The sequence below is a fragment of the Labrus bergylta genome, chromosome 17 (genome assembly GCF_963930695.1).
Source record: "Labrus bergylta chromosome 17, fLabBer1.1, whole genome shotgun sequence".
Taxonomy (NCBI): Eukaryota; Metazoa; Chordata; class Actinopteri; order Labriformes; family Labridae; genus Labrus; species Labrus bergylta.
This window is the reverse complement of record NC_089211.1, coordinates 12470747-12611834: the sequence shown is the minus strand read 5'-3', so window position 1 is coordinate 12611834 and position 141088 is coordinate 12470747. Positions and strand designations below refer to the sequence as shown.

General features: G+C 39.8%; 10 protein-coding genes across 20 annotated transcripts in view; 7 read left to right on the top strand and 3 right to left on the bottom strand.

The window, feature by feature from the left end:
* Window positions 1-24746, top strand: part of sardh (sarcosine dehydrogenase) — a 48537-nt gene extending 23791 nt beyond the window's left edge. For 3 of the 4 annotated variants that reach the window (XM_020638094.3, XM_020638095.3, XM_029278085.2), the window contains exons 13-22: window positions 4772-4855; window positions 5086-5199; window positions 5544-5682; window positions 7431-7544; window positions 8932-9079; window positions 14796-14889; window positions 17013-17175; window positions 17376-17544; window positions 18288-18423; window positions 20723-24746. In XM_020638094.3, coding sequence (XP_020493750.2) covers window positions 4772-4855; window positions 5086-5199; window positions 5544-5682; window positions 7431-7544; window positions 8932-9079; window positions 14796-14889; window positions 17013-17175; window positions 17376-17544; window positions 18288-18423; window positions 20723-20851 — 1290 coding nt within the window. In that variant the 3' untranslated portion in view covers window positions 20852-24746. The remainder of the gene's footprint in view (window positions 1-4771; window positions 4856-5085; window positions 5200-5543; window positions 5683-7430; window positions 7545-8931; window positions 9080-14795; window positions 14890-17012; window positions 17176-17375; window positions 17545-18287; window positions 18424-20722) is intronic. The other variant, XR_010668992.1, reaches the window with a different exon arrangement.
* Window positions 24747-24768: 22 nt separating this feature from the next.
* On the bottom strand, window positions 24769-41929 carry dbh (dopamine beta-hydroxylase (dopamine beta-monooxygenase)). Its single transcript, XM_020638112.3, has 12 exons — window positions 41137-41929; window positions 36690-36836; window positions 35222-35479; window positions 34772-34948; window positions 31731-31833; window positions 30702-30868; window positions 30371-30514; window positions 28923-28961; window positions 28461-28520; window positions 28087-28214; window positions 27592-27751; window positions 24769-25423 (listed from the first exon to the last, which is right to left on the bottom strand). The coding sequence occupies exons 1-12, from the start codon at window positions 41503-41505 to the stop codon at window positions 25310-25312; spliced, it is 1866 nt and encodes a 621-aa protein (XP_020493768.2). The 5' UTR covers window positions 41506-41929; the 3' UTR covers window positions 24769-25309.
* Window positions 41930-48080: 6151 nt separating this feature from the next.
* fam163ba (family with sequence similarity 163 member B, genome duplicate a) lies at window positions 48081-77647 on the top strand. Its single transcript, XM_020638092.3, has 3 exons — window positions 48081-49092; window positions 70844-70959; window positions 75036-77647. Exons 2-3 carry the CDS (start codon window positions 70867-70869, stop codon window positions 75471-75473), a joined length of 531 nt encoding a protein of 176 aa, XP_020493748.1. The 5' UTR covers window positions 48081-49092; window positions 70844-70866; the 3' UTR covers window positions 75474-77647.
* Window positions 77648-84680: 7033 nt separating this feature from the next.
* On the top strand, window positions 84681-91521 carry swi5 (SWI5 homologous recombination repair protein). Its single transcript, XM_020638106.3, has 5 exons — window positions 84681-84848; window positions 86359-86407; window positions 86504-86607; window positions 86826-86920; window positions 91037-91521. Exons 1-5 carry the CDS (start codon window positions 84730-84732, stop codon window positions 91099-91101), a joined length of 432 nt encoding a protein of 143 aa, XP_020493762.2. The 5' UTR covers window positions 84681-84729; the 3' UTR covers window positions 91102-91521.
* Window positions 91522-93185: 1664 nt separating this feature from the next.
* slc27a4 (solute carrier family 27 member 4) lies at window positions 93186-111468 on the top strand. 2 transcript variants are annotated; one of them, XM_020638063.3, is made up of 14 exons: window positions 93186-93659; window positions 95079-95240; window positions 97967-98177; window positions 98331-98514; window positions 100593-100751; window positions 102435-102504; window positions 102711-102802; window positions 103013-103122; window positions 103307-103516; window positions 103884-104010; window positions 105007-105144; window positions 105530-105694; window positions 106982-107128; window positions 107336-111468. In XM_020638063.3, the coding sequence occupies exons 2-14, from the start codon at window positions 95080-95082 to the stop codon at window positions 107491-107493; spliced, it is 1932 nt and encodes a 643-aa protein (XP_020493719.1). In that variant the 5' UTR covers window positions 93186-93659; window position 95079; the 3' UTR covers window positions 107494-111468. The 2 variants fall into 2 exon arrangements, with proteins under 2 accessions (XP_020493719.1, XP_020493720.1); XM_020638064.3 differs by lacking the exon at window positions 93186-93659 and adding an exon at window positions 94862-94953.
* A 2557-nt stretch (window positions 111469-114025) lies between these two features.
* ptgdsa (prostaglandin D2 synthase a) lies at window positions 114026-117900 on the top strand. Its single transcript, XM_020638050.3, has 7 exons — window positions 114026-114233; window positions 115840-115979; window positions 116067-116143; window positions 117053-117163; window positions 117262-117363; window positions 117499-117530; window positions 117660-117900. Exons 1-6 carry the CDS (start codon window positions 114141-114143, stop codon window positions 117525-117527), a joined length of 552 nt encoding a protein of 183 aa, XP_020493706.2. The 5' UTR covers window positions 114026-114140; the 3' UTR covers window positions 117528-117530; window positions 117660-117900.
* A 139-nt stretch (window positions 117901-118039) lies between these two features.
* LOC109987083 (protein AMBP) lies at window positions 118040-120519 on the top strand. 4 transcript variants are annotated; one of them, XM_020638048.3, is made up of 8 exons: window positions 118040-118700; window positions 118778-118817; window positions 118923-119068; window positions 119149-119225; window positions 119329-119448; window positions 119524-119625; window positions 119812-119864; window positions 120237-120519. In XM_020638048.3, the coding sequence occupies exons 3-8, from the start codon at window positions 118926-118928 to the stop codon at window positions 120252-120254; spliced, it is 513 nt and encodes a 170-aa protein (XP_020493704.2). In that variant the 5' UTR covers window positions 118040-118700; window positions 118778-118817; window positions 118923-118925; the 3' UTR covers window positions 120255-120519. The 4 variants fall into 4 exon arrangements, with proteins under 4 accessions (XP_020493704.2, XP_020493701.2, XP_065821789.1 ...); XM_020638045.2 differs by lacking the exon at window positions 118778-118817; XM_065965717.1 differs by lacking the exon at window positions 118778-118817 and having other exon boundaries at window positions 118869-119068.
* Window positions 120520-121676: 1157 nt separating this feature from the next.
* Window positions 121677-131766, top strand: LOC109987082 (protein AMBP). Of its 2 annotated transcripts, XM_029278083.2 has the most exons (11): window positions 121677-121779; window positions 124389-124533; window positions 125572-125714; window positions 127066-127142; window positions 127250-127366; window positions 127549-127650; window positions 128679-128731; window positions 129679-129763; window positions 129920-130087; window positions 131121-131300; window positions 131513-131766. In XM_029278083.2, the coding sequence occupies exons 2-11, from the start codon at window positions 124414-124416 to the stop codon at window positions 131536-131538; spliced, it is 1071 nt and encodes a 356-aa protein (XP_029133916.2). In that variant the 5' UTR covers window positions 121677-121779; window positions 124389-124413; the 3' UTR covers window positions 131539-131766. The 2 variants fall into 2 exon arrangements, with proteins under 2 accessions (XP_029133916.2, XP_020493699.2); XM_020638043.3 differs by lacking the exon at window positions 121677-121779 and having other exon boundaries at window positions 124294-124533.
* An 849-nt stretch (window positions 131767-132615) lies between these two features.
* Window positions 132616-134291, bottom strand: LOC136176998 (uncharacterized). Of its 2 annotated transcripts, none has more exons than XM_065965714.1 (4): window positions 134132-134291; window positions 133426-133765; window positions 132965-133132; window positions 132616-132868 (listed from the first exon to the last, which is right to left on the bottom strand). In XM_065965714.1, exons 1-4 carry the CDS (start codon window positions 134225-134227, stop codon window positions 132798-132800), a joined length of 675 nt encoding a protein of 224 aa, XP_065821786.1. In that variant the 5' UTR covers window positions 134228-134291; the 3' UTR covers window positions 132616-132797. The 2 variants fall into 2 exon arrangements, with proteins under 2 accessions (XP_065821786.1, XP_065821787.1); XM_065965715.1 differs by having other exon boundaries at window positions 132616-132865.
* Window positions 134292-136567: 2276 nt separating this feature from the next.
* Window positions 136568-138313, bottom strand: LOC114920447 (serum response factor-binding protein 1-like). 2 transcript variants are annotated; one of them, XM_065965713.1, is made up of 4 exons: window positions 138114-138313; window positions 137378-137747; window positions 136917-137084; window positions 136568-136817 (listed from the first exon to the last, which is right to left on the bottom strand). In XM_065965713.1, the coding sequence occupies exons 1-4, from the start codon at window positions 138207-138209 to the stop codon at window positions 136750-136752; spliced, it is 702 nt and encodes a 233-aa protein (XP_065821785.1). In that variant the 5' UTR covers window positions 138210-138313; the 3' UTR covers window positions 136568-136749. The 2 variants fall into 2 exon arrangements, with proteins under 2 accessions (XP_065821785.1, XP_065821784.1); XM_065965712.1 differs by having other exon boundaries at window positions 136568-136820; window positions 138114-138310.
* Between the last annotated feature and the right edge of the window lie 2775 nt (window positions 138314-141088).

The window sequence follows — 141088 nt, the reverse complement described above, 5'->3', positions numbered from 1 at the left end:
ACTATAAATCAGATTAAAGCAGGGGTGTGTCCAGGGGGGAAACAGGGGTGGCATGCCCCCCCAACAAAAATCTGATTCAAACCACTCTTGGAACTTTTTGGCTATCATCTGATTGCTGATGCCTCTGGGAACTTTGGCTAACGTCTCAGTTAGTCTGGTCTATCCGAGCATTAGAGTTAAACGACATCAAGCTAAGACTTCCTATTCTGTACACTGCATTTTTTACAGTCCATTTAGCATCTTTAGAGCTATTGTGTGTTCAGACCAAAGCAAAGCTAAATTCTCCCCTCCAGATATGTCTGAAAAGTAAAGGCTGTCATTTCTTGGTTCATTAAGTTCCCCGGAGGAGTGCCCTTTCATACGTTTCTGGTGAGTCTATAGCCCTCTTCAGACTTTGTTTCCGCCTAAAGCGCTGTAACTTAGGTCAGCCGCCACAACACATCTTTGCACATTCATATTGATTCAGCGATGGAGCCAAATCTTGTCCCAGTCTTGAAAAGAAACTGCTTTACTTGAAATCAACGGGGTCTTAAGTTTGCTGAAATAACATCATGGTTCCGATTTATAAAAAAGCAAAATCCAAGCCATGTCATTTCTGTTCTCATGATGGGAAGAAAAAATGCTTTTTTTTTTACAATGGAGGTCTGATGGATCAATAAATGGAAAGGGAATTTTTGCACATTTTTGTGTGAACGCACAAACTTGTTGTCTCCCCTGCATCATTAAGCACTTCAGTTTGGCCTCCATAGTCGTAAACGTCTGGAAACCAGCCAGTATTTAGGTTGCTAATAAGAGTCTAGAATCACTTTTCATGTCAGGGTATCTAATATAAGATATGTGTGATACATTGGTTTTGCAAAGATATCAGGTTTGTTCTGACACCCGCTTATTTCTTTTGTCGGTCTTCCCCTTTCTCTCTCTCTCTCTCTCTCTCTCTCTCTCTCTCTCTCTCTCTCTCTCTCTCTCTCTCTCTCTCTCTCTCTCTCTCTCTCTCTCTCAGCAGACAGCAGTTAGCGGGGTAACTTATCCCCAGCAGCTACATTTATTAATGTGCTCCTCGCCAACATGACTATAAGTGATACACTTAGCTTCTGAAGCCTGGTCCTGAATGTCTTTCAGCTTCCCTTCTCTCCTCAGCCTGACACAAACTCTTAATGGGCCTCGTCACCATATTTTATGCATTAATGACCCACTTAGCCCTACTTTCCTGTTTCAGACTTCATTTACCTTTAACTGTTGCAATTTCTACACCCACTCACGCGTACAGGCATTCTTTCAGAGCAGATTACTGTCACACAAATTGCATTAGCTATGTTGTAGATGTATTTGTGGTGCATTCTTAAAGCTCGTGTTATTTAGCTTCCCTGACACATTTCATGCTTAGTTAACTAGATTTCCCCAAAAAGGCTTTTTTAAAGATTTGGTACAGAATGAGAAAACACATCTTGTTAGTTAGTTTGTTAGTCTTTCGTTGTTTATTGTGTGTCCTCAAAAAATTTTAATGTTCATAAGAAAAGAACAGAAGAACATAAAATGTACTTTTAATTAGGAGCCTAGGCTACTTTATAGTTTTTTGTTGGTTCAAAAAAGAACCTGGATTTGATACCAGAACCAGAAATGTCTCTAAAACATTCTTTATGGGGAATAGTTAACAACAACAATGTGGTGTTAGCTTAGAGCATAGGCATTGGCAAAGCTAGCTAAATGCTCGCAAGCAGTGTTTTACATTTCACACATTTTAAGGCTGTGCTTTTTCAATTTGAGTGAATAAGATATTAAACGGTAAAAACACCAAATTAAGTAGTTTTATTTGAAGGATAAGACTTTCTGCAGTTTTACTGGGAGGACACAGCAAGTCAGAAGCTGTCGTCATCTTTAGCTTAGCCTGTTTTTAGGTAAGGATTGCTTCATTGACCAGAGCGTACCAAACAACAACATGATAGTAATCACTGAACATATTTCCAGTTAGCAGGGAGTTATCCAGTTAATAAAAGACATGGTTAATATGTTTATTGTGTTCTCTCTTTTCATACAGTAGTATCAGATGGGTGCTTTATATCAATCAATAAGGAAATCTAGAAATCGAAATACGATAAGAACATTTTTTAAACAAGTTGCATTTTTTGTTTGTATTCTCCCAGCAATGTAGATTTTTTGTTGTTCTATTTGATACTGAAGGGGACATAAAATGGACGTAAAATATGTAGAATTTTATTACAATGTTTACATTAAAATATCTGGACTAAACCTATGTTATATATTTTTTTGTTGAGTACTGGGAATACTTCAATTATTTTTTCAACAGTTGTCAAAATCTGTTATTTTTTAGTTGTAATGGGACGTGTCTTGCCATGACAGACACAACAGTTTATCGTTGCCGTGGAAACACTGGATGTTACGTCAAAGACTGCCGTATAAGGAAGCGTGAGCTGCTACAGAAAGCTGCCATACTGTTGCTGTATGTGCTGCGTTGATAAAAAAAAAAGTCATGTAAATTATACTTGGATTATACAACTCGGAGTTTGTTTTCATCGGGGATGGGGGTCGCAGAGATAATCACTCCCATGATTCCCCACCAGCATCGACGTCGTCTTTTGTTGTTGTTTTGTTTGAGAGCCCCCTAGCAAAGGGATTGACATACTGTGCATTTAAAATCTATAATCGGCAGCTCATTTGAAGTTTTTATTTTTATCACTTCCTGTTCTGTATTAACTGTACACACATAAAACCTTTGGCTATACTAAAGTTGTAAAAAAAAAAAAAAAAAAAATCCAGGAACGTTATGAGGTGAAAACCTGTTAAAACAACCCCGCCCCCACACATTCCCTCTTGGGGTACATGTATCTGTTGGCTTCTTCTCTAGAACAGCAGTTTCATCACATTTCAGCCCCCAGATTAACACTTCCACTGATTGATGTGATGTGTGCTACATGTAGCAATTCATGCACATAAAAGGGCTCAACAGGAAGCTTCATACAAAGATGTTTCTGCAATTTTGTGTGAAAACTCTTCACAAAGTTTTACAGGTTGTTTTGAATCCAGGCCTTTAGTTTCTATATTTCTAGAATTGTATTTATTCATAACATGTATGTAAACTAAGACTCAGTAGAACTTATTAGCATGCAGTGTTTATAAAGTGTCTTTGGCAGATCTAGTGCTCTTTTGTACAGCACTGTAAGATTAAGAAATCATTCCCAAACGCAACAGCTTTTTATACTGGCCCTAAAACATAATTTGCTTTAAACGAGGTACAGTTTCAATAATAATGACTTCTGATCAATATGATTAAATCATTTTATGTTAGCCAGCCACATTACAGAAAGCTTAAAAAGACAGAAATGACTGCTCACAGTTAGACAGACTTGTAGCTCAAAGAAGAGTGTGCAGAGTCCCTGCAAGGCTGGGTTGGTCCAACCCTTGGCTGCAAGCCCATTAGACCCCTACTAATCACTTGTAGAGGGCCATCACCTAGCAACTAGCCTTCCTACTGTCAGACATTGAGAAATGTTAGGGTGTTAGAGAGCAGAAGGCCAACGCTGAGAGACTTATTATTATTTTTTGAATGAGCTCATTTTCGCTGCACTCGCTCTTGCCCCTAATCAAGACAACATGTTTTAATGCAAAGAGGTGCTTAAGGCGTTGATCTTCCAATAACACTGTCCCTGTGCGAATTATGAGACACGTCTTCTTTTTGGAGATTATTTCAGAGCACAACCGAGCAGTCTCTGACACTGCTGCTCACACATTTTCTCCACCTCAGTAGCACAGATGGTAAATATAGCTTGGTGTGGGAAGTTTTGGCAAGAGACAGCTAGCTGCCTGCTAGGAGGAGAGCATAGCAGAACATACCTACCAAATGTGGGCGACTGTCAGTTTTAACTAGCAGGATGGTGAGCTCTGAAGTATCTCATTGTAACACTGGTCAAGACATGAGGAATTTGCACATATATATATATACACTCATCTGCCACTTTATTTGGTACACCTTACTAGTACCGGGTTGGACCCCCGTTTATTGCCTTCAGAACTGCCTTAATTCCCTCGTAGCATAGATTCAACAAGGTGCTGGAAACATTCCTCAGACATTTTGCTTCATGTTAACATGATGGCATCACACAGTTGCTGCAGAGTTGTCGGCTGCACATCCATGAGAGGAATCTCCCGTTACACCACATCCCAAAGGTGCTCTATTGGAATAAGATCTGGTGACTGTGGAGGCCATTTGAGTACAGTGAACTCATTGTCATGTTAAAAAAAAAAGTTTGAGATGATATGAGCTTTGTGACATGTGGCATGTTATCCTGCTTGAAGTAGCCATCAGAAGATGGGTACACTGTGGTCATACAGAGATGGACATGGTCAGCAACAATACTGGACATGTTGTGCATTAAGAGGTGCTCGTCTGCATACCTTGGTTGTAACAAGTGTTTATTTTAGTGCAATTTGTGAAAGGGTTAATGATGATTCTGATTTTGAACTGAACTATTTTCCTGCCTAAAATTTAATCCAGTTGACTTTTGTCATGGCCCAAAATGTGGTGGAGCAAGATTGTGTTCAGTAGTGGGGATATAAAGAGTGTAGTTTCTGAATATAAGACTAAAATAATTTAAGTTTTTTCAACTTGCACTCAAAAAAGATCGTATGAAAAATATTTATTTTCTCAACATTTAGTGAAGTGTTCCCAAAGGAAACACTAGGTAGTCGGCTGTCTTGACGTCTGGTGCTCTCTGTTCTGATTTTATCTCTGCATGTGTGTGATTATTTGTTTTAGGTGTTGACGGAGCAGGGCTGCGTGTTCCAGGAGAGACACGGCTGGGAAAGACCTGGCTGGTTCAACAAAGACGCGCCTGCTCCTGTGAGACACGCACATTCAAATTTCACACATTTACTGTACTCAGAAACCTGCAAGCTGTTAATTTATTTACATCCACATATTCACAGAAGGAACCTTGGAAAAACATCAATAGCAAGGATGCTACTTTTATTACAATGACACGGTGTCTTGCCAAATTCTTTGTCCTCCTGCCTTTGTTCTTTGAAACTTTGATAATTAATTTACCTTTTTTTCACTTTATTATTCCAAAGGTTAAAGACTATGATTATTATGGAGCTTATGATAACAAGAGGAACGTGAACTACAAATACAATGAACTGCTGGGCAAAGAGTACACCTTTGACTTCCCTCCACATCATGACGTGGTAAGATGCTGATCATGAAAGTGTAAAAATGTTCTTCATTGACAAGAAAAACTTTATGGAAACATCCCTGACTCTCTGTTTTGTCAAACAATTACAATTCAAAGGGGGAAAAGAACATCATGTTCAGAAATAACAGCACAGTTTGAGAGAACAGTCAGTGAGGTTTAGGGCACAAAACGTGCTTTCTGGCAAAACGTTATAACAAAACCTCTTTGACTCTTTGATTTGACTCTGAAAATATGCAGTCATCTTGTCGTGTTTGGCAAAGAGACGACACACTTTGGTTTAAAGTTTGGTTTGTGATATTAGATTCGTGTGTTGTGCCTTTTTAAAAAAAAATGCAGATTAAGAGCGAGTGCCTCTCATGTAGACACGGCGTGGCTGTGTTTGACATGTCCTACTTTGGAAAGTTCTATCTCTCCGGACCAGATGCCAAGAAGGCGGCTGATTGGCTGTTTACCGCTGATGTCAACAAGAAGCCAGGTCAGTGTGCTAAAGCAAGAACATACACACACACACAAATACGCGCTCAGGCACAGACAGATGGGAAATAAGATTGACAGGAGGTTGGATAGATGGATGGAGAGACTATTGAGATGCCAACACTGAAAAAAAAACAGTCAACTCATCCATGTAGTGTCTACTAACTCTAAATGTCAGTGTCTTAACTGTCAGAGCTTCTGTTGAAACTGGTTTCAGGGGAATCTGAGCTGCTGAATTCAGTTGTATCTTGTATCTTATGTGTGAAGATGTCGAAACAGGCAGAAGTCCAAATGCTCTTTATATTCTTCTGTCCTCTTATCTCACATTCCTACTTCCTCCACTGTCAGTACTCAATGCTGAATAGGAAAGATGGCCATGGCCCCTTAGAAACCTAGTCCATAACATAAATTAACTTTGTACATGTTTTTCCTAAATACTTAGTATTAAGAATTTAAAGTTTTAAGACACCCCCACAAGGCCGTTTTTGCCCCTCGGTTTGCCAGGCTAAATGGCAACAGAACCAACAGGTGTTGCAGCGATGGAAGCGGGCAAGACAACTGGTTCAGATGGAAGTGATTCTACCCGACCGAAAAAGCCTTGGCATATTTCTAATTATCTCCACGACCAGAAATGTGGGAAAACTAGGATCAATATTGGAGATGTTTTTGAAAAATGGAGAGAGGTTATAACGCAGAAAGGTTTCAAGACCGATGCAGAGCTGGATAAACACTGAAGCTTCTGTGTCTGTGACATGGCAACCTGTGTGCACATCGACAATAAGGAGGAGGGGGCGGGGGGGGGGGCTCTCTATTGTTTTGAATTTGGACTGCGGTTACCATTTAAAACGATAGGTGTCAGAGTTACACACTGCTCCTTTAACACACAACAGGAAGTGTCTTAACCTGTGTGATACAATCCACAATTTATTTTCTTGCTTGTTTGATTGATGTCTTGCGCTACCTTCCAATGAATTATCCTGAACCAATAATGACAGCCAGATCTCACCCACCTACGAATGTAGCTTTTAAAAATCTTGGCTTTCTTCAACGTGATAGATGATGCTTCAGCCAAGCCTGCTTTCTCAGCCTGTTTGAGGATCACTATCTGGTTCCTGTACCCAGATCTCGATATAGAGCAATTAGAGTGACCACACTTATAGTGAGCAACACATATACACACTTTTTTCCTTTTAATAGCAGTGACACAATGAAACAAAAACGTCTATCATTCATTGAATGTCAGACATGACTGGAGGACATTTAAATAGTGGCTTGTCACTGATTGAAATGTTGTGGTTTGTCTCTTGTAATTAGATTCGTATGGGCATAATTGTGACAGCTTGTTATTTGGTGTTCTTAGCAATCATTAGTTTTTGATGGGGTCTTATTTCAGACGTTTCCTTGGTAACTATTTTACTGAAAGAAAAGGTTGTCGAGGCAAGTCTAGTCCCTGGAGGAGTGTTGAAAGAGGTGTAAGTACACTTCACTTTATTAAAAATTCATTTTTATTCAGACAAGAGGGCTAGGAAAACACACACACTCACACACACACACACAAACCTTGCAAACCAAATAACTCACAAAGAATCAGTTAAAAATAATAAAATTAGAGCCTGACCTCAGATTTGGGTTCATTTTTTATTCAGAGGTTTCGTTGGCTTCGTTCCATGAAGCTACTCTCTTAAAGTTGGCCTACAAAGTCTGCTGTGAGAATTAATTGATAATGTGTTATGTGTTGGTGTGTTTCAGGCTCCACTGTGTATACCTGCATGCTGAATAAGAGAGGAGGGGCGGAGGCTGACCTGACAGTAAGCAGGCTGGAGGCCGGCGCTGCCAACCTGCCACTGGCACCGGAGTCTAATGGTAGGAAACAGTGTTTGTGTGTAATAATAAATACCTCCTACACTTGAATATGAACTGCTGTCTTTGTTAGACTTCCATCATTCCACCCATGTCATGCCTTTATTGTTATTGTTGTATTTTCTACTGTTGGCTGAAACATCGTTCACTCTTCACTTAACTCATTTTGAATTGATTGTTGTGTTGTATTTATTGCTCTCACTCCCGGTCTATCATTGCGTTAAATCCGTTGCATTCATTGTTATTTTCTTCTACTTTTCCGCCCATTTATTCATTTGTTTTCCTTATATCACCTTCAATTTAATTAAATCAATGACATTTTATATTTTTAAAATCTACCATCCATCATTGTCCACACATCTTTTCAACATGAATCGCTCTCATTGACGTCCTCATTACTGCTTATTGATAGTAAGTAAGGAAGATGTTATGCATGAATTATGATCTTAAAATGCTTTTGCTTACTTCTACCTTATAAGGGCCATACTAAGTTAATGTAGAATAAAGTACTAATATATGCTCAATAAGCCGCCAGTATGCTTTTTTTCAGGGAGAGAGAGAGGGGAATGACATGCGGGAAAGATGCCACAGGTTGGATTCAAACCTGGGCCGCCTGCTTGGAGGACCATAGCCTCCATACATGTGGCGCGTGCACTAACCACTGCGCCACCAGCGCCCGACCTCTTTATTTTTTCAACATTTTAAACATGCATACATAATCCCCAAAGAGAGAACTTAAAGACTTTTTCAACACAATTGCTGATGCAAAACTCAGAACTCCTTATAAATGAAATATTTAAAATTCAAAAGAAGACTTTGGTTAGCTTTGGTTTGAAGGATTGGTTAATAAGAGAAGAGGATGAGATTAAAGATGCAACATACATATATCCACTTCAGCAGAATCCCCTGAAAATAATGAATGAAAGCGTGTGATCAGGGGTCAACGTAAACACTGCGTCTGCACTTTGAGACCAGATGGTGCATCGACTGATTGTTCCAGATCAAAAGAGAAAATTGTGTTTATTTAAGAAAATTACCATCTTAGGTAGAAAGTAAAAATCGTGCAATACATGCTCTTGAATATTCCCTCACAAAGAGAGCTACAGGTAACACCACTTATTCAACTTATTTAGCTTTACATTTGCTTCATAAATAATTCTAGTTAATTAATTTACGAGTTGATTAGAAATCAAATGCTCATACTTTGAACAACAGCTTCATGTTTAAGTCATTTCCCAATCAAAACTTTAAAATGTGTTTGTTCTATGAACTTTAACGCAACCTTTGACTTAAGTTTGTTTGTATTATTTCCTTTGCTACTCAAAGTGTCTAGTCAGTCTAGTTTTTTCTTTTTTAATTACCTCTTTCCTCTCCTGCCTTTTTTTTCCAGGTGACGTGTACTACCTGGCCATCGGAGGAGGTGTAGCCGAACACAACTGGAACCACATCAGAACCGTTCTTCAGGATCAAGGCTTTCACTGCCGGCTGACGGACCACTCTGAGGACATGGGGATGATCAGCATCCAGGGACCCAAGAGGTGAGTAGAGGAAAAGAAGGCTAACAGTGAAACGTGGGAGTGATTTATATATATCCAGGGGAGAACAGGACCAAATAGAGAGGGCAGAGGAGAGGGGAAAAGAAAGAAAGTGATGAGTCAAAAGTAAGGGTAAAGATACACATCCTAGACTCTAGAGGTGAGAATCAGGGTGGATTGATTAGAGGGAGGACAGGTTAAGAGTGTCTTCTAAAGACTTGGCTGGAGACGGGAGCAGGGAGGTTCATGGGTCATTCTGCAGGATTTTGTTTTACGACACTTGGGTCAGAGTTCTATGACATTAAAAGGCTTGAATTATAGAAGGACATAATGATGAGTCACAGAGTCAACAGCAGCTGTATTACACCCTGTGTGGACCCGAGAGGTGACAGAAACAACATTTGGGTGAATTGATTCAACCATTAAGTGAATGAATGGTCATGCTGTTACCATGCTATTTTTAGCGGCTTAACTCTTGAGTCCTCATATGTTGGGTTCTTCTAATACTGCGTCTGGTCAGGTACAGATTTTTTTTTCCTATATGTATATGGACTTGGGGTAAATTACACCGCATGTCACCTACCTATTCACACCCATTGACACACTGATGTGTCCGTCCGGATGAGAGACGTCGACTCTACACAGCCGCTCCTTGAATGTAGCCTCATGAAAAAAAACAAAAAAAAAACAGATGTAGCCTTGATTCAAATACTGAAGGTCCTGGCTCAAAACCATCACATTTGTAAACCTTAATTATTCATATGATACGGAGAAAGGCTTAATGAAGACAGTGTCACCTCTAAAAGATATAAGTGGATCAACTACCTACTTGGTGCATGTTAGGTAGCGGGTTGTTTCTGCTGATGATGAAATCGGGAAACAGACTTAGGATTTATTCAGCCGAGGTCAGACAACAGCAACAGAACACAAATGGCTGAAAGAGTTTTTTCATGTTAACAGCCTTGATTATATTCTGCGAGAAGGTCACTTCTGGGTATACTTCTAAAAGGCTATAAAAGATGACTTTACCTTGACTTGTAAATGTCAGGCATACATTTCAGTCTGAGCAAACATTGTTTCATTTTTAAGCTCACAACGTACACTTGGCTCCTATCCAAATATAGATCTGCTGCTATGAGAGGCTCACACATGCGGTTACATCTACACAGAGCTAAAGGATAGACTGAGTTTAAATGATACATCCACAAAATCAGCAAAAATCCATGAATATGTGAAAACACATACTAACGGTGCACATACAGAAACTCTCAGAGCACCTGTTACATGAGTGTAACACAGAGGAGCTTCCTCCCTCACTAGCAGTCTCTCTGGCTGTGCAAAGACACAAGCTTCAGAGAGTGCATTAACCAACAGAGAAGTTTAATGCTGGCTTGTAATGCTGTTTCTTTTTCATTTATCGTCTTTTTAGCTACAGCTGGTATGCTCTTTTGCTCGTGACATTCATTTGAGCCATTGATAGTGACAGTTAGCGGCATGTAACATGGCTGTGGGAGAGGGTGATGACGTTTATATAACGCAACCAGTGAGCGACCAGTGCCATGGTCGTGCATGTAATGAGGCTGCTTCCTACTTTTCCCTGTTGCCTGTATGTTCTTCTCCGCTCTAAAGTTAATACTGTTTATACAATCAATTAGACACCACACAGCAAAAAGGGTCATTACAGCTTTGGACTTTGATACGCTCACAATCTTGGATTTCTTAACATTACGACCGCAACACCCTTTTCACGTCATCTCCTGCCTCCTGAGACCCCCCCCCCCCCCCCCCCCCCCGCACCCCTCCATCTCCCTCTTGTTAAAACGGGGACACTCCACACTGTGAGGTACATTTGTTTATAACAACTTTCTCATATTTTGTGGGCTGGCTTGTCTGGAATTTTTCTTGTAACTTTTTGGAGTGTGTAAGATAAGATAATCCTGAATTCATCTCACAATGGAGACATTTACGTGGAAACAGCTCTGCTTGTTTTTTTTGATTGATATGCTTGAAAGAGACGCCAAGAGTGAAAAGATACCACATTTGTTATTGCAAGAGTGACGTGAATCTTTGGATCCTGACAACTTCTGTGCTTGGATTTGGAGTCAGCCAAAGCAGTGGAGCCGTTTTATAACAAAGGAAAAGAAAAGGGAAGCGTTCTAATCACTAATGTAAGAATGCAGAATTGTTTTAGGATAACTTTATCTTTAACTTCAGTCTCAAATCTTACCACAAACATTGGACTCTAGATTGTCATATTGGGATGGTTATAGATTTCCTACAGGGATCTGATCTGTTCACCTGAGCAGCCTGCCACCATGACTCCCTTATCTGAACCCGAGAGTAGAAACTTTAAAGAGCTTAGAGTCTCAAACTTTGCTTCAAAATAGATAAACTGTATTTAAAATAGGTTTGGTGAAATGATTCAGATTAGCAGGGATCTAAAGCTGCAGATTTTGGATCCCCTTAACGAGGACAAGCAGGGATTATGAAGAGACAGCTGTCTGCTATATGAACGCTGTCAAACACAGGATTTCTGTGTGAAAGAGGTATAGCTGTCAGCTCAACTTTGTGCTCTTGTGTCTGTTTGTCATAGATGATGTTCACCGTATTAGTCTCTTTGATACGCTTGTGTCCTTCATCGCAGCAGGAGGAATAGTGTTCCTCACAGGTGAAAATAACTCTGCACATGTGGCTGCAGTCCAATGTGGGACTTTCTTCTCCCTTCCTACAGCTTTTTCTTTGTTCTTCACTCGCAGCGAAAGCCGTTGCACCTTTACCTCTGCCTGCTCTCACTCTCTGAACTCCTCATCTCTCTTTCCTCCTCTCTCTCTCTCTCTCTCTCTCTCTCTCTCTCTCTCTCTCCCCTCCACCTCACCACACTTTGTCTTTGTTCTTCCTTCTTACCGGCAGCAGGGTTAGGCCACTCTGTGTGGGCTCTGTCGATTTTTTTATTTTTTTATTTTTTTTTCTCTTTCCTTTCCTCCTTGAGGCTTTTTTTTTTCCTAATCTTCTGCTCTCTCAACTTTCTTATTGCTCTTTATGTCTCTCTAGGTCTTATCGTCATTTGTCTCACTCTCTCCTCCCGTGTCCTCCGTTTTGCTCAACGGGCATCCTTTTTTGCTTTTATTGCGTACACAAAATCAGAAATTGAGTGCGTCAGTGGCATCAGAAGTCCTTTTATATGTGTGTGTTTATTTCCATTACATGTATACACACACATAATAGCATGCTGATTACTGAACTCGTTGGGTTTTTTGTGTGCATCCAGAACGCAATCAGCTTGTTAGAATCAGTAGTTGCATCAGTGTATGTTTCCCATTGATCACATAAAGAATATTGGCGTTTCAATCCTCTGCACAGTATCTTAATTATTCTCCCCTCCTCCTCCTCCTCCTTCTTATTGTTTATGCCACAAATGAGGAATTACAGAAAATCGTCCCTTAAATGTTTGGGTATTGTTTTCTCCCTCAAGCTAATTCATCTTTTTAAAGCTCAAGGAGAGACGGAGAGTTCTTCAGAGAGGCGGAGGTCTGTAAACTCGTTGCTTTTTCTCTCGCACGGAGGGTAACGCTGCTGCTACACATCGTTAGCTTTCTTATTATGAACCTTTAGCTTTATATATGAAACGATGTGATATCGTCTAAGAGAGCTTCGTTGTGTGTGTGTGTGTGTGTGTGTGTGTGTGTGTGCATGTTCTGAGACACAGTTGAGAGCCGCAGTTAAGTGGCAAGTCCAAGGAACAAATTGGTGGTTGCAAGACTGCCTCACCACACACACACACACACACACACACACACACACAACACACACACACACACACACACACACACACACACATTCAGTGATCATATATGGCTAATTGGCCTTCCTCACGGCCTTCTTGAGTTCAGCAAGCAAAGCAATCTTATGCAAAGACAGAAATGAGAGAACAGCCTAAAGAAAACATCCGTCCGTGCATCATCACATTACGGCACGCATGCGTTTATGCAAGAGCTATTTGATTCACATAAAAAAAAAAAAAAAAAAAACAACCTGCAGTGCCATACACACATCGTTCTGCATCTTTCTATGACCGCATTGATCGCTTGTTGGAAGAAAGAAAAGTGCACCCACACAGATGCACAAAATACGTAACATGAACCCTTCCCCAAATATCTTCATCCCTGGCTTCCTGCCACACCGTAGCAAAAATATCCTCCAGAAAAGGCCCGCACCTTCCCACTCACACACGTACCAGCAGCAAAGTAAGCTAAACTTAGTCCGTTTTAGCAGCAAAGTAAGCTAAACTTAGTCCGTTTTCTTTCTGATGACTCATCTTTATGTAATACTGAGTGTGTGTTTGTGGGAGAGGGAGGAGATGGATCATTTTCTACAACAATAAAAAAACAAACAGGTGATGCTTTTGTATTTTCTCTAAATAAACAAGATGTCCATTTGAAATAATGAGCTGATTGTGTTTTCATAAAACACATAGATAAAGCATTTAACAAAAGTCAACAATGTAAGTACTATGGCATTATTACCCTCTTTACTTGATATCGATCTATGCAAACAAGCTTAATTTACATATTCTATTGTCATGTTATTTCATTATTTTTGCACCACTCACCACTGCGCCTCGTCTTCTTCAGCCTGGTCCATGTTAAGTATTTGCGTTTTTTGTGTTTATTGTTGATATTTCATGTTAAACGTTTGTACATAGAGAGCACAGTTCACCGAAACTAAATTCAAGTCAAAGTCCTCGTGTGTGTGTGTGTGTGTGTGTGTGTGTGTGTGTGTGTGTGTGTGTGTTGTGTGTGTGTGTGTGTGTGTGTGTGTGTGTGTGTGTGTGTGTGTGTGTGTGTGTGTGTGTGTGTGTGTGTGTGTGTGTGTGTGTGTGAGAGCATACCTAGCCAATAAAGCTGACTCTGATTCTAATAATATGGAAATAAGGGCAATATGTTTAATTCCTGGAAAATGTGATAGATGAACAACACATTTTCAAAACACACATTAACATTATTTTATCAAAGCTGACACAATAGCCTGGCTTTCTAAGTGCTGCTTTTTCTTCTCTTTATTTACAAGATCAATATTTTGTTCCCTCTCTGTGTTGGACTGTGGAGATGTAATTCACTCTTTAAGGAGAGATCAGCACTCATATTTATTTATTCATAAGTTGATTTTTACAACAACAACAAAAACCCTATATCTCAGCTCTACTTACTTTAAACTCAGGTAGCAATGCGGTCATGGCTCGCCCTTAAAGGTTTTTAAAGATCACTCAGTCAGGAAGACTTTCCTTCTATCCGTGTGCCCCATTTCATTCTTATTTGTAGGAAAGAATGTCAGCTGACCCCATTACACCACTGTGACAATTCAAAGAGTTTAACTTGCTGTTCTTATAGATTTTGATTGTTATTCTCTTATATTTCTTATAGATAAAGTGAGTAATTTATCTGTCCATTTTTAAGCTCTTTAATATTTTCACTTGTCCTTGTTTTTGTTTTGTTTTTTTACATTTTCTTTATTTGTACTCTCTAGCTTCCCCTGATGACTTCATTTGCTTCTGATCTATTGTTGTCTGTACCTCTGCTCCATTGACACTGAGGGGTCTCCCTCAATGTAATATCCAAGATATAAACTTATAAATGATAATCATGATTGTCTAAAATCTGTTCTGAAAAATGTTTCTGTGTTGTCCCCCCCCCCCCCCCCCCCCCCCCTTCTTTCTGTGCAGCCGGGAGGTCCTTCAGGAGGTGTTGGACACAGACCTGAGCAACGATGCTTTCCCCTTCTCCACCCACAAAGTCGTCAAGGCAGCAGGGCATTGGGCAAGAACACACACACACACACACACACACACACACACACACACACACACACACACACAAATATCGTAAACGTTTGGTGGCTTAACTCGTTCCTACGGCAATACAAATTGGTCCGCTTCAGAATAACCCCTCCCAGAGATAGTGTGGTGTAAAATGCAGATAATAGAAAGGAAAAAAAAAAAAAAAAAAGTCAAATGATACCGTAGCCTTACTTTTATATCAAACCTGACCAAATGTTTTGTGACCCACTGCCGTTATCTTTTTCTACTTCTTCCCCTTCCAACTCTGAAATCTCATCAATTGCTATTTTAATCATCTGTTAAATCATTTATTTACATTTCAAACTGTATTCATCTTTTCATTTGCAAACAATCTAGCTGTTAGGTAACAAAGCCCTGCCCCCTCAGAATGACCTCTACAATGTTCCTGGCCTCAGATCAAAACAAGCGTGTTGTACCGACACACACACACACTGACGCACGCTGCGACACATATGTCCACACACACACACACACACACTCACTCACTGTCTTAGTTGCTGTTGCATGAATTATGCAACTCTCCGCTGATTGCAGGCAGCATCTTCTCAACGCTCTGCAGAAGTGTTTGTGTGTATGTGTGTTTGTGTGTGTGTGTGTTACTTGTGCTGTGTTCCAGCTGGTTGCCGGCCTTGTCTTGGTGACATTTTAATGGCTGCACGGCTGGAGAACAGAGCCTTCCCTCTGCCCTCTGCTCCCTTCACAGCTCATTACAGTATCTCTCCCTTTCTCTCTCTCTCTCTCTCTCTCTCTCTCTCTCTCTGTCTCTGTCTGTCTTTCTAACTTGCAAGTATAACTGAATGTACTTGCATGTTTATATGCATTTTTGTACTTGTGTCTGTGTCTGTGATTGATGTTTTGCCGGGTGAATGTTGACTGACAGGGTGCATGTGTTTCAGTGTGACGCCTGTGTATCTGCTTGAGTGCGTGTTGTGCATGATATCGGCTCTACATGTAATGTCCTCCTGAGAGTTTCATGGTGTACATATGGGGATGCAGAGTGATCCAGGGCTGTCCAGATGGCCTGGCCGTCACAGCACCCACTGGGAGAACTGTTGGAGATGGTTTCTCTCCTCATTTGACACTCCCTTCCTCCTTTTCATACTTGCTTGCCTTCCTTTCCTTTGCTTGTGAGCCTGTCTGCTTCAATAAAGGATTTATTGCGTTCTCATCACTGTGGTTTTAGTAAACATCTCAGTTTCTGGCTTTTGATTTATGCATCCTTTAGATAAAGGAAAAAAATACAGGATCAAACAGTTGGTGCATTTCATTTTTTTTTTTTAAATTGCAAATATAAACGAGAAGATGTACACCATGCAGTGTTTATGGATTTCACTTTTAAAAAGAGAAAGACTATGGTTGAGGGTTATTGATCCACACCTGCTGAGCAGCTACAGAGCGTTCCCGGGGACTACTTTCTCTGTTTACTCACAGCTGGAAACGTACTTTTGAAATGTCATTTTTAAAATTCAGTTGAATTCTTTTTGTTTTTTGGAAAGATGCACAAAGCACACATTCCTTTAAAGCAATGTAATTCCTACAGCTTGATTTAAAATCTCTACAGTGGAGGTTACATGTTTACATTGCCAGGAGTGGTAAGAGAAATTTGAGAAAATCACCACGGTTAAATATGGAAGTGTTTTTCCTTTTTTTATCTCCTTTCCGATGAAAACATTTCAGTCTTTTGTCCCCTCAGGCCGTGTCTCTTCCTCCTTCTCAGCATGGCTGCTCTTTGTGTTTCTTGTCACCTAACCTTTTTCATTTCCGCCTCCTTACCCCCAGAGGTGTTTCTGAATCTCTTTCAGGACCCAAAGCATTTATTGAACAACGTTCATTTCTAATAAAAGATTAAACTTTTCCTTCTGTGCAACTTATCTTATCTTTGTATCGATTCTATCTCAATTCTCCATTCTTGTTTTTTCTGGGCTTTTAGCTTTGCTCTCTTCAGCGTTAGCACAAGGGAAGTGTGTGTGTGTGTGTGTGTGTGTGTGTGTGTGTTGTGAATCACAAAGCACAAGCAGAGGCATGACAGCTTGAACCTCTCCTCATCCCTCTAAGCCTGCTCTCTACACCTTTCTGCTCCAGGTGCGAGCCATGCGTCTGTCATTTGTTGGAGAGCTCGGCTGGGAGCTGCACATTCCCAAAGACTCCTGTCTTCCTGTCTACCACGCCGTCATGGCCGCCGGTGCAAAGCACAGCATCATCAACTCAGGCTACAGAGCCATCGACTCGCTCAGCATAGAGAAAGGTAACTCTTAAAATGGGGTCAGCTTAAATATTATTCTAAACCAGAATAACTAAGTGCAGCTTTAACTTTTAAAAAGGAAAAGGCACAAATCTTCTCGAAAGCTCCAACTACTTTTTTTTTTAGACGTTCCTTCTTCTTATGTTCAGATTTCTTTTGATGCTTAATTGAGCTCAGTTAATTTCTCTTCCTGTCTTCATCAGGCTACAGACATTGGCACGCTGACCTTCGCCCTGATGACACACCCCTGGAGTCAGGATTAGCCTTCACCTGCAAACTGAAGAGTTCAATCCCCTTCCAGGGCCGTGATAGGCTGGAGAAACAGAAGGAGGAGGGGCTAAGGAGACGCATCGTCTGCTTCACCATTGACGAGTAATTAAATCCTGAGGCTACAGCCATACAGTACAAAAAATATCACAGTCATTGTGAGGAAAATAGCAGCGCTTCTGAAATAATCTCCATCCTTACAAACACGCCTGTTCATGCATATCACATGATCACTTTTATACACTTGGCAGGCACAAGCCGGAGTAAAAGGACGCAGACGTTCCTGCTCTGTGGTTGGTTGCTTGGATGCAGAAAATACAAATCAGGAGGGGGGAAAACAACATTTTTAAAGCTCCTGTGAGGAATTTTGAGCTGGTTATAAAAGAGACTTAAATGGATTCTGATGTCTCTTTATGACTTACAAAAGCAAACAAGATCATCTGCATGCAAGATAGTGATACAGTTGACTGTTCAAAAAGGAAGCAGGTTGAGATTTGTTAAACACTACCTACATATGTACAGAGCAAAATCAGAGAAACAAGTTCCACTTTGTCCACAGGGGGCGCCAATATCCCCACATACAAAAAGTTCCTCACTGGAGCTTTGATATAGCAGAGTTAGTTTGGGCTTCATTCTGTTTAAATGTCATACTAACACACAATCTGGGAATTTCTAACTCAAAGGAATGTCAGCTGTTTTTTTTTTTCAGAGTTTTGTGGCAGACTGTTCATGTAAATGAAGCAAAAGGGGAAAGAAACATGACGTGTTAAATTATTTAAGTGTTGTTACACACTACCTTATCTTTCTTTCTCTCTCTCTCTCTCTCTCTCTCTCTCTCTCTCTACCAGGAAAATCCCTATGTTCGGTCTGGAGGCCATATTCCGTAATGGTGTTCCCGTTGGTCACCTGCGGCGTTCTGACTATGGCTTCTTTATCGACAAAACTATCGGCTATGGATACATCCGCAGCCCAGATGGAGGAGTGGTAAAAGCCTTCAACATTTAATAATTACACATTTAACTACACACTTGCATCTAACCTCTCTTTTGTATCTCCTTTTTTTTCTTCCAAGACTCGAAAACACTCGCCAAAACCTTGACACGCTGCACTCACATTATCTTGGTTCAACTACTTCTAACTTAAACCTTCAATCCAAAGAGTTTAATCAAATCTAACATTTTGTTTTGGAACACCAATTACATACAACATACCATATTTCTGTGGTAAATTGTTCAGACAGTCAGTGTATCTGTATTGTCAGCTGTTTGTTCGGTCTTTCTACTCACTTCAAACTGACTTCAAAGTTTCATTGGCTAGCATGCAGCTCTTTGTTGATGTGTCTCTCCAGATAGTAACACAGACGCACACACACACACACACACACACACACAGACTAACAGATGTTACATCAAACAGGAGGATGGAAGCAGCCTAAGAGAACAGAGACACACAACAAAAAAGTGATTGCTTGAAGGGCTGTGCTCAAAAGCAGACTTATTTTGCATTCTGAAAAATAGAACAATCCTGCTGTGATTTGTCAGCGCATTTAGATCTGTATCAATGAGCATGTGCTCAGTAGACACACTAAATGTATGTGTGTGTGTGCGCGCATGTCCACACTCTGTCTGTGTGTCCGTGTGCGCATTTGTTTAAGATCCATCGAAGAGTTGTGACCAGCTAAACAACGCAGATTGACACTTGGCTTTGCGGAATTTTTCAGTTCAGAAATGCACTCAAACATTCACTCACACATACACTCACACATACACACACACACACACACACACACACACACACACACACACTCACAGGTCTGTAGTGTCTAGTCTGCTGTCACTCAGTATTACAGATCACATCCTCAAAAATCGCATCACTGGCCTCAGCAGAAATATGTATTTACTTCTGTTCTCAGAGACATGTAAGAGCCGGATCTCCGCTGTGTGCTTATTGCCTTTTGTTCTTTCCTTCTTTTCAATCATTACTTTCACTATATGTCTCACAGTTTTTTTTTCTGTCGGGGACGACATGTTGCAAATGTTGTACAACCCCCGAGAGCTGTAGCCTCTGAACATATAGGGCACATGCTTCAACTACTGAGCTAAAATTGGTGACCCCAAAATGCCAGTTTAAAGCATGAAATGCAATATCCTTAAAATCAGTCACAATTGCAGTCTAAGCAATCACATCAAACACATCACAAAGTCTGAGATTATAAATAAGGATAAGAATAATTATTTGCTAATAATAATAATAATTCTCACTCAGCATGAGTACATTTTTACCCCACAGATAGAGGCCTGGGTATTATGGCTACTTTTATGCTTTCAAAACATTTTGATGCAGAGGGGGGGAAACCTGCGCAAAAGGAGCCATAGGTCGGATTCGAATCCAAGCTTCCCGCTTTTAGTCTGAAAAAATGTAGGCTCCAAAAATGTCGAAAGTTTTCATGACAAAATGTCATCTTCAAAATAAGTATCAGCTGTATGTGCTGGTAATTCATATTACTTGATTTCTTTTAATATTCATGACTTAACACTGGTGTTCTAAAGGGTCGCTTTAATATTTAGGTATTTGAGGGTATATGTGGCAACACAGAATGTAGCCAATATGTATGTAAATTACATGTTTTTCTATCAGTTGGGGATGTAACTGACCTTCAATTCGAGATCATTGCTCAGTGTTCAAACTTAGACGAAGCCCCCTACATCCTCTCTCTGCTGTCATGTCGTATCTGTTAGACCTTTTAAGCTGGAGTAAGGGCAGCTTCGTCCCGAGCCTTTGACCATGATACTGGTCCCTTTAAAGCCTTCAACACGGATACAGTAAAAAAAACTAAAAAAAAAAAACTAAGTGGTGCTGAAAGAGAGCTGTGTGAGAGTGTGTGTGTGTGTGTGACAGAGAGACAGAGAGGCAGATGAGTGGAAGAGCTGCAGGGAGGGAAAAGGGAGTCAGTCAGTGAAAATTAGCTCTCTGGGTTATGAGGCATCTGACATTGACTCATGGCTGGATGAATTGCTCTCAGTGTTTTATAACTCTATGGCACTTCTCTTCTGTCACATATGAAGGCTGTGAGATTGTGCTGTGACAGTTGGGAGCCCTTTTTTTTTTTTTTTTTAACCAGGTGTTGGGATTTATTGGTCATCTCATCTTTTCACTCTATTTTAATCGCAAGTGCTACCTCCCCCTTCCTTCTTCCAAAATCTAAATTCCCTCCTCTCTCTTGCTTGCTTCATATTCATCTCATCTCTCTCTTTTTCTTTTTTCTTCCCCCTTTCTTTATCAGGTGAGTGCTGACTTCATAAAGAGCGGCGACTTTACACTGGAGAGGATGGGAGAGACGTACAAGGCCAAGGCCCACCTCAGATCACCCTTCGACCCTGAGAATAAACGCGTCAAGGGCATCTATGCTTAAGAAGGACCACACATCTGAAAAACCGATGAGAAAACATGCTGCTGTTGGAGATCTGAGGCTGAGAGAGGTGCTACTTATTAACATGCTGATGCATCAGTCTTAATTTGTACCTCTCTGTGAAATGCTGGGTAACTGGAGTAGTAATAATTCTGTTCATTAAAATTGTGTAATTTGTATCTTTAATTAGCTTTGTATCGGTAATATCTGTAACAAGATATTAAAGAGGAGCTGCCATAAATCTAACAAGGGTGGGGCATGTTAGCTGTAGGGTCCCATGAGGTGAAGGGCCTCTACTTAAGAGCCTGTGCTTAAAGTGAAAGTGAAAAGTGTTTACATTTCTCGTTGGGAGTCATATGAAGTGATGCCAAAATGAACACAAACAGACACAAAACCTACAACCAAATTAAGGGAATACAAAGAAAACAGATCACCAAAAGAAGAAAAACAACCACATAAACATGACTAAGACACAGAACAACCACAAAAAGACAAAAAAAACAACAACAGAGACACACAAACCTATTGCAACGAAACACAAAACAACTTCAACAGTCAGCCAAACACCCATCAAGAGACACAGAAGTGACTTCAAAGTGATGCACAATGGCCACAGATCTCATAACTGTGTGTGTAATGTAAAAGGGGTTGGGGGGGGAGTCCAAAGGGTCCTCTCTTGCTCAGTAACCTACCCATATGCATACTTTAGTAAACTGAAAATTGTGATCTTCCTTGTTTTGTATATGCTTTGATTTTTATCGTATTAACCCTAAACACTAAAATAACGACACGTGATTGACATTGAGTCGGTTTAAGAAACTTAAATGAATCTTTGTGGGAAGCCATCTGTAGTCAAAGAAGCGAATGTAGAGCCTTGAATAAAGCATGCTTTGGGGTTTTTGGGTTGCTTGTAGGATTTGAAGGTGAAAACTAAAACCAGTGCCAAGTGTTAACACTTAATTACTCAGGAAGTCTTAACTCCTCTGTAGATCAAGCAGCTGAAGACATTCATACTATGTAATAGTTGTAAGAGTAACATTTGATAGAAACGACACAAAACACTGTTGCCCTTACAATCAATGTCCTACAATAGGGCTTAAACATCAGGGGCACCGTTGTTTGAAGGTGTAAATGAGAGTAAACACAGTTTATGTTAAACAGGCGGTTGAGCGTTTGTGTATTTAACCTTGAGAGAAAACTATTGAGAACGAGTCATATAAGGAAAGGTGCTAAGTGTCATTTTGTACTTCAAATGAATCATGTTGTGGTATAATGTAGTAATAACTAATATCTAACTAATTCCACCATGAAATCAGAACAGCATTCTTTCTTTTAGCCCTTGAGGCAGTTTGCGTCAGATCACAGTGACTGATGTTTGTACTGATGATATTGATTACAAACAGAGAACGTTTTTGGAACAAAGACGGCCTTAATGTTCATCAGAGTTGGGAGGAAAAGGGAGAAGAAAACATCCCGAGGCACATTTAAACAAGTGAGGGACAAAACCCTGCTGGAGGAAAAAGAAAAGACAAGAAAAAGACAATGGTTGTCAGAAAGTCACTGTCACAGATAGAACCCTCATGTTTTTGGATCATTCCCCCCCCCCCCTCCCCCCCGTGGCTTTGCTCTGCTGCAATAAACTGCGATCGTTGCTGCTTGTAAACTCACATCACTTAGCTTTGTTTTTTTATGCAGATGCATTGTTGTTTAACTAGGCGATGCATGCACTCAGGCAGCATTAACAGCTCTCGTTTTGTCTTGTTTTACTTTTAGATCACACTTAACATTTTGTATGTCTGCTTCACAGAAAAGCCCTCCAGGAGTTTCGGGGGGATAAACACCTCTCCCCTTTACCTGAGAGCACTTAAACTGTGAAGCGTCTGCAGGAGGTGTTCAGCAACAGCACTTAAAAAACATGAAAAAGAAAAAAAAAAAAAACATCAGTCAGTGATAACATTTTATTTTTAAATGTGAATGAAGCTCTTGTGAGTGTGGCTTGACTTTAATGTAGGTCTTTTTGATTCATTAAATAATCAATTAATAAACAACACCCGCGTTCTTAATGGGTCATGTGGGACAGACAATAAGGGCCTACTCACACTAGGCAATCCATACTGTGCCTAAGCACGCATCACTACACCAGTACGTGACTAGTGTGAGTGCTCTGATCCGGGCTCAAACACTGTACACTTCCTTTGGCCCTGGCACACTTGGAAGAGGTGTGTTTCAGCACAATACAGCTCATGCACGAGCACAGGAACGGTACACAACGTGGAAAGCGTCTATTATCGAAAAAAACTCTGGAGTGTTCAGGCTGTATCCAACTAAAGTGACTCAAAATAAGCCACCAAGTCGGTAAAGTAGCCGTCATGTTTTTTTCTCCGTTGTGCAGACACGGACTTGACCTTGCGTCCCTATTGTTATTTTATATTTTTCTCCGTGTCCGCCTGTCTTGTAAACTTAAGCACGCTTCATGATCACGTAAAGCCATTCATGTGTTGTATTATGACGTTATGTACAAGAGGTTACCATGCTCAGGACCTGTTCGTCCTGGAGCAGTGTGAGTGCAGGCAAATGGGGAAGGGGGTGTTATTGTGCTGAAGCACGGTGCGGGACAACTTTGCCGAGTGCAAGTGCGCCCTTACTCTTGCTGTCAACATGTTTTATTTGGATAGAACTGTCTCTCTGTGGGTTCAGATTTAACAAAAAAAAAAAAACCTGAATGGATAAGGTTACAGTCTCCAGGCTCTCGGTCTTATTCCCTTTGGGAATGTTAGCTGTTGTTAGCTCTTCAATAACAACAGGTGTGTCTTTGGGACTAACTTGATCTCACTTTCCAGACATCCAAACAGTGTCGCCTGTGTGATGTCACTCACTTTATCAATCGCTTCTTTCCTGTTTGGTCATAGTTACTCTGTGTGCTGAAAAAAAAAAACATTATGAGGCTTCAAACTCGAGACACTTGAACAGCGAGTCTGTTGTGTTAGCTGAAATCTCTGGCACACAAAAAAACTGATTCAAAACACTTGGAATTGGAATTGGAATTTTGCGTATGACGCCCAGTCAGTCCATTGGTATCACGGGAAAAGTAATGGTTTCCATCAGTTGACCATTGATCAGAAGTTTAGCACCCATGTAACAGAATCATGTCTCTGATTCAGCAGCAGGTATGTGTAGTGATTAAAATGTCTTTATATAGTATACAGCATCATTCAGGTTGGTTTACAAAGTCTTAACTTTAGACACATAACACTATTTGATTAGTTATACCTTACTTTCTATCTGTGTTTACAACCGTATACATGACCACAGTTCAGGCCAGACAATACCCAAAGTTCACACACACAAAACTCGTCTGCAGATGTAGAACAAGCCAATTGTATGTAAAGGTCCCACTTGGCTCTCTTGAGTGTGTTGCTGCACGTTCAGCACAAAATGTTTACTAATGCAGAGTGATTCATTGATTCTGTCCAGCAGGCCATTCGTCATTGAAATGGTTTGTTCTCAGGAGTGGCTTAGGTTAATAACAAGATTTATACAGAAAATGTGAATCAGAGTGATAAAACACAAACGGTCCTCTAGAAAGTGTCCACAACAGGGGTTTTCTTCTGCTTCAGTTTACAAAGTGTCTCTTTCTGTCTTAGTGTGATTTGTGTATTGCAAGAGGCTTGATAGAAAGCAGGTGAGGTTGATTCTTGAATGCAAACAGTTCAAATGTTTCAGTGCACACAACTTTAAATAAGGGTGTTTTAATTGGTATTCTTGTTATTATCGTCTTAAGAGATTTTTTTTTTTTTTTTTTAGCCGTTCAACAAAAAAAACAGCAATTGAAAGGATGTGACTCATTTTGATCCGTGGGATTAATACCTTCTTGTATCAATAAATGTCTTTAAACCAACATATTTGTATCATTTATTATGTAACACAAATAAAAAGCTAAGGCACATAACAAAAAAAAGTGAAGATTTAACTATGGAGAAGTATTTTGATACGTGTCATTATACACTAAAACTTCATAAAAACAGTGTGTTTCATGTCTTAAGGATGAGATGAAGACATTATTATAAACACTTGCATAAAAAAAGGCCAAACATACAAATGAGAAGTGGGAGTGCAGCAGAAGTAATTGTCTAACAGATCTCACACTTTGGTCCCAGCACCAGACTGTTCATTAATTGCGCTTACACTTTTTAGTAACATGACAGCACACAGTTCTTAGTATAAGAAACAGTGTCCCTGTGCAGTGCTTTCTAACAGGTCATCTGAATAGGATTGGCAGCGATTTATGGTTCTAATAACAACAACACAGACAGTAGGTGAGTATATGTTATTTCATATCATGTTAGAAAAACAATCAGAGGAGGGTGTCTATAAATTCTGCAAGTCATAGGAGCGCATTTAACTTTTCCTTGGTAAGGTGTCCTAACCCAGGGCTGAAGCTGGCCGTATTTCCCCCTCTGCTTAGAGTGTGGGTGTAGGGGGTCGTCCGGTGGCAGGTGCCCCTCCCTTACAGGGGTAGCAAGGTTTTTCAAGAATGGAGGTGACGGCTGGCACAGGCTGTTTCTCCCATTCTCCCTGGAGGAAGAGATGTATAATACATGTGAGCTCTACTGGCAAAATAATCCAGTAGTTTCCTTAAAATTGAAAAAGCAGGTTAAATTTGGTGGCTGCTTATTTGTCACTGTACAATAACGGAGCATAATGCATCTTTAAGTGATACACTCAGGTGTTGTTTGAGTTGAATTTAGTAGGACAGTTTAAAGACAGTGAAGGGACAGTTTCCTACCCTTTCCAAGCTCCAGTTAACTTACATTGATTCATTTGAGTTTCGCAGTATGCCACACTGAATTGCTGTCGCTGATCATTTCTGCATGCTTTGAAAGTGAGAATAGGTTTGCATCAATAGGCCCTCAAAGCAGCGAGTGATGGAAGGAAGAGTGCTTTTATTGATATTGTTGCTGAGAATGTTACTGTGCATCCTTTGAATTCATGGACCTGTGTAGCTCTTCCTTTGTTTGTCTGAGCAGAAGATACGTTGGAGTTATCATACTGTTGGGGCCAAACAGCTGCTTAACAAATATCACAAGATATTGCCTCTAAACATTTTTACTGTAGCAATAAAATAATAGCTTGGCTGTATGCTGGAAAACAGCTGAATTATGTACAAATGGCCCCGTCTGCAGTGATATACAGCCTAGCTTCCGTGCCAGCACTCCGACAGCTTTTCGATAAAGTGGACTGATATCTCCTGTGGCAAATACACTTACTATTGAAAAAACCTCAGACAACCCTGCCTCAAAGAATCTATACTATCCCTTTAATCGATGTCTTTAAGCATTCATGTGCATACAAATGCAGCAATTAATCATTTGTGTAATATTTATCAACACCATTTACCATTCTCACTCATTAAGATGCTCGTTGCACTGTGGAAAATAATTTATTGGCTGTAAATCTTAAATCGCTAACCCCCTAGCTTCACTGGAAGCCACATCAAAGTAGGAAGAACACCTACCTTACTAGCCTAGCGTTGGAGCTGGTGAACCAAATGGGCTAGCATATTTGTAATTAAAGGTACAGAGTCCATGCTACGATACTCCAACTGTGGGGTTTGCAGTAGTGTTGTAGTCAAGATCACACTTACCGAGACCAAGACAAGACCAAGACATTTAGGGTTTGAGACCGAGTCCAGACCAAGACCACGGCCTGGGGCGAGACCAAGACAAGACTATAAATAACAGTAAAAATCATCATCTTGTCACTCACTAAGACCGTAACACCGGGAAGGTAAATGAATTGAAATTATTCATTGTTTTAGAAAGGGCTGTTTTCCTTCTAATCACAGTAATCACGTGGAAAAAATAGCCTGTCAGTGGTGGTCTTGGCCGTTCTTTCAAATCCGGAGTCTGCCCATTCTGATTCCGAGATGAGACCAAGACCTTCAAGTGTTCTCGAGATCGGTCTTGAGACCAAGTACGATCTAAGGTGCTACAACAATAGGTTGAAGGGCTTCTAGCTAAAAAGAATATGTCACAGGCTGAGCTCCTACAGTACCTACAGTTGGTGCAATGTTCCTCAGCCCCTCCAAAGTGTCCCTTTGACAAATGGGCTGCTCTTCATACAAACTAACACCCCTACAAAGACTGAACACTGCGAGGGGCCTGACTATAATTCTAACTGCTGAATCACTTTGTTATATTTTATGCATGATGGCTTCACCGAAAATACCTACCCTCGAGAGGTGGAACTACTAATTGAATTGATGCCAGCTCCTGTAACACACCACATATTTTGATTAAACAAAATAAATGTTTAAAAAAAATGAATATCCTTGACAGCATTTTAACATAATGTAAGAAGAGAACAAGCAGCATCCCTCCTTTTATTAGCCTCCTCCTGATGTTTGAATTATGCGCCGAATTCTTTGTTATCCTATTCTCTTCCTTGTCAAGCTCTCGATGTCTCAACCCAAACGCTGCGTTTGACCTGGTTTGCACTTACACAACTGATGTTATAAAAGAAGATGATCAAGGCCCCCCGACAGGTTTGAACAGTAGGTGATTTATCCACTCTGAACAGAACATTTTCTGTGTGTGTGTGTGTGTGTTGGGGTTTAGATCACAAGTTAACACGCTTTGATTCAGCCGGTCTGACTATATGCTGTCCAAAGGATGTCTGGCTTTGAACTGGTTTAATTAGTGGCTTGGCTGGTAATTTGAACATGCATGTGACTGGGGACTTACAGGAAAGAGGTGTGCAGTCGACTCGTTGCAGTGCATGGAGATGGGTGCTGTATTGTAAAGGGAGTCCAGCACTTCTCCAGCGAATGTGTCCCAGTGTAGTTGAGAATACTGCTCAGTCACACCGACCTCACCGCACACACACCGGTCATCTCCGTGGAACCTGGATGGGAGGAGACAGAGGGAGAGGGTTGACGGAAAGTCGATAAGAGAGGAAGGCAGAGTGAGATTGAGGAAGGAGGATGAGATTGGAAAAAAGAAAAGTGGACAGAACTAGCGTTGGGAGAACACTTAAAGGACAAAGCAGCAGGATTTCGAGATTAAAAGAAGTAATCACTCTGGTTCCCGGGAGTGAAGTGATGCTGGGGGAAGGGATGAATGCTGAAACAAAACAAAAGTGCTGAGTCACACTGGAGATGGAGAGGAAGAAGCACAAGAAAAAAAAAATAGAGAATGAAGGGCAAGGGAAATGGTTTTAAGGAAAGACAGAGCGTGTACCTGTTAATGAAGTTAAAGTATTTCTGCAGGTATTCTGGGTCAACATGGCTCTTGCACAGCTCCAGCTTGGTGCGAGGGTAGTAGTGAATGTAGTTAACACACATTTCCTCCATAATGCCAAAACCTCCCTGAGGAGAAAAAGAGATTTGGATGGAGGGAGGCGTCGACAGACAGCACAAAGAGCACATGTAGGTATTATGGGAGCGAGGTGGAAGGATTACGAGGAAGAAGATGGAGAGAGGAGAGGGATCAAAGAAGGCAAATTCTCAAGGATATATTCTGTTGTTGTCAGCGCTCAAGGTGAACTTTCAGAATGTAAAAATAACATAACAACTGGAAGCTGTATAGTATATATATATATACATGCTGCTCACCACTGTTGGCTTGCTCCTGTCTTCTGTGTTATAAGTACACTTTGTTATGAGGACGTCGCCCTGCAGAATCATGCATAAACACAACAACAGCTTTTAAATTGTAAGTTTATCAACCGAGCATGGACAGATAAAGAGTCAATTCAAAGTTCCAGTAGTTTCTTGAATTGAATTTTCGCTTGGTGGAGCTCAGCAGCTGCTTTTGTCTCGTCTGTCTCCCAAGAACTTCCCATTACGGCGCCGATTTTACCGCCTGTCCCCATTTTCCCCTCGCATAAGCACCTTACACAGCAGCGAGGTGTTCTAATTCAATACTTTAAATGCAAAAGAGGGGGGAAAAAAGGAACATCAGGAGCACTTTTCATTCAGAAGGAGTCAGCTGAGCTTGCAGAATAGTAAATTTCCCTTTCTTGTCAGGATGTAGAATATGCTCTGTGGAAATAGAACTACAGCTTTCATACTTACAGGTAAAACATTCACCATTTTCCTGAGAACTCTGATTGTCTATAAGAAAAAAAGACAAAAACAGAAGCAGTTTATTCAAGGGAAAGACAGCCAAGACTCATTCTTTCAATTGCTAAATCTGTCTGTTTGTTTATTTCGACCAACAAACACTGAACCTAGAAATAAGGCTGTTGTCTAAGACATGTCTTTGTCTCTCAAAGCCAACTCCTTGTTTCCTCTGAATGTATTTTTGCAGTATGTTTTAATTCAAGGTACAATTACTGTGTACAACACCCTCAGTGTGATAAAGCTGCCTGATCTTAATACTTTACTTGAATGCACCCTCTGTAGCTATTAGCTGAGCGTGCGACACGGTTTGTTAACTTTGCTGAGAACGCTTTGACAAAGTCTTTATTTGCCTGATGAAGCTGCAGCGTTTAAAACAACACCACCTCACAAGTAGATTAGTCTGACATCAACAGCAGCTGGAGATTTTATCAGCACGTTGAGCAGATGTGCGTGTGTGTACGTGTGCGTGTGCGTGTGCGTGTGCGTGTGCGTGTGTGTGTGTGTGTGTGTGTGTACACCTACTTAAGAATAATGTGTACACAAAAAGACCGATGTTGTCTGCTGTCTCTTAACAATTTCCATGTTTTTTTTGTCAGTTTTGATGTCGAGCTGATGGTCAGGGAGTTTGTATATTACAGTTTTAAAACTAAGTTGCTGATTTCATACAACAATAGGGTAATAACTTTTTCTTTGATTGTGGCAGGTCAGCAACTTAACGATAAAAACACAGGTAGTCAGAGGTTGGATAAGGAATAGGGCTCGGGCACAGGTACGTGTCAAGTATGCCATGTTTGTTTATCATCATGGCTTGTAAAACTGGGACATGCAGATGTTTTTTTTATTTGCACAAATTGATGCTATAAAAATGTGAGAGATGTTCATTCCTCTGTACTGTAAACCTCTGTTGTTGTCTAATACGCATAGAAGCCATATGGTCGCAATGCCTGATGTGTTTCCTCATTAAAATAAACATGGACCCTGTAGACTGGATGATGGTTCCTACTAGACAAAAGCCCCATAGGCATATTAATCCACTTCTCGGAATAGTCCTGAACAAAGTCACTATTTACTCATGTTTGAGTAACGACTGATAAAAACTGTAGTGCCCTGCTTTGTCGGGGAATAAGTTTAACTCAATATTAAGCATTTGCTTGAAACAGATGTCAACTTTCATAAAGGATTTTATTTTCTTTTTATTCATCAGAAGTTGTCAGTAGAAACACATACTTTCAGATTTTATTTCTCAGTTCTTCGTTTTGCTAAATCTTCATTCTAGTGGCATACAGCTCAGTGTTATGTTAAGTCGACCTTACTTTTCTTGTACGTTATAACATACAAAGCACAAAGGTGGATCTCTGCACAGAGGTCCTCTGGGTAAACTGAGCCCTGTTTTTGCTCACCTGGTAGTGTGTACTGAAGTGCTGGTCCTCCTGCACCACCTCCAGCTCTTTACCTCCCCTCACCAAAACTGTCCTCACCCCACGCCCTGCCAGGTGGGTGTGCAGCTGGGATGCAAATACATAAATCCCCCCGGGAGGCAAAGCCTAGACAGACAAAAACAGATACAACAAAACAAACGTTTAAAAAAAAATTGAGCTCCAAGCAAGAATTTTGTGCTTAAGGGACCAGAACTTGAAGAAAAAAACATGGTTCCCCAGCTCAAATATTCACCCAATATTTTTTTAACATTTGAATCATAAATAATGCAGTGAAGGATTTTCTTATACACACAGTCTTGGTACACTTGGAGGTGCAATATCCATTGAGGTAGAAGGCGTGTTGTTTGGGTGGGATAGCCATGATAGGAGTATAAACAAGGCCCAGTTCCATGATTCCTGCGTCGTACCGCCGCAGACTTGTAGTGTAATATAACCTTATTCCTGATGAATCTCGACGGCCTGAATGGAGAATTTCATGGAATATTAAAGTATTTTACATACAGGCAGATCCCTCATAGAACATTATAAGATACCATCCAGGATTACTTTGCAATAAACCAGGCTACTTGATATGAATGTATTGTTGTAATAAATCAGAGAGAGATTATACTGTAAAGACAGAATCTAACAAGTATATTGAGGTTTGTTATGTGTGCTCTCCATCTACTCCTGCTAAACAAACATCCTGCCACATTTTGAATCACCTGGGGGTTTATCATGCCTAAGCACAAAAAAAAAAAAACAATTTAGAAGAGGAGTTTTTGAAACCTGCTTAGGAAAAAGCTTGCTGCTGAAACAAAATGACTGTAGCCTGGCAACACTCCTGAACCGTTAAGAAATGTTCTGGTAATATTTTCGAGAGAGGTTTGAAAATTCAAATCAAGAATGTTCCCTGGTGTCCTCGGGGCTTAATTTCAAATAGCTCTTTCAACACCAGCTCCATCCTTCTTTTGTTAACGCCCTTACAAATTGTAGAAAATGTTCTGTACATACTTCAAACAAAATTCTAATGCAAATCACTGAGCACACCATGTTGTGCTTTTATTCTGGCATCATTTTTAATGTGACAGGTATTTTAAGTTGATGTAAATGTTTGCTTCAATATCTATTGAACTGCAGGAAGGATAGAGGGAATACATTTATATAGATTGTAATTAAGGACATCTTTTTCTATTTTTTGATTAATCCCACTGTTGAAGATAGGCCTATAGCACTCGTTGGGAGAGCTACAGAGAATCCAAATGTTGTGTGGGTAGGAGGGAAAAGGGGCATGTGTGACGGTATAAGAATGGATGTGTGTTTGTGTGTGTACTGTATGTACCAGATATAACAAGAGGGTTGTGGTAATGGACCTCCAGACGAAGGAATCTTGAAGAGCCTTGTCCACCCATAGGCATGCCTGCATCAGGAGGGTAGTAAAAAGCCTGAAAGTAAAAACACACACAAACATAGAGCGACCATCATTTGTCCCATTTATGCACAGCAGCTTGTTTTCTTCACAAACTGTTAAGATAAATATGAGTCAAATTTCGGGTGCATCTTATTGCAATAATTTTAAGTACTTTCCCTTTTATTAACCTCACATAACTTTCTGGTTTGTTTTTAAGCATTTAATGAAAGACGAGTCATTAATTTCAGACGAAGATTTCTCTGCAAAATGTTTTCAGAGACATTGTTATAGGCTGATAAATACTGCAAAGACATAGTTGGCATCTATGGAGTCTCCACAGGTGTTTCATTACAGAGGAAAGTTAATTTAATCCGCAGTAGGATCTCCCAAAATTAAATTCCAGGCTTCCCAAACCACCACAAACTAGTCAGAACAATTAGATCGTAACATTTTATTTTCGACCCCGCATAGATAATAGATAACCTCTCTAGGCTCTTCAAGTGTTGTCAACATTTTCTATGGTGACAGCAACAGTTTGTAAGTGTGTTTTTAAATTGTTTAGTTTAAAGTGAATTGGGCATCAAGACATTTGTTTAAATCATTTAAATCTTTGTCTTTCCGGCCTCTTGTGGATGAGCTGGTGTAGAAAATGTACATTGATTATTTCTGCGCATGAAGAAGTAGATCTGTTCTGTGTGGTTGCTCTCTGAGGGATACTGGCTCAACTTGGGAGATCATTTTATTTTTCTTCCTCTTTCAATCTTCGGTTTATGAATTGTTCTGTTTGTTGCAGCAAAGATTATTTAAGAGTCATGTCATGCGCCGGGGGCATCAAATCTCCATGCAATATTCTGGATTTAATATTGATTCATCATCAGTGTCTTCATCTATTTCAGAAGGCAAGCCCACCTTAAGCCTCTTCTGCTGACACATACAGTCTGAAATAGAAGAAAGAATTGTTTTATTTAATCATGTCCTCACAGTCAAATCCTCAGAGACTTGCCTTCCTCCTCTTTCGTGCATGTACGCTCCTCTTTTTCCTCTCTCTTTTGTGTATTCTGACAGTGTTGTATTATTGTCTCTCTCAAACGACCCCCACTTTATTTTTCCTCTTCTGTCCTGCTCTCTGTTTTGCGAGGCCATGCTTCCCATCTGATGTGGTGTTGGGGAGAATGAAACAACACTAGAAAGAGGTGATGAAAGAGGCCTGAATATTTCCCACCTAATCTTGTCTTCACAGCTCACAGCCCACAGAAGGCATCCTGCTTGTTTTTGTTTGGCTGGCAGATAATCCAATCAGAGAGGGGCCAGGCCGGCTGTGATACAGTGGGGAGCGGAGCAGAAAAATATGGTGACAGGCTCACAGATCCCTGTCCTCTTTGCTTTATGTGACCAGGAGGCCGGGTGCTTGTTCGGTCAGCCGAGCTGGTTGGTAGCTAACTAGCCGTATCTATGTGGTAGCAGGCAAAGGAAACAGGTGCCTTGTCTCCTGTTATGTAGTTTCACAGAGGAGCTCTGCCTTGTGAGGGAACAGCATTATTTAAACGTTAAACGTTATTCTCTAGTGGTTGTAATTCACATGCATTTAAACAAAATATCTTACTTGCGGAATTGCTTTTAGCTATAGCCAGCTAAAGCAGCCAAAATTAAGACAGACTTTAGAGAAAGCTGTTGAGACATTACAGTATACTAATCATTGTACTTTTAGTTTAGTTTTTTTTTGGCCTACAGGTTGCCAAACCTTTTTAAAGTCTATTTGAGCAGCCTGTGACACATCAGTGTTAGCAAACAATGTCCTATAGCAAACACAGACTAAAATAAAATAAGCATGTAAAATCGTTTGTGGCCACCTAAAGAATATGTGTCCAGTATGTACTCTTTTATAGTTCTGTTTTTTAGGCAATACTAACTCCTACCTACAGTATAGTTTTCTCCATATAGGAGCTACATGCTACGATATGATCATTGGCAAGCTAGTTGCTAGCTGTTTGTGTCCTTCTGGTTTCTGCAAGTGCTCCACACTGGCTATGTCAAACATTTTAATTTCTTTTTTTCCTGAAACAGCTACCTGCTTTAGCTAGAAAGGCCATTGAGAAAGGCCAAGTCTGAACTTTTATGGTAGTTTAGTTGGTTGACTGAGAATATTAGGCATTATGAAACCTGACTCTCCTCTTATTGTCTTTCTAACCAATTTCCAAAAATATGTTGTTTTCTGTCAGGTTTATGTTGTGTCCATGTAAGTAAGCATGTGAGGGTTCTTCCCACAAACAAACTGTCTTTAGGCTCCTAATAGATTCTTGCTATGCGTGGGATCATCTTTAGAACGTTCCCTGCCCGCAGTAAGGCATAAATATTACTCGCGTAGGAGTTATTGTTTGTCTCTTATAATAGGTACAAGGACTGGAGCAAAATAATCACTTATTCTATTTTTTAATTAATTACATGATACTTGTTAGGCCAATATTTATTTTTAAAGAAAACTTGCCATTGCATCATTTTATTCTACTTTATGTGATGGTGTTTATGTGTATGCTGCTCTATTTTCTAGATAGTTTGAGTCTTTAATCTTTGAACATTGAGACTTAGTTTGTTTATGACTCCAAAGGCCAGTTTTATAATTAAATCTTTGAATTAAAAAAAGTTAAAGCAGGTGAGAGTTGGGGTTAATTTTGATTGTTAGAATTATCATTATTTTTGGGGCTTTTTATCTTTAATGGATAGGACAACTGAAAATAGACAGGAAATGTGGAGAGAGAGAGTTGGGGACGACATACACCAAATAGGACTGGGAGTCGAACTTGTGACCAGTGCATTGAGGACTGTATAGCTACATGGGGCTTGTATACCAACTGAGCTCAACCAGCCCAGTGCAGGTTCATTTATATGACTTTTGGGTTTGGGGAACCGTGGATGAATATAGTCAGTAGAAGTTAAGTCAACAGATGTGCGTGGGTGTCTGTTTCGCATCATACCTCAGCACCCATAGCCCATGCAGCCAGCACATGGCGGCAGAAGTTGAGCTTGCCCGGCTTCATCTTGTCATCGCAGGAGCCGCTGTACTGTGGAACATCGCGCATATCCGGGGAACACTCAAACACTTCCATGTGGTGCACGATGGCCTCGTTACCTGGAGTTACCACTGACTCATACTGACAGAAACATAGAGAGTTGGGAAAGAAACAGGTAAAAAAAAAAAGAGAGTGTTGTTGTTTCTTCTGCTGGAAGCTGTGGCAATATAGCTACTGTATGTTTTTACTTGATTTTTTCACATTAACTTTTCTTCTTTATAACTAAAACCCAGCTCTTTGTTTCTGAAAGCCAAGCTGGTAATAATAATGCCTGTTCACAATCTCTATCTATACCCACTCTACTGTGTGTAAATCAACTCTATGTAAAGTGTTTCCAACTATAGATGCAATCACCATAACAATGTGGTTCTTGGGCATGTTTTCAGGCAGCTCCAGTATGAAGCACCAGTAGGTGGTCTCTTGACTTGGTATGATGACATTTGGTGCCACGACGTCAAGGGTCTCCACATCTGGAGGCAGGGTGGGTGACAGCGTGTCCGGGCGGAGCATGAGCACTCTCTGTACTCCTGTGTGGATGCGGGAAAGGTTAAGATGCTCCAGGGAGGTGAGTGGTTGGTCCAAGAGTCCATAAAATATGTGCACAGTCCCCTCCTGAGCAATCAAAAGAAATGAAAAAAAATAACATAACATGGAGACCAGGGATTTTTGTTAGAATTAAACATCTTTCATGGTTATTATTCGGCTGAAAGGCTTTGACAAACAAAGAACTTTTTATTATGTTGTCATAGTGATGAGCGCTGTTACGAGTCTGCAACTTAGAGGTCTGATGCATTACCATGGAAACCATAATATTCATAATGAATTTTTCAGTGCTTACTTTTCATCTTTCTGACTAGTTTATGTCCACATCTTAAAACATGAGCTCTCCATGATATTATGTCTCATCACTTTTTAATATATGCATCAAAGACAGCAATAGAAATATCTGGAGAACATAATATGGCAGACACACACCCTCCCATGCACACATGGCCACAGACCAAACACACTGTGACTTCTTTAGGTTACACACATGAATACACTCAAACGGCAGCCTTCATGCTGTCTACATCTTCTAAACACCTGTTATCAGTCGGTTCAGGTTTGACAGATGTCGGGGTTTTTTTGCTTTGAGGCTATATGCAACATATAAAGCAACAGGTGTATATGCCCTTGCAGGGAGGTAGAAATACTAAGGTAACATAAGTGTAGGATATACGATCCTATACTTTCAATACTCCAATTTTATGTGCCCTACTACTGAAAAATTCAGAAATATGAACAGTAAAACAATGAAACACAACAACTAGTGTTAGAGAGAGAAACACTTGAAGCCTGGCCAGTTAATGGCTTTAAACAAGGCAAATTCTTTGCATTCAATTTTCTAGCACACCACATTTAACATTTAATAAACTTCAGTGAGTCAACAGATGTGGAGCCATGTTTGCTCAGTTTACACAGCTCATAAAAAAGGGATTACTTTGTCAAATGGAGATAGAGGAGCGAGTCAAGGCTGTGTCAACTACGGGAGGCCTTTAGCATTTAGAAAAATCAAGACATCCATTTCTTTACATATTTTTTTTAATTCTTTAAACTGACTAATAAATTGAGAAAAGCGGAATGATTCCTCTAAAAGTGCACATTGTATAAAGCCAGAGCTAGAGATGGTAAGTAAGTAACCAAAGGTAATTAATATTACAGTTAATATGTCTAGAAAACATTTGTATTAACAATCCCACTTTGAAATTATTAGAACCATATTTTGTTATTAAAATGTACATACACATAATATATACACACGTAAAAGAGAGGCTTTACACACCTCTATGAGATAATCTCTGGGATCACAGGTGCTGAAGGGTCTCTTGAACAGCAGGTAGAATCCGTCAGGTTTCTGTTTGGCTTCAATCAACTCGTAGTCTTGTTGGCTGTCCAATGAAACGTGGCCTTCACTGTCACTCCATGCATCCTGAAGGAGAGGACACACAGTCAAAACCAATTATTATTATAAAAACCAAAAAGATTTAAGATTTCACCAAGTGATTAAAAACATCTACATCACATATATTAATGATTTCGGAAGTTAGATGGCAGAAGACATTTTCTGAACTGGGTTTATTGCAAATTATTTAACCATTAATTAATAAATTTCAGGGCTGTGTGTCTTTAACACCATGTGTGGGAGTACTTTTTTTAAGCTATATAAAAAGGAGTATACGAAATTTACAGACAATGTTTAGAGGGTCATGTTTAAAGAGACATGAAAGCTTTGTGCCAAATTGTCATGTCAATGTTATCATGAAGATTATTATTATATTATATTATTATAATTATTATTTTTTTCGATTTAATATTAGCCACACAATGTAAGTGAATTACTTAATAGTGTAAAATGATGCAATGAAGGAAATAAATGAGTGAAACTGTTTGTATGGTTGGTTTTGTGAAACCTTTCCTGGCTATTTAAAAGACTCTACTTCTTAGCCAGGAGCCTTTGCAACAGCTCCGACTATCAGCTCCTGTTTCTCACATACTTATCTGTCCAGAATAGCACCTAAGATCTCTCTCTGTATTTCTGTCTCCTGCTTGGTCCCTCTTACATAACTGTCCTACACCAACTGCAAGGACTCTGAAGAAAACATTTTTGAAAATACACGTAGCGGATATATCTAAAATAAGATATGAGGAGTATACAGTATGTTTTATGTGTGTTACATGTCTGTGTAAAGAATGAACAAGCTATGACCTCTGCAGATGGCTCAGAAACAGAGAGATATCTTGGCTTTATAAGCTTATGTTTAAGGTTTCTCTCTAAAGATGGTTGCTGTTGTAGTGGACACAAAGAGACACAATCTGTTGTGGACTTCTTTAGCGTTTGGACGCAGTGATTGTTCTTCCAGGTGTTCTGTTACCTATGCTACATGGGGTACTTAAGTGTGATCTCTCTATGGATATACTATCTGGAATCTATGGCATCCAATCCACTGGCGTTTGAAATAACACATAGATCAGATTGATCTCGGTTTGTAGAGAATATGTTAATAAATCCTCTTCAAATCCTTGATTCAAAATTTAGTCAGGGTTCCAAAAGGTTTGATGTTCAGACTTCTCTGGGGAAAGAGCTCCGTGTATTTTGACATAAAAATTTGTTAACGGCACAAAAACAGACAAAGCAACATGCACCAACACACCGAGGCGACCATCCGCTGCGCCATATTGGTGGTCAAGAAATTACTTATTCTATTAAGCTTCTATGCTTCCTCCATATGATATAAAAAGGAAACACCCCAAAAATATGTATTGTTATGCAGATGATGCTCTATTTTACAAATCAATATGAAACTGGTACGTAAGCTAGTGTTGCTAACTAGCTTTCTTCCTTCATCCTCCTTCCTTGAATGTGTTTGGTTCTGCTCAAGGTGTCGGCCTGTTAAAAAGTTTTTTTTTTTTTACTTTCCAATGTTGCCAAGTCCTAGCTTATTGGTGAATGAATGTTCCGTCTGTCTAAAAATACAAAAAAAAAGTGCTGATTTCTCTGTCTCTCTTATAAGAAAGCTTTTATCGTGCGTTAGCACCATATCAATTAAGATTGATTGGTTGTGGACTTGTTAGGTATCTTACTAATTGTAGCTTTTAATGCGTTGATAGAGCCAACAGGTTATTGTTGTTGTGATTGGGTCAACATCTGGCTGACAACCAATCATCATTTTAATCTATTTATGTATTGACCTCATCTGGATAATAAAATGCAGTTTAATCCATTTCAACAAGTTTGTTCCCCTTTTTCTTATATAGGAGTCACTTGATTATTTATGATTGTAGTTTTGAGTTGGATTATAAAACATTTGAACCTTTCCTTTTAATTACTGAAGTCCAACAGGGAGTTGTAGTTTTTTGAGGGAGGTACAAATACCCATTATTCAATAAGAAGAGTCCAGAAAGTGTTACCTTTGTAAATCCCTAGAAATAATCTTAATGGCTTCCGAAGTGGTATCACTGAAAGTCAAACCTTACCACATAAAAGAAAGAGAGAGAGAAGAAAAAAATATATTTCTTCTTATCTCTGCTTTGAAATTAAATGACTAAATCCTAATATTCCAGTCTCAGAGGTCTAATTTGAATACATTTATTTAAAAAGGGATTTTGAAGTCTATGAACTAAAGCAAATCTAAAATGTGCCTTGCTATGTGGGCGCGCGCGTGTGTGTACGCGTGCATGTGTGTATGCGTGCATGTGTGTACGTGTGTGTGAGAGAGAGAGAGAGAGAAAGAGAGAGAGACACACACTGTCACTCAACAGTGACCTTTCTTCTGCTGGTGGTTTTGCCCTCCTGAGGGAAGAGAGACAGATGGAACAAGGGAAAGAAGAAAAGTCAGATAGCACAGAGGGGATCAATTTTAACAAGAAAAAGCTTTACAGAGATGTGAGCTACAGTATTATTTTTTTATCTGCAGGGATTTTAGAAAAGTTTTGAAATTAGGTACAAATGAATGTGGGGGTTAAAGTTACTGATCTTATTAAAGTACGACATTTTTTTGTTTTCCATTATCCTCCTTAATGCCCCCCAATGACACAGTGCACATCAAAACAAATGTAACTACATGTATTAAATGGTATAAAATTAGATTAAATAATTTGAGATCCAAACGCATCACATCATTATCATATCTTAAGGTGCAGATTACCATATAGCAGGTCTGATTTACCGACTGCTGGTGGACTTATTAGATACGAATATGTGTAAAAACTTTGATGTGTCTTCAGGGAACCTTTTTGTTTGAGTCTATAGCGCGGCCTCTGGAGTCCCGCGTGCTCCTTCTGGCCTCAGATCGAATCACAGCAGAGAGATCCCCTGTCAAGGTTTCTTTTCATGTTTTCTCTCTACTGAATACGTCAATAAAAGTTTACAAAAGAAGCTGAAAGATGGATGAAAATAAAATAAATAGTTTCTTTGGGTGTTATGGTTTTATAATTAGTGCTAATAGTCAAAAAGAAATCAAATGAATAAATAAATACTGGTAAGAGTATGTAGCATTAAAAAAAACTGCTGCAGTGTTTAATGCATGCAACAACTTGATGCGTTTCCCAAAAAGCTATTTGAGGTTTTTTTTTTTTTTCTTTCACATTTGACTTGCTTCATAGAAAGAGTTAGAGTTAGAGTCCTCGACAAAGCCACCCCAGGCTCTCTTTTTTTCCCCATATTCACCCTTTAGCTTTCCTATCGATAAAAAAGGCACACAAAAAATCCAAACATACTACAATTACTGGGAAACGCTGTAAAAAATGCCTTGTGCAAAATCACCAGTCAGAAGAGTTTGAAATGTGTTTAATTCGAGGTATTGATGACAGAGATTGCACTGAACTGTTCCGCATGGCGGGCTTATACTCCTTAAAGACAAAAGGGAGCGGCATGCTATACATTAGAAGCTGCTGCTGTGTTTTTATTGGCATTAACTCGCCTTTCTTTTTGCACTGAACTACGTATAGGTCGTGGTGGTGAAGCAGTGAGAAACAACAGATCTGCTGACGACCTTCTTCCTAGTTATGTAAATCATAAATACTATTATTCATCATAAGAAGCTGGATTTGTAAAAACAGGTTGCTCAAGGTCTCAATATGTCATCCATTCATTACATGAACAGTAACCTGCTCTGTTAATTATGTGATAAGGACAACATTTTCAGGACGAAGGAATAGAAATCAATCCTGGTTCTTTTTCACCTACAGTTAGTATTCATCCTGCTCACAGTTTCTCATGAATATTTACATTCACATAGAGCAAATGAAAAGAAAAATAAATAGGATTGCTGTAGCAAGATAAATTGTCTTCCAAAAACATTTATCAGGTAATTTCATTACAAAGAACTGTTGGATTTGTGTGGGACAAAATGAAAAATAAGGCATTTCACACATTCTAATCAGCACATGGATTCAATTTTGATATGCTAATATCTGCTAATGATTCCCAGATGAACTTGAGCTATTAGTGCAGTTTGAGTGATTTCCAATTAGCTGGGGCTGATAACATAATTTGTGGCTGTGTGATTGTGAAGCAAGCTGTCCTCTCGCTCCTTGTACAAAAACACCAGTCACGAGCCCGGCCGGTACCACAGATAGCTCCGCTCCTCAAGGACTTCATGTAATCCCTGTGCATTTAGGAATTTAACAAGTGAAATGTGGGAAAAAGGGTGTGATAAAAGACAAGTAAATGGTTTGACTTCTTATCACATAGCTCCTCTAATTCTAAATTGAAAAGCTTGGCTTCTTACCCCAAAGTAGCTCTTACTTCCAGAGTCCCACAGCACCACCAGGTCAGCATCGGTCAGATCCCCACGGTCAGACATCCCCAGGACGACGCCATGTTTCAGCTCCTTGACCCTCAGCTCCAGGTACACCTCCTTGTTCGCATAGCTGATGTTCCAAGCAAGATGGAGATCCCCCTGTGGGTCAAGGGGCACACGAAAAGGCATGGGGAGATATGGGAGAGGGATGGATGGGTTTAGTGGAAGGCTGGACACTTCAACAGCATTGGTGGGAGCCTGATAGGAAGCCACCAGGATGACCATCAGAGCAGCCAGGGCGGTGAAGTACACGATGGTGACGTCCTGAAGACGAAGGTTCTTATTGAAGACCCTCATATCCCGATTATGAATTCTAATCTTTTTTTCTGGGTTTTTTTTTTTCTCCTATCCTCTCTGTTTTGTCTTTCAAGCTTACTCACTTTCTACTCACAGCTAGAGTTGATTTGGAGTTCAATCCTGAAGTTTGGAGGAGAGTATCCTTCAATTCTGTTGTTCTGTAAGAGCGCTTGCTCTCCAAACTCAAACACTCTGTGGATTCTTCTGCTCTGCTTTCAGGCCTCAGTAGACTCTGTATCTCTCTCACAGTGGTCTGGTGAGTGTGTGCATTCTGTTGCTCCCATGTTTTTTTTATCCTTTCAGGCCCGCAACATTTACAAAGTTGCTTTTCATCCAACGTTTTCCTTGTTCCTAAGCCCTGGTGGGTATTGTCTCTTCCTCTGAGCGGTTGCTCTGTCTCTCTCTGTCTCGCGTTGGTTTTTAAAAGACTCCTCCCTTGAGTGTTGTCTGTTTGTATCCTGCCTAATGGTATTAGATTTGTTGAGGAAAATTGGATTGTATCCTTTAAGCCCTGGGGTCAACCATGATTCTGCACATCTGCCAGTCCCTAATTGATCCAAATTCAACCATGGACATTATCAATGACAATCTGCTTGGACTAACAGAACTTTATACCCTCTCCATTTCTGTCTTTTTTTTCTTCTGTGGTCATCATGATGCTTCTTCTTTTACGTCTTTTGGCAAAATAAATCTTCAAATCGCATGTGTCACCTGGCTTGTTGGGTATTTGATTCAAAGAAGGCATCATTAAGTACTTGCGTAGCAGTCAACAAGGCAATAATGCGTTCGTCCTGCCGCCTGAGGCTGGAGAAGACCTAATTAAACTGCCAATTAAGGCTTTCAAAAGCAAGACGGACACATTCAGGTTGGTTTCAAAGGTCAGTAAAGCCCCTGTAGGAAACTGTGTAATCTTGTCATCGTGTGTGTGTGTGTTTATATATGTTGAGAGACAGGTGAGTTTAAGTGGACAAATGGATTTCAAAGGATTACAGAGACATTAAATGCTGGTCTTTGGCCGGTGCCTGCCTTCTGCACACATTTGAGAATCAATACTGTCTAAAAAGATTACAGGCAGGGAGGTTAACATTGAACCAATTTGGGGATTATCAAAAAGCATAATGCAGCCAAAGAATGAACTGTAGAAAATGTTTAATTTAGTCAAATTATCAGCCTTTCAACTGTGTGGCTGATTTTCTTTTTTTGCCAAGTGTGCATTGTTGCACCTGTAACACCAATTCCCAAGTACAATAAACTTTAAAACAGAGCTTTGTAACACTCAGCTTCTCTGTGTGGTGTTATGAGTCTTCATAGTTATTTGGGTTGTAATCTCTATTAAGAGTTTCTGCATTTTTATGTTGAATCTGTAGGTTACCTGATGGGACGCAAAATTTTGGTGTTGGACGTTTTCTAGTTCCTCTTTGTAGTACAAGTAGCGAGCGTTTGATGTGGCATTTGCTGTGTGCAGGTAAACAGCCTGTGGGGAGCAAAAGGGCCGGAAAGCAATTCTCCTTAATCCAATCCTAGAATCCATCAGCAGTCATCTGCCATTTGCCTTAAGTCAGTGTCTATAAACAAGATATCTGCAAGCAATTGCAGCCAACAGTCTGTTCCAAGACATTTTCCTTCAACAACAATTCTATTCTTGCTTCTCAAGTTGCTACTGGAATACTAAACAATTGCAACTCAAGGAAATAAGACAGGCCAGAAGTCCTTTATTACTAACCATTGGCTAGACCAGAAGTCCTGAAAAGCTGGCCTTTGCTGAATGAATGCGAGATTGTTGGATCTACAGATTGATGGATGGTGTACATGAAATTAATTCTCATCTGTACACTTTTTCTGAACTTCCCTTTTTTAAGTCCTGGTCTAGATTTTCATTTTCTGTGATTTTCAGTGAACGCTTGTCATCGAATGTGCTGTAGGTGGAGTACAGACTCTGTGGGTTGGAGTCAAATTTGTACATGACGTCAAAACACTGAATCTGTTTTACAAAAGAGGCATGAAGCATGAGAGCAGACGGCTTGGTATCATGTTTGTTAATGTAATAAAGGCCGTTTGTCCCTGAGGGCTTAAGCAGAGATGCGCGTTTGTCCTTCTAATGTCTCTGGCCTTCACATGAGTCTCTGTAATCTTCTCTTTCTTTATAAGTCTTCTATTGTTTCTTTTCATCTTCCATGCCGTCACACTTCTACCTCTTCAGCCGTCTGTCTCTCCTCGGTCACGCTCCTTCTCTTAATGCTGATCACCGTCTCCCACTCTCCCTGCATTTTGATTTCCCCTCACAAACACACTTATCTTTCTGCTGCCGCTACTGATGTGTCAGCAAACAAACACTAGACAAGACACGTAGAGTCGGCTCTGATCCGGAGGGAATGGCAGGAAAGGAGGGGGATTGAGTGGAGGTTGGGAGGGTAAGAACAGATTTAGGGAGAAAGAGATGCTACTTTGTGTGTGTTTGTTTGTTTGTTGATGTAAACAGCCTGGGGGTCTATGTGACATTATCCTGCCTAGAAAAAGCCAAAATATGGCCCTAAAATATTTCCCATCATGCATTGCTTTTTGTTTGGGAAGGCTATTCAGTTTAATTAAGAATCCATTGGGCATTGGGCAGGCGGATGTTTCTTTTTTCTGACAATATTGTGTGATTGGTGTTTTCATTGGTTGTTTAGGATCCATCACAATACCTGTGTAACACAAAGAAACAAACTACTGGCGGTGAGCTGAAATGAGAGTTGTGTTATAAACATTACATGCACTAATAAGTGAAGTCTCACTAACGTACAATAGCATTGCTCCAAATAGCAGTTCAGTGTTTCCAGCCACAAGAAAGAGGAAGTTAAAGTGAAATGTGAAACATTTTATACTGTTTGAAAATTGCATTCTATTGTTTAAAGGTGGAACGATGTCTTTGATTTTGGTTTATTGTAGTATTGTAGTTTAACAACAGTGTCTGGTGGCTTTTAAGAGAGCCATGTGATGGCAGTTTTCATTCTTTTATCATACCTCCCTAATGTTGTATCTTTCAGTCTACTATTGGTATAGGGAAGTACTGTCATTACCTTATGACCAAGTAATCCAATACTAAGAAATTATCAAAAAATGTTTTACTGTTTAGAACTGTCAGTCTCCACTGGTTTGTGCTTGAATCTAACTAGTACTTCTATGACCAGTGGCGACTCTGGAGTCTGTTGGGGCCCTAGGCAAAATTAATTGGGGGCCCCTCAAACCACCTATATCGGCCAGTGTCCCGACGTGCTCTTCCTCTTTTTTTTTTTTTCACTTCCAGACAGATAATTCCTCTTCATTTTCCTTCAGTGACTTTCACTGACGAACTTTGGTTTTCACAGGAATAATCCATGAGATGCTAAAGCGGTACGATGAGAGATAGTGCTGTCAGATGGGGCCCCATTAGGTAGGTTTCCTACTGTCAGTGCAAAATTTGCATTCGAGGGCCCCTCACTGGCCTGGGGCACCAAGCAGTTGCTTGCCTTGCCTGTTGACAAGCAGCGCCTTTGTCTGTGATATGCAAGTGTCACGCATCACATCTTGCACAGCATCTTATTATTACCTTTTTTGTTGAAGTACTACCAGACACGTCTTTTTCTGCTCACCAAATTCGAAGCCCATGAAAAATTGTTGTGCATCATCATCTGAAAAAAGACAGATGCCGCTAGGAAGTCAATCCAGCGGTAAGCGTTGTACACCCTTCAGGCAAAACTTTATTTTCCGTGCTGCGTTCACATTAGGGTTCATGATACCCTGGAGTTACACCCATTCATCTGTTGAGACTCGTTCAACAGTAGACTACAAAGTACACAGCGGCTTCACTCTGGCTTCCTTCAGCAGAATAAGCCAGATATGACATCATTTGCTGATTTGTAAAAAGTAAAATGTCAAGCTTTGTCAGGTCTGTCCTCAAGAGGAGAAGAAAAACAACTTTTAAAAAAAAAATGTGTTTGTTGAGTGGAGGCCAGAACGATCATTTCTGATGCATTTCAGGAAGTCAGGGAATCTAAACGCTGATTTGCCTTTCTGACACATGGTCAAGCAGATCTGTGGCTCCATGTAAAATGTTTGATCTGTAATTTACTGTAATCTGGACTTTATGTAGTTATCTGTTTATAAAGACAAATGAGTTACCGTCAGAATGCCGCCAATGGGAGTCAGTAAGTTCAAGCCTGCGTTTCGCTGTCCACACAGACTTTTACCATGTGACAACGTGAAGCAAGCTGAGTTGAACAATAGTAGCCTAATACAATGCAGATGTGAACGTTGAATAATGACATCAACAAAGAGTGCTCTAGTAAGCGTAAAAATAGGTCCAAGGTTGAACAAATCAGGAATTAATCTTCTCTAAACGTGATTGTCTTTGAAGCGTTCCTTTTTAGTTTTTGAGTAAAAAGGAATAATAGCTGTAAATATAAGGTGAGCCGCCTCCTTGCTGCAGGCATGTGCACACATACACATACACACACAGAGAAAGAGAGAGAGTGAAGGATAAAAGCAGAATTCACCTCAACATGTCCGATCCAACCATCTCATTCTCTCCTAATATAAATATTTTAGCGCTGCACACTCTCAAAGTGCACTAATCTCCACTTCTGTGAGTTTGAATAATGAATGCAATAAAAACTCACACTGCTACTCTTAAAGCGGCCTGAAACTGCCCTTGGTCTGATCTGAATGGTCGAGGCGAACCCCTGTAAGGATTGGATGATTTACTGTGGAGGAGACAAAGAGTGAAAAGTTTGGAGAGGTGAGAAGTAAAGTGGGGATGGAGAAACAAAACATAGGCAAACCTGTACAGGTTGAGGGGCTGACAGAAGGGGGGCATTCTGTGCATCACATGACAGAGAGTAACAAGAAGCCTGGGGATCAGTCTCTGACATCCATGGATGTATTCCTTACACAGGCTGTAGTCAGAATGAGGAACACAGAGAGAAAAATGATCCTTCCAGGGACAGTTGTCTCCGTAGTCCTAATGAAACTTAATGAACAGTTTGTTCCAGACATAAGGAGACAGTTTGTTTTTCCACCTTGGCCAGAGGACAGGTGTAATTTTTTAATTATCTTTATAGAGTTGGCTGCCACATATGCATATAGCTGATAAACTACTGTGACTGCAAGGGGGAAGCTTAATAGATCTCCTTTAAATGCTGCAGCAGGCTTCTGGCTGTCAATGTAAGAGGAGGACAGGTTGACTTTCAGGCTTGGGCGGCTACCTCTTCATCCCATCGATCTTGAACTTCTGTTAATTCTCCAGACTTGTGATGATGAGTTTTAGACACAACACATTCTGTATGAGGAAAGATAACACGTCACATGTTCTCTTCAAGGTTTACCACTCAACAAACAATTAAACGTATTACGCAGCCAATAGAGCAGAGATCTAAAAGCGGCACCTGACACATGGCACAGCACATGGACGTGCTGTTGGCCTGCAGGCAGGGAGCCAGCAACATAGCACTCATATTTTACTCCAGAATCGCCAATCTAATTCACCATAATTCACATGTACATTATTACCAGTGGACTTGCTTTGCAACGTTTACTGCCGTAAATGTGTAGCCTACATAATTTAACGCGAGTGAATGTATAATGACTTAAGAGTCAGGTGCCACTTTTTGATCTTGATGTTAATTCTGCTCGCTCCAGCTCCTCTCCATGAAGCAAAACATTAAGCATTGAATAAAATATAATGTACACCTTATCAATGCACAGTAAACTAAAAAAGAAAAACACCAGCTGCAGCTCTTTAAACGCTAGCTTAGATGATGTAGGCCAGGGATGGGCAACTTTGGTCACAGCAAGGGCCACATTAATTTAATTCTCACTGCCAGAGGGCCAAATTGTAGCATACAAAAACGATTAGTCAATTTTGTCTCCAATTTAAGTCAACATATGCCAGTGATCAAATATTATTATGGACATGCTTCTGGTTTTCACGATTTCATGGCAGATTTATTCATGTTTTCTTCATGTTCACAAATAATTGATGTGTAAAAATTGACCTGAGCGCCACAATGAGGGTTGATGGGGGCCACATGTGGCCCCCATCAACCCTCAATGTGGCGCCAGTTGCCCACCCCTGCTGTAGGCCTACAGTCACGCTTACAGTTTGGTACATCATAACATAAAGGACAATTAAAATACTCACAACAAAATGAACATATGACTTTGAATAAATGAACCCACCTCTTTTAGGGAAAACCATTCAAAGAGGAATTCACAAAAGTACCACAGAAGACGAAATCAGAAAGGCAGAGTTGCACCTACAAAGTTTGAAGTTTGTGTATGTGTAGCAGTCACTTTTTTTTTTATGTTGCCTAGTTTATTCTATTTTATTTTTTATTTTTTATTCCCTTGCTAATGTCTAAGCAGCCGAGCTCACAGACCTCTGCTCATAAGTCAAAAAGGGACCTCACGCGGTAAATAGTTCCTCTTTTTTCCCATCCCTACCGCCTCTCCCTCCCTCCTCTCGCGTCTCGTCTTGGCTGTGCACCTACAGCCAATCTGAGCCTGTGACTAAAGCGCCATCTCTCCGGCTCACACTCCAGGCTGCTGCGTTTACTCGCTGGCTCTGCAGGGCGCTAAAAGCCACCTCTGCATTTAAAGCAGAGGGTTTCTTTTTCTCTCTCTCGTCGGATGTCGCCCTGCAGGAATCAGCCAAATACACGGAAATCAAACTACCGTGCATGAAATATACAGTAGATGTATTCTTTTGGATTACAGACACTTTGAAGCCTGTTCGCCAAAGGTGGGATGCTAGAAGAGAATACTGGAGGAGGGGAGACGATAGATTAACAGATTGTTCAAAGAAAAGAAAAAAGAAAACGGAAGGGATATAAAAGCACCGCCATCGATTTCCGGAGCTTCTCTACAACAAACACCTGACCTCGACCTACTCGGACGATTTGGGAGAGATAAAAAAAAAAACTGGTTGTTGAAATGGAGATGTCGAGATTTTCTCTCATCATCCCGTCTCCTCCTCCAGCACGCGTGCTGCTGAGGCTGCTGATGATGATGATGTTTGCGTAGGAGTGTTGTATTTTTGCGGACGGCGTCGGTACACCAGTCTCTCTACTGTTCAAACAACTCCAGACAAGCGCTGGATGGAACTGCCTGCTCCGAACACATCTCTCAAGAAATACTATTTTAATTAATATTGAAAACCGGCTTGTTTCCCCCTCTCTCTCTCTCTCTCTCTCTCTCTCTCTCTTTGGAGTGTTTTTCTCATGTCTTTCTGTGAGTCTGGGATGTTTTGCAAGCGGATGAAACGGATTGTGTCTGGAAAAGTAGTCTAAAGGCAAAGATTAAGAAAAAAAAAGCGAGTTTTGTATTTTCTTTTTCCGTTTTTTTGTTAAATTAACTGTTAAAATAGGTCTAAGACTAATCTGACCTTGTTTTTACGCGTGTGTTTTTCTGATCACTTTATCAACACTGAGGGCTTTTCCCCCCCTCAATATTGCTCTCAATATTCAGTGACTGAGCTTGAAACAAACTACAACCAGCAGAGGTCGAGACCTGAGCTCCAAGGAGCCACCAGTACCCTAGATGTGACCCTGTGAATTTCTCTTATCTCTGAAGGTAAGATCTTTTACTCTTTAAATACAGAAGCTTCTGTATCCATTCACCAATTCTATTGTGGGATTTTTACGAGCAACTGGTTTAAAAAGAAGAACAAATAATTGCATAGTCTATGCTTGTTGAGTCATGCATTCGACTGAGAATCTGTTGTGATTGTTTGAACAATACATTGCTCAGAAAAAAAGGAGTAGATAGATAGATAGATAGATGGAAGTGCAGCTTTCATTTCAGCACCATGGACAGAGCCAGATTTTTCTACAAGCGTTTGATAATCTGTTTTTCTTCTCCTTATTTCACCCCCAACATTTATAATTCATTTTAGTCCATATACCCAGCATACAGTATAAAGTACCTTACAGTGTGTTGCTAGGAGCTTTAATAAAACCATGGGTGAGATACAGACAGACAAACGTTCAGAGAGATGGATAAGAAAGAGAGTTTGAAAGTGAGGGAGAGGTTTTTAGTGCTTTGTATGACAGACTCGCTGGCTGGTCGGCTCGCCACATGCCGACAAAAAACAGCATGGCTTGTGAGCGCAGGCTACTGTCACCAACTGTTAGCCATGGTCACATCCAAACTGTTTTTGCTCCAGATATTTTTAGGGAGGGAGGAAATGCATTAAGGCTGCGCAAAGTAAAAGCATTCCTGTTGACTGACTGCAGTTAAAATGACAAAATATTGTAGGAAAAAGAACCTATACAGCATACGACCCTCAACATACTGGGTGTTTTGGAAATGATTTGCTGATTGAGGTAACAGCTAACCAGCTCAAAGGTGAACCCACTTGGTGAACTGGGAATTTAAAAAAATGCATCTTCCTTAGTATTTCAATTTCGCCTATCAGACGTAGAGAATATCTATACTATAAAGTGTCCTCCTCTGTAGCAGAAGTATTTCATAAAGTGATGGATTTACCAAGTCTTGGAACAAATAGCACTTTTTCCTGCGAACCAGATCAGAAAAAATGCTTTATAATGCTCCCACATCCCTACCCGAGAGAGTTTAAACTTCCAAACATCATTTGGCTCACACTTCTGCTTCAGTGCAATTTTTAGCCTCTGTTTCAGCATAATGTTAGCGAAAACCATCATAGGAAGAACAATATTCATATTCTCCCTTATATGTGCTCCTTTACAATCTAACTTGATTTGGAGTTGATTGATTTTGCTTCACTTAGCTACCCCCCCCCCCCCCCCCCCCCCACCCCCATATGTTAACCTCCTTATGCATTGAAAAACTTAAAATCTAATTTCAATGAAGTCACATTAAACGTATAACATGGCACTTTATGTACAGAGTAGGTCTAGCTCATACTCTTTGTTAGATTATTTACCCAACTGAATCCACCAATGAGCAAGCACAAATGTTCTACTCACAGGCAGAAACCTCAAGAAGGACCAGACTCATTGGTGCACAGCCATCTGCTGCAACAAATAAATTAATGAAGTTATGTGTAGATGCCTCAAAACTAAGCACAAATGTACAAATGCACCAAAATGTATCTTTCAGAGCAGAACCTTTTGAGCGTGTGACCCCCAAATGAAGGGTGCCAGAAACTGTCCATGGAGGTGACTAAGGCATGTAATGTAACGCACGGCAAGGCTCTGTATGTTTTTAGTTTTGAATCTAAAAACAATGATAATACTCTTACTGGCTTTTTCTTTTTACAAAGGTCAACAACTTACAAATAACTGTGTTAAAAATGATTTCCTTGACAGTTTTTGACAGCAGTGTATCACTTATTTTTTCCTACGAATCCTAGTGGGGGCTCAGCTTTGTTTTAGATAGAAGTGTGTGTGTGTGTGTGTGTGGGGGGGGCGGGGGGGGGGGGGGGGCTGCAAGGGAAAAGGTTAGGAACCACTGTTATAGAGGATTGTAGATCATCCTGCTGGTAGAGTTATATGATGGTACTCCAGAGGCCTGTGGTGACACCAACCCTCTACAAAGATGCTTAATGTTGTTTTTCCACTAATTTCCCAGGGGCAAAAAGGAGCTAAAGGTTGCTAACTAACTCAGATTGATACCCAAGCGTTCTCCGCTGCACATGCTTGTTCATTGAACTACAAAAAAAATTATGTCACTGCTTATTTTCTTTGCTTTAGCATCAGAGTGACAGACTGTGCACACACTAGATAGTCTTGACAAAGTATGAACTTAAGCTAGCTTAGGAAATAGCAAGTGGGAATCATACATGCTGTGCCTTAAGAGGGCCCTACCACAGTGAATGACAAGGCGGGGCTTATGTTCCCATGGCGACTTCCTCAATGACCCTCGAAGCAACCTTGGCCCCCTGGGAGATCAGTCATACTCCTTCCTGTGCACACACACACACACACACACACACATACGCTTATGTCCCCCTCAGAGCGCCACTATGAGTGACTGTGTGTTTCTTGCCTCCTTGCTGCTGATGCAGGGAGAGAGACGAGGAAGAGAGCGAGGGAGTTGAAGGACAAGCGGATGAGTGGGTTGGAGAAGCAAATTTCAAAGAGTGATAGGTGATGAGAAAAAAAGATGAAGAAGAAAGGTGTGGAGAGAATAACAGATATAAAGCAGAGAGGGAAGAGAAGGAGGAGGAGGAGGAGGAGGAGGAGGAGGAGGAGGAGGAGGAGGAATGTTTAAGAGTGAATGTAATTACAGAGGCAGCACTTTTTTCTAAGCATTTAAACTGTACTCACATTTCAGCTTAATTACCTTTTAGAATGCACTGTTGGGAGGAGGAATCATGATAGAGCTGCCTTGGTGGAGATAAAGAGGAGAAGTGGTTGGATGGGAACTTGGGGGGGGGGGGGGAAGGGAATATGGCTGCTCAATGATCATGTTAAACAGTCACCACCCATTCCCATTCCCCCTCCCCTCCCCTCCCCCCCTCCGGCACAGTGATCTCTCTCCGTGCTCTCCCCCTCGCAGCTACACCCTGACATGCTCACACATCACGCTCATGCACAGATGGGTCCCTGTGCAGACACCAGTATCGGCGCACACTTACACACAAGCGCACATGAGCCGTTGGTCAGCTGCCCTCATCCCGAAGAGTGATTGTAAAAATCTGGAGCTCATTCTGATGAGTAAAAAGGGAGGCGAGGGAGGCAAGAGGGAGAAACCGGAAGCGGTTGAGGAAGAAAAACAGCAGCAGAGGAACAGCTGTTGTTCCCCTATACATGTACATTCATAATTTCCATGCATTTACAATACACAGTGATATGGTAAACACTGTTTCTCCTCCATGGAATTAAAATTAGATGGGGTTTTTTTTCTCTTCAAAGATCTGGCCTCGTTCCCATAGTCTTGGGCATCCTTCCCTGGGGTTAAAAAGTCTTACTCAGCATCTTAATTGCTGAGTAATGACATCACTAGACTCGTTAGAATTAGGCCAAGGAATATTAGCGTTCAGGGATCATACAGGTTGTAAACAAACTCCTGTGTTCCCAAACTTACTTCAATAAACGAGTTTGAAATTAAAGTGCTACTGAACTCCGGCATTTCCCCCCCCAAAAAAACTGTGAGTAGCTTTTATTTCGTCTTTTTTGGTGGCCCCTGAGGTTGTTTAAACTCTGAACTGAGCCGACCCTTTACATGTGTGTGTATAGTATTCTCTTTCTAAGGTCTGCTTGCTTACTTTTAACTTTCTGATGTAGTAAACAAAAGGGCACAGTTACAGTGATGACAAATGGGAATAACTTTCTAGATATTCTCAGTCTTCTTTCTGATGATGTGGTTTATATTTGTAGTCTATACAGAAGCGTCAGGGGCAAATGAAAATGTTTCCTAAGCATTTTAAAAGATCTCACAGTAGGGCTGCCACTTGAGTGGAATGAGCAGAGTATATACAGAAGCTACAGTCCTCAGTGTATCGGCTGTAACATCCACGATATCGATCTCAGCCCTTTGATGCATTTCCACCCCCACTCTTGTCTGTGTAGGTTCTCAGTCATACAGGTCAATTCAAGGCTTGTTCCAAAAGGCAACAGGACTGTGTTGAAGGTCATGAAGGTGTTTCACTTCTCCGACAAAAGGCTTCTTTAGTCCTAAACTGACTGGTGGAAGGAGTTTAAATCTAAGCGTGCATGGATCATATGTATGCTTGTTACAAACAGCCCCACTCTATTTCCCCCAGCTGGCTTATCAATAAAAGCAAAAAAAGACCCACAAAATATCCTTTGAAAAGTCCCCACAGTAAAATCCTCACAGGTCAAAATGGATCCTGAAGGTAGCACTGCAAAGAGAAATAGCTGTCTAGGGACTGCTTGGGTTTAAATAGAACAATAAACAAGATAACATGGTTCAACTGGGGATAAAAGAAGACGGACTTCTTGAACCGGTGGTGTTCCAAGATCTAGTGTGGGTTTAGTAAATTGACTCAAAGCTAACATAAGTGTTAGGAATGATGTTTCTAGCTTTAGATACGAGAAAACACCGCAGACATTTCCTATATAAGCCTCGCACAGCTGGCTTGTCTGTCTACATGGCCTGCAGCATTCTGAATAAATTACACAGCACTTATGAAGGCAGGGGGCATACTGATGAGAGTTACTTTAACATTTGCATCATGTCTTCAAGTATAACTTACAATACATACAGTACTTTTCAAAGAAGCCGGGGGGTGTGGGGGGGGGGGGGTGCGCTTTCTCATTATAAACTTTATGCTCCAAAGCCTGCACGCTCATTATGGGAAAGTGTAGCTGTATCATGTTAAATTACAGACCGAAAGAGATAGCAACATGGTGCTGGTGGAAAGTGACGTGGCAAAAATAATTTTAGAACAAGTGAGCTCAGCAAGGTGTTTACTTACTCTGCTGTAAGAGTTGATCACAACTAAAGTGTGCATGAAAAGAGAGACTCACAATCTTAAGTGTTCCGTCTATATTTTATTTAACAATTTGACCCGACTAGATTGTTGTCAGCTTTCGAGAATATCATGCAGTTTTCGAGCTCGAAAAAAAAAGTTGGTTCAAGTACAATAAAGCCAGAACTTTTAAGCTTAAACCACCCACTCAAGACATAGAAAAGGCAATGGTAAAATGTCAGTCTGTAATAGCCCTGTCGCCATAGTAACTGAAACCCCCGTTTGTACATTTACACACACTGTCTCTTGAGCACTGACCATTAGCGCTAACAGCTAAGCAATCATAAGCCCAGAGCTTTTAAACACTTTTCCTTCAACCATCTATACATTACATGGAGGCCTATCATCCATCCTTTCATGCTCTTAAAGGTGCCCTCTGCTCACTCTTTGTCCTTTTCTCCTCTTCTTCATTTTCTCTTGCCTGCTACCTTTCTGTCTACTACTACTTCTTTATGCCGTCACTTTACATCTTTGTTTTTTTTTTTTACCACCTCACATGGCTTTTCCATTTCCGCAGGTTTAAGCATACATGTCCACTGTAGCTCCCGCATGGATTTTTAGACCCTCGATATACCAAAGGCCCAGGGAAAAGTGAGAGCAATTTCTTATCGCAATACAATGAATAGATCAGGCTTTTTACGTTTACTCAAATGCATGTAGTTTTATTTTAAAGGACTGGATAGGTCAGCAGTGCGAAGGAGGCTGCTTGTTACTCAAGTCTTATTTTCAAAGTTTGATACTGAATGGCATGGAGTAGGTTTTTATTAAATTGCACAGGATTCTTTTTAATACCTTAACATAAACAGCTACAAAACCAACATGAACTTCAGGATTCATATAGTTGCGTGATGGTTGCTAACTAGACTCTTCTCCTGTGTTGCCCCCCCCCTCCCCCCGGTGGTTGAACGAACTTCAAAACTCCATTCGAGCTGCAGAGTCCCTCTGCACCTTTAAGAAAAAGCTTAAGACCCAGCTCTTTCATGATTACCTACGACCTTAATGATGATGATGACAATGGTTTTGATATTATTGATGATGATGATGATGGTAATGAACATGGTTTTGTTTTATTAACGACGATTTTAAGATGGTGTCTATACTGATCAGAGCTCTCAAGAACAGCTGTCAATCTTGTGCAACGCCTGTCAGCACCTGTGTGTCCAATCGGACTCAAAGCTGTTCATTTAAACTTACTGACATTGTTTCTTCTTTTCAAGAGCCTTGCTTGTGTTGTACTTACTCTCTGTATGCGTCGCTTTGGATAAAAGTGTCTGCTAAGTGAATTGTAGCATTCTTGCTACAAGAACACAGAGGCTGTGCACTCGTATCTGGAAAGAAAGTTTGAATTTTTAAGGGAACAACATACATGCCTTTGTTGGATAGAAGTTAGCATACATTTTAGCTGTTGGAACAAACAAGTGTTTTTTCCCAAATCAGCTTGAGTGGGCAACCCGGAGGAGATAAGACCAGAGTGTTAATTTTGACATTTAGTTTACTTTACTTCTACTTAACATGCAGGTGCAAGGAACAGAACTCAGTGAAATGGCATTTTTCTGATCACAGTTATTATCCTTGCCTTTGCCACTTTGGTGTCTTGTGGCCCCAAAATAATAAAAAGTGTGTTACAGACAGTGCAGTGGCTGGGTGCCCCGATTTCAGTGTAACATGCCACTGACCTGCTCGGTCTGTGACTGGCACACTAAAAACATGGACTCAACTTCATGCCTGATTGAACGTTGTTTCAGATGAATAATGTTTGACCTGGGTGACAGTGAAAGAGAGAACGAGAGGTACAGACTTTCAGAAAAATGATCTTGAAATGTGGTTCTGTTGTGGGTTTGTGGGTCGGAAAAGGTGCTGAAAAACGTTTTAGGAACGTTATCTGAGCAAGTGATTCACATAATCTGTGTGTATCCCCAAAGTGCATTCTGCCATATGTGACAACAACGCTCATCTACATAGTGATGTGTGCCTCTACTCTGAGTCTTCTGTAACCTCCTGTAAACACCACAGACACTTTAGACTGGTCAATCTTTAAATTGACGTTCAGTAGCATCTCTCATTCTCCATGTTGAAAGCTGTCGTCTTTGTTTGTGGGTGGCTCCGCAACTCAAAACCATGTTATAACACAGAGGCCTGCCCGCAATCCCCGAGGCTGCATGTCTACGCCAGCTGAGAACAGACAAGAAAGACAAAGTTAATGCAAAAAGACGCTTTACAGAGAGAGAACGGCTACTGTAGCAGAGACAGGGAGAGAGCAGGGGGAGTAAAAGCGAAAGCAAGGAAAAGATGACAACAAAGTGAGTGACACGACTGGCAGTGAGCCGAGAATTCTGATGTGGTTATAAAAAGATGAAGGAGAGCAGTAGAGCAGAGCAGGTGCACAGCTGGCTTTACAGAAAGGAAAAGAAACAACAAACAGTCACAAAAACACAGGCAGCTGCAAGGAAAATTAGCCCACAGTATACCGCAACCACCTCCTAATTCATAAAACTAAACACACACAGAGGCCTCAGAGTTGGGTCTTCTGGTAAGGTTTCACTGCAGACAAAACTCCTTGGCTAATTCTGCTGCTTACAAAGATTCTGTTTAGCCAGATGTTGGCATCAACAGCAGCAGCAGATGGGGTTATGTAGCGGTGAGTGCTGAGCTAACCAGGTTATGGCGCTATAATATGACTTGACCTTCACAACACCACCTCTTGTTTCACTACATTTACCCTGGCATCTGGCCAAGCGTGTGTGTTTGTTCATGTGTGTGTGCCTCTGCATAGGGTGAGTGCTTATCCCCTCAGGTATTGTATGGGGCTTTTGAATGCGCACATTCAGATTAAATATCACATGAAATATCCATTATCCACAATGAGGACATTATGTCTGATCAGGTTACGTGTCCTTGACTCAACATTCACACTCTCTACAGAACAAAGCTCTGTTTCAACTCTATCTCGTCTCATGCAGGTATTTGTCTTTATTTAGAATGACAAGAAGATTGACATTTTGTCAGATAAGAAAGACACTGATGAAGTGTTTTAGGTTGCATTCAAGCGCAGCAATGCCACAAAAGATTTTCCAAAAATGTGTGTAAAGACACACACTTTGTGCAGATAAAAGTAGTCCTTTTATTCACAACAAAACTTTGTTTGACAGGCTAACAGAGAGTAAAACAGAGAGTAACACGTCTGGATTGACTCAACATGAAAACGTGTATACAGCGAGCTTTTGCACACTCAACAGCAAACGAGATAGGATATGAAAACCAACATTACCTGCAAACAGTGAAGTGACTTCCTGCAGATACAAGATTTTCTGAGTTGAGTGATCCAAACAAAAACAGTGTCGAGTCTAGTTTTGAGTGTTAAGAAAGCAGTGATGTTTGATACATGCAGGTAAACAGTGAAATTGCTGTAAATGCACATCTGGGACTTTTTGTGTGTTGACTCCTTCGTATGAGGCGGAGACAACTGCTGTATGAAACATTAAAAGTAAACCGACAGCTAAAACAGTCCTGCGTCATTGAAATATTGAAAGAAAGTGTTTGTTTTATACTGAAATCTGAAAAGGAGCCGATGCAGCCACTGATTTTAAAGCCAAATTTTTTGTCTTTTTGTGCCTTTATTTGAGAAATAGTCAGTTTTACCAGATAGGGGTCGTATGTATGTCACCACATCAGCAGACAGCAGAGAGATCTGGTGTGATAGTTTCTCTTTTATGAGCTACCTATTTCATCTGCACACACAAAAGTGTCTTTATATAGACTATATACAGTAAATCCAAAATAACAAATCCTATACTCAAAGTCTTGATTTTATATAAGATTTAAGATTTGCTTTATTGATCCCTGCAAGGGGAAATTTCAGTTTTTACACTCTGTAAGTCATGAACACACACATGCAGAAACAGGATCCTATGGACATGCACTAATGGAGAGAAGCCAGAGTGACGGAGCGGCCCACAGCGGGCGCTCCTGAGCTGATGGTGGGGAGGGGGTTCGGTGCCTTGCTCAGGGGCACCTTGGCAGTGCTCAGGAGGTGATCTGGTACCTCTCCAGCTACCAGACCAACTTTCATATTTGGTCCGCACCGGGATATACGTACATGTTGAAACATGTTAGCTAATCCATTATCCATTTCATGGTGCCTTCTGTTGAATTTACTGACCAATCAGAGGCTGATTTCCAAAGTTTCCACACACCAGAGGCAGCTGTTACAGATGTGAGACAATCCTGATAGGTGTGTTTTAAAAGTGAGATACTAACCCCCTTAAATGGGCTGACACATTGTTGAATTAGTATTTCTTAATGTTTTAATTTTCACACAGTATCATAATAACAGGAAAAGACCAACCTTATATAGACATAATATTGGAAGTATAAAGAAAAGGGATGACAAGACAGCATGACAGAAAATAAAATAAACAAAACAAAAAATAATTTGTGCAAGAACAGCAAGATCCTATAGATTGTGCACAAAATCACATCAGATATGGTAGTTTATGGTATACACATTATCATTGGCTAAAAAGAGAACTAACCAGTAGTCGTCCTATCTAATTGTTAATCAAATCTCTTGTCATTGTTGTGCAATATGTCTGACACATCAACTTTACCAAGCAATCAGGTGAAAGGGGCCCAAATCCTTTCAAAGGTTTGACCTTTCCTTTTCAGAATATAGGTAATTTTCTCCATCAATAACAATTCCTCATTTCTCCCAGCCACCGGCTCACCTTTGGCCTCTGAATAATTCTCCATGAAAGGGCAATTAAACGCTTCGCTTGGGGCAGATACATATTAAAAAGAGTTCTTTCATTTCTTGATATGTTGAAATTGGCAGGATGTAACCCCAACATAAAAATAAATCAAGTTTAAAAGGAATCTTTACCTCTAGCATGTTTTAGATTATTTGTAAGATTTAGCTTCAGATGGTTGCTATTTCTTTGCAATTCCACATACAATGAAAAACTGTGCCTTGTACTTTTGACATTTAATACAACTATCTGGTGTATTGTTTTTGTATTTATGTAGTCCAGCTGGTGTAAGATCGCATCAGCTTTTGTATTTCATGGCAATGTGCTTTAGATACTTCAACTCTTTTGGCATCTTGACACGAAAATTGATAGAAAGTCAAAAAGAGACATCTCTCTGTGCCAATAGATGTCTCCTGTAAATGCATTTGTTCCAGTCCATCATATTGAAGTGTACTGTGTTACACAGACAAAATCTCTTAACATCACACCTTGTCGTGCAGCTTTGTTCAAAAGACGCTGAAATCAGACATTTAAGGGTGCAATAATCACAGAAAAGGCAGTTAAATCCTGGAGGGTCCTACAAATATATCTCCATACTCTGACTGTCAGAGCACCTCTAACACCCTACTCTGCTGTATGTACCAATGAACAATTACAGTACATGTTAGAAACATGTGTGGATCTGAGATGGCTTTGTTGACACATTTATAGCCAAAAGTTTACTTACCAGTCACCAACCCTTAGCGAAAAGATGTGTGTATGTGTAGTAGTTACAAGCCCTTAAGCTGAAAACTATAACTACACTAATGACTGTGTGTGAGGTCCACCTTCCAATTCGTACGTCCTACTGTTGCTAGGGAGGAGAAAGCAAAATGATCTCATTGTCAAGTGTCAAGGAGCAAATGTAATTTAATGGTGTCTTATCTAATTCAGGAAGAGGGAAAGGAATTCAATTTATTTGAAGCCAGTGTATTACCCTGAACAGAGCATGTAGCCAGAGGGAAGGCTTGTATTTGTGTTTGTGTGTCAGCGTGTGTGTCATTGTTTTCCAGTTATGTATTAATCTATCATAGGGCCAGACTCAGCATGGTGTAATGCTTGCATGGCTAACATGGTTGCATGGTTTTTTCCCACAGAGAGGTCCTGACGGAGCTCAAAGTGTCACAACAAACTGCTTCCTCTGTCACTGCAATTTGTCGGGAGCAATCTTGACTGACAGTGAACTCATAAAGCAGGAGTGAACCAGTGGCAGGCAGGCAGCAGCTACTGTTCTACTGTTATTACCAGTTTGAGAGTCGAAATTGAATAAAATAGACTCATTTATATTTACATTACAAGCATGGAGAGATTATGAACCACCATGGATGTATAAACATGCTGAGTTTGGTTTGTCTGTTGCTTTTATTATTGTTCTTTTTATTATCCAATTTAACAGAACAAATAGTGCAGGAAGTTTGCATAAATCTCTCTCTCAGCAGACTGATATTCTGTCGTAAGCAGCACTTTATTCTGCCGGACCCTGAGACTGGAGATGCTCTCGAGTAATGGCTCATCTCTCATCTGCTGTATTTATGCAGCACTGAGCAGAAACAGAACTATCAGAACTGTATTTATACAATCAGATTAAAGATGCTTCAGGTGTGTGTGTGTGTGTGTGTGTGAGAGAGAGAGAGAGAGAGACATAGTGAGTCAATGAATGTATGTAAAGTGGAGACGTAGGAATTCTTACACAAGCCACAAATAAACTTAACCTGAAGCAACTTTTATCGTCACATCAACCTTGTGGAAAACCTAACATTTGCTCAACATAACTGCTACCTTAACATACATATTACATCAATTACTTACTCTCTGTCTCTTTTTATTAGAATGAATATACCACTTGTTATGCATGAAGAAACAAGGCCCTGACACATGGTCTGAATATGAACTACAGTTTTCCTCACAATACTTTTATTTGAGTCTACAGTAATGTTGCAGACATGCACTCACTCTATTTATTTAGTACGCCAGAGTGTAGCTTAATGCTCGTTTACGGTTTACCTTCAACCTTACAGACATCTGCTTAGCATAAAAAAAAAAGTTAACGTTTATGCTATCCACTCAAGTGAATGTGTTTGTTCGTGTAAGTTCCCATCACTCGCTCTGTTATGATGGTAGCAACGTTAGCTAACATAAACTTGGAGCATCAGATTCATAGTTACCAAAAAATAGTGATGGATGCTAACTTTTTCTGTCAGTGTTTTATTTGCATGCATGACATGCGTGAAAGGAGTCACAGATCATACGAACCCGGGCCTCCCACTCTTGAGGACTATAGCCCCCCCCCCCCCTCTCGAGAACATTATCTTTGATTTTTAAAAAACACACACAATTAGAAACAGAGATTTTTATTTGAATACCGCTGTAAGTGCTCACACAGATCCTGACAAGTAAGAATATGCCCTCAATTACATGCCTCAATTACCGAGACAGACACATCACTACAGATACATCCTCAAATAATCCTGTTTTTGCTCTGTTGGGTTTTTTTTTTTTTTATCTGTATGTGTCGCAATTGCAATTGTTGCATGCTTACTGTGTGTATCTAATGGACTTTGACGCTCTAAGCTGACATCCATAAATCCAATGGCGATGTGCCACTGCTGAGCCTCTGTAGCAGAATACTGGCTGTAGTTTTTGTGATGTGTCCAGCAGTGCTGGCACCAGTCAGCGCTCATCAGAGGCTCACTGAGCCTGTTGAATCAGCAGCAGAGGCAGTCTGTGAGATACTGTATACATTACACAGACCTAGTCTGCAACAAATACCTCAAAATCTCACACCTGTTGCAGCTGTAGACTGCAGTATAGAAATATTTTTTTATTTATTGCAGGCCACACAGTCCACCAACCCAAAAGAATTGGATCATATACCCCCACACCCCATCTACACCCACAAAGAACGACAACATCAAAAACTTAAACCATGTGGGTCGCCCTCTGCTGGCCATTAGAAGGAATAATGTTTAAGGCACTTCTTAATTAGCTCGACGACGAGGACCACAACGCTATACGTTCAGTTATACGGTCTATGGTTGAAACATTTTTCAAGTCTTCCTGACCACTAAGGGTGCAAGTCTTAGCTGATGTTGCCAGGCGCTCTCCGGCTTATTAAACTCCCTTTAGTGTCCAAAACTATTTTCTATGCTCTGTAAAATAACCAATATGTAAAGGTCTAACATGTGCTTATTGTTTGAGGCAGAAGGAAAAGATTAGGTCTTGTAGATTAATTCTAACTTAATGTTACCGTATATTTCCATCCGTGTATACGACAGGCGTAGTGCACTGACAACCACTTGAATCATCCAATGGCTTAGACTGCTCTTCCATCCATCAACGGTGAAGTTCAAAGAACTGTTATATCTCCCAGCCAACTTCAGCTCCTGCTGGTGCCGAGATTACAGCCTGACACACACAGACTATCGGTATTATTTGCACAGCAGAGGGTAGAGCATAGTGTGGCAGAGGGGAGGGTCAGGAAGTGCAGTGGCAGACTGACACAATGTAATTATATACAATTATTTTGACAGGATTTGAAAGTGAAAGCTCATTTTCTTTTACTGTTTTTGGGGGAAAAAAGTGAACTCGCAGCCTGACAAATGATTCCATATTTGTCTGTTAGATTTGAAATGAAGTTAAAAATGAATTAATTTATATTAGAAAAACAGGCATCGCAGTTTTTATAGCGTTTGATCTTTCTTTCTTCAAAGAGTCAAAAAAAGTGTTTTCATTCCTCCACACATCTACAGATACTTTAAAGTTATCACTTGTTTTACTCGTACATGATAAGAGCCTTCTCTAATGTGATGTGAGTCACTAAAGCTTCCTCAAACTGGGATCTAATTACAGCACTTTACAGGAAAACAAGCCAAGATCTTTGAAATGTCATTAAAAATTATTGGAGCTTAATGCTTCTAAATACAGGTGATACAGCAGATGCCATCTGAATTATGCATGATGTACATTAATCATAGAAGAGATTTTCTTTAGCAGCAAAAATAAGCTGTTTTTGGCTTGGAGATAACTGACTGTGTTTTACCAAGAGGATCGGGAGCAATATTAACTGTTTTCTATGTATTTTTATGTAGATAGAAATTATTGTCTGTTATTGTTTGCAACAGTTACACAGGAAAAGTGTTAATTTAATGCACTGAATAAATGTAAAGAAGCTGCTCTGTTGCATCAGAGATTCCCTGTGTATCTGCACTGCCTGAGTCTACAAATGCAGTCTTCAAGTTTATTGTAGCTTTTAGTACCTTGAAAACGGCAGACTTTCTTATGGAACAACTGTCATTTTTAACACGATTCTCACTCAATACATGTGGTGGATTAATCCAAAAACACTGGCTGATAGGCTCTTTAAAAAAGGCTGAATTGTCTAGCTTTAAACTGCAATGTAAGTGTAAATATAAAGATGGAAATACCAATAAGAATATTATTATTATATATTATGGAAACAGTCCTATTGGATAAGAAAGGACAAACATGCTCTGTTGCTTTCAGTGCATGCACAACACGTTTAAAGTCACAGCCACGCTTCTTACATCATCATGCAGCCTGAACTAGAAGAACGACTAGCAAGGTCACTGAGATGGATGAGAGACATTTAGCAAGCTGTATAATTAAATGAAGAGACCCCCAGGTCACCATTACGTGTTCTTTTTTCTTCAAACGTCCTCATGGTGCTATAGTCATACTAGCCGAGAGCCTTTTATTTTTTTTTATCATTCACAGAGGGGCACTAATTACTGAAATGCTTCTGAACAGATGAGCGGAAATAACTATTCCTGGTTTTAACTATCGCTGCACTCAAAACTAAGATCTTTTTTTTTTCTTCATCCACAGCTTTCTCTCTCTCTCTCTCCCCTCCCTCTCTCTTTCCCTCTCTCTCTCTCCCTCCCCCTCTCTTTCTCTTTCCCTCTCTCTCTCTCCCTCCCTCTCTCTCTCCCTCCCCCTCTCTTCCCCTCTCTCTCTCCCTCCCTCTCTCTCGCACTCACTCACTCTCTCTCTCTCTTTCTCTCTCTTTCCCCCTCTCTCTTTCCCTCTCTCTCTTTCTCCCTCTCTCTTTCCCTCTCTCTCTCCCTCTCTCTTTCCCTCTCTCTCTCTCTCTCTCTCTCTCTCTCTCTCTCTCTCTCTCTTCTCCCTCTCTCTTTCCCTCTCTCTCTCTCCCTCTCTCTTTCCCTCTCTCTCTCTCTCTCTTTCTCTCTCTCTCCCTCTCTCTTTCCCTCTCTCTCTCTCTCTCTCTCTCTCTCTTTCTCCCTCTCTCTCCCTCTCTCTCTCCCTCTCTCTCTCCGACAGCCTTTGGGATTTCCTAAGAAAGGTCAGACTTTGGGTTAGCTAAGCTGCTAAATATCTTTCAGTGGATGGATGGGGGAAGGAGAGGTTTACCTGAGGCTATACCTCCATGTTGTCATTATTCTGCGAGACGGGTGCAGGGACACAAAGAAACGGTGGCAAAATACATTTTTGTGCGTCTGGTGAAATTTTATGCTGGAACAGTTTGAGCCTGCAGGAGGCTGAGAGGGAGAATCAAGTGATGCTGCAGACAGGGTCAGAGCAGCCTGACAGGATAATATTATGAGGAGGCTTAAGGAGGAATTTGTAAGCTTATTTCAAAATGTGTACCTCTTGTCTAGTGGTGTTGAGGAGGTGGGTTTGTGAAGTTGTTTTGGGGTCTACATTTGCATGCATTAAGGCTTCATGAAGATTAAAAAAACAAACATAAAGAAACATCCAGTCAAAGCAATGTTACACCATCACATCACAGCTAAAGCTCATTTGAATAATTTATCTTATGCATCATGTAAATGTTTAGCTCAGTCATCTTCCTCCTCCTTGGGGAACATTTACATGCAAACAAACACTTTATGGTCATTTGCATTGTAAATTGTGCCAGCAAACTCACATTTCCTGCATCTGTAAGCCTGGAAAATCAATCTTGGGCAAAAATCAGTTGAGTTAGAGTTTTTTCTTTCTTGCAAAGGTCTTTTTATTGATGGACAACAATGAAAAAACATTGACTGTACAGTGAAATATTTTCTCTTCCCCCCCCCCATTAATAAAAACACTTATCCATGTCATAAAACATCCAAACATAAAACAAACCAAACAATGAAAACAAACAACTGGAGGTGATAACAAAAAAAACACATGTTCTGATTTAACTGGGTTATCTGGGTACAGAGGAAGCATTAAAGACGATCATATACAAAAAGAAAAGAGCAGTTCTTCATCAAAACTGAAATGGTATCAGCCGAGATGCATTAAGGAATTTAATAAATTGGCTGGATGTGGAACGACCCACCCACCCACTCCCTGGCTCTAACCAAACCTTGTACATTTTATTCTCTGTTCTCCTGGAGGGTACCTGATATTTTTCTAGATTCAAAGAGGTCATCATGTCACTGATTTACTGCGAGTGGGAGGGAGGGACAGGATTCTTCTACTTAAGTAAAAATGGCCAGCAAAGATTTATAAGCCAACACATTGAGCTTTTCTTTTGCCAACTCCAAATCTATAGATTTGCCAAAGATAGCAGTCAAGGGTTTTGGCCCAAATTGACGGTGAAGGATTTCTGAGATTGAGAGAGAGCCAGGCTAACTGCTAAGCTAAGATGACTGTATCCTGGCTTTAGTTCCACACTTAAATCCCAAGCATTGGAGTGGTATCCATAAGCTAATCAACGTTACTTCAAATAAGGATAGTTTCCAAAATGTTGAACTATAAAAGTTAACACTAAGTTCACACTTGAAAGCTGCACAGCTGTACAGGCATGTCACAGCAGGACGGGTTCAGCTCCAGAGTAACAGTAATGAGGTGTACAAATGGGATCACAGTGGTGCTTCATTATCCTCATACCATGCAAATAGTGTGTGTAGTACACATCAGTAAGTGATGTTGGAGGAAATGAATGTTGCATAATGGAAATTTGAATCATTTTTATTTTGTGGGTTTCATAGATTATGCTGCAAGTTTGTAGGTTGTGAAATGTGGGATTGAAATGAAATAGATTTCTCACTGATTGAATGGTTTATTTAAGGATTGCCAAAGAATAATCAAGGACAAATACTTGCAATCAAACAGATCTTGTTAGAAAAGTGATGAATATGCTCATGTGTCTTTCTCTTTTGAACAGAATCAAGCTCAGTTATGGAGGACAGCTTAAAATTGTAGAAACAGACTTCTGGTGTAGAAACTTAATCACTGTTAGGGACATCCTTCACCAAACTTCTTATAGATTTTAGGACTGTTTGGCTTGTATGATTTCCCTGGAGACCTGTGTATGTTTGTGCTCTGTGCCTTTGTATATGGCTGCAAATATACGACTGAATTCTCCCTTTGACAGGTACAGCTGTAACAGAGCTCTTTCCATTGTTCTCAGGGCATGTTATTGTCTCTTGTGTATTTCTCGAACCTGCCACCTACCGTGTGCATGCACCCCATTCAGCTGAAAGCCTGTCAACAGCCATTATTCCTAGCAAGACCTCTGCTGTGATCCCTGCCATGTTTCATCAAAGCGTGGCAATTTACTCCAAAGCCCACTGTCTGAGCATGTTAGCTTGTACTAAAATTATTGCATTGGGTCTTTGTGTGTGCATTGTTCCCGCTGCTTTCCTTCTTCTTTTTTTTTCCGCTAACCTCGTGTCATTCCTGTGGAGGAATACCAGCAGAAAGGAGCTGAGCAGACATGTTTGCCTTTCTCTGGTGCTATATCACAATAGAGTCGGAGTTGCGTGCGTGCATGCGTGTGTGTGTGTGTGTGGTTAAATAATTAACGCTGTCCATCGCCTTGCTGTGGTTCATCCCTCACACACCGTTCTGATTAAGGGAGCTTGAGGAGAAACACACATCCTGCCTCTCTTGTACAGTGACTAATGCATGTGTATGTGTGTGCTGGTTTAGCAATCCAGTGTGTGTGTGTGAGCAGGAGTAATGACTTTTCCTGCCTCATTTGTGTTCAACTCCTTTTTTTTTTTTCTTCCTTTTCTTTTTGCTGACGTCTTAAACATGCTTAATGTGTCATTAATGTTGTTATCCATACATAACAAATATGTGTGGGGTTTTTTTTGCAAGCATTTAGAATTTGCATTTATTAGAAAGGGCAAAAGGTTAGGGAGTATAGAACCCATTTTCTGCAGAAACAAAGGACAGTAAGACCACATCATTTCTGCTCATAATAAGGGCACAGGTTTCTGGATTGCAGATTATTACTATAAAAACATATAGTATGTTATCAACTTAAATTTTACAGTAAAACTTGTATTTTTCTGCACTAAGAAACTGATAGATGCCTACTACATTCTACATTTTATTGAAAACTTTATAAAGGATACATTATTAATGTCCAAATGATATATGAAAATACATATGTGCTGTATTTGTTAAGCTCTTGTGAATTTAAAATAAATGTTTAAGCCTTTTGCAAATTTGTTTTGCTGTGATTGTCACTAAGGAAGAGTATAACAAGGTAACACAACACTGATAAAATCGTTTTCATTGTATAAAGCTGTTTTGGAGGCGTGAACATTTGTTCTCTAACATCCATATAAAAGAAAGTGACAGGTTAACATACAACGGGTGTCATGTAATCATTACTTTTAGTTCTTTTTTTGGTCTCTACCAACTCCAGTGGGAAACATCCAGCCTGTACTGTAGCTGCTAAATGCTCCACTCACAGACTGAAGGCTCCACTATGCTCACTAGCTAGTTGCTAATTGTGTCTGTCTGAATTTTGGAGCTGGGCAGGCGGCACACAGAGAAGCTTAAGAAACTGCACTGATAAGAGCAGAAGAGTAATCTTAGATTTTTAAGTTTTAAGCTACAAAACCAAAAAAAGGTGAGCTGAAAGATGCTAACACACTCAATAAAGCTGAAAGGAAACTTCAGAGTTGCATGATGATTATCTGTGGTTTGCCTGATCCCTCTCACATCACGCATCCGTCCCGTTGTTCATGTGAATTTATTGATTACTGCAGCTTTAAGCCCTTCATTATCCGCCTGTAGTTCATAATTAACTCTTAGCTTCTCCTCAATGTCAGACAAACCCAGAGAGTTCAAACTTAACTCTTGGATCCCATGTCGTCCTTTTGTGACACAAAAATGTCACAAAGCACCACATTTCAGTTGAACTGAAAAGCCTTCAAGGCCAAAACGCTCTCTCCTTGTTTTCCACCATATTGATTTGGTTGGTGGACTGTGTGGCCTGCAGATTGGATTAGTGTCCAGTTGTATTCCAGCCTGAGGGGCGACTGGCTCTGATGTGTTTGTAGACAGGGCAGATAGTACACTGCAGAGACAGTCTGATCCATTCTAACTGTATAGAGCATTTCTAGGGAGACAAATGACAATAAAAGCTTTGGCAGTTTGGACACGTTATTGGCTTAGAAATGTGGCATAGTTAAGAGGTGTTTCAGGGTAAGAAGGTCATAGCTGTCACTCACATGGTAAAAAGTATTCTGTCTTACAGTGAAGTGTCAGCTGACTGAGGGATGTTGATGGAGAACCTTGTTTTCAGGACATGGAACTGGAAACGGCAACAAATCAATACAAATCGTATGCTGGTGAAGCAGGAAATAGTGTTTCTTTTACATTTGCGTCACAGTGTTCCTTTTATGTATTTGGCGGTCTGCTTTTTGTAGTTTTAAGTGTTTTCTATTTGTGGGTGTGTCTATGTCACAGTTGAGTAAGATCTTGACAACATGTGCCTATACTGCTGTGTGCTCGCTGCTGATAATGGCTCGCACCATTGAGTCATAGCTTAGCAACAAGCCTGCTGGCCTATTTTTGGTTTCAGGCAATTATCCACAATGCAGTGTGATATGTGGTGCTACGACATTTCCAGATTGTGGATGTAATGAAGGGAAAAAAGGTCTGTTGCCACATCTGTCAAATGTCTGCAGGGTTATCCCAATTTTATTATAGGAATGTTACCAACGCGGGGAACTTGGTGGCAACTTTTCTCTGTGCCAAGATAGTGAGACTGAATGTATTTTGAGTAGCAGTTTATAATCATGTCTTACCAAATCAAATTAGAAATAAATAGAATTGAATGAAAAGTAAAGACCTGACACATTCAGCAACCACAAGATTTTCAAGAAATACATTTGATATTGGTAAAGAAATTAGAACTCATAACTGACATTTTTCAATTAAAATTTTGGCGCCTCAAAGTAGTAGAATAATTGTGCAGGTTGCCTTCATCCTGCTTGCCCTTTCCTGTGAGTGATGTTTCTTCACTGGACAGCACTTCCCAAGATTCACTTGTGTGATGCTACTTTCTGTGCCTTCACATGCAACAAAAACTGTAACAAACAGCCCGTGAGCATACACCATACTGATGTGATTGTGACCCATTGAGGTCAGGGCTAGCTTTTAAACAGGATTCAGGTCGGGGGTCCTCTGTGAATCAAACTCAACCACATACCAAAATGCTTTTTTATTTTGTTTACAGTGCACAGAAAAACATTATTTTGACACTTTAAATGTTTATGATTAATACACATTTACCTTGGAGAGTAGAATGAATATTTAAAGCCTCCAGGCTCAAGGCTTCTTCCGGTAATCCAGCTGCTGTAGAGACTGAAAAGAGGTAATTAAAGGGAAGCATTGATCTAATAAACCCTGAATGAGGTCAGTTCAGTCTCCAGTCAATCACACAGCCACAAAATGTTCTTTTGATGTACTGTAGACTTGAACTCAAGTCAGTTCTGTGTGCATGTGTTATGCAAAACCACTTTTAAAGGTTGTTTTTTTTCCAGTGTTAAAGAATGCCTCACTTTAGTAAATTGACTAAATTATCTTTTGTAGCTTGGCTTTTTGAAATCTTACACAATGACAGCACACTAAAATCTAGGTTACACAACCTGAAATAAATTACTGTTGAATGCAAATTAAATATGTAGCCGTTGTTTTTTTTTTTTTTTTACAATGCAATTACATAAAAAGAAGAGGATTCGGTAAATCATGTTTGATTATACAGTCTGCCTAGATAGATTTATTTTAAGCTTGGAGCATATGGGTATCAACTTCTGCATTTGTTTTCATCATAAGGTCAATGGTCAGCCAAAGCTGTCCAGCTGGATTTAAACTGATTTATGTTATGAAGGTCAATGTTTTTCTCTCTCTCCTTTGATTTTATTTTGTCTCTGTTTCTTTCATTTTTTTGTGCGCCTTACTAACTTATTTTAAGTGTCATGTAGTTATATCCACAAAGATATGTTTTTGTCTTTTCTTTAACGGATATTCCCGAAGTGTATTACTTTGAAATGGTCCCTGTTTCTTGAGAAGAGTAAGTTATGCATCTGCCTAAGGAAGCATTGCTCTTGAAATGCTGTTTCATTGTGACTTTGGGAAACCATGGCCTTGGATTTCTCTTGAGTTCCTGTTTTCTTTTCTTTTTTTTTTGTAGTTTTTGGACCATTGGGCTTGAACAAAAGTCTCTGGGATTAGAGATTCATGAGTCCTGGGTGCATGCATAAAAACGTGTTTGACTTTCATTCAACCGTGTGTTTGCAATACACAATCATGACAATATCACTTGACCAGTCCACTTTTCTTCATTTTCATGCTCCACATGTTTGTTTTCCGCCTTTCGCCCTTTCTTCTTTATCCCCTTCATCATTTTATATCACTGTTTCATATCCATTCATCAAATCCCCTTCTCTGCCTGTTTCCCAGCTCATCTTGACCTCTTTCTCCCACTCCCTCCAAATCTATTCACTGCTCACTCCATCTTTGATTCTCTCACCTGCTCAGTCACTTCAGCTCTCCTCACTCCCATCATCCATTTATCTCTCTGCTCTTCTATCGTTTCCACTGCTGTAACATGCTGCTCTCTCTCTCTCACACACACACTTCTTTTCTTTCTGCCGTGTTCCAGCCCAAGATTTCATCTATATTTTGAGCAGCACTTGTAGAATGATTCTATTACATGTCTCCTAACTGCTGGATAATTCAATAAGCACCAGTGAGATGACACACAGTTATAATCTACTTAATGAAACCGCTGTGATGATGAATTGTGCGCTTTCTCCTCTGCTGTTTCTTCTTCGACTCACTCCTATTCCCTCTGCTCTTCCGCACTCCCATTCTCTCTCTGTCCCTCTTCTTTTGCTCTCTACAGGGTGTTGATGGAGAGCCTTTCGAATGACAGCCGGGACAGTGGTCATCACTGGTGGAATCCTTGCTACAGTTATATTACTCCTTATCATTGCTGTACTGTGCTACTGTAGGCTGCAGGTGAGACCACGGTTCACATCATTTTCTCTGAAAGAGCTGGGAGGAAATTGATGTCCCTAATTATAGCACTTAATTGGTAGTTGTAGGAGGGTGTCAGATAGTTTGAAAAATATAACTTAAATCAGTGTATCAATTACCGGTAATTATATGGTCTTGCATTCAAGAGGAAAATGAAGGCTTCGAACAAGGTTTCTAGACTATGACCAACATTTAGCACTTCTTTGGAACATGCTGATGCATTTAACACCAAGATCAAATAATTCCATCCTTTGGTTGTGTGCTTTGAGCACACAATCAAAATGCTTACATGCTGATTTTAATTTAGCAAGTGGGTTAACATTTTCACCATCTTTACTAAGTTTAGTGCTTTAGCACACCAACACTCGCTAACTAGCCCCAAACACAAAGTAAAACTGAGGTGGGAATGTCATTAGCTTCGTGGAAAATATTATTTGCCAAAGTTAAGGACCAGTTGGCAGTTTGAACTTGTGATAGCCAAAGTCATTACAATTTATTCAGAGGGTTTAATAAATTACTGACCTAATTTTATTGGTCAAATAGTTACTGAGAAAAGTGGTGAACCAACTGTCGGCACTGCCATCCCTAGTTCAATGCTAATAGTATGGCTAACATTTCATTTAAGATAATAAAGCTAAAACTCAATTGTGTCTTTTCCATGGTCTTAAAAAGGTAATTTTTTTAAGGTTATCTTGATATCGCTGTTTTACTTTAGTTGTCAGGTGACATGCATCGTTTTAAAAAGGTTGAAAAAGAAAAAGCCTGTGCTGCAGCGCCACAAAGTGTTCCATGATAGACGCTACTTTTCTAAGCTCTTTTTGCCCACCAGGCCTCCTCGCTTGTTATGTGACTCAAAGCTATGATAAGAACCAATGATGTTATGAATATAATTTGAGTAGAGGATTGACACTGCTCTCATATCTGTGCATTTAATTAGGCATACTTGGTTTAGCTTGACCTAAGGCTAAGCTAGCTGTCAGATTGGATAAAGCTTAACATCTTTTATCTCCTTTTTTTATCCAACCCAAAAAAACAAACTAACTAACATTACTCTGTTTCTTTTATGATTATACGATGGTTAGGCACTGGTAATGTTATGGCTATGCCATTTATTGACCACAACGAAATTATTTCCTGCAGTCTCTCCTGGCTGCCTAGCAACTGCTAAGTCATGTAATAATTTGATTTAGTTATCAAATGTTAGTAAGAGGGATTTAGAGGTCCTAGTCTGACAATTTCCCCCCTCAATTTCATGCTAAGCTAACATACTGCTGGCTTTTGGCTTGTTTTTACCTGACAAATGTTATTGTGGGATCAACCATTTCATCTAACTCTTGGCAAGAAATCAGATTTTCCAAAACGTTAAACTTTTGCTGTGATTTATCCACATCTAACACAATTTTATCTTGTTTAGCTGTACAAGCTGTATGAATGTAACAAGATGATAGAAGATCTAAATGCCCTCACCGTGAACCCTAGATACCACGATGCATTACACCCACTCAGAATAAGTAGTTTGAATTAACAATGTGACTGAGAAGCTGCTCAGATTGAAAAACACTCCTCTCATCTCAGGGCCAATTGCTTTAAAACTTTGCTGCAAATTCCACATTAAAAGGTATCTTCACACCTTTTTGACTGAGGTTTTTTTTCTTCTAATACAGAGATAGGCTATATTTTCCAAATTGAACACTCTAATCCCTCGTATCAAGATCTAAGAAAAAATGAATCTTGTTATCATAGCTCCTCATTTATAAATCTGTGACTGAGTCATTTATTTAGATTTAATACACAGAAGATTTGCGTCTCCATAGCTTAGTCTAGGGATGTAAAAAATCTTAATTTTTCATCAAAGAATTCTGAACTCATTTCCAAAGGCACATTATTGTAAGGACTTTGCTATAATTACTCTACTTGTAATGTTTAAGAAATGTACAAAAAGCAGTACTGAATGATAATGGTAACTCAGTTATCTGAATAACTGTTTCTTAAAGATATTCTGAGCTCTCTTTTATCAAATGCATGGTATATGTGTATCTTGACACTTTAGTCTTCAAAATTCAGTTGCCCACAGTTTGTATAAGAAAAAAAGGAGATGAGGTTAGAAATCATAATGGCTGAAAGTTGCCGAATACTGCATACAGGGAAGTACATTGTCAGTATGGGAGAGCAGTACTAGAGATGTTTTCATATGCATTTGTGTTTTAATGTCACCAATATCACTTAAAAGTGTTCGCAAGTAACAGGACAAAATTACAGTTGTGATATTATGGCTGTAATCATGGGCTGATAGAAATGTACTTATAAATATCTATTATATTATGCAAATGTTATGCAAATTATGTTTTTCTTAAGACATCACAAAGGGTAGTACTCCCTCCCCCAGGTGGGTGACACTCCCACATCTAGGTGATTGTTCTGTCCTCTGAGTCTGCCTTCTTATGGTAAACAATAGGGCATGGTGCACGAAAGCCCAAGCCCAAACCTTCCAGAGAGGTGTGGTCAGAAACAGCTCATTTTCATTTAAAGCTGCAGACACAGAACAGCCAGTTCTGAGCAGGGCTGAAATTGAGGGGTTTTAGGCATGACAAAATATAGGATTGGAGTGGATTCTCTGGCAAGAAACTTCACAGATATGTTTTGGGGAGCTCTGAGACTTATTTAAACTTGTTGGCAAGGAGTATAATATGTTTCCTTTAATGTCTTAAAAACCAGGGACTTGAGATATGATGTTAAACAGACTCTTTGAAAGGTGTCTGTAAACACACCTGGCAATTTACTGTATACCCTGTTTGAACACATAATGTGTCTTTATGTACTGAAGAAGGAAACTAAAACTTTAACTTAAATCTAAATTGCTCCCATTGTGAAATCTTAATTAATGCAGCCCATTTACTGAGATCCACTGGAAACGAAGGTAAGATGTCTTCAGCGGAAAATGCATGAGCCTCTCTACTTAGAGCTAATTGCACTTCTTAAGATTCTTATTTTTTCACGGCAGAATCAAAACTAATCCCTGTATTATGGCTTCATATTAGTTGGCCTGATGCCGTGAATTAATTTGAAAGCTACATGTTGTGTGCCAGAAATAGCAACCACAAATTCTCCACTGAAAAGTGGATTATGTTTACAAGACTGTTTGTGCTGTAATTGTTGAGGGATTTTGGCTCAATTGAAAAAAAAATTGGAGACAGAAACCATGAGAGGCAAAACCTTTTTGACATCACACTGTAGAACATGTGCAACTTCACCAAGACAACGTGTTTGAACATCTAGGGTCATGTGAGCTGGTGATTAGGTTTATGGGCTAAAGTTGATTATGAGAGACGATGATTGTTGAATGAATGCATGCTTTCAGTCTACAACGTGCAAACCACAGATAATTGCGGTACTCTAATGATTCGTAAAAGCCCATGGAAACCCAAATCTTTTAACTATTGTAGGGTTGATGTACATAAAATTGAGAATCTAAAACATTAATAAATATATATATATGTTCAAATTTCATTTAGATTTCTTATGTCAGGCTTTCATGACATTTGATTGAATTGTTTTTAGGGTAAGGGGGTTTATTTCCATAATGCAGCACTAATTAACAAAGTGGTTTCTCAGCTAACGTTAACTCCTGATTATCAGATGGAAAACAAAGCATTTTGTACTCCATAAATTGATCTATGGTTATTATTTTGGGGGTTTTTATGACTTTTTTTCTAGCGATAGGACAGTGGATAGAGTCGGAAACCCAGGAGAGAGAGAGTGGGGAACGACATTCTGGAAAAGAGCCCGCTGTCGAGGACTGAAGCCTTTTCACATGCGGCCCACACCAAACACTTGTCCCCCCTATGATTAAATAGAAATTTTATGTTAAGGAACAAGTTTAAATGTGAAATGCAAAATTTCCGTTGGCGACATTATTGAGGTTTTGGAGTTTTTTGCTATCTCTTTATGACTGTATTGATTTCTCTCTCCCTCATCTCACAGATATTTTACAACTGACATTAATTGTGCCCTAATATTCTCCTTCTTTTCATCCCTTTGTTTCTTCCTCTCACCTCCAGTATTATTGCTGCAAAAAAGAAGAGTCAGAGTCGGAGGAGGAGGAGCCAGACTTTGCTGTTACGTCCCGCCTCCCACCAGTCCACTCTAATCACAACATTGTGGCGGCAACAGCCGCCGCCTCCTCCATCCCAAATGGCCCGGCCCTTTTCTCCACCCCCCCTCTGGCCCGGAAACTAACACGTTCACAGACCTTCTGTCCGTCTTGTACGCACTATGAGATGCCTTTCTACCTCCAGCCGCCTCAGCCGCAGATCCACCATCAGCCAGATGGGTTGAGGAATGGAGGAGACCGGATCAGCTACCGCAGCGTACAGCAGCAGGACCTGGAGCTGCCTGTGCCTGTGAACATTTCAAACTACCGGAAACCAAACCTGGCCCGGTCAGTCACCATGAGGGACATGTTCCAACGCAGCTGTAGCATCAGCACTGATGTTTAGCTGGTGTAAGTTTGTTCTTCAATGAAACGAGATGGCCTAGGCTGGACTGGGCTTAAGTCTGATTGTTTTTTGTCATCTTGACCAGTGTAGTCCAGTCTAGTGTTGTCTGATCCAGTCTGGTCTCGTTCTACTGGTCACCTCCTGCAGAATGAAGGACTCAGATTGCTCTCAGGACAGGATTTTTAAAGGTACTATGCTCAGGTCCAGGACCTTACACTTGGGCCAATATGAAGTTTAAAGTATAAAACAATGGTAAATTAACCCAAACAAGAACTACTTGCTTTGGCTTGTTTTGAATAGTTATTTTTTTAACTTCAAGAATGGCTTTTCTTTTATGATTTGATTTGTTCAGTCCTGATTCATCTAAACTCTTCTACCCATGGCCTGAATGCTAGACAAATTCCTGCCATGTCCAGGGATTTTCTGTCTGCCATAGCTGCTACACAAAAATATGATTAGATGAAGTCCAGTGGTTCTCCCTCCCATGATGGGATGATCTGTCTGTTCCTCTGTCCACAGATTAGAGAGATTATAAAATATCAATCTCCGCCAGTGGAACAACGCTAGAATAGGAGGGCAATGTGGTGTTTAAGCTGCCAGCCACAGACATTTTAGACTTAACTTAACTTAGGCCATGATATTTAGAAATAAAGGGCTCTCAGAAGATGGAAATCCCTTCTTGTTTTCTACATTCTTTCATAGAGGGCTTCAGTTTGACGGGAGGCTACTTTCTCTAATACACCATACTACACTTCTGCAGAAAAAGACCTCTGTGTGTTTTTGCAGGCTAGGTGCCAAAGGGGACAGGTTCTTGCATTTTTGTGAGATTGTGTGACTGTGCTTGCATGTGTGTGTGTGTGTGTGTGTGTGTGTGTGTGTGTGTGTGTATAACTTTAAATTGTAATACAGGAGTTCTTATTCCATACAGTTTAACACAGTCTGTCACCCCTATTGTACGTATACTGAACCCACTCTTGGGTTGCAATAACATTTTGAACATTTAATGTAAAGGGTCAAGGGATTGTATAAGTTCATGTGTGTGCCATGTTACTTTTACATTTATGGTGATGCTAAGAATGACAAACATAAAGTGGGTTTGGAGATATTTTGTAAATGTTCATTTTACTGATTTATGACTAAACACAGACTGAATTTGCAGGCGACAGTCTGTGCAGAAACTCTTTACAATGTCATATCGTTGTATTTCCTCACTGAAGTTTCATTTTATGGACTCTTCACTGCATTCTTTGTGTTGTCCCCAATTTGTTGATACATAGATTTGTGTGCTAAAGATAATTTCACTTCTAAAGCAACATTTATAAATATTTAACAGGCCATAGCATACACCTCACTCTCTCTCTCTTTCTCTCTCTCTCTCTCTCTCTCTCTCTCTCTCTCTCTCTCTCTCTCTCTCTACTCTCAACTCGTTGGACTGAGGAATATTTGCTTAGAGAGTTCATCTTGGGATGCTTTTTTATTTCCTGCGCTCGGCTGACCAGCATGACTGGAGGGCTCATATTCTAACAGGAGGAGTGTTTGGACCAAGACACACACTTAATGAATGAAATTACTTAATGCTTGATTTCAAGAAGAAATGCTGGCGGGTGCGTGAGGGTCTTGAAGCTGATTGGACCTGCCCCCACTCCTTTTTCCCTTCAAATGGATGGTCTTTCTCTCTTTCTCTTTCGCTTCTCTTTTTCCGTCTCCGTGGATGTTTGATCGGCAATCATACTCGTTTATTTTCCCAAAGGGTGAAACAGTGAGTGATTCTGATATAATTTTCCCTCTTGTGACATGTGCTTCCCTGCAAACTCTCAAATCACACACAGATACACACACATACACACACACACACACACACACACATACACACACACAGTTGTCAATGCTTTGCTTTTTCTTACTTTTTAAAGAAAAATGTGACAGATGCACAAGAAATGTAACATCGTAAAGACTTATGAGAGAATTATTAATATTATGAGTATTACTATTATTACAAGTGTATATTCAAATGCAGTGTTGCTTAAACCCTGAAGTATTTGAATAACTTTGCTTTATTTTACGACCCAGCTGGTTTTTCAGACTCAGTACAGTACAGCAGAAATGTTTCTGTCCTTGTTTCTAATGTATAACTAACAGACACATTGTTGCTAATAAAATGGTGTGAAAATCTGTCTCATCTCTTTTGATTATTCTGTTGTTTTCACCAAGCGTAAAGAGTAAAATGATGCTGTGGTTCAAATTCAATTGTTTTTGAATGGCAAACCAATTAAATGGCAATTAAAGTTGATTATTGGTGTGTAAAGATTTTTGCAATTAGTGCTTTTAAAGGAAGAATGTGCGACTTTTTGATTCAGTAGATGCCTTGAGCACCAGCATTAAACCAAAACAAACTGCTGTTAGTGACGCCTCCGCTCTCCTCCAGCACCTCCAACCCCTCTCCACTCGCGTTGGCACTAAGGAGTGCCAACGCGAGTGGAGAGGATGAATTAGAACGCACCATAATTAAGCACCATTAAGCCAAAAATGTCCTCAGCTCAAGCCGCAATTGCCTGTGGCCTTCATTGTTGTGTTAGCAGGCTAATGTTAGCACACTTCAGTTAATTCATAGCTTCACATTGCACATAAATTGACACAGAATGACTCTGATCTAAACACACTTACGTGACAAACAAATAAGCAGTGAGTATGTTATTCTTCTTTTCTATAGAGCTTGACTAAAACAGCTTTATACACAGGGCCATCCCCGCCATGTAAAGATGATGTAAACACAGCTCCAACAACAGTACAGATGGCGGGACTCGGGCTTCTCACTAATTGTAGACAGTCATGACTCAAAGAGACATTTACAGGAGATATACCTGATAGAAATCAGGTATCGCATTTATGTTTAAAAAGTGAAGCCTCTGGATATTGAAGTGCCTGGGATCCCAAATCCACAAGCGCCTTCTCACTATGTAACTTAGGGTTTTTGTACATTATACTAAGCAGCTTGAGAGTGTTGAAAATAGTTTTACTCTAAAACTCAAATATTGTAAGTTTCTGTGAATTTTCATGAGATTTGGTTTGAATTGGACTTAGTTACATTCAAGTATTTAAAATTGCAAAATTAATTCTGAAAACCAAACGGGGTAAAAAAAAGTGAAATGTAAACTTCAGTTACATGAGCCTACACCTCTACATTAGTGTCTTCCTTGGGCCAACAGTAGTTGAAATCCACAGCTCTTGTCTATTTTGGCTGCTTGATTTAAAGTTAGTCCGGCCTTTTTTTATCAGTTAGCATGCCACATTGTTTTTTTTGTATCGAAGCTAAGCTAATGCTGGAGACGGTGGTCACGCGAAACACATACTTAAGTGAAAGAAAGTTTTACATGTAAACATGGAACAACATTTCAGTTTAAGTTAATACTATTTTTCAACTCAAACAGCCTTGTCCTGCAGCAATGCTTGCTGTTCAGTGTAATATGATGTTGGTATGTCAGCTAGTTTATGAACTAGGTTTTGAAGGTGGCAACGCTGTTTTGGTTGTGATGGCAACTCAGGGCCATACGGTAGGTTATGTAACTTATCAGTAGGGCATAGGGGCTTAAATGGGATGAGGGGTTTCTTCACTGAGCAATCCTCTCCCTCAAATTCAAAAAAGATCATAGCTGAAATATTTGCTTTGGTCAGAGCACTACAACACCGTCGAGACTGAGAATCCTGCATTATTTTTTAATAAAGATTTGTTTTTCGTCTCAGGATTGTACGGATGTCTCTATAAGAAAATTGAATTTGTGCAATCCTTGATAGAAAACAGCAGCCTAGTTCTGGTGCATAGAGTGGTGCATATGTTGGCTAATTGTTGTTAATGATGCTAAATAAGCTAGCATCTGTTCATCGCTTGACTCACAGGAGAACTAGTCATTGCCTTGCGGCAGACAAAAGTAGCTTGCAGGTGGACAGATTTCTGAAAGCGTGAATACAGTGAAGCTCCTTTAATATGTTACTTGTTATGTTAAACACAGACACTGTAAAAGATCACTCACATGAGAAAAACCTTTATCCACAGCGCTAACTTCTGTTTGCACAGGGATTCAGTCAGACCTGAGGCGACAAGGTAAGAGATCTGACAGCAAACATCTTTGAATGGGATTAAGTGACCCAACCTGACACTAGGAGGCACGCAGATGATAGTGACAATGAGAAGTCATCCGTGCAGGGAGGCTAAAAGGCCAAAACGGGAAGCATAACTCGGACGATAGAGTGAGTCAGTCAGCAAACTTATCCAACAATAGAAACACAAATAAAAAACTATTTTTGGAGAGGAAATCGTCGTAGTTATTAGAAGGATGAGTCAGAGCTTATTAATGAGAAATAGCACAAAAACACACAGACAGATGGAGGCGGTGAGGAGCTTATATCAAACCGAGGCCTCCCTGGCACAGACATGTATAGCCATTTTGTGATAGCATTAATACAACAGCACTGCTTCAGACAATAAAAAAAAAAAAAAAAACCTTACAGATTATGATGGATCCCTTTGATGTGGTGCATTCAAACCCCCTTTTTAATTCTATGTAAATTGCAAGCACACAAACAGGGAATTAATGTCACACTAGCAGCAGCAGTTCTCGGACAACATCATTCGCATGTAATGATACTCAGACGACTTCTTTGTAGAGCTAGACCATGTTTAGCATGCTGTAGCTGAGCTCAGGAGCTTTTTAGAAACCGCTTGCCTCGCTCCATCGGAGGAAAAAGCATCAATAACATTTAGTCTAAAAAAAAAAACCACACTGATATGATTGAGATGTTGTTGTAAAAAGTGAGGTTGGAGGTTTGTGACAGTAACCTTCCATCATGTCTGACTTTGTCCGACTCAGCAGAGTCTGCCTCATAAGGCTAACAATCTATCAGCTTCTCTCTGCCTGAAAGTCCTTCACACAGGCTCTGGATGCTAGTCTGACTTGGCTAAAGATAGACACTAATCTTTCCATCTGACAGATGATGCAGCCAAACCTCCAAAATTGGGTGTATATCAAAGATAGACACGGATTGTTAATGGTATGTGTATAATTTTACAGTCGTTTTTGTATGTTTATGAGTGTCTGTACTGAATTCGTATGAATGAGCCCTTCTGCAGCCATTGTGAATTATTTAGTGGCATTATCGCCTCCAGTGTAAGCAGAGCGGCATTTGGAGGTGTATCGATGTTTTATGACATGCTTTGAATCATCTAACCCTCATCCTGTAGCCATGCTCTCTCTCTCTCTTTCTCTCTCTCTTCTGGTTCATCTATCCCCCCTCCAACTCTTTAGTATTACAGTGTGTGTGTGTGTACTGTATGTGTGTTTAAACTTTATAGTCCCTGGCCATAACTCTCCAACAGTTGAATTTAGATGCAGTACAGAAGAGCTGCTGGGATTCCATGAATTATGGACATGATACATACAAGGCTCTCCAATAGCATTACAAGCCTGAGCTCCCTATCCTTTCTCCTCCTCTCCTCTTTTTGCTCTGCTGTTTCATCCGCCTGTCCAGCTTTACAAAGTCCTCTCCTGCTGTATTTTCCTTATGCATCATTTTCTCCTCTTCCACCTCCTCCCTCATATGCCCTTCTTTCAAATAACTCTACTCCTTATCTGTATTCCACACCACCTTTCAACTTTTGTTTCATTGTCAACAGTGGACGAGAAATAGATTGTCTGGATTTCATTTCCTGAAGTTCGGAGATATTTTATTCAGAGATTTCTGCCATCATATCTGTGGTGGTCAATGAATCTGAAAAACAGCTTTCTTACATGGAACGAGGAAATGTGTTTTTCCACTGTTTCTTTCAGTGTAAGTTCTTTGTGCAAAAAACGATTGTGTGAAACTATGACAAGAGAAAAGGACTTGGACTTACTTATGCAGGGAAAAAGTCCAAGGCAATGAATGTAGATAAAACAAACTAGTTGTCCAAATAAAATCTAAACTGACTGGACTTTGCACAAAAAAAGAACATATGCCGACCTTAAGTAAATGGCTCTTGGACATTGCTATTGCAAGGCAGGATACTTACTCCCCTGTTGCGTCTCAGTTGCGATGAAGAGGCGGAATTGTGGGGCAAAGTAGTTTCCACCTTGATCTGCCATCTAAGTTAGTAACATATGTAGAATGCTGGGAAGACGTCTGTGTGTGTGTGTGTGTGTGTGTGTGTGTGTGTGTGTGTGTTTGTGTGTGTGTGTGTGTGTGTGTGTGTGTGTGTGTGTGTGTGTGTGTGTGTGTGTGTGTGTGTGTGTGTGTGTGTGTAGCTCCAGCTGTGTGTCTCTTGTACTTCTGCAACATGATAATCATTCTCACCTTCAGAAGCAAACAAAACCATCAGTGATGTTCGTTATCACCGCTGCTGGGAAGGTGAAAGAAGCCTTTTTGAAAATTTTCCAGGAAATGATTGAAAATGAAAGACACAATGGACTGCAGAAGACTTTTGATCAGAAAACACTACACAAATGTTTAAAGAACAAGTTTAGTGAAGAGGTAAGAGGTACAGCTCTGTCCACAGGCGGGCGCCAAAATCAATGCAAGCTGAAGGCATAACACAGGAGCTTTAAAGAATTCTGATTCTAGAAAAACAGTGAACATGTAACATGTGAAGTCAGAATTGACACTAATGTCGCGCTTACAACAACAAAATGTGCTCTTTTCATACCTCTTTAGGAAAATAACTAGTGTAAAAAATAATTATCCTAATATGGGCAGAATTAATTTTTCTTCTACTGGTGAAATAACGACAAACTATAGTGACATTCAAGACAATAACATGAAAAAAACAAAGTCAGTCCTGTGACACAAGTAGGTTATAAAATATAAATAACAATATTTACTGGTATAAATTATCAGGGCTGAATTCCATTTAGCTGCTCCAGTCTCAGGTTGTGCATGCTGACTCACTGTCACACTGACATGACTTACTGTGAAAAAAGACACATTACGACACATAAAGACACATTACTCATGTTATTAGTATCACCACCTTTTCCTACAAGCATAAGTCAAAATGTCTGCCATTAAAAGGGCCTAAAGCTCGCAAGCGTCGAATCATACACCCATCCATATGGCTCTAATTAGGGTTAGCATAAACAAAGACTGCCATCACTTTTTGAAACGATAGCATGTTCTGAATTCAACAGAACAATCCTTTCTAATGCGTGTTCCTTTATGTTGGCAAACATGAAACCCCTTACCTCCAAGATGGAAATTACTCCAATTGAAAAAATAAAACTCACAATATGCGATAGGAAAAAGCTCTCCAGACTAAAGACAAAAGTATCTCTTGCTCATATTAAAAGTAACAAGGTTTTCTGTGACATTTAATAAACATCCCTGTCACTGTTCATACTGCAGGAAGTTTTGTTCTGTCTCCTACAAATTATGTGACTTTGTGTCCTCAATTAACTTTATTTGTACAAGAAGATACACAGCAGCTATTCAGATAAGAACAGCTGATAGGGTAACACTCAATCACACACACACACACACACACTAAACACAGATATGTGTCAGATGTGGAGAACGAGCCATCTTCCACAAATTACTCCCTCCCTCTCTCTCTCTCTCTCTCTCTCTCACACACACACACACACACACACACATACACACACACACACACAGACACCCACACATACACACACACACACACACAGACACCCACACAAACACACACACAGTCACAGACACACACACACACACATGACCGCATGCAGGAGCCATTACCGCCCAGTGTGTGTAATCTTTCGATTTCTAAAAGGAGACAGGCCATGCCTCCTGTCTGAATTTTTCATTCCCCACCTCTCTCTGTCTCTGTATAACAACTAATAAATAACCAATGAATCCTGTGGACATAAAGCAGAATGGACTTGATTTTATGTTCTCCACACACCAATATAAACTCCACTGGATACACATTTTCTCTCACTTTTCTATTTTCTATGAACCCATCTATTTTTGTACCACATGCTGTCTCTGTGTGTCTTAATCATATTTTTTTTTTTTTGCTTTTCCTTTAGTGTTTACCCAGTCAACCATGCTAGTTCCAATTTAAAACAATGTGTGTGTGTGTTTGTGTATGTGTTTTTTTTCTTTATCGATGGAATGTGACCTTTTGCTTGGTTAATCCATCATTGATTTATAATTAGAGGGCGGGTGGATTTGAGCCAGTCCAAGGGGTTTGGTGAGCAGTTCTGATAGCCTCAGGTAAGATGAGCAATTATATGTCACCCCATTGCTCCCTCAGTGGGCCTATCCAAAATGAATCTCTGTCAACAAGTGTGTGGGTTGTTCCAGTCAGAGAAGGAGAAGGAGAGGGTCTGTGTGAGTGATGTGATATGGAATTAACATTGATGTTAAAGGGACAGAAAGGAAGAAAAATCTACTTAAATAGTGTTCTGTTGCCATCTGGTGGTGTCATAAGATTTCAACCAAACATTGGGTTTGGAAAGTACTAGATTGAATAGTTTTTTTGTACAGACAGACCCTTGTGTCTATATTGAGCTTCTCGATAAACCATCCAATTACCATAATTTATAAAAACCCTGAATAGAAAAGGTCAACAATTCTATATATTTTACAGTTTAGGCTTAAATGTTGGCGTCAAATTTGCTAAATTTCCTCTTCATAATTTCCTGTTATCAGTTTTGAGCTGGTGCGCCACTTGTGACGAGAATAGAACCACTTAATAAGACCATAATCCTTAATAACTGTGCATTTAGACATGTAAACTGTCTAATTTTCCTTGACAGTAGCATTTAAAGTAGCCTAATTGTCACAGCTCACGTAGACCAATTAGGCCTACAGAATGATTTGCAAATTTAGACTACATGTTTAACATTTAAGGACAAGAGACCATTTTAATTCCATGCTTTGAAGTCTTTTTCTTTCAGTCTTTAGTAGCCTAATTGGTTTTTGGGCTGAGTCAAAAGTTAATAAAACATTTTTAAAAAACATTTTTTAATCTTTTATAAAGACTGTGTCAATATGCACATTCAAAAGCCTACTCTTTCAAACACAGTCCTTCTCCCATGGTCATATTTCCCTGATTGTATAAAACAGTAAAGTAAAACCATTACAGACATGTGCTCAAACCAATGAGACGAGTCGGGAGTCAAAATCGTCATACAAGACAAATGTCTCTAAGTCCCGCCTCTCGGTTTTAAGAACCAATCAGGTTTCAGTGTGAGTGTGTTTCTCATCCGCCGCGAATTGCAAACTTCCTCCTTCTCGTAAAGTGCTCTGAATGCACCAGAAAAGCATGAACACAGACCACTCAGGTGAAACAGGTGAAACCCTCTGTAGTCCGAACGATGGTCGAGTTTCGACTCCGGGGGGGAATGGCTTGAGGAAAAGCACACTAAGGTATTTTAATGACATTTATCCCAAACACTAACAGAGCTAACTAGCCAGCGGCTGCGTCTGCCTTCATTATCAGGACCTCTACGCAGTCGTGTTCCCCTCTCTCGCTGTGGTAACGCCTCAAGACCCCCCTTTGACAATATCTCTGTCTTCTTAAAGCTTGTTTTTTTGTTTTTGTCACCAGCAGAGTAAACCTCACACAACAACGAGCAGCCAAACATAGCCTACTAATACAAACAATACATCAATGTAATAGAATAGAATTACTTTATTGATCCCAAACTGGGAAATTGTGGCGTTACAGCAGCAGGTTGTCCAAACACACAATGAGTAAAAAACACAATGTTAGCAAATCTAAACACAATATAATATTAACTACAAAGTAAATAAGTTCTAAACTCAAAACTAAGAATGTGAATATATACAACCAGGATTTAAGTAAGCATTACTAGTCTTAAATAGGAAGATTAAATATGAAAGATTAAATGTAAATGTGCAAAAACATAGTAGTAAATGGACAGTATTGACACAAGTTGAAGTGCATGAGTGTAGACATATTATAAGCAGAAACTATACAATATAACGGCGAGTAGACAGACAAATGAAGTGAACATGAGTGCAGGGATAATTTGTAAATTTATCATGTGCAGAACAGATTACAGTATGGAGAGACAGATATTATCATGATGGTGAGCTGTTGTACAGAGTTATGGCCTTTGGTAAGAAAGATTTCTTGTATCTGTCCTTGTGACAGCGGAGTTAGACATGAAAAGACACAATTAACCAATCTGAACAGCAAATGTTTGTCAATATCATCCACACGCACATCAGGGAGAACATGTACAGCCTGGTGTGTCCGCCTCCAAGTCATTTAACATCCTCTTAAAATCATTACTTTGTTGTTTTTTTATCTCTGCTCTGTAAGGTGACCTTGAGAGTTTTGAAAGGCGCCTTTAAATAAAATGTATTATTATTATTATTATTATTAAACGAGAGAAGCTCATTAAGTTTAACTACGTTTGTAATTCTTTCCAAGTAAAGGGAGTAGCAAAGTTAAACCCCCAGTTGATTTTACTTTGAAAGTTTTACTTTTTTTGTACATTGGAGGAGCACGTGCAAGAAACATGTTCCCACGCCTTTACCCTCTCAGAGTGTCGTCTCTGACTTGGAAAGACAGAGCAGAAGCCTCCACAGGCTCAGTAAACAACATGACTGCTTATTCCAGTTGTTCAAGTTTAAAAAAAAACTGAAATATTTCCGACAAAAACACTAAGAAAAGGTCCTGAGATCGAAGATTACAAGTCCCTGTACTCTTCTGACTGATGGAGGTCAGAAGGTATGAAGAGGAAGCAGACCTCAGATAGACTTACATTACATATATAATGGCTGTTCTTGACCATTTGGAATTTCTTTCGGAGAGATAATGTTGGGCACATTTCATGTTAGCTTCAATATTATATCTATGAAAGCAAATCCTGTCACTGACAATAGTTTGCCTGCCCTCTCTCCGTAGAACTCCATACTCAAGGTCTAAGCCATTACACTCCAACTTCAAATCACCTGTAAGTAAACCCCTCGCCCTGTCTGTCACACAAATCTTTTTGGTAGTGCCTTATATGCTTTCCATTATCATCTCAGTATGTTTTTGCGCCTGACAGCTTCAAGTATGTGAGAGTGCTAAAGCAAGCCCTGCAGAGGAGGTGGTAGAGCTAAAGAAGAGAAAAGATCAGCTGGACACTGAGATCGCACAGCTGGAGGCTGAGTGAGTACAGCTGTTTGTATTTCTGTCTTTGAGGTCCCACTGGGATGGTATGTGTTAAAGTTAAAGTTTATCATTAAGGGAATTTGAATCAAAAGTGTTGATGGTTAAAATCCCTTTGAAAGATATCAACTTTTTTTTGTTTGTGCCTGGGGAAGAGGATTTCATGGATCTGCTTTTGTGTGTTGTGTTGTGTTGTGTTGTGTTGTGTGCGTCTCCAGGGGATACAGAGTAGAGGAGCTGGAGCATCATATTGATAAGCTGCATGAATACAATGACATCAAAGACATTGGACAGTCACTGCTTGGCCGCATTGGTAAGAGAAATGTTCACTCATACATTTTAACTCACTCATTAAAGTAGCCCAGGGTTGAGGCGCAGATAGACTAGAGATTATGTCGTAAAAGAGGATATATAGTCCTTGTTGATATGGGTTGGATTCTGACCTTGGTTCTTTGCTGGATGTCATCCCCTAGCCCCCCCCCTCCCAACATGTCAGGTTTCTCTTCAGCTGTCCTATCTAATAAAGGCAAAAATGGCCGAAAAATATCTGTTAAAAAAAGGAGCCCAGGGTTGCATTATTCAGTCGGCCAAGAGGCCTGTTTTATAACTGAATATTAAGATTCATACATAAAGATATTAAGATTCATTAATTCATTGGTAAATCTTAAATTCTCATTCCAACATTTGAAGAATTTCATTATGAACTGAACTGCACTGAAATAAATCACCAGTTTAAAAAAAAAAAAAAAAAAGCTTCTATGCTGTTTTTACATGATGTAGTCATCCTTACTGATTTGTAACATGAATCTGGATCCCATCTCGGTGTACAGTTTTCACACAGGTTTTCAGATTTTGCAGTAAATAATTTCTGCCTATGTGACTCACGACGTATAAATATATGGAATCACGTCAACCTGTTCATAATCCTATGAGGTGGTTGTTGTTGTCAAAGTCTTTTATATCATGGTATTGGGATTTGCACCATTAAATTCAAGGAGAAAATGACTAAGAATCCATTCCTTAAACGTGATGTTTTATTCTTTATTCTCTATACGTTCTCTGAACATGTAATTTAAATATGTTGGGATTGGTTTTAATCAAGGTTGTTCTGTGGCCAGCCACCAGGGGGTGGCAGAGACAATATGTCCCTCTTAATGCTGAATCAAATGCCCAGGCCGCTCTTTATTAAAGACTGGCTTAGACATTATTTACACAAGGCTGATAATGTTTGCCTGTAGATTGTACTGGTGAGCCTGTAAATGATTTAGATAAACACTTTATTATATAATTAAAATGCCAATTCTAGTTCCTCTCCTATTCGGAGCCAGCTCGATGACACCAACTAATAGAAGACTCTGAATTTTCCATGATCAGATGCGGTCTAATGTTGTCTATAATGTATCAGCATTTTTATCAAACATTAAATGATGCATTTTGTTGGAATTTGAATTTGAGTGTATTTTTTTTTAATAGGGACAATACAATTTAATTTAGTTTCAATACAATGCATGAAACTGAAGTGCTGCATAAAGATTATATAGCTATTGCTAATTTCCAACTCGTGTCCCTAGTTGGACCTTTGAAAAACCTTACTTGTGAGGAAACAGTGGCCGAGTATTGTTCTTGTTAGTACTTTTAATATTCCTATGTGTGGATGTGCTGCAACTGCATGAGGTTAAGTAAATCTGGAGAAGTTCACATATTTTACACTGTTGGGGGGGGGGGGGGGGGGGATCTTGGGTGAATCACAGCCGAGTCACATTATGGTCTGTGAGTGTCACAACAAATAAGACTTTTTACCTACTTTGTCATTTCCATGCTCACATGTGCGGTGTTTAAAATAAAACAACGTAAATCAGGTCCTTGAATTCTTAAATGTAAATTTTAAACATCTTATCTTTTTTCATTCTAAATGTATTGGGGGTTAAAAGCTTGCTATCCCTTTAAATTACCCTCTCTCAGTACAGTGGACAGTCAGGATGATAATGCCCTCTTAGTGAATGGACGTGGCGTTTCCCCTCTGACACAATAGCACTCTTTCACATCACACACACACACACACACACACACACACACACACACAGTACAATATCTTGTCTGTCATGCAGATGCATGCATATACAAACTGGCTATCATCCTCTCTTTCTCTCTCTCACTCACACTTCCACAAAGAGGTTACACTTAAACACTGAGTTGCTGTTGTACTGTATGTGCATATTCTGAGAGGGAGGAGATGGGGGGGGCAGGCTTGAGAGAGAGAGAGAGAGAGAGAGAAGACAAGAAGAGATGCCCTGCAGTACCCTCTTAAGACAACTGTCCCTTTCTCTCTCACCATGTCTGTCTGTCTGTCTGTCTGTCTGTCTGTCAGTCAGTCTGTTAAGGTCATTGTCACATCTGTTTAAAAGATCCTTCTTTTCCTGTTAAGTCTGTAAAACTATCACCCCTTAAACATTATTTTACACTACAGTGTTTTAGTATTTTTATAAAAGAGTTTGTCATCCATGCATGATTAAAGTTATTGTGATAATCGTTAATTGCTCCTGACAAATTCTCCTATGTAAAATAAACATTAGCATTCCTGGATTTCTTAAAAGCTTTTACCTGTATAAATATAATTTTGACACATATGTCCAAAATTAGCATAGCAAAGCATCAAATTGTATAAAAAATAAGGAAAGGATATGGGAACTTGTGAAAGGACAGTTCCTTTACAATAGTAATGTTACTGTTACAATAATCTAGTCCAGAGCCTGTGAGTAATTAATGAGCACAGCCACTGCAGTGACCGCCATCGCTTTGTCAACTGCCTTTTGCAGTTTATATTTACATATATATATATATATATATATATATATGTATATATATATATATATATATATGTATATGTATGTATGTATATATGTATGTATATATGTATATGTCTGACTAGATTCTGTGATTGACTTTTTTCTCAATTTTGGGGGATTAACCAATCACAGCTTCTGAAGCAACAGGGTCAACCACACCGCTTTACTAAGATAAAATTTAATGTCCTCCTAAATCACTCCTAGGCTAAATATCCTTTTTTAAGCTAAGTTAGAAACTCTCCGAGAGGATTCTCAGAATGTTTGTGAATACGGGCCCTGAAGTCGAGGAAGAACCTTATTATTTGACAAGTGTTAGCATGAAAAAACCCTCAAAGGGAACCAACAACACAAGCATGGCCTAGACGTAAAGTTCAGTGACTCGATTAGCTGAGGAGGTAACACCGAGCAGACACCTATAGTTGCATCCCCCCTGTCTCTAAAGCACTGATGACCCTTTATTGCAAAACTTCAAGTGTTGATGAAACTTAAACAAGTCTTGTGAACAGAGAAATTAGTTAAAATATGTTTCTTGACAAGGCTGTAAACTTTTTGTTATTTCTGCTATAAATTTCAGCATATTAACTCGGAGGATTGACTCATTTTTGGAGCTGCCCTCAAGTGGCCAGTTCAGGAACTGCAGTTTTTTAGAAGTTCAATGTTTCAATTCAATTCAATTTAAAAAAAAAAAAATATTTGTCCCCAGGGGGCAATTCAAAGGCACACAGAGCAGTAAATTAACAACAGTGCAAGTAGACAAAACATTGTAACCGAAATATAAAGTGTCAATTTAAATACAACTTAAAGCTTAAACTTAACTTAAAAATACAAAATATAAAGGAGTAGATATAAGTGGACAGTGATCGGACTAACAGATGTAAACAGATGTAACCATAACTATGTGCAGTAGTGACCAGATGTAAACAGAACTAGTGCAGTAAACGAGAAATAAATATATATATATACAGAGCTATGTGCAAGTAGGCAAATACTAAATGATAAGTTATTAAGGTGCATGGTGAATAATGGAACAACAGAACTAATATATACAATATAACTGTAAAGTTAAAATGAGATAAATAAAGTGACCGTAGTGCAATGATGGATAATGGATGGATGTTGACTACATTTCTCATCCCTAGAGGATGCTGCTTCGTTGATTCTTGTTTGTTGCCCACCAGGCACATACACATGGCTGATTGACAAAGCCATATCAAAACTATGAAAACTACTATAAAAACTATTAAAAGAAAGCAGATCTTACTTGTGTGGCTTATTTGTCCCATAGAAAGATATATAGTAAATTATGGTTTTATGGGCACAATAAATGTAAAGGTTCATCTGATAGTTTAATCTGCTATATACAGTAAATGACTCTCTGCAGGCGAACACTTAGCATGTTAAAGGTGCTGTGTATGCTCGTTTCAGCATGTACATACCTTCTGTTTAAAGTGATTCATTTCTCTGGCACTGTGATCTTTGTCTGTTCAGTGTTTTCTGGGATTGTTTAAAAAATAGAACAGGGGGAGTTGACTCTAATGTAATCTACTAGAGGTCCCTCACCCTCACTTTGCTATGTTTTGCAGCTGCTCTGAGGGGGACCACCACACGAGATCTCTACAGCCACTTTGGTCTGGAACTTGATGACTGAAAAGAAAACAAGGACTCGCAAAAGATGTATGCAAATAAAGCCGTGAGATTGGTTTTACAGGCCGAAGGGGGTAAAGAAGCAAGACAGAGAGAAATTTTAGCTGTGGCACAAAAAAATTGTGTTGAAGTAAAGGTGGATGTCCAAGACATTGAATGCTATTGTGACTCTTGCAGCTTTAAGCTTCTGTTAATGGAGTGAAAAATGGTGTACACATTGGGTTGGGAAGAGGGAATGCTTGAGTGTAAAAATGTGTGTATGGTAGCCTATATAAGATTCTTTGTATTCTGAAAATAATATTTCATAAATAAGGTACTCAGAGCACCACGGACATCATGTTTCCACTTTAATTATCTCTACATCCACTAAAACTTGTAAAAGTTGACAATGAATTGTACTAAAAGCTTCAAGAGTTGAACTGGACTTGATCAGTGTATGACTTTCACTTTCTGCTATTAATATCACACGTTTAGTATAATGTGAAAGTAAATAAAAAATAGGTCATGTCAGGTCACGTTTAGCCCAGCCACTTCTTAAAAAATCTTTTTGATGGCTTAGAGGATATTAAGCAACTGGCACACTCCTTCACAGTTTCCTGTGTGTCCCCACTGGGCCATGTACAAGTGTAACTACAAAGGAGGTTTGAATACTGGCTTACTTCATTTGAAAAAGTCCTGAATGCATCTCTGTAATATAAGGTATATGGATAGAAAAGATAACTGAGCTTTACTTACTTAGCAGAAAACGCAGAGTGGTGTTGTCATAAAACACTGGGTGTGCCGTTATCTGTCTGAAAACTAAAGTGTCTTCTCCTGTACTGATAACTCCAGAGTAGCTTCACAGCCTATACGCTCTGTAGACTCGTGTTAGTGGACATCTGTGCACTCGTAGTACTGGGTTTGATCAGGTGTATGGGCACTTTTATCTCAATGACAGGACAAAGCTCATCCTATGTTCTTAATCCTGACCTTTAATCTTCGATATCTCACAAACAGTAAGGATACATGTAGGTGAAACAGGTGACAAATGTTTGTCAAGGTGTTGTTTAAGCATACATAGTTTACATGTAGAATATTTTACTAAACATGCACAGGACACTTGGAAAACCAGAAAAAGCATAAACCAAACAAGTGTTTCCCAAGTATTTGAGCTGTATCGGCCCCTGGGGGGTGTGGGGGGTGTCGCTTAACCGTTCTTAACCCCACACTGTTGTTTACAGTGTTTGTTTGTTTTTTTTTATCTTCATTATGCAATACGCTTCATGACACACTGTGAGGACCACTGTGTAAAATGTCAAACTCTAAGCTGTCATTATGCGCTTCAGCACTCTTTATGGAGGCCTACAACTTTGCAGGAATCAGCAAAGACAAATGACAAAAGGACCATAGCGAGGTGTCAGCCTACCTTGTTTGTGCAAAAGTTGATTTGGCATAGGCCTATAGGTAACTCACTTACTATCTGTGGAGCCTATTCAATCCACATATTGAAGCATGTTTGAGTTACTTCTGCATCATTACAAAGTGAGGCCTAAATGTAGCCTACTGTCAGAAAAACCTGCAGATTATAAATGAATAAACAGTAGTTTTGTTGGTGAACACCGGCTGTTATTTGACACCCTGTTCTTCCTTATTAATCGCTCCTTCAATAGCAATGAGAGGTCCACTTTTGTGTGTGTGTGTGTGTGTGTGTGTGTGTGTGTGTGTGTGTGTGTGTGTGTGTGTGTGTGTGTGTGTGTGTGTGTGTGTGTGTGTGTGTGTGTGTGTGTGTGTGTGTGTGTGTCTGACTAGATGTGCGTGGTCGTGTTGAGGCGGACTGTATGCGCAGAGGCAGGGTTCATCTTTGGCCACACGGCTCAGCATCAGGCTCCTGTTAGAACCGGGTGGAAACTGCTGCGCGTCGCTGCTGTCTGAGAGAGAGAGAGAGAGAGAGAGAGAGAGAGCGAGAGCGAGAGAGAGAGAGAGAAAAGCAGCAGGCAGAGCCACACCGCATTTCCTCTTCAGCAGTGCCGCAAACCCCGCCCATGCCGGATGGGATGTTTTACAAAAATCGCCCTCTCTGATTGGCTCAGCGACCTGCTCGTCGGCTCTTATTCCTGATGCACTGATGGGACGCTGACGGCAGTAGGCGGGCGCAGCTAAGAAAATTATAAGGTCATTTGAATTACGCTTTGCTAGGCGAGCTTATCGGCTACAATGAACCCAGAAATGATATCAGCGAGTGTGACAATGGACGGATGATGATCGCGGGGTCAAAGTCGACACACGCAGCCGGGCGGAATTGACGCCCGGAGCCGCTGGAGAGGAGAGGAGAGGAGAGGAGAGGAGAGAGGAGCAGCTCGTTGTGGTATTAACAACAGGAGGGGATCCCGGTGCCGTGTGTGCGTTTCTGTTGAGCCAAGCGAGCGGCGGCGAGGAGCGGAGGGAGGTGGAGGGGGGGGCGACCAGGCGACCAGGCTACCCTAAGCCGATCAAGGCGGCGGAATCGCACCATAACCACCTTTCACGTCTTGGGTGTTTCTGCGCATCTAGATGCTGTAAAAAACGCTGTGAGCCAGGTGCAAGGTATGTAAAAAAAAAAAAAAAAAAACAGATCACCCCGAGATGACTGAGCGCCCCCGCGATGCTCCTCTCTCCACCAGATAAGATTAGCCAGGAGGGAAAAGGGAACGGAGCCCCGGTTACGACTCTATTGTCCTCTGTCCGCCCTGTGAAAGATTGACCCCACTGTTTAGGACTCAAGATGTGGCCCGACACTTTAATATCAGACAGCCCCCACCCTCCCTCAGTTGCATGAAGGGTAATTTAGCCTGCGTGAACGTGGACGTGCGTGTTCAGCAAGCATGCCTCTTCATCCTAAAAGGCTTCTGCTGCTGTCACACCGTGTCCATCCGCTTCCTCGCTAAGCCGATGCGCGCAATGCACTGCGCATCCTGCTTCCCAAGGAGCGTCTGCAACATCGGTAACCTACATCAGGTTAGCCCGTTAGGACACCGCTTCAAACCGGGGGCAAGGCCCATCTTGAGGCGCACATGGCACACGGCTAAAGAGGGGCGAAGCCAAGCCTGTCATTTCTCCTCCATTACCGCAACATGATGCTACGCGCCTCTTAAATTTCCGGGTGTAGCAGCAAGCAGCAGAGTGATGAAGCTTTTTTTTTTTTTTTTTCTTCTTCTCTTCTTGCTCTGAAATGGCCAGAGACTTCTCAGTGTATTTTTAACCCGTCATGTCGATCATTCGGGCCTAATTTAATCGTTCACGACCGGCTGTCATGTTTGGTCCATGTTTGAAATAGCAGCATATTGACTTCATTTACAACTTAGAGCCACATGCAAAAAAAGAGGCAGACCATAAATAAGAAGTGTGAGCCTACTCACATAAAACACAAATTCCAAAGTGATAAACAGAAATAGCAGACCCTGCAGTGTTTTGTACCCGGGCTAATGAATAGATAATAGCAGTCATGTATCCCTTAGCCTGCTTTAGGATCATCTTCCCAGCTGCTCTCTGGTGGCAACTGAGCACCAATGTCAACACAAGCTGTCCTCTGCTGCTCTCACTTGTCACTATGGACGATTATTATTTTTTTTTTTTCAAATACTCTAAAGCCTTTTATTATAACTGTAAGAGAAATAACAAGGGATCCCTATGTTTTCACAACTCAGTCCATATGAGATCAAATATAGTGCTTGTGACCCCTGACCTGATTTCACACAACCAGTTTATAACTTGTTTCACAAATGTAACCTCTGACCTGAATTCTAGCAGTCTGGCAGTGTCACAGAGTGAGGGTTACAGTGTGCGCAGAACGATAGTAGACAGCTGTTTAAGTGGTTTGCTTGAAGAGTATCTGATAGAAGTAAGTTTTAAGATGACTTATTTTCTCCACTAGAGACGATTTCTTCGGTAGGAAATATGTGTGATTAGTCGCAGCGGTCTCAAGCTTTTATCTGTATCTATTTATACGTGTGTGCATTCTTTCAGGATGATGCGTCTAGCGTGTTGCACGGCCCTGCTGTTCGTGCTGAGGCTGCTGGTGGGCTTGCCTTGGTACCAGGTTCTCCCGGCCGTCTCTATTTTCTACCTGGGAAGTGGAGGATGGAGCTTCCTGCAGATATTTGCCAAAACAGTCGGCAGAGACTTACAGTAAGTGCTGGGATGTCCTGTATGTGTTCGTGTTGTTTTGGGGTTATTGAGAAAGCCATGGGATTTTAATGTTTTACAAGCAAATGTATTTAGTCGCAGTAGCTACATTGCAACCAGTCAGATCATGACTTACTGCCTGCTGTTTAGAGGGAGCCACAGCCAAAGTGCAAACAGTGCAGCCAGTAAGAATTTTGACAATGACAAATATTCTGTAGGTTTCTGGCTCTCAGATTATTGGGCTTGAAAGCAAACAATGAGGGTAAAGTGGTGACGTTGAGCTACATTTAGAGTGTCAACATGGAAGATTTAAACGGTATTTGAAATGTGGCTCCCATAGCAGTCCCATAGCGCTGCCTTTTTCTATTTGACAGTTCAAATACTTTGTATGTTTTGAAATGTACGATTGCTCCGCAGTGTCTGTTCATTATAGACAGGAGAGAAGCTACAAGTCCCATTATTACATCAAATGCAAAGGAATACACAGCCCGGCCACAGAAAATGCGTCTCTGTCGGAGTGCAGGCATTGTGATTGTAAAAGTATCTGAAAGTAGTCGGAAGTTGCTGAAAACAAGACCTAAATTATGAAACGAAATTAACGTTGAATACTTAGCTCCTGTAAAGTAGTGGACATGAAATTAATTCTGTATGTAATTAAACTGTCGCACATTTACAAAGACATAAATGTAGACAGGTCTGGGCTATGAGTCAAAGTTATCATTTATAACCTCTTGACTGACTGATGTACAGTATGATAACATGTTGATAATGACACATAGAGATACACTTTAATACTGTCTAAGTTAATTATTAAAAAGCATGCATCAACTCAGAATTCACAACCTTCAAATGACACCACACTTCAGGACATCAGCAGTTCGTCTCAATAACACATCAGTCATTATATTTATCTTGACTCTGAGTTCACCTTTTGTACATTGGAGGAGCATGTGCAAGAAACATGTTTCCACACCTTTACCCTCTCAGAGTGTCGTCTCTGACTTGGAAACACAGAGCAGAAGCCTCCACAGGCTCAGTAAACAACACGACTGCTTATTCCAGTTGTTCATGTTTAAAAAAAAACCTGAAATATTTCAGACAAAGGACAATAGAGAGGTTGGGGGAAGGACTCCTTTTTTTTTCACCGTCTCACCTTAAGCCAATATTTACAGTTGGGGGTTACCATGGTAATTGGTTTGTGTTTAACTTCCTCTTCTTCCTCGATATCTCGAGATAAAACGGGAAATTGTAAAACACAAGCTTGCATGACCTCTCTATAAATAAACCCCCACAGGGACTGAAGTGGTTGTCATATGCACTTTACTGTGTCACACTGTTTAGGAAAGATGGTGTCAAAGGTCGACATTTAAAAAAAAAAAAAAAAAAAAAAAAAAAGCCTATAATTGAAGGATTTTAGGTTAAAGATTCACTCCATCTGACCCTGTCTGAGCATGCCTTTTCCACAGTGACTCATAAAAATCCTTTTGTGTGATTCGCTGGGACTAGACTCTGTTATTCACACTGTGGTTCACATCTTAATGCCTTTGTAATCTCGGCCACTCTCTAGAATAAACATTTTCTCCCCCCCTGTGAACACCAGTGATTGTCACTGGGTGGTTTAGTAGCAGAAAGCATCTATGTTTATAAGAATTGGCGGTAAATAGTAATTCTTTTCTTAATGGTACGGTTTGTTGCCTGCTCATCAAAGCCAATGAACAAACCAGCAAGTTAAATTATGGAGGTCGATAACATCTCTTTGTACCTTTACCAACATCAAGTCAGGAAGATAAGAAATAATCTTGTATTTAAGTGTAGAGTTCATGTTGCAACAGAAAAAAAAACTTCATTTGATCTTCTTGTATCTATCTGCACTTATAAAATGACAACAGTTAATCAGAGAGTTAATCCCCTCTGTGATGATAGAATCTCATCATTAAAGCGCTGAAGTGAAAAGGCTCACAGGTTTTTATGATTCTTCAGTGATTATACACCGCTCAGGAGAGTGCCCACTATCTGTACCTTGAAACCATAAAGCTAAATAGTCAAGTAACATCCTGCCATCTAGGCAGACTCTGCCCTTTTGGATCCGACCCCGCCATCTGTCATAATGTTTATGGATATAAAGGTTACATTTTACACAGGACAGAGATGACTTAAGGAGCTGGTTAGCGAGAGATGAACTTCAGAATATAATACTTTGAGTGACAGTCCTCGTGGTTTTTTTACATTTGAATCCCTGACAATTTTTCCAAAGTGTTATGTTTGATTTCCACCGTGCACAGGAAGTGACTCGTTTCCACCGTTTCACGTCACTACAATATGAAAGTCTTCATCAGATAAGAACTGAGATGAGTGTTAGAACGATAGAAGTCATCTTGTTGAATGATAATAGTTCAAATAAAATAACCAACAAGTCAACCTACATCTGTGTTTGTCTTGGAAAATGGCTTGCAGCAACAAACGTAGCTTAGCAAATGTTTGTTATGATAAGGCTGTTTTGCTGTTACACCAAAGGGCATTTTGTCTTTTACGATCCTTACAAAAGAGAGACAGGAAATTAAAAGAGGAGAGAATGAGGGATGGCATGCAGCAAAGGGCAGAGGTCGGATTCAAACCCATGGCCGCTGCAACAAGGATTATAGCCTCTGTACACAAGGCGTGCGACATAACCACTAAAGCTAAAGGCGCTTCATTTCCCCCTCTTAATGATATTTCTTTTGCCCCTTCAGTGCTGCGTTTGTGTTGTTGCGGGTGAAGATGAACGTCAGACGCCACCTCAAAGAGAAGAACACCATTCCCAAGATCTTCGCCGAAACGGTGCGTCGCCACGGGGACAAAACAGCGCTGATCTTCGAGGGAACCGGAGAGAGATGGACCTTCAGACAGCTGGATGAGTACTCCAACAGAGTGGCCAACATGCTGCTGGAACGGGGTTTCAGGGTATGTATAGAAAACAAAATGTTTGAAGAATCAGGGCTTTGTGATTTCTGGAATATTCCTTGGAAGAGGCTTCAGAGGAATACATTTTTGTTTCTGAATGAAACCACCATCTGTGGTCAAAGTGGTAATAGCTGCCCTATTTTCTGTCCTCAGGAGGGCGATGTGGTAGCCCTTTTCATGGAGAACAGGTCCCAGTATGTGGGCCTGTGGCTGGGCATGGCCAAGATCGGAGTAGAGGCCGCTCTCATCAACTTCAATTTAAGACTGGAGGCCTTGGTCCACTGTGTCACTATCTCCAACGCCAAGGCTGTGGTGTTTGGCTCAGAGCTGACTGACGGTAAGAGCGATGGTGGTGGTGGTGGTGGTGGTGGGGGGGGTGTTTAAAGCCCAGAGAAGCATCCAAAATCTATGTGGCCAATTTTGTCTGTTACAGTAGAAGTAGTGTCACGTTTATAGAGAAAAACCTGAAGTGTGTCTCACCCTGTAAAGCTTCAGAGTGCCTCTGTGCTTCCACCGGCATGAGAGAGGTAAGTGGTGAAGGGAGGAAGCAACAGAGGTCATAAAAGATAGATCAGAGAGGGGAGCTGTAAGGCCAGTTAATGGCTGATAGATGGAAGAAAACCTCATGTAGTGGAGAAGTGCCTGCAGTGTTCAGCCTCTGAGTGATGGGTAATTGACTAAAACAGATTTTAAACCCATCATTAACATGTTAAACTCAGTTAGCAGGGTCACTTCTTGTTTTTATATTTGGGCAATACAAATCTGCAATCACCGGATACAACCATTCTGTGATTATCCATAAAGTACAAGACAATCGTGAAATGATATACAGCATTATATCCTATTAAAAAAAAAAGCCCTCCCAAAGGGTTGATTACAGGATTGATTGATTTCATCTCTTAACTTCTTTCTCACCGCCATCTGACTGTCTTCTTCTTCTTCTTCTTTAATCCCGCTGTCAACTTCTGTTTGCGTCACTCTCATTCATTTCGTAAGTGCCACCATGTGAGGAGTAGTGACACGATGAGTCAACTTTGCACATTGAAAACAAAATATAAATGTTTTTTTTTAGAATATGAGTCAGGATGATGATCTATTGCTGTGTCAATATTTTTTCCCAACACAAATTGGCAATATCACTATTTTTCAATGGATAGAAATGACAGCACATTAAAAGGTTAGGAAATGAGAATGTTCCTCCCTCTTCTTGTTTTTGACCCTGTATCTCTCTTATAGACAAACAGATTAAAAAAAAAAAAAAAAAAAAGCTCTATTTGCTCAGTGTGCAGTGATTTGTTGTTTTTACTTGGCAGTAACACTGAACACACTATCCACTGTAGCGCATTAGTGTGTGTGTTTAAATGGTCTGAATAGAACTAATAACCTGTTCTGATGTCTAATCTACTAACCTGCAGTGTTTAATGAAACCTGCTTTATATTGCTTAGACCTGGAAGGCACTCGTGGTATGAAAGTGCAGCGGCTCAGGAGAGTGGTCAAATGTAAAATAAGGGATCTGATTCAATCTCCTCGTGAACCTTTTTGTGTCCCTGCCCAATCTGAAAAAGTCCTGATCTCAACAGCTATAAAGAGGGAATGAGTTTGAGCTGTTCGTCTGGGAATTGGTGGAGCAGTCTGTGTATTGGACCGTGGGCTCGTCATGTGCTTTATGCCTTTTTAAGTAATTGGAAATGCTGGATCAATCAGTAGCACTGGCCAGCAAGACACAAGGCTATTAGATTAAGATGAAGTCCTTTCCTCTCTCTTTTTCTCATAATGTTTATCTACAGGTTCGCACTCCCCCCACCTTTCACCTGGCACCCACTCTTATTACCATACCCCATGCCTCCTTAGTTACATGTCTGATGCTGCACTTCCTGTCCTTCTCTTTCCACCAATCAATCAATCTATCACCTGTCTGAAACCATCTGAGGACTGAATGAGTTCTCCGAGGTATACTGGTCATTTTCTTATCGGAGCTGTATAAATAAAAAGATTCCAACAAATGTTAAGTTAGTCTCCTGTAGAGAGGAGCATCCAGCCTTATTTTACAGGAAACAAGGGTGTACTGTGTACTGTAGGTGTAACTGGTAAGAAATCATAAAACAGGGTCATGTTTGTTTTAGGGATGAGGAGGGTGCATGTCACCAAAGTAAAAACTGACATGAAAACTGGGTCCATTACCCTAAATCGGGGTGGGGGGGGCATTGGAATGAATTTTCTGTGTCTGTAGAGACAGACTATTTTTGCATTAGTCGACCTAAACTTTACAAATATCAAATTACGCCTGTTTTTCTGTTGGTGCATAAATGTTGTGCCACACAAAATTGTCTTACAGTTTGTGATTGGTGATCTGTGATTGTTCAAGTTTGTAAAAAATCAAAATTGACCGTCAAGTGTTACTCTCCCTCTCGTAGCCATGTCAGAGGTCCACAGTTCAATGGGGACCAAAGTGCAGATGTTTTGCTGTGGTGACTTGGACCCCAAACGAGTCCCACAGGGGACCGAGTGCCTGGAGCCCCTGCTGGACAGTGCCCCGTCTCATCTGCCAAGCCGTCCACAGCGCTGCTTCACCGGTGAGAATCAGCGCATAACACCACTTCACAGGAAAGGAGATCAGAGTTCAAAGAAGTTCATTCAACAACAAAGAAAAAAAACATTTTACAGATGCATTTGAGAGTCAAAACTCATTTCAAGGTTTTTTTTTTTGTGCTGGCTGTTATCATAATTCTGCTACCAAAGTTTCGGGAGTCACTCAAACCGACAGAACCGATTTAGAAAGTCCTTTGTTTGCATTCGCTGTTAGTCTTACAGCGCAGAGCAGCTGACAAGTGGTGAGAAATACTGTCAGAGCGAGGCACCGACTCACAATTAAATCCTATCACTCAGAGGGAAAATAGAAATGTCAAGAGTCATATATCTTAATTTCTTGTTTTTCATCTGTTTATCTGTCTACAGCTGCTGGTTTTCTAAAACACACTCAGTGTTGATGCTTCAAATAGGATTGTTTTAGATGCAGCAAAAATATCGACAAATAAACACAGAGGCAGACACATGTATGATGTTTATTGTGCTCTTGAGCTAAATGAATGAACTGATTTTTTTGACCAAAGTGTCTCTGCTCGTACACAGTCACTGTTATTAGTAATTACTGATGACTCATCACCAGAGGGCTGCTTGTTTCTAAGGCAACCTATGATGCAGTGCATCGGTCGAGGAGGGGAACCAATTTAATGCACAGCATTAATAATCAAGTCATGAAGTCATAGATTTCATTAATAAAGCCTACAGTCAAAAAATGGCCTCTAAGGCCTCATTATCTGGACGTATTTATCGCCCTCTATGAGTACAGCCTCAGTGTGGATGTTATTGATTCCATTATTGAGCGTATTATCATTTGATTCAAAGACTTCCTTAGACTTTGTATCTCAATCAAAATGATTCCTAGTAAAAGAAAGCAGTTGAATAAATAAAAGATAAAAGGGTCGGCCAGTTTTCAGAACGATGGTTCGAGTCCTTCTTCCACTTTAGCTCTGGAACAGTACATGTGATCACTGACAGCCAAGCGGAGTGTGGCAGCAATAAAAGCTGTGATCTTCAATGATCTTTACACATTTATATCTCTGTTAATCCCGACTGATGCCATAATACTGCCACGTTGAGGCTAGCAATTTATTATGTAATCCGAGTTGTGGTTTGTAATTCTTTCTGATTTGCTCCTCACAGAGAATCTCTTGTTACTGACATGCAGCTGTTGACTATGTTAGTCTGTTGTTTCTGTTGGAAGGCTGTAAACTAATTTGCCCTTCTGGGATTAATTATGTTTTTTGAATCTTGCTGGTCCTGCTGGTCTTGCTGGTCCTGCTGGTCTTGCTGGTCCTGCTGGTCTTGCTGGTCCTGTCTTCCCAAAACATTTTAGTGATTAGAGATGTTTTAATACACAGGCAGCATGTTGTGCTGAGTTCAATCAGAATGAGTACACTTAGCACCACTCAGTCAGCAAACATTGGCACCCACACAGCTAAACAACTCAGTGAACTGTTAAAGAGTTTGTACGTAAGTTTGTGATCCAGTTCCCTTTTTTGTATATCAAAGCCAGAGAGTGCATTTCCTGTTTAGTGGGGGTTGAAAGTTAAAAGACGAAAAATTACAAACTAATATGAAACAATTTCGGTACTCATAAAAGTGCTCAAATCAGTCGAAGCACTTTATTCCTTGATGTGAATGTTATCTGACTGTCACTCGGCTTTCTCTTTCAGATCGCCTGTTCTACATCTACACGTCGGGCACCACTGGGATGCCTAAAGCTGCTATCGTTGTGCACAGCAGGTAGGAAAGAACCCTGTAGCAAACTAGGACTTGCAGCTGCTGCTCTCTTTTTTATATATATATATATCCGTGCAGCTTTCATGTTTAATATTAATCCTGTTTGATGAGAATGGAAGAGAAAAAACATCCAACTTGTTTGTCTTGTTTGAATTACTTCTTGAACTCTCTTCCCTCGCCCTGCCTCACTCCCTTCCTGGTTTTTTCAGGTACTACCGCATGGCAGCCTTGGTATACTATGGCTTTAGGATGACATCTGATGATGTGTTGTATGATTGCCTTCCGCTCTACCACTCTGCAGGTAAAACTATAACTGTGTAAGGATTTCTTTTGGGGGGGGGGGATGTTTAAAGATACAGTGTCGATACAATATGCATTTTTATGTCAGAAAGTCCAGCTGCTCCCTTCACGCCTTTTTAAATTGAAACAACATCCAAAGAGTTGAATTATATGGCTCCATGTAGAAGCTCTTATTCGTTCACCCTTACAGCTCATATTTCTTTGTCTACAGGTAACATTGTGGGAGTGGGCCAGTGTTTAATACACGGCATGACTGTAGTCATCAGAAAGAAGTTCTCAGCTTCACGATTCTGGGACGACTGCTTCAAATACAACTGCACTGTGAGTATAATGTAGATTACGAGACACTGCAGAGTAGCGCATCACAATCTCACTGTGTGGTGGAAAGATGTCAACATTGGTGTCTTTGAATCCCTCTTTTATATTATTATAAGTTTGGTAATCACTGAATATTCTGTCTGTTCTTATCTCCCCGTCTTGACTGCGTTGCTCCGCTCTCCTCCAGATTGTGCAGTACATCGGAGAGATCTGCAGGTACCTGTTGAACCAGCCCATTAGGGACACGGAGAGGCAGCACCGGGTGCGCATGGCCCTGGGCAACGGTCTGCGGCAATCCATATGGGAGGAGTTCATGAACCGCTTTAACATCCCACAGATCGCAGAGTTCTACGGAGCCACAGAGTGCAACTGCAGCCTGGGCAACTTTGATAACAAGGTGGGGAACGTGTTCTGCAACAAAGTGATGATGGTGCCCGAACAGGCTTTTAATACTTTGTCGTACTAAATTACCTTTGTTGATCTGCGCTGGCAAATCAGCATCATTATGGTGAAACTCCCTCTACTGGAATATTGAAGACTCCCACTACCCACTCAAGTGGTTTCATCTAAAATAGTTTGACATAATGTTTAACGGCTTTTCTTATGTCGCTCCTCTTCATATAGCGTCTTCTGTTAATCTGAAAAGATGCTGTTTTCTCAGTTTGGGTAGCTTCTTGTCATTATTGCAGCACTGCAGCTTTTGGCTGCCTTTCGTTTCAACACTGACAGCTTTGTTGTTGTTGTTTATATTTTTTGTGGTCTAGGTTGGAGCATGTGGCTTCAACAGTCAGATTCTGCCTTTCATCTACCCGATCAGACTGGTGAGGGTCGATGAGGAGACCATGGAGCTCATTCGGGGACCCGACGGTGTCTGTATTCCGTGTAAACCCGGTACGTTCAATGTCCACACAGGTTACCCCGTACAACAATCGAGAAACACGCACATCCAAACCAAAGAGGGCGGGTGAATGCAGTGAAAAGAAAGAAAAAGTAGCGACAAGACGTCCATTTCTGTGCTAACACATATTACCTCCCCACCAAGTTTGAAGTTGAAAAGACTGAAGTTCAAACAGAAACCGACTCAGGAGTACACACAGCTGTTCAAAGATTGTACATTGCATGTTTGATCATCAGTAAAATAAAGCTTGAGTCTGTACTTTTAGGAATGTCAAAATCAGATGTTTAGCTTGCTTCACATGAATATATTGAAAGGGAAACTCGACATCTATCAGAAACCAATAATCTAAACTGACTGCAAAGTAGTGATGATTGTAGTACTGCTTGTTTTTCTTGTATTCTGAAATTTGAACTTCAAATGTTTCAGTAAGTTTGTATCACACTCAGCTTATAGGTTAACCGTCTCGCTTAAAAAAAATAGGATAGGATAGGATAGTACTTTATTGATGCCCAGAGGGGAAATTCGGGCGTTACAGCAGCACAGACAAGAAAGCTCAAAATACACATTAAACAGAATAGATAAGATAAATAAAAATAAAAACAGGGAGTATATACAGTACAAAATGAATGATGAAGTTAACTGGGGGGAATTGAGAATTGAAACAGTATTTGAAGAGAATGACAAGATAAAGTGACAAGTGATGATTAAAGTGATCATTTAAAGTGAAATGATTGCTGAACCTTGTGTAAACGACTTAAGGGTTGTATTTAGGACAAACATGAACCTTTGCAAATACAACTGGATGAAGCTTAAACAATCCAACCTGAGTTTGAAACTGCTCATTTTACTCCACATAAACTGCAGTTTAATTCAGAAACTCTTCTCTGCTTTATGTCTCTCTCTCTCTCTCTCTCTCTCTCTCTATCTCTATCTCTCTCTCTCTCTCTCTCTCTCTCTCTCTCTCTCTCTCTCTCTCTCTCTCTCTGTAGGCGAGCCCGGCCAGCTTGTCGGCAGGATCATTCAGAATGACCCTCTTCGGAGGTTTGATGGCTACGTCAACCAATCAGCAACCAGCAAGAAGATTGCCCATAATGTCTTCAAGAAAGGAGACACTGCCTATCTCTCTGGTAAGAGTCATTTATGCCTCTTTCACACTTGTACACAACTCCTGAAAATGTGCCCTTGAAGTCAGGGTGAGCAGTTAGGAGATGTAGAGATTATTCAGGAACGTTCACTGCGAGACAGCGGGACGGGGTGATGGTGTTTATATCCCGCAACCTTTACGTGATCGTTGTGACCTTCATGAATGTAATATAACGACTTCATTATGTTTTCTGATCGCCAGTATGTTCTTCTCTGCTCTTTGATTTAACTGTGAATACGAAGACTTCCAAGCAGCGCTGTTGTTTGGAGTGCTGTGTGAAAAAAACATTTTACATACATAAAATGATATACGCAGTATCATGTAATCATGCTGATTACATACATTTACATGATCCTCCCTCTCACCAGGTGATGTGCTGATCATGGACGATTGCGGCAGCATGTTCTTCAAGGACCGCACCGGAGACACTTTCCGCTGGAAAGGAGAGAACGTCTCGACGACCGAGGTGGAGGGGACTCTCAGCAGGCTGCTGGACATGAAAGATGTGGTGGTGTATGGCGTTGAAGTACCAGGTAAAGTCTGTTAATATACATGCAGGAATATGTGTTCTTACTTAAAGTCTAGACCAACGGACCTTAGCTACCAAGACGTCGCCAATTTTGTCGGGGAACGACCTTTTGAAGGCTCAAATTTGGGGTTCTTGCCGTGGCCGTGTTGGTTGTCTGGAGCCAGAAGGTTGCTAGTATTTGAAAGAGAGGGAGGCACTGGAGAGGAGCGAGGGGTCAACAAAAGCCAAGTTGTTGAAGCTAAACAGTCAACACTCATGGCTCATTTATTAGCAGCAGAATGAGCCTGACAGAGTTTTCTTCACTATGAGACTCTTTTTTTTTTTTTTTTTTTTTTCAAAAAATATTTGTATTATACTTTTTACTTTTAAACACACATACAGACAATTCAAACAGTACAACAGAACTGCATCACTTCAAACAAGAAATCTTCTCAGTTATTCTCTGTAGGAAAAAGCCTCATTAATAACATGAAACTAAATTTTCATTCCCTATAAAAAATGAAGTAAAGACTTCTTGTTTGGCATGTCAATATGATAAACCGCTCAGTGAGCTTTGCATTATTTACATTTACATTGTTTGTCTGATATTTGCATGAAAACCCCCATGAGGCACCATCAACACATACTGTACATGGCCAGATTTCAGTGACTGAAGATGAAAGCAGACAGCTCTAGGCCCCCATCTGTCATATATGTCCCTTTTATTATGCATAACTTTAGGCCTTATAATATAATGTAAACATATGAGTTATGTCCAGATAGCCTAAGAGAGCCTAAACAGTTCTTTGGACCAGGCTGTTGGCATTTCCGTTGACTATATTTCTCAGCCCTGAAGGTTGCTGATTGGTCAATCCTTAACGTGTGTCATTTTGTTTTGAGCTGTGCAAGAGTTGGCACGACGTAAAATGCCAGCTGCCTAATTCTGTCATTAGAATCATTTAATATGTGTATGAACGGAGAGCTGAATCAAATATTGTGTTGAAATGTCATCACAAATAATATCATGAATATCATGCTGTAGTGGAGGAAAAATCGCAGGTTCTACTTCCAAGCTGCTGTGATTTGTTAAGATTACTTATTTATTTATTTATTCATTTAGATCAGATATTCCAAGAGGACATTTATGTTGCTAAGGAGCCAAGTTAGACAAAAAACTATCGAGATAAATACAATCAGTGATGTGTAGAAACAAGCAACTGTGTAAGTGAGACACTTTGTAAAGACATACTGGTGGTCCTGGCTTCTCTTGAGCATCTCCCTGATGTTCAAAGTCTCTGTTTTGTGTGCACAGGAGCTGAGGGAAAGGCTGGAATGGCAGCCATCGCTGATCCTTCTCACTCCACCGACCTGGAGAAGTTTGTGAAGGATATGGAAAAGGCTCTGCCTCCGTATGCAAGACCAGTATTCCTCCGCTTCCTGCCAGAGGTCAACAAGACAGGTGACATGTTCTTTTAATAGCCAAATGGTAAAAGGAAACAATATAACATGCAGATTTATAATATTACTTATTTCTGATCTATGTGTCTTGAAGGACTTCTACATTAAACATGTATTGCACTGAGATAGTCAATGAAAGCAAAATGTGCTGTTAGACAAATTAAAAAGCTTAAAATGATCTCTCTGTCTGTCTCTCTCTCTCTCTCAGGAACGTTTAAGTTTCAGAAGACGGACTTGCGCCGGGACAGCTTTGATCCCACTGCAGTGTCTGACAGACTGTACTTCCTGGATTCCAGCAGAGGGCGCTATGCTCAGCTGGACGAGGAGCTTTACCGCTCCATACTGACAGGGAAACATAAATTGTGATGACCAGGCTGAACACTACATGTTAAAAAAAAAAAAAAAGAAAAGAAAAGAAAAAAACACCCAGACACACACACACTTATTCAAACAGATACAGAAAAGAAGACAATACTGGATGACCAGCAATGAAGGACCATGTCCCGATAAACATGAATGCATACAAAGTAATAGCCATACATACACTCCAAATGCCAACACATTAACAAACATTTATAAACCTACAATCACAACTACACATTATACTCATAGAACCACGTCGCTCTTTAAAATCTCTCAAATCAGACTTATGCACGCCACACACACACACACACACACACACACACACACACACACACACACAGCACCACTCCGTCCGTCCCGCCTGATGTCCCCCCTTGGCAACTCCTCTCGCTACCTCAGCAAACACAGAGAGAGTCACTCACCTGGTCTGTTTGGTAACTTGAACTCCAACACTTCATAGCCACACAATCTCCTCCCCCCCCCCCGCACACACCGGCCTCGAACAACCACCCAGGTGGTGTACAGGGCTGCCTGGCGTAAAGAATGCAAAAAAAAAAAAGAAGAAAAAAAAAGACAGATAACCACAGACTCGCAAGTGTGCTGAGGACGAGCATGGATTCAGCACAAAAAAGTGTTTGGGACAGCAGAGGGGCCGAGGCTTCTCTCGGTTCTTTGATTTATCAGGAAGATTGTTGTGTGAAAGACTGCAGCCTCCGCCGTGGACTCCACCTGCACTGTTAGCCAGCAGTGACACTCTCCTGTCTGTGTCTGAGGTTAACATTACTTTTTAAGTGTTTTTTTTTCCCCCCAAAAAGGGAACAAGGTAAAGGTTGTGAGGGATTTCAATTAGACCAGTGGTTGAAGCTGAAAGATTCACAGAAGTGCAATAGTGCTCCAGCGTAAGACAGTGCAATAATCAGCGGCACCACATGAGCGCTGATATAAAACAAAAGCTTCTCATTTAAATATGTCTGCATCACACCAAATATATTTAAGTTGTAGTAGTGTCTGTTTACATATTTAAGGAAATATGAAACTCTTAGTGATTTATGATGTTGTGAAAGCTTTCTCTTTTGACTATCGAGTTGTTTTTGCTTTATGTTTATCCAGATGCATCCACCAGAAGCACTTCTTAAAAGAAGCTGCAGTGCACATTTTATATCAGCTGCTGGAACACAAAGTCAAGTGATCTGATTGGTTCAACCCTGGGCTAAATACATCCAGGTTTTTTTTGTTTGTTTTTTTCACAGACACAGGACATTTTCACACACTGAGCTGACATGCAATCTGCAGGTTTTGTCCCTAAAAAGACACCTATCTTAGGATGTGTGCATTTTTTTCCCCTGAAACACAAAAAGAAGAAGAAGAAGAAGAGAACCTGGACGAAGACAGAGACGCACCAAATCCTCCTGATAGACAAAGACCTGTGTTTCCATCAATCTTCTGGTGCTAAAGAGGGTTTTCAAGTGAGCCGAAAGATCCAAAGATACAAAGGCGGGAGTGGAGACGTGTGTGAAGAAAAGTAGAAGAAGAGAAAATGTGCTTTGTCATGTATGTTTTTTTTTTTTTTTTTTCTGTCTGTCGTCGTCAGAGGTTGTATAGCAGCATGAATGAGCATCACCAACCACAAGCAGAGCACTGTGCCTTACTGTGAGTTCAGCTCCCAGACTCACAGGCCCTGGCCACCAAAATAGTCTCTCAAAGGGTCCCTTATGTCTGACTCAACTTCACTCATTTCCTTTATTTCAACCTACTGTAATCTGCTCTGTCGCTTACAAGTTCCCTGTCAAAGAAGTGTTAGCAAAGTCCATCTAATTCTGAAAATCCTCTTTTAAGAATCTATGGCTGTCCAGCCAGGTGCAAGAAGAGGTTAGATGTTTTTTATTTTTTTTAAATCAGTCTGTATTCCCCTCTTTCTTACTCTAACCATGATTCGTCTTTAACCGTCTTTTCAGTCACGTGTTGTCTCTTTGGTTGTCGTCAGTAAAGTTCCTATTCGCTCAGCACCTTTTTATGTGAAGCCTTTTTTCACTCTGCCAAGCACTCGTGTCGTTCTGATTCATCATGTCTAACCTCTTCTTTGTCCACAGATCGCCCTCTCTTCAAGACCTTCGTTTCATCCTCACTGTCTCTGCTCAATCACGCCCTGTCTGCTTCATTCTGATAATGGTACAAACTGTAGATCCATTCTTTTCCCAATTGGAGTTTGATTTGTGGCCTGATGGATGTTTCTTTCATCCACCTGGTGACACAAAATCTCCAACTAAACACTCTATAAACAACAACCTTTTACTGATATGTGTCTTGTATAGTCTGCCATTCCCCCCCCTGTGACTTCTCTTCTTTGACCTCTTTCTCAGTCGCCTCAACACAGCCAGTCTGACTGTTGCTTACATTGTGTAACGGGTTATATGAAGACTGGCTGTATTGAGAGGACGCATTCATTTACATGTTTATTTCTTTCCCCCTTGTGGCGATGCTTAGGCTGCTTTGTTTCCTGCAGAATGATTCTCAGCAGGGTCAAAATGCATGATTCGTACTCTGCACTGAAGAGTGCAGACGGTCGAAAAAAATTGACGTTTGATAGAAAAGGAAATTCATGGCTGCTTCCTCTATGGTTTTAGTTCAAAAAGTCTCTCTCACTTTGTATTCATTCTTTAATGATGAGTGTGAAATATTCCCCATGAGTGTCTGAAGAAACAAAATGAGTGACCAATGATGATGATGATGATGTTGTAACGTTACATGTGTATCTAAGGGAACAGTCTGGCTGGTATGATGCTTTGAGCCCAAGGGTTTCACTCGCTGACCCCTGTCTGAACAGCTGCACAGCAGAGCACTCTGAAAAAGATGTTTCCATTTTACTCTTTTTTTTTTTTTTTTTTAAATGGGTTTAAATTATTATTTTTGAAAGAACTGTTAATTATGCTTTGTGTGTTTCACTGCTGAATATGTTTGCTTTGTTTTTTTTGTTTTTTTGTCTGGATTCATAGCTTTGTGATTTTTGGTTTAAAAGGGGGGGATACATGCATGAGTGTAAGACAATCGAATGGCAATGTGTTTTTTTTTGGGGGGGGGGGGGTGGGTTCTTTAAAAAAAAAAAGAAAAAAAGAAGGCACTAGGAACCAGCCAGAGAGCAACATTTTCTAGATCATGCTGTTGTACATGGTGGAGGTGGTTTACATGTTACCAAAAATAGATGGCAAAACTAAACGCAGCAGATGCCATGAAAAACATGTCAGTTTCTTCAGGACTGTGTTGATATTTTTGAGACATTTGTTTGACCAAAGGGGGGCGCTGTGACCTCAGCAACAGTTCTTCAGAAAGTCAGAATGCCACATATATATATACATATACCATCATTTATCAAGCAGTCTCTGGACCTAATGGGTAGAATTGGAAGAACTGTGGATTGGAATTTATTGTTGAAAATTAAATTTTCTATCATATGTTTCACAGTTATCTCTGCAGGAAAAAGACAAAAACAAGAATGTCACCTTAAATGTCTAGCTCAGATTATACAGCTGTCATTGCACACCAGGCACATATCAGGCGCCCTGGCTAAACAATTATGCTTTCTCACATTTCTGTCTCTGACTGTCCTTCATGCCTCTGATCAACAGTTCTGCTTTTTTTTGTGTGCAATTTTTGTTTGTCGGTTTTTTCCCTGCCATGCTCCTCAGGAACATCCAGCAGTGCTAGAGAAGGCAACAAGTTTGTACACGTCTGCCTATGTGAGTGAAAGGTTGTTGTTTTTTTTTTATTATTATTATTATTTCTATTTAATTTAATGGTCTCGTTGCACAGGCGGCAGCATTCAGCTCTTGCAGAGTGTTTAGGGGAGGTCTGTGAGGTGTGCACACACTGATGCCCTCTTGTCCACTGAAGGCTCGCTGTATACGTCGTGCATTTCAAAAGAATGAGATAAATGCAGTGCTGCAAAGAATCATTATTAATAAAAACTATTTAAATTGCTCACTCAGGCTCTGATTGTTGCGCCGCTTCTCTGTGATGGAGCAGATTAACGCCTGACTGCTGTGTTTTTGATCAACCAGATACGTACTAGTAATACTGGAAGATGTTCTGGTTCCTTTTTTCAACGTGTCCTTCACAGAAAGGGTTCCCTGCACAGGTGGTCTTACAAGACCCTAGAAAACATCATCGACATGGGCAAGTACATTTTGAATGAAAATAAAATCATACGTTGTGGTCAGAGGCGCTGTTTGTCAACAGGCAACTGCTTGGGGCCCCAGACTAGTAAGGGTCACCTGAGGGCTCAGCAACTTAAACCAAAGCAGAGGCTCAAATTGTTCAAATTTTGCAATTACAGCACTCACTTTTGTTGCTCTGCTAACTGTGCATGCATTATCGGTGTGATAACCAAAGTGTGTCAATGAAAGTGAACAAAAAGAAAAATGTAGAGGAATAATCTGTCTACAGGAGAGAAAAATAAACTAGAAAGAAATGGTGATGAATGCTGGTTGGAGGGTCCCCCCCCCCCCCCCCCCATACTCCAGAATCGTCACTGATTGTGGTACATGACAAACAATGGTAAACCAAATATTTGCACAGTCATGCTCCTGAGATATTACAACATCACCACTTGTTTATAACTTAAATAAATCAAACATTAAGCGTCCTCCTGTGCTGTTGGAAGATGTTTAACACAAACTAAGCTACCTGAAACACTTAGGAGTAGGCTGCTAAACATACTAAACACAAATGTGGACAATCTTCAGACACTTTGCAAGAAAAGCTGAGTACTATAAGAGCTGACAAGACTTGACAATCAAAAGAAAGGTGCATTTCATTTTCCAGCTCTTCATGGTCACACTGAGAGCACCTTTTACGTTCCTCTGGGATTGATTGGACGTGTGTTTCTGATGCTACATGACCATACCACATTGTAGCTGTGCACAGATAATTACTTTTTTATGCCATTAAAATCATTACTTGTGTTGGGAATATTGCAAAAACTTTTTTTTTTTTTTACCCACCCCCCTCCTATAAACTCTTGTTTTTTTTTATCAGTCAAAGCAGATTAGGTCAAGCAGTTCTCTTGGGGTCACACTGGGACGTTTCCTGTAACAAAACTCATGCCTCAGAGCATTACTTCTTTTATGATCAATTCTAAAAATCCAAAAATCTTCTTAAGGCGAACATTAGATAAAAGTACGAGGGGCCGTTGAACAACAGAAGTAGTATTTAACTCACATGCAGTCGGATTTGAACTTGTTTTAACTTGTCCCTTTAGTTTTCAAATACATGTTAATGATTTACTCGGAATCCGGGGGTAGAAGGAAGACTTGCACATCTGTCATTGTCAATGCAGCTGCAGTTTTATGTTCAAGAAAAAAATCTTACATGCACTGTGATGTGGGCCTGTCAGCAATCAAATTACACCTTCAACACTTCCAGGGAACTCAACCATGAGTTCTTTCTTTCAGCAAACACGTCTCCCTCCAAACACACGTTCAACATCCATCTGTCTGTTTATCAGATTATTCTTCAAATTTTTAGCTACGGCATTCATTTCAGTCATGTCAACCTACTCGGCTTAATGAATACTGACATATATTGTTTTATTTTACTTTAAACCATGATCTTGTTTGTGAATGTTTGTGATAACTTAACATTTACTCATCTGATCAAAAGACGAGCAGTGAGGCTATCAAGGGAAAAGACTTTCCCTAATGAGACTTTGATAACGACTTAACTTTTAAAGAAAGGAATTACTGGTTCTTCTTGTCATAACATGAGTGATAACAAGAGTTTGCATTTCATTCTGTAGTTGTGCAAACTTGCCTTCTCAAACCTGAATTTAAGCCAAACATGATGCCGTAAACAGTGGTGGAAAAGTACTGTACAGCAGCACAGATTTGAAATAATTCAGTTCAATTTGAATTAGTGATTAACTGCATGCTGCAGAGACAGCCTGACACCTATCCTGCAGCAGCAGAGGGTTCAGACATTAAAATGGACAGAGAGAGAAATGTTCCATCTATATATGCTCTGGTTTGATGTTGTCAGCCATTCAGAGGCTTCAGCAGTCATTTAAGACTGTCTCATAACCATGTTTAAAAACTCCTCAAAGGACTTTTGAAAACATGAATGCAAACGTTTAATGTCAAACTTCAAGTGCATTTTGTTGCTTTTGAACTTTTGAGATAACTTCTTCATGTAGAACCTTTTACTTGTATTTGTACATAGATACAGCATGGAAAACATGAACAACAGGATTAGGCGTAACCCCTTTAAGCGTCGCCTTGGTGTTTCTTAAAATGTGTGACAAAGTCTCATGAAACCAGGCAAAGTCTTGTGAAACCATGCTCGTGTGTTCTCCACATGAGCTTCAGCTGATGCTCAGAAACCACAGGCACCATTTATTCCCGCACATGGGAAGTTTAAGTCCAGTCGGGGCTTGTTTTGGAAACACATCTTCAAACACTTACCCACTGTTCCTTGCTCCCTGAAGATGATTGGCTGACGACCAGGTGGGTGGATCAGCTCGTAGAGCAAACATTGCCACAGTGCTTTGCCACTCTGTACCTGTGTGTGTGAGCTGCCTTTGGTTCACTTGAGGCTCGTGTCAGATACCCTCGCTACACCTTTTCAGGTCCAACCAGCTTTTCCTTTTTCTGCACGCAGACATGAGGACCTCTGTGGTTGCTGTTGTCATGGTGATGTGCGGGGTGATGGTGCACGCTGATGTGAAGCCACAGAGAGATTTCAGCCTGCAGCGGGTAACAGACAGACACACACACACTTTGAGTTTTATGTTTGTGTGAATGAATTTAAATCATAGTGACTTTTGGCTGTTAAATCAATATTGGCTATTAAGTGACTACATTTTTTAGGGAACTCTGTGTTCTCTGTGTGTGTGTGTGTGTGTGTGTGTGTGTGTGTGTGTGTGTGTGTGTGTGTGTGTGTGTGTGTGTGTGTGTGTGTGTGTGTGTGTGTGTGTGTGTGTGTGTGTGTGTGTGTTTGTAGATGTTGGTGTATTTCCATATGTGAGTGTGTCACTATATGAGTAAGACTGTGTGCGTGGTTCTATATTTGTGTGTTTAGCCAACGTTTGAGAACAGTGTCCGCTGCGTACATGACCCAAAGCAAAAAAAATGCGGATTGAGTGTCTCGTCTTAACACAAACTGTTATGATTAATAAATAAGTGGATCCTTGTTCTCCAGGATGTGGGTCACCGTGACACGTCCCAGGGTAAATACGACATGTCAGAACTCTCTCAAAAGGAAGAGCCTCATTCCTTTCTTGTTGCAGATTTGAGGGCCAATCAAATTGATCAGATCAGGATTGTTTCAGGTTTATCATAAATCAATTTGTTGCTCATCTGGCACAGGTTTATGTGGAAAAATAGACAACAACAAAACGAGGTCTATGATTTCCTCTGTTTTCTCTCTATCTTTATCCACAGATTACAATATAAAGCAGCAGAATGCGAAACACTAAAATAAACACTAATAGCTTTTTTAAGACAAAATGTATGTACACTATTATTATGAGGTCAGCATGTTCCAACATAATATAACCTTTCCTTCCCCCTCCATGATGTCAGTGTCTTAAAGGATCTTTGTAAATATATGAGGAAGTGCTGTGGTTAGAAACAGTGTGACAATATGGACTAAAAATAAGACACTAAAACAAGTATAGACTATGAAAATACTTGTATTCACATAAAAACAGTAATATGAGCACATGGTACACTAAGAGATAACAAATATTTTTTTTTAAAGTGATTTAATGACAAGTCTCTTGAAAAGTTTAAAAAAGTGAGTATATGACCCTGTTCCTTTTTGTCTTACAGCTCTATTTTGGTCCAAGTGTAAAATAAATAAACACACATAAATGAGCTACACTTCAACACAGGGTCACATGTTTCTTCATTAAAATCAACATGTCCACTGTATATTTCAAGTCAATCCAACAAAACCCTCAATGTTTCCTGAAACACACACCAGCACACAATCTGCAGCTGAAAATAGTCTCCAAATGTTTTTTTTACTCCTGTTTAAGTTAACTTAGCTAAAACATACACTTCCATCTGTTTTAGGACATAAATAAGCCTCTTCTTTGTAAGGTAAACTCATATATGAAGCTTTATGTTTACAGTAGGAACAATTAGGTATTGGAATGAGAAAAAGATATAGCTGGTTTAGATATTTCCTGGGATGTGTTGACTATGAGAACAAATATACAACATTGCCAGCTGTATCCTTAAAAATGTGACCAATGTGTCCCCAACTTGTGAAACGTTTTATTTCATCAGTGACCTGCATAAAGCGTGTTTAGTCGTCAAAAGAAGTCCATAAACCTAATTTCTTGTGTTTGTACAGTTTGCAGGGAGGTGGTACCGGGTTGGCCTGGCCTATGACTCTCCTAAATTTATTCCCCTCAGAGATAAAGTGAAGGCCTCCATGGGCCTGATCACACCTCTGCCCAACGGCAACGTCAACCTGACAATGTGGGACGCCACGTGAGTACTACATTAGTTATTATGCAGAGTGTAAAGTGAGAGCCAAAGAGAGGTAGAGACAGACTGTGTTTCCTCTGTGTGCTTCAGACCTGTGGGATGTCTGAGGCAGGTGTACCAGTATGAGAAGACCAACACACCTGGACAGTTCTCATACTTCAGCACACGTGAGTCTCGCTAACATCTAATGAGCCATGACTGATATGATTATGTGATTATGTGATTGGAGGGTGTGTAGGACATGGCACTAAACCTGAACCAATGATAGCCTCAGATCCTGAGTGTCCTGAATATACAGAGTAAAGAGTGTACATTTGTGTGAAGTTCAATGTCTTTATTTTAAGTTGAAATATTAATATGAATAATGTTGTCGTAATAAATGTAACATTTAAACATTTTTTACAAAGGTTAAATACTAGCATGACAGTTTGCTGGATTTATAAGTCCTGTATTTGTGTTTTAAAGTGTGTGTGTGTGTGTAAATTCATTCATTAAGTATTTATAAGAGAAAAAGTGAACAGCTCTTTGCCTCATGTTAGGATTATATTTACAAGTCCTATACATAGTACTGGATCTGATTTGGTTTTCTTTATTATACTCTATTCTTTTTAAGATGATTTCCTTGTATCAGATGTACAGTTCATATTAACAGAGGTTTATATTCAAATGTTTGAGTAATGAGCTCAAAAACAAGGAGATTAAAAAAAATGACACATAAGCAAAACTACAGCAGGAGAAATGATAAATATATGTATAAATAAATCAGAGAATAAACTAAACAGTGGAGATATTTTATTGGGATGTATTTTTTCGTTCAGTTCATGGTTGGCTGTTATAATAGATGACACTGAAATACCGCATCAAATTTCATCTTCTACATAAAGTCCCTCATGTTTAAAATTGTCTTCATTTTTGCCTTACACGTTTTTCCTGTGTTAAGTGAAGGCATCCACCTTGAGCTGTAAATGAACACATTGAATTATACAGAATCACTGTCACTCACATGCATTTCTATTCATTCATTCTCCCTGTCTCTGGTTAAGTAAATGAATAGCTGTACGTTTGTTGTCTGTCAGGCCACAACATGGTGAAGGACATCACAGTAGTGGACACAAACTACACCGACTATGCTCTGGTCCTCAAACACAAAGTCTTTAACAGAGAGTACACACAGGTTGCGCTCTACGGTAAGAACCACACACACTTCAAACTGAAGTTTCACGTGACGACTTAGCTGACGAGTGACTGCTTTCAATCTCTGCTCTGTCTGTCTGTGTGTCCGCAGGTCGCTCTAGTACTGTCAGACATAATATCATTCAAAGGTTTAAAGCCTTCGCCTTGTCCCAGGGTTTCACAGCAGCATCTATTCTGACTCCGCCTCCTGCAGGTAAGGAGGCAGCAACACATGAATATATCTGCAAATACATCTACAGTACACATCATATGTTTAGATATGTGTTCCTGCCACTGCCATATACACACATGTGTAAAGATACTAAGACGGTTTTTTTTTTTCTTCCAGAAAATTGTCCACTTTCAGGCTCTGGATGAACTGTGAGTCTTTGTTGTTTCCTCATTTCAAAATGATGGGGAAAAATACATTATTTGAGGATTTTTAAACTCCCTACTCACCACCAACGCACACAAATCTTTATGAAAACTTGTTTTTGCTACACCTCGTAGGTTCTCCTGTGTACCTGAGATGAGGTGGTTCCTGCTCTGTATTTTCCTGTCCACTTTTTCCAGCGTTTACGATGAAATTCTACAAAGAAACTCTCAAACAACAAATGTGGCTAAAAAGATCACCATCAGAGAATATTTCCTATGTACAATGCATTCATAATCCTCTTTTCTGTTGGCTTTTTACATTATTACATTGCTTTTCTTCCTGAATGACCAAAACAATAAAGATTGTTTTACTGTGGTATCTGATAAATAACTTTAAAAACGATATAAAGTATTTGTATTAAACTCCTCAAATAGGTTGTTATTTTGGGATTAATCCAAACGTACCTCCACACGGGGTCAATACAGAATGCATATTCACGTTTGTTTGTTTTTTTATGATCTTTATTTTTTGCCATGTAATGTACAATGTTAGTGTTGTAGTACATATCTATGACCACCAGGGAGCAGATTCTACACACCTATGTTTCTGCTGTGAACCAGACCTCATTCAGCTTGCTAATGCTAAAGCTAACTTGTGTAAAGAGCATATGATGATCTAGATTCTGTTAGAAATGCGGTTAAGCCACTTAATGTAGAGTAAAATCACATCAATCATGTTGACTGATGCAGAAAGCCATTCAGCCCTTTCCCTACTAATTATCAGCTGTTAAATTCTTACATGTATCGATTGGTTGTTTGTTTTAACCTCAGATTCTAAAGTCCAGTGATTCATTGCAAAATAACACACGCTCACACACACAATCACATGGACACATTTAGTGCAGCCACACACACACACACACACACACACACACACACACACACCAAGTGACGCAGAACAACTGACAAAGACAAATGTAGACCTTTGCTCTTTTAGTGTGGTGTTGTGGGAGGGTGGATGTAGTCTATGTCAGTTTGGCCTCAGTGGCTGACAGGATGCTGAGTATGGTGAGTCTGGTGTCTCTGCTGGTCCTGGGGTTGGCCTGGACCCTGAAAGCCATCCCTGTGCACTCAGAACCTCTTGTCACCACACAGGAGAGCTTCGATGTTGACAGGGTGAGTCTATTAAAAACAGCTTATTATGACAACTGTCTGTCAAATTTCTTGAGACTAAGTTCTTCCTTTCCCCTTAGGCTACCTTTATTATTCATGTGACAACTTGGCCTTTTATCAGTCAGTATATTGTTCTGAAATACTCTAAATTAATTTTAGATTGTATTACAGTTTCTGAGATCAACATGAAAATGAAAAACAGTTAACATGTTGTTGTCCTTGCAGTTCATGGGGAGGTGGTTTGAGGTAGCAGTTGTTTCTACCTGTCCTCACTATATGGAGCACAAGAGGGGAAACCCTGCCATAGTTGCAATGGAGCTGCAACAAATTGCCACAATAGGCAACTTCACCATGACATCCACTAGTTTGCGGTCAGACTTGCTTGCATTCTTGTAGACTTGCAGGTAGAAAATGATTGAATGTAACTTGTGTTGTGTTTGCGTGTGTGTAGGAATGGTTCATGTAAGCAGACAACTACACATTTTAGTGTGACCGACACTCCTGGAAGGTTCTTCCATCATTTTGCAAGTATGTTTTTTAATCTTTAATACGGCATCAACATACTTTTATGAATGAAAAAAAAAATAGAGCTGGACCATGCAAATTCATTTAAACTCTTCTTTACCTGCAGGATTTGGGGCAGATGTGGATTCTTTTGTGGTTCATACAAACTATGATGGTTTTGCAATGATGCTTCAGCTTAGCACAGAGAAACCATCGGGGATTCAAACCATCAAAGCCAAGCTTTACAGTGAGTGACAAATTCCTGAGTTCATCAGTTTATTTGCTTACGTGTTTTTGGTTTTCATTGGTATTTTGTCTTCAGGTCGAACTATGAACATGGGTTCCGATGTGATGGAAAACTTCAAAACGCTGGTCAGACATCACGGAATGAGTGACGACAATATCATCATAAATCAGAGCAAAGGTGCAAGCACAGACACAAACATATAGAGGAAAAGCAAAGGTTCAACACAATCAATCTATTATTGTGTGAGCCTGCATTTATTAAAGTATGAAAACTGTATGATACTTGAATGACATCCTTTGGCTTCCTAAACACAGGGACACAAATGTCTTTCTCATTTCATACTTCATCTTACTGTCTTCCCAGGTGAGTGTGTTCCAGGTGAGCAGGTGACAAAACCCACCCCAGCTCAATCTCAGGTATTTGCCTCACACTGTGACGTGCTGAATCAACGTTTGCATTCAAACCCCAGCTCTGATTTGTTCAGAGATTCATATTCATATATTTCATTCATATATTTTTTTCAATTCATTCAGAGTTTTTCAGTACCCAGTGAAAGGAAATCAGATTAAAGAATGCAATAGTCAGTCAAGGCATGTGACACTGTAGGTCCTGGTCCATGCCTCCATCAGGGAATCTTTGTCGTTTACAAAAACACAAAAGCGTTTTTTTCATTTGCTTAGACAGGCATAAAATCATGCTATTCCGTGAATGCAAACGTCAAAAGAAAACATACAACATGTGCTGTATTTAATTTGAACACTTGGATAAATGTTTATTTCATATTTCAGGGGGAGAGCTCCAGTTGAATACTGAAGAGGAGGAACATCACACCCAAAACACATGAAACACTATTGTGTCATCATTCTATAAATGCATTGTCAGAAACATCTTCTTATGGGTTAATTAATGCAACACTGTGTTGTCAACATTGACTTTGCATGGCAATTCTGTATACATAGGCCTGTAAGTCCCTGTTTCATATAGGCATTTGTTCATGCTTGACAGACTTTTTTTGGTCAAAATAATTGGTATTCAGGTTCTTCACTCTCTATTAAATTGATTCTGTGTTTATGTTTGTGTTGGAGCTTTAAGGGAACATACAGAAACTATCTTTTTAATAAGCTCCACTAACAGAAACGAGGTCAAATTAGGATATATATTGGAGATGCTCTTGAAAAATGGAGAGAGGTCATAACGCAGAAAGGTTTCAAGACCGAGAGCTGGCTAAACAGTGTCCGGGAATTGGCAACCTGCATCCACTCGGGAGGAGGGGGCGGGGGCCGGAGATGGCTCTCTCCAATGTTTTGAATTTGGACTGCTGTACCGGTTTTGAATGCTAGGTGTCAGAATTACATATTGCTCCTTTAATCCAGATGGAAAGTAAAACACTGGTCAAAACAATGTTTAAATAACACATGGAAAACATCAAATAATGTAGGTGATTTCAGCACCTTGTTATATACTTCTTCATTACCATCTTCATTCAGTTCCCTATATAATTCATTACTATAGTGCTGATTCTTTAAATCTCTCATGTGCACATCACATCACATCTAATATCATTTTCATCAAAACTTGCATAATTTCCTGAGAAAAGACTAGAGAATCCCTTTTCCCACTCAAAAGCACCTTTTACCTGTCTGAGGATAATTCCTGTCCTTGCCATATTTCCATATTTTCTCATGATGTTTGGGCCCCAGCTTATTTATCTCATTCCAAAAGCACTTTGTGTTATTAATCTGAATGTTTTCTTGGTTTAGCGATTCACCTCGAGATGTATCTTTGTCCAGCCGGAGGTGGTTGTCCATACAGAACCTTTTATTTGTCAGCATAAAATAAACTGAATATGAAAGAAAGATAGAAATAAAAAAAAGTAGAGTGAAACACAATTCACAGTGACCTACAGCATTTACCAATTAGTGCTGTATCGCTTTAATGAAAAATCAATTTAGCTTCCCTCATATTTCGCCTAATTTTATATAGTTTTAAGGAAATGTCTTTGTTATCTTTTTACAATTATTATCTTAACCTCAAATGATGTGGGTAGGTTCTACTTGAAATGCAGAATTGAAGATGCTTTTTAATGAATAAACATCAGTGACTTGTGGCTACAACGGTAAGGTTGTTGTTTTTTTCAAGTAGGGCCTTAGAGTTGAATAATTGGGATTCGTAGTCAAATAAATAGATTCGTTCAAAAGATTTGTTCAGGGAGTCGTTCAGTCCGTGACCGGAGTTTCACCTGCTTAGTCTCATTTAGCGTGAATTTACACACAGCTTAACGATCAGTTCATTTCCAGTGAGAACCGAGAAGAGACGGACATTAAGAAGCAGGTGAGATAGTGGGCACTTAAGATTTCTAAAGATAGGCCTAATTTTCAAAACTATTAACTAAAAGAAAATGTTGTTTTGCTTTTTACATGATAGTAACATCGGGCTAATGTAAAAAAAAAAAAAAAAAACTGTCTGTCTTCATTAAACATGATTTATCTGCAAAACTGTCTCTTAGAAATAACGATTGTGCATTTGTTTTATGTTTTCCTAGATTATGTTTGAGGTTTCTTTGAGTTAATGTCGTTGAAAACTTGTTTCTAAACCAAACATTGAAGTATGTAAATATTTCTACACTTTAAATCGGGAAGGAGATTTTGTCTTTAAATAAATTGAAAATAAAGGCTATACGTTGTTTTGTTGTCTTAAACAGCAACATTGTTTTTTAAATGTAGAGAGTAAACGTAGTTTTTTGGCATTAAGTTTTACAAAAGGTTTTTCTCAATAGTGAGAGGATTTCTCTGTCAGGGCTCACGTTCACTGTTGTGCGTTAAGTGAACGAATCTCTGAACATGAACGACTCCCTTACAATAAACAAAACTGAGTCAGTCTCAGGTTCAGCCAGCCACATCGCTGTTCCACCTGTGACACAATGACTGAGTCCCTGTGTATTACTTTGCAACTGAGAGTTACACTGAACTGTGAAGAACTGATCATTTCTGAAGCGTGATTCGGATCAGTTTGTTCAACCAAAAGATTTGCTCTCTACATAACACAAGGCCAACAACAAGAGATTAGTGATAAGAGGAGCTGTCTGGTGTTCTGGGCTCAGTGTCTGTGTAATTGTGTTAATGGATTAGCTCACTAAAGGAGAGTCTGTGATTCTAGGACAGTCTGGGGCAGTAACTTAACTGTAATATCATTATCCTTCCACAGAAATGAGTAGCACAATAAGTGTAACACTTCCTAAAAACAGAAAATGTAACAGCATAGGCTAATTACAGTGCAGGTATTAGCAAAGTAAGACTGCATCAATGCATCGCCTGAAAACATTAGTTTTTTGGTTCATGGTCAAATTGAATCAATTGTAGGACTATATGAGTGACAGATGGGGGCAAGTCAAGTGGGCAACTTGCCAATATGCTAAACCAATGATGGAGGATGAGCCAGAGAGTGTTATGATGAGTTTACTTAACACAGCAACAGAGAGTTTGGGGTTCAAGAGGTAATCCTGTTGCCTCATGAAAAGATTATTGTAATTAAACTCTTGATTGAAAGTCAAAGCTTAAAGGCAGGGTTGCTCATTTTCTCCAGAAACACTTTTTAAGATTTTGGTTGAAATTGTCTTTAGGTCCTGACAGAAATTAATAATTTATGTGCTCTGAAAAAAGGAGCAAAGAAAATACGTCATCTGTATCAGTTGTAAGCCTGTAAAAACTTTGACCAATGTCTGCCACGAGGTACCAATCTGATGAACCAATCATGCGTCCTTGTCTCTCAGCTCGTTCTCTACCCATTGCATGCACTAGCCCACACTCAAATGGCGGAGTTTATACTGTGAGTTTGTCGTAAAATAGTCCTGTGAGTAGTAAAATAGTCCCGTTTTTTGAGAGAGACGTAGTTTCTACACAATGCAAGCGATGAGTTGAGGTCTGTAAGTGAGGGGCGTGGCTTTTCAGGGAGCACAGAGGGGAGAGGGTTGGTGTAGACAGAACACTGAAGGAATGCTATCAAAATCATGCTTGTTTTTTTGAAAATGACCCACCCTGCCTTTAAGTATAGTTTGATTATAGATTTTCATTAGAGTACTAAGAAAAGAAATACATTACACTTCCAGGGTAGGTTGCCCAACGCTTTTGCAGGACAACTGTCCTTTCACAAAATAGTGTTAATCTTATGTTGGTCACATAACTATTATTTGTAACTAATAAAACTAGTTACAACAGAAACTACTGAATCATAGATGACTCACAGACTACTTACAAGTGGACAATGTGTTGACAGTACTGTATGTGCGATTTAAGGGATAATGCATAGTTTAATCAAAAATACTAATAGTCACCAGACGTCTGTGGACCAGTAATGACTGCAAAATCTGGACCTTTTCTATGGCTGATGTTTAATTTGTATTAATTTCCCAGTCAAGCAGCAGAATTTAAGTGACATTGTTCAAAATCTTTTGGTCCATTTTTGGTAGAGCTAGGTTTGCACTAGCCTAATACTACCCTTAAAGAGCCACTTCTCCAAACACTGCTACTGTCCTCACCTAGGGTCCTACACAAAAAAACAAAAACATATGAAGTCTTGACTAGACCTGAGTATAACTTCTCAAATAAAGTCTCCTCTGGCAAAAAAAATAATGCAAACTGGAAATAACATACACACAAGATCATGCAGTGTTTACTTGTTTGTCTTATTGATTTGATGATGTTGCAAAAAGTCCAATGTTTAATTGGTCAGCTGCCGAGGCTAGTCAGAGCTCAAATGGAGAGAGAGAAGAAGAACTTTGCTCTTTAACTTGTTTGTTTTTTGCTTGGCTGTGTGAGTGAGTGCGGGGGCTACTGCACACAAAACATAGGTCAATGTCCCGTCCACTAGGGGAGTAAGAAAAATTAGCAAAGAAGGTGAAGCGTTTTTTGTTTTCAGTGTCTCCGACTTGAATTCTCTCACAGACGATAGGACAGACAGGCTGACAGGATGCAGCAAGCGGTGACTTTGGTTTCCCTCCTGGTCTTGGGGTGGACATGGACCCTTCAAGGACTCCCTGTACTCCCCGAACCTCTCTTCACCACTCAGGAGAACTTTGATCTGACCCAGGTGAGTGACTTATTTATGAAGTCTTGCATGTTATTTTCCCTCTTTATGTACTATAATTCTGTTTCTCGTTTGTTGTAAATGTACTCCCGTACTTCTAAAGTTTTTTCTTTTTCCACCCATTTTTACCTTGTGATTTGTGGATAAAATAATCATCCAAAAGGCAGCACAAACTGGAAATATACATCTTGTGTACAATATGCATCAGAAAAAAAAATCATGTTTTTTTTTAAAGTTATTTTTGGGGCCTTTTTGCCTTAATTGGATAGGATAGCTGAAGAGAGACAGGAAATGTTGGGAGGACAGGCGGCAAAGGGGCCAAGGTCAGATTCGAACCCATGGCTGCTGCGATGAGGACTATAGCCCCCGTACATGGGACATGCAATGTAACCACTAGGCTATCACCGCCCCAGAAAATTGTAAGATGAATTGCAGAGTACACATAGCCTACATGAGTATAACACCATCTGCATAAAGTGATATCTTGTGGGATGCCAGGCTGAACAGTTTCTTTGTGCGTCCCATGTACATAGGCTGTTGTCCTAAGTTATCCCGATTCAAGTCCAACCTGTGGCTTTCCAACATGTTGTTTCCTGCTCGCTATCTGATAAAGCCATACAAGCCCAAAGCTCTTTAGAGGGTTTGATGTCCAATATTTAAAGCTTCTGTGAGGAGTTTTTAGCTGGTTATGAAACATACTGTAACTAATATTAATGCATATTTTTGAGCTACAAAAGCAACAGACCATCAGCCTGAAAATGAATTATTTCCATATTGTTTTTTCTAATGTGTAAAACTGCTGCCTTGGAGTATAGGTGTAGAACATGTAAAATACAGGGTTTGTTTCTCGATGAGTGGTACATTTAACTGTTTAAAGAAAGCAGGATGAGATTTTTGTTAAAAAACACGAGGGTTTAAAAAAAACTATAGTGCTAAAACACTAGGATGAACATTACGTCAAAACTAAACCAACCAATGCTACTTTGGTTACAGATATGTTTATGTTGAATGTAAATATATCATGTTGTGTTTTTCTAACAGTTTTTAGGAACATGGCATGATGTTGCTTCAGCAAGCTCATGTCCCCATATGCGACATCATCGAGGAGATGCAGCCATTGGTAAACTGGTACTGGAGGCAGGCACCACTGAAGGCAAAATCAAGACAACTCGAACTGTACTCAGGTTTGTAAGAAGAGGAAGCAACGCACATTGACAAACAACTACACACATTACGAAAAATGTTGTGAAATACATCATTTTAATGTTGTTACAATTCAATTAGCAGACACTTTAATCCAAAGCTACCCATCAGAGAATGAGTACTCTGCCATTGAAGAAGTCGGCGAAATGCAGGGTTAGGTATCTTGCCCAAGGACACATCAGACATGCTGTTCAGCTGGGGATTGAACCCTTAACCTTTTGTTTGAAAGGCAATGACTCTACCAACTGAGCCATTATTTACAAATGAAAGCTCCATATAGTGTAATGCCATTTTAGGCCAAAACAAATAAGTGTGTACAAATCCAGTTATATAAAATGTTCATCCCTGACAAGAACCTTTGCTTATCCTGTCACGTTGGAGACACTTTCTCATCATTGTGAAAAAAACTTGTTAAAACGTAAAATAAATAAACCGATTTAAACATATTTATGGCATAAAAAAAAAAACAGTACACATTTATTATCATATTATATATTCATGGTGCAGGCAAATTAGCTAATCTTGACTGTGATTGGGTTAATACAACAACCCACAAAATACACAGAATGGTTCAAATGTATAGCTTAGGCTACCCAGCAATTTAAAATAATGTATTATACAAACATGTATTGTATAAAAAACTTAAAATACTTTTTTTTTTTTTTTTTTACATTTTGAACGAGGCCCTAACTAGTTGCAGAGAATTCCTATATTTTTATCTCTACTTGTAGGCACCTTAAGGGTCCTGTAACAACACAATAACAATGACCGTGTAGTCTTCTCCATCCTATCCCGTCGGTTGACAGAGTTCCTCCTGAAGAAGAATCAGGCCTGGGAGCCTCTAGATGGCTGTGGATCAAGAGAGGAGATCCGTGGGTACATGCTACTTAGACACAAGCCGGGACTTGATCAATCCCGGCTGGGTCGCCTGGGTAAGGGTGTATGATGTTGAAAGACCCGAAAGACCCAATGACCCCAGGTTCCATCACTGATGATGTGTTTAAGTGCATCAATAGATGTATATTGAACAACTAGGTGTCTGTCAGATGTATTCAGATGCCTGCTGCCTTAAAGGAATAGTTTTTGAAGTGGGATGGTTTAAGGTACAAAGGAATAGTTGTTTAAGGTACATACTGTATATAAAGTCTAATACCTACTCAACGGGACATAGCTTACTTCTCTGTTCAACTTCTCCAGACATAGACCATGCAGACTGCTGATTACTGTTCAATTATATTTCTAATTATAAATTATATATTTAAATATGCACAGGCATCACATCACACATGCTTTGTTCCATTACTGAGTAATTTTGTGTGTGTGTTTATGCAGACATGGAACCTGCAAGGAGATGACTGGGGACTACGAGCTGACCTCCACACCAGGACGATTCTTCTACCACATCACAAGTCCGTCTCTCTGGCTCGCTCTCTACATACAGCTCATACAGCTCTCTTCATCTGTTCAGTTCATGTAACCCTAGACGTTTTTGACCTTCTTCCTGTCCTTTCAACAGAGTGGGCTTCAGACGTGGATGCCTACGTGGTTCACACCAACTACAACGAGTATGCCATAGTGATCATGAGCAAACAGAAAACATCAGGGGATAAGAGCACCTCACTTAAACTTTACAGTAAGTGGACACTAAATAGAAACACTTTGTGACCTCTTTATTTTTTTGTATCCATTAGGCCTATTTTACATGTCAAGTATTAGATGTCTTTATTTCTATTGGATTATAGCAGATAGAAAATTGGTATATGACATGAATTGATAATAAAGAATTGTTTAAATCAGAGTCATTTTCCTCTTCAGGTCGAACCATGTCTGTGAGAGCCACTTTGCTGGAAGACTTCAAAGCACTGGTCAGACAGCAGGGGATGAGTGATGACACTATCACCATTAGGCAGGACAAAGGTACAACACAGTCGCAGTCTGAAGCAGAGTTTATTTTATTTGGGAGGGATGATGCATTTGAATAAAGTTCTAATACATCAACAAATGGGTTGCACATGAGAGTATAAAGCTTTTTCTCATTTTTAACTCTCGTTCCTGATTGGGCCTCCACACTTCAGTGTAGTTGAATATACAGCATTTATTGTTATAAAAACACATAACAATACAGGTTTGAAATACAATTAAACATATAATATACAAATGCACACATTATTTACTGCAGTTCAAATTACTTAGTAGCCTATGTGTTATCACATTTGCTTGTTTAACATTTGTAAGATTTTTATTCAATGGCTGAACAGCACCAGTCACATCAGGGATTAAGATATGTGACACCGCTAGTTCACACACACATGGAGGGTCTTTCAGTCCTCAGCACGACGTCTGTACATCTTTTTCTGACTGTGTGTAAGTCTTCTTTAAATGTGACACGATTGAACATTATATTCATGCTTAATGCCATCTTTTAGTCTACTCCTTCACAATTCCAATAATATCCAACATGTGAAAGAAAATATGTGTGGGAAACACAGTGACATGACTTTCAAATAGTAATTTCTGCTGACAATATTTCCCTTTTTTAAATCATTACTTTGGATTTCTTTCTCCAAGTAGGACCTAAAAGAGCCACAACTAGTCCCAAAATGAGCCGCATGTGGCCCGAGAGCCTCGGGTTGAGTATCACTGCACTCGGAGATGCCTCAAGTAAACCTTAAAACTAGCCTACAAAATGATCAAATATTTGGACAATATACCAAACATAAGACATAGCTGCTTTAGCCCACTATCAGGCATACATTCTGAGGTATTTTGAATGATAGATTAAGGTGGAGAAAGATGAACAGCTCCGATCTTTGTTGTCCAAAAATATACCATAGAAACAGAAAACAAAAAGCCAATAAAAACACTGGACAAAGAAAATCTTAAATCATGTAGTTATAAAGGGACAGGGTGTCTATAACATATTGTTTTATCTAATGTCTTTGCAGGTGACTGTGTTCCCGGAGAGGTGGAGGAGCCGCCAGCTCAGCCTCAGACTCAGGTACTCACAATACATCTATCACTTACACCTAAATTTTCTGATCCTGTGTCTTCATATTTGTATTCAAAAACACTTTAGCAAATGTAATACATTGATACATGTGAACAAAACAAGAACAGAAAAAACATTTTTTTAGTATGCTTTAAGAAATCACCTTTGTGCCCCTTACAGCAGGTGCAGTGTTGTATTCTGTATGTAATGTGTTGTTTCTAAAAGAAAATATAAATCCTTTTATGCAGTAGGACTAATATTTAGCAGCAGTAGCAGCTAGCTGTACATTTATATAGGAACTCCTGATATAATGTAAAATAATGATAATGCTATTTAGCAGACTGTCAAAATTGAAGGAAATAAAAATGAGCACCTCGTGATGTCATAATATGAACTTCTTCATGGGCAGGGGCCAACAGGGGCCAGTGTCCCTGGAACACTGAGCTTGGTCCCCCCTGTGGCCACCCCTCCAAAAGGAAGAGCCCCCCTAATAACACATACACAGTATTAGACTAAAAAAACGGACTCACAATCTAGTATGAAATACTGTTACTGAAACAAATATTAATCATGGTCTTTAATGATGCGCACTATTATTTGGCATAATATATATATATTTTTTAAAGTGATCACCTTTGTCTATTTTTCACCTGGGGTTAATGTTCCCCTCTGACAAAACAACTGGCCCCAGTTTGGTCTAGAACTGCCACTGAACTTCTTAATGGCACAGAAACAATTTTAAATGAGCTTGAAGAAATATTAGGACATGTATGAACATAATAATTAAAACAAAATAAGGATACAAAAGTTACGAAAAGTAGTAGTTTAAATTGTGTTATTGTCCTAAGGTGAATTTAGATCAAGAATTGTGTATTTCAGAAGAATATATATTTGTACTGTTTGATGATCATGTTGCTTTGCATCTCTAACTGAGTCTGTCTTTGGATGTGATGCAGCGGAGAAAGAGAAACAAGGAGCTTACTCTGGAAACTGACGAGATGGAGAGTTCTGGTGATGATTCACCTCTCTTCAACTCAACCGGTAAGTGATCACTCTCTGGTAATAGGTTATACTCTGGTGCACTTGTATAACAGATTCACATTTTTAATGAAGGATATAAGATCCTGATTCTAATGTGGCAACCACTGTGTATCTAATCTCTCTGATTCTATATCTCTTCCCTGTCTCCTCCCATAGAGGCCTGTAATGCAAAACCAGAAACAGGGCCATGTTTCGGGCTGCACCAACGTTACTACTACAACTCCACCTTGATGATCTGTGAACTCTTCAAGTATGGAGGCTGTCTGGGTAACCAGAACAACTTTGTGACTGAGAGAGACTGCCTGCAGAGATGCCGCACTGAGGGTAAGGAGTGACATTCCAAAAAATACCACACATACTTATCAGATGACTTAAATGTGTCTGCTGCATCATCATATTCTGCATGTTGCTCAAATCTGTCAGATGTATTGGAGTTGGGCGGAAGCTCCAGAGCTTGTATTGTATTTATACAATGTGTCGGAGCTTGTATCGAAGATGAAACGTCATATGAACAGTTGGCTAAAGTTATGAATGTCACCGATGCTTTGAAAAGCTCTTCATTCAGCCTGACTGTTTGAATTTTTTTTACAAATGAACTGTGTGGTCGTTGTATTTTTTAGATAAGAAAGGGGTAGAAGGCGATGAACTTAAGAAAGACTCATTAATTACATCTCCACCTGATAGCAAGAATGTACTATAATGATTCAGCTTATTTAATAAAAGTCATTAACATAGATTGTACTGCATCACATTGGACTAAGAACTGTCAAACAATTATCTATCATCATGCCAAAGTCATGAGCCCCAAAAATGTTCTCATACAACTACACAATTGTATACTGTAATGCTTTACTTCAAAAGTATGAAATAATATCAACACAAGAATATTTTTTCAGTTGCAACAAATCACACTAAAGTGAACATTTTTCACAAGTATATCCACACAAAAGGATACAGAGAGGAATCTTGGATTTTTATTTCACACAATTATTAATAAAAACTGTGACTATAAGGGAAGTAGAGCTTCATAGAATTTTAAGAGGGCTGCTCTAACAAGCCAGCAGATGTCACTGTGTTTGCAGGCTTCATCTGCCCATCACTAGCTTTAGCAACTTAATTGTTGAGCCAGTAAAAGTTGCTGCAACTAAAGGGATGTGACCCCTCAGCGACTTCACTCGTACATACTGGTACCCTAGCTGCTGTATTAAATGAGGATCTGTGAAGAGAATTATTACTGGTGTGCTTTGTTTTGGGGTTTTCTAACAGACAGATGAAGCTGTGGCTTTGCTGTGAAAAGATAAGGAAAAGTCTCAAGTTAACATGCAAAGTCCTCTGTTGTCCTCTGTGTTCTCCCCAGCTGTGTGCCGTCTGCCCATGGCGGCCCAACCCTGCACAGGCCAGCCACCAATCTGGGCCTTTGACTCCTCTGTGGGTCTGTGTGTTCCTTACAAGCAGGGCTTCTGTCAGGCCAACGCCAACAAGTTCTACAGTAAGGCCGAGTGCGAGGAGTACTGCGGGGTGGTGAATACTGCTGATGGTGAGATTATAGAGGAGCTGTAAACAAATGACACAAACATGCATTCATTACCCAGCCAATTGCAAAGCCAGTGCATCAGGCACCTTTCAAATAATTTTCTTAACAACTCCCTTGACAATTGTATTTATCTGTACATCTAAAAAATAAAAATAATAAAAATTCCAACCCACACATATCGAGGCATTAATGTTTTCTTCTTTCCTCCTTTGCAGAAGCAGAGCTCCTGCAGGCAAACTGATTGAGATGTGGTCACATCACTTCATAAATCAAGATGGAGATTTGGTTTAGACATTAGGGTTGCACAATAAGTGGAGACGCTATGGAGGCCTCCTTGTAGACATTTTCAGCCTCAAAATTCTTCTTTTTTTTCATGCAATCTGGTGAATTGTTCATGTCATAATAAAAGTCCTTTGTCAAGGCACTTGTATGACCACCGATCATCAATAAAACACCACATTTCTCTGTTTCTCTGTTTTCTTTTCATGTGATTAGGGTTGCTCTTAAATGTTTAAATATATTTAATGGACTTCTGCTGATGTAGCAGCTTCATGGCACTTTTCAAATTCAAACAATAGACAGTCTGACTACTCAAAGAGCTTTTACACCGCAGGTCACACCTACCCATTCTCACCCATTCATTCACTGATGGCAGAGGTTGCTATGTAAAGTCTCCATCAGAAGTACATAATCCCATTAATACACATCCATACGGTTCTGACGAAGCAGCGGGAGCAACTTGGGGTTAAGTGTCTTGCCCAAGAACACATCAAACCCCGCCTCTACAAACTGAGACACATGTTGTTGTAGTTGTTTGTTTCTCTCTCTTTCTGCATCTCCCCCTGTTCCACTCTTAGCCCATACAGCCAGATGGCTGTTAACCATTGAGTGTTGTTCTGCTTGATGATTCTGCTTGTTAAAATAAGTTTTTCTTGCCACTGTCGCCAAATGTTGCCAGTTGCTTGTTCAAGGTGGACTTCTGTTGGGAAGCTCCTTCTGTTAAATGTCCCTGAGATCACATTTGTTATGATTTGGTGCTATGTAGATAAAAATGGATTGATTCATTGACTGAAGTTCACTGGTGAATCAGTCCACCCATAACACCGCTGAAACAAATGATCAGAAATCATTGTTTTTTATAGACTGTATTTAGATTCATATGTTACCACATCAATCCCTCTAAACGAATACAACTAAGTGAAGAAATGTTATCTTTTTATATAGATTAAGTACGCCACTGTTTTTGGTCAAGGTTTAATAAATGCTAAGTCCCCACATCTCTTTCTGATCATCCAACAATGAACAACAATATTCAAAGTCAAGTAAAGAGTTGCTTTATTGATCATCTTTGTCATATCATGTTCTTTAAGTGCTTCAACAAAAAACAATAATGTATTTATTGTTTTCCATTTGTAATGCCTCTAATTGTATTTCTTTAAAGGTGTAGATTATCAGCAGTGTCGCTCCTCATCTCACTCAGGTTCTCCTTCTTGAAACAAGCTATCCTGTTGATGTGTCTTCAAACAGGATCTCAGCAATTCTCACAAGTTTTGGTTTTAATGTGGGCTCTTCTGTCAAAGGGTTATAATAAAAATGATTAGGACAGTGAAAACTTGTTTATGTGAACTGAGGAGCAATTAAGTTGTGGTTGGGATTTCACTCCTCACCTTCAGTGTGACAACTATGCAGGCAGTCACTCTCAGTCACAAAGTTGTTCTGGTTGCCGTCACAGCCTCCATAGGTGAAGATTTCACAGTTCATTGAGGTGGAGTTGTAGAAGTAATGGTCTAAAAATTCCTTGCATGGACCTGTTTCTGGACCAAGCACACAAACCTCTGCAGCACGAGAGAGAGAGAGAGACAGAGAACATAACCATTAAATGTGTAATGGTTCAAGTCTTATGGTAAACAATGCAAGGTCTTTGAGGTGGATATGTAGAAAACTCTAAATATCTTGTAGGCTACATGCTGCTCCTGAAGTCTGTGCTCAAACCTCTACAGGAAAGAGAAGAAATACCACAGAGAGAGCAGATGACAACATAATGCCTCAGTGTTTAACATCACTGCACAACTTAGTATAAACTTACTATGGCATGAAGTTAATCACATGATGTATATTTATCACTTACCCGTTTTGTTAAAGTCAGTTGCATTAACAGCAGGAGCTTCAACGGCAGGAGCATCAACAGCATGATCATCAACAGCAGGAGCTTCAACAGCAGTTGCATTAACATCAGGAGCTTCAACAGCAGGAGCATCAACAGCATGATCATCAACAGCAGGAGCTTCAACAGCAGGAGCTTCAACAGCAGGAGCTTCAACAGCAGGAGCTTCAACAGCAGGAGCATCAACAGCAGGATCATCAGCAGCAGGAGCATCGACAGCAGGAGCATCAACAGCAGGAGGATCAACAGCAGGATCATCAGCAGCAGGAGCATCAACCGCAGGAGCTTCAGCACCATTCACCTTCTGTGTCAGGGCCAGAGACAGACTCAGTCAGACGTACAATGACACTTAAAAACTTGTATTTCAAATGGTTTTGTCAAATTCATTTGAAATTGTTATAAATGTTAACACTTTGCCTATTTCATTATCCACATTACAAATTCTTTAATGTTTTTATTCCAGCACAAGAGGTAGATCAAATTCCCAAAAGTAAGAATAGAAACTTGATTGTATCTGTAGAATTAAATATAAGGAAGATCATTATATTCCTATTACTTTTCATACAAATTTGAAATTTGATACAGCCTGGAAAGGCACTAACATTGGTTATATAAAGGACTAAAAAGGCAAATAAAGATGGAGAGAAGATCCTTTAGTTCAGAAACTCACCTGTTCCATGATATCATCCTCCTGTGTATGGACCCCCTGGAGGCTCCAGCTACAACCCAGGAGCAGCACCGAAAACAGAACCACTGCTTTTGTCATCCTGTCAGTCACTCTGTGCAGCTCTCTGAAGAAGAAATAATGGGAATATGGTTATCACTCAGTACCTCACCGTTTCTTATATAGGCTACTCCTCATCTCAGCTCAGTCAGGTTATCTACCTTTGTCTTGTGTTTACCGAGCTGCCCACATAGTATGTTGTAACCACTACAGCCAAACCAAAGGAACAATTTCGAAAATGTAACCTTGTTCTGATTGTGTCTGACCATTTAAGGAACATTGGACTTTAGAAATGAAAACAATCTGAGTATTTGTTTTGTAGTCAGAATGAGCCAAAGCCAACAAACATCTAACATGCATCTCATAAATTCGCAGAATGGATGAGTAGCAGCGGTTAACGGTGAAGACTTTCTGTGTTGTGTATTTCCCCAATAATGAAAATAAAAATGTCCAAGACATAGTCAGTACAAGACAACAGAATGACCTCCTTTATTCTTTCGCACCATCATATTCTATCTACTTTTTGTTGTGTTGCATATCTCTCAAGTTCCATGTTTACCTGCTTCATCAAAATTTAGCACTTTGCTCTTTTTCTGATTTACTTGGCTGTAGTAAATATATGAGGGGGCACCACAACACATACACTGAGTCATAGGTCATTCACTCTCACCGAATGTTCATTTAACCTTTGCTGCCCACCTAAGGTTATATTAGACATAAGAGGTCATCAACATGTACATAATAACGCCTACTAGTAAATCATTTTTGTGTGTGTTTGTACTATATTCTATTTTTTAATAGTTGGTCTTTGAACAACCCAATCACTTTTTTTTTTCCGTCAGATTACTTTTGAGCTACAGGGCCCAGGACACCACATTAATCTTTTAATAATATATGACAAGAAAACAAAGATGTTCATGAGTTGTTTAATTTGTGATCTGTTTTTATAAACTTATGTGTAATTTGCAAGTGCTGACACAAAAATCACAACATTACTTTTTGGTGGTCCTGGTGTCAAGTAGTATTAGTAGGGAGAAGGAGGAAATTCATTAGATACAAATAGCATTCCTTAAAGTTTAGATATTCAACACTGTTTCTTCATCACACTCTGTTAAACACGATGGTGTCGGGGTCCCTTCTTCTTCTTAATCTTCTTCTGTCAATGAGTAAAAAAGGTTTTGTTTAAAGTCACACAACAGATACTTTACAACAGCAGTATAATAAAAGGTATTTATATTCTTCAGACAATAACAGGTGTACATATTATCATTTAATGTATTTATTAAATGCTGCAACAAATGAAAGTGGAAGCATCAAGAGTGAAAAGAAAAGGGGTCCAAGAATTGAGCCCTGGGGTTACCCAGAGGTGATACGCTATGGATGATGATAATTTGTCATTTTTACTGAGAAAAACCAAAGCAAAGTGGAACATTGTGCTTTAAACTGAAATCAGAAAAAAGTGATTTGTCCCCGAGGGTGTCAGTTAGTGAAACAGGTTTTCATTTTTGAAACTTTAAAACTGTGTTCAGAATGAACGATAAGAAATTATGATTCTTATGTTGATCAAACAATAAGTTTACCCAAAACACTACATGTGACATGTGCAGGAGCCAAGTCATAATACATTTTATTTTCTACTTCCTATATTTATCATTGTTGGTGTCTGTTAAGAAGCTCCAGAAACAGGTCCAGAAGTGTACGACTCTCGGTTACACTTTAAATTTGAGGAAATCACTTTGATTTAAAACCTCTCAGAACATCAAAAATGTATTGAGGACAAATTCTAGTTTTATGAGCTATACAAGAAAGGGTTTTTTATGGTAACAACCCACTGTTAATATTGACTGTTTCTTGAGGGTCTATGGACCACTACAGGTACATACAAAAGATTTGACCTCTCAATAATACAGAATAGATCATATGATAATTTACTGAACTCCTTTATACACAGCATGTATGTTAATGTGTACATGTATGTTAAGACTTAACTCTGTCTTTGACCTCTGCACTTCATCAGTTTGTTTTTTTCTAGATAGGCTAAAATTACTTATAAACGTAGGAAAAGTTCTGTCTTAACATTTGTCACAGTTTTTCAAAGAGCAGGTGCTTAGTATCAAAGTGATCCAGATACAGACTTTTTTTCACTGGTGAATCAGTCCACCCGTAACACCGCTGAAACAAATGATCAAAAATCATTGTTTTTTGTAGACTATTTAGATTCATATGTTACCACATCAATCCCTCTAAACGAATACAACTAAGTGAAGAAATGTTATCTTTTTATATAGATTAAGTACGCCACTGTTTTTGGTCAAGGTTTAATAAATGCTAAGTCCCCACATCTCTTTCTGATCATCCAACAATGAACAACAATATTCAAAGTCAAGTAAAGAGTTGCTTTATTGATCATCTTTGTCATATCATGTTCTTTAAGTGCTTAAACAAAAATCAATAATGTATTTATTGTTTTCCATTTGTAATGCCTCTAATTGTATTTCTTTAAAGGTGTAGATTGTCAGCAGTGTCGCTCCTCATCTCACTCAGGTTCTCCTTCTTGAAACAAGCTATCCTGTTGATGTGTCTTCTAACAGGATCTCAGCAATTCTCACAAGTTTTGGTTTTAATGTGGGCTCTTCTGTCAAAGGGTTATAATAAAAATGATTAGGACAGTGAAAACTTGTTTATGTGAACTGAGGAGCAATTAAGTTGTGGTTGGGATTGCACTCCTCACCTTCAGTGTGACAACTATGCAGGCAGTCACTCTCAGTCACAAAGTTGTTCTGGTTGCCGTCACAGCCTCCATAGGTGAAGATTTCACAGTTCATTGAGGTGGAGTTGTAGAAGTAATGGTCTATAAATGCCCTGCATGGACCTGTTTCTGGACCAAGCACACAAACCTCTGCAGCACGAGAGAGAGAGAGAGACAGAGAACATAACCATTAAATGTGTAATGGTTCAAGTCTTATGGTAAACAATGCAAGGTCTTTGAGGTGGATATGTAGAAAACTCTAAATATCTTGTAGGCTACATGCTGCTCCTGAAGTCTGTGCTCAAACCTCTACAGAAAAGAGAAGAAATACCACAGAGAGAGCAGATGACAACATAATGCCTCAGTGTTTAACATCACTGCACAACTTAGTATAAACTTACTATGGCATGAAGTTAATCACATGATGTATATTTATCACTTACCCGTTTTGTTAAAGTCAGTTGCATTAACAGCAGGAGCTTCAACGGCAGGAGCTTCAACAGCAGGAGCTTCAACGGCAGGAGCTTCAACATCAGGAGCTTCAACAGCAGTTGCATTAACATCAGGAGCTTCAACAGCAGTTGCATTAACATCAGGAGCTTCAACAGCAGGAGCTTCAACAGCAGGAGCATCATCAGCAGGAGCTTCAACAGCAGGAGCTTCAACAGCAGGAGCTTCAACAGCAGGATCATCAGCAGCAGGAGCATCAACATCAGGAGCTTCAACAGCAGTTGCATCAACAGCAGGAGCATCAACAGCAGGATCATCAGCAGCAGGAGCATCAACCGCAGGAGCTTCAGCACCATTCACCTTCTGTGTCAGGGCCAGAGACAGACTCAGTCAGACGTACAATGACACTTAAAAACTTGTATTTCAAATGGTTTTGTCAAATTCATTTGAAATTGTTATAAATGTTAACACTTTGCCTATTTCATTATCCACATTACAAATTCTTTAATGTTTTTATTCCAGCACAAGAGGTAGATCAAATTCCCAAAAGTAAGAATAGAAACTTGATTGTATCTGTAGAATTAAATATAAGGAAGATCATTATATTCCTATTACTTTTCATACAAATTTGAAATTTGATACAGCCTGGAAAGGCACTAACATTGGTTATATAAAGGACTAAAAAGGCAAATAAAGATGGAGAGAAGATCCTTTAGTTCAGAAACTCACCTGTTCCATGATATCATCCTCCTGCGTATGGACCCCCTGGAGGCTCCAGCTACAACCCAGGAGCAGCACCGAAAACAGAACCACTGCTTTTGTCATCCTGTCAGTCACTCTGTGCAGCTCTCTGAAGAAGAAATAATGGGAATATGGTTATCACTCAGTACCTCACCGTTTCTTATATAGGCTACTCCTCATCTCAGCTCAGTCAGGTTATCTACCTTTGTCTTGTGTTTACCGAGCTGCCCACATAGTATGTTGTAACCACTACAGCCAAACCAAAGGAACAATTTCGAAAATGTAACCTTGTTCTGATTGTGTCTGACCATTTAAGAAACATTGGCCTTTTGAAATGAAAACAATCTGAGTATTTGTTTTGTAGTAAGAATGAGCCAAAGCCAACAAACATCTAACATGCATCTCATAAATTCGCAGAATGGATGAGTAGCAGCGGTTAACGGTGAAGACTTTCTGTGTTGTGTATTTCCCCAATAATGAAAATAAAAATGTCCAAGACATAGTAAGTACAAGACAACAGAATGACCTCCTTTATTCTTTCGCACCATCATATTCTATCTACTTTTTGTTGTGTTGCATATCTCTCAAGTTCCATGTTTACCTGCTTCATCAAAATTTAGCACTTTGCTCTTTTTCTGATTTACTTGGCTGTAGTAAATATATGAGGGGGCACCACAACACATACACTGAGTCATAGGTCATTCACTCTCACCGGATGTTCATTTAACCTTTGCTGCCCACCTAAGGTTATATTAGACATAAGAGATCATCAACATGTACATAATAACGCCTACTAGTAAATCATTTTTTTGTGTATTTTTACTATATTCAATTTTTTAAGGTATTTATATTCTTCAGATAATAACAGGTGTACATATTATCATTTAATGTATTTATTAAATGCTGCAACAAATGAAAGTGGAAGCATCAAGAGTGAAAAGAAAAGGGGTCCAAGAATTGAGCCCTGGGGTTACCCAGAGGTGATACGCTATGGATGATGATAATTTGTCATTTTTACTGAGAAAAACCAAAGCAAAGTGGAACATTGTGCTTTGACCTGAAATCAGAAAAAAGTGATTTGTTCCCGAGGGTGTCAGTTAGTGAAACAGGTTTTCATTTTTGAAACTTTAAAACTGTGTTCAGAATGAACGATAAGAAATTATGATTCTTATGTTGATCAAACAATAAGTTTACCCAAAACACTACATGTGACATGTGCAGGAGCCAAGTCATAATACATTTTATTTTCTACTTCCTATATTTATCATTGTTGGTGTCTGTTAAGAAGCTCCAGAAACAGGTCCAGAAGTGTACGACTCTCGGTTACACTTTAAATTTGAGGAAATCACTTCGATTTAAAACCTCTCAGAACATCAAAAATGTATTGAGGACAAATTCTAGTTTTATGAGCTGTACAAGAAAGGGTTTTTTATGGTAACAACCCACTGTTAATATTGACTGTTTCTTGAGGGTCTATGGACCACTACAGGTACATACAAAAGATTTGACCTCTCAATAATACAGAATAGATCATATGATAATTTACTGAACTCTTTTATACACAGCATGTATGTTAATGTGTACATGTATGTTAAGACTTAACTCTGTCTTTGACCTCTGCCCTTCATCAGTTTGTTTTTTTCTAGATAGGCTAAAATTACTTATAAAAAGGAAAAGTTCTGTCTTAACATTTGTCACAGTTTTTCAAAGAGCAGGTGTCAAAGTCCAGATACAGACTTTTAAAGATCATAAACAACAAAGCGCACTTCTCACATCACAACTGTTTTAGCTTCACTGCACTGGTTGCCAATCTCTTTTAGAATTTATTTTAAAATGTTACCGACAGCTTACAAAGCCCTACATGGACTTGCACCCTAATATTCAAATGAGCTTTTAATTCCCTACTGCTCAAGCAGACCTGTGAGATCGGCTCCCTTGAGGCCTGCTCATCGTACTTGAGTCAAGGTTGAGGTCAAAAGATGATCGGGCTTTTTCAGTTATGGCACCTCTGCTCTGGAACAGGCTTCCCCTCAGCTGACTATGGGTGGGCGGCAGTAGCTCAGTCTGTAGGGACTTCGGTTAGAGACCAGAGGATCACCAGTTCAAGTCCCGGTGCGGACCAAATATGGAAGCTGGAGAGGTGCCTGTGCACTGCTGAGGTGCCCCTGAGCAAGGCCCCCTCCCCCTCCCTACCACCAACTCAGAAGCACCTGTTGTGGGCTGCTCTGTCACTCTGGCACTCTCTCTGTTAGTGCATGTCCATAGGATCCTGCTTCCACATGTGTGTATACTTCAGCTTATGTGTGTGTTCATGATTTTCAGAGTGTAAAAACTGAAATTTCAATAAAGTTAATCTTAATCTTATTATTAGATCTATAAAACCAGTGCTCTAAATGGGATTATAAACTACATACTTCGTCCAAAGGGCGCGCTAAAATCAACCCAAAAAGACAGATGCTGACAGTTGCTTTTAGTTACTTTTTTCATTTTTTATACTAACAGTTATTGTATTTGCTTAAAGGTGTCATATGGGGACAAAAGTCCCCTGAAGTGTAGCTCGTCTATTGCGTTCATCCAGATTTTTGGATCAAAGTTTCACCCAACTACCTCAAAAACTTTAAACAACCCAATCACTTTTTTTTTTTTATTAGATTACTTTTGAATTACAGGGCTCAGGACACCACATAAATCTTCTAATAATATATGACAAGAAAACAAAGATGTTCATGAGTTGTTTAATTTGTGATCTGTTTTCATAAATGTATGTATAATTTGCAAGTGCTGACACAAAAATCACAACATTACTTTTTGGTGGTCCTGGTGTCAAGTAGTATTAGTAGGGAGAAGGAGGAAATTCATTAGATACAAATAGCATTCCTTAAAGTTTAGATATTCAACACTGTTTCTTCATCACACTCTGTTAAACACAATGGTGTCGGGGTCCTTTCTTCTTCTTCCTCTTC

Excerpts from the sequence above, each read along its gene's own strand:
- dbh (XM_020638112.3), bottom strand. The coding sequence starts at position 41,505 with ATGAGGGTCTTCAATAAGAACCTTCGTCTTCAGGACGTCACCATCGTG. Across the intron at positions 34,949-35,221 it reads CCAAGAACCACATTGTTATG|TATGAGTCAGTGGTAACTCC; the intron begins GTGATTGCATCT and ends TGTTTCTGTCAG. Across the intron at positions 30,869-31,730 it reads CAACCCTCTTGTTATATCTG|GCCGTCGAGATTCATCAGGA; the intron begins GTACATACAGTA and ends TTCTCCATTCAG.
- fam163ba (XM_020638092.3), top strand. The coding sequence starts at position 70,867 with ATGACAGCCGGGACAGTGGTCATCACTGGTGGAATCCTTGCTACAGTT. Across the intron at positions 70,960-75,035 it reads TGTGCTACTGTAGGCTGCAG|TATTATTGCTGCAAAAAAGA; the intron begins GTGAGACCACGG and ends TCTCACCTCCAG.
- swi5 (XM_020638106.3), top strand. The coding sequence starts at position 84,730 with ATGCACCAGAAAAGCATGAACACAGACCACTCAGGTGAAACAGGTGAA. Across the intron at positions 86,408-86,503 it reads ACTCCAACTTCAAATCACCT|CTTCAAGTATGTGAGAGTGC; the intron begins GTAAGTAAACCC and ends TGCGCCTGACAG. Across the intron at positions 86,921-91,036 it reads GTCACTGCTTGGCCGCATTG|CTGCTCTGAGGGGGACCACC; the intron begins GTAAGAGAAATG and ends TATGTTTTGCAG.
- slc27a4 (XM_020638063.3), top strand. The coding sequence starts at position 95,080 with ATGATGCGTCTAGCGTGTTGCACGGCCCTGCTGTTCGTGCTGAGGCTG. Across the intron at positions 95,241-97,966 it reads ACAGTCGGCAGAGACTTACA|TGCTGCGTTTGTGTTGTTGC; the intron begins GTAAGTGCTGGG and ends TTGCCCCTTCAG. Across the intron at positions 107,129-107,335 it reads GCCAGAGGTCAACAAGACAG|GAACGTTTAAGTTTCAGAAG; the intron begins GTGACATGTTCT and ends TCTCTCTCTCAG.
- ptgdsa (XM_020638050.3), top strand. The coding sequence starts at position 114,141 with ATGAGGACCTCTGTGGTTGCTGTTGTCATGGTGATGTGCGGGGTGATG. Across the intron at positions 116,144-117,052 it reads GTTCTCATACTTCAGCACAC|GCCACAACATGGTGAAGGAC; the intron begins GTGAGTCTCGCT and ends GTTGTCTGTCAG. Across the intron at positions 117,364-117,498 it reads TCTGACTCCGCCTCCTGCAG|AAAATTGTCCACTTTCAGGC; the intron begins GTAAGGAGGCAG and ends TTTTTCTTCCAG.
- LOC109987083 (XM_020638045.2), top strand. The coding sequence starts at position 118,581 with ATGCTGAGTATGGTGAGTCTGGTGTCTCTGCTGGTCCTGGGGTTGGCC. Across the intron at positions 119,449-119,523 it reads CATCAAAGCCAAGCTTTACA|GTCGAACTATGAACATGGGT; the intron begins GTGAGTGACAAA and ends TTTTGTCTTCAG. Across the intron at positions 119,626-119,811 it reads CATCATAAATCAGAGCAAAG|GTGAGTGTGTTCCAGGTGAG; the intron begins GTGCAAGCACAG and ends CTGTCTTCCCAG.
- LOC109987082 (XM_029278083.2), top strand. The coding sequence starts at position 124,414 with ATGCAGCAAGCGGTGACTTTGGTTTCCCTCCTGGTCTTGGGGTGGACA. Across the intron at positions 124,534-125,571 it reads AGAACTTTGATCTGACCCAG|TTTTTAGGAACATGGCATGA; the intron begins GTGAGTGACTTA and ends TTTTTCTAACAG. Across the intron at positions 127,367-127,548 it reads CACCTCACTTAAACTTTACA|GTCGAACCATGTCTGTGAGA; the intron begins GTAAGTGGACAC and ends TTTCCTCTTCAG.
- LOC136176998 (XM_065965714.1), bottom strand. The coding sequence starts at position 134,227 with ATGACAAAAGCAGTGGTTCTGTTTTCGGTGCTGCTCCTGGGTTGTAGC. Across the intron at positions 133,133-133,425 it reads AACTGACTTTAACAAAACGG|AGGTTTGTGTGCTTGGTCCA; the intron begins GTAAGTGATAAA and ends CTCGTGCTGCAG. Across the intron at positions 132,869-132,964 it reads GCATAGTTGTCACACTGAAG|AAGAGCCCACATTAAAACCA; the intron begins GTGAGGAGTGAA and ends ACCCTTTGACAG.
- LOC114920447 (XM_065965712.1), bottom strand. The coding sequence starts at position 138,209 with ATGACAAAAGCAGTGGTTCTGTTTTCGGTGCTGCTCCTGGGTTGTAGC. Across the intron at positions 137,748-138,113 it reads AGGATGATATCATGGAACAG|AAGGTGAATGGTGCTGAAGC; the intron begins GTGAGTTTCTGA and ends GCCCTGACACAG. Across the intron at positions 137,085-137,377 it reads AACTGACTTTAACAAAACGG|AGGTTTGTGTGCTTGGTCCA; the intron begins GTAAGTGATAAA and ends CTCGTGCTGCAG.